Below are 144,179 nucleotides of genomic sequence, written 5' to 3'. Positions count from 1 at the left end.
AAACTTCATGGCTTTTTAGATCCAGAAATGTTGAACAAGACTATCGCCAGAACACAGGTGGGAGATGTGTCTTCTTTTAAATGTTTTCAATTATGAATAAGTAAACTAGTCATCTAAATGAGTGAACTACTTAGATATATAAATAAAATGTCATTAAAATACTAGTATTAACACTTAATCGTTTTTTCTTCACCTTACAATATATTTATAGCCAAAAATTCATATGGTTTTTGACTTAAAAAACAGGATAGTTTCGCCGTTTTTTTTAGGATGTGGCGTATAATCCATAGCATGAGGGATAGACACCACAGTGTTATGATATTCTGATGGTCAAACATTACATTTAAAATATCAATAAAAGTTTCTATGTCATAGACAACTGGTATGTTTTGTTGCACACAAAAGTATTTTTACTAAAAGTGCTCCATAGGACTTCACATATGCGATTTTGAGAATGTGCATCATCCCTTCGAGATTTACCCTGCAAGATTTACCCTTACAAGCTTCTTAGACTGTTTCTGACAACCCTGTATGTGACTTTTAATTACACATGATGAGTGAAAAAACAAGAAATCCTCAAAAATAAATGGAAAAGAGAAAAGTTCTTACCATTTAATTATCATAATTAAATGTTGTACTTAAAGTAAAAGCAAAAGCTTTGTATCACCTGCTGCTGAAAAATTTTTATTTACAACAAAAAAAAAGTAAAAAGAAAACTGTACAATGCTGCAGAATAGTGATGGAGTGGATCAGTGGAGTACTAGTTCAAATATCCCTATGTTCTTTCATCCAGTTCAAGTATTTACATCATTTAAAAAAAATGCATGAAATATACGCTAATTAACATATTTCTAATCATCTTCTCCATGAAAAATGCACAGCTTCTTACCTATAATCACATATCACACTCACTGTACATAGAAATTCTTAATTATAGATATTTAATACAATGTTTTAAAAATGAACTGTTTAAACTAAACGAAATTTCAAATTTATAAACAATCTTTTACAAAGTAGTGACAATTCAGAATTTATATTTGCAATGAAATCTGGAATTTTGTGTGTAACATATAATTATAAACAAGATAAGCATTTTAATAAGAATTATGATTATATATGTGTTAATTATCATATATTTCATGAATTTTATTGTTAATGATGTAGGAATTTGAGCACAATTAAATAAATAAAACGAAAAAATAAGACCACAGTGAAATATGAACAAGCAGTCAATTGATTACTCAACTACCATTCTCCAACCCAGCTGAGTGAGCCACACAATCCATCCTGAAATTCGCTTTGATTTTAGTGAATTAAAGTTCCTCTGAGAACTTAAAACTATTTTCTCAAGAACTTTTGAGTGTTGCATCTCACAATTTTTGATGATTGATATTTGAGTTCTGAATGTCATGTAACATAAATATAAAAAATTACAAAAATCTGATTGCCTGGTGGATTCCTTGTCTGATAGCAACCCAGTATTAAGCAAATAAGTGAAAACTGAAATTTGGAAGGAATAAATTGAAGGGTTATATAAGGAAAATGATTATGAAGACAATGTTATTGAAAGGCTACAGGAAATGAATTAAGTTGAGATGGAATATGTAATACTTTGGGAAGAATTAGACAGACTACTCGAAGATATAAGTTGAAATACAGTACCTAGAGTAATTACTGAAAACCTAGGAAGAGACAACTATGACAAAATTATTCAACTAGCTTGCAAGATATATGAGACAGGCAAAGTACATTCAGACTTCAAGCAGTCTGTAATAATTCTAATTTAAGATGAATTATTATCAGTTAAGTAAGTTGTGATTGAAAAATTATTTGAATTATTGAATTATTCAAATAAGAAAGGAAAAAACTGATAGAATCTATGCTCAGGGAAGATCAGTTTCAGTAGCATAACAGTATAGGAATATACAAGTGAATACTGACCCTATAATTTATCTTAGGAGTTAGGTTGAAGAAATGCAAATCTAGGATTAAGACAGTTGTAAATTTAGCAAAAGCTTTTCACAATGCTCACTAGACTGCACTGTTTGAAATTCGAAAGAAAGGAAGTTTCCACAATATTGAGTGAATGGTTATCTATGAATTGTACAGAAACCTGACTGCTGTTACGAGAGTCAAAAGACGTGGAAAGGAAGTTGTAGTTGAGATGGATGTGAGAAAGGATTGTAGCTTATCCCAAATATTACACAGTCAATTAATTGAGTAAGTTGTAAAAGAAATCAGGGAGACATTTGGAAAAAAAATTAAATTTCAAAGAAAAAAAAAAGAACTTTGGAGCTCGCTGATGCGATTGTATCAGAGACAGCAAAGCTCTTGGAAGAGCACCTGAATAGAATGGGTAGTGTCTTGAGAAAAGTTTGTAAGAAGTATATCAACAAAAGTAAAGCAAGTGTAATAGAACATAGTCGAATTAAATCACACAAAACGTGGGCTATTTATTTAGGAAATAAGCCACTGAAAGCAGAACATGAGTTTTGCTGTTTGTGCAACATATCGTTATGTTTGTGCAACATAGCGCCGCACCAGCTGGAGGTGTGGATCAGCGGTCATTGCTGCGGCCACCCTCTCAGTTGTGACTGGGAATGCAGCCAAAGCATCCTGTATGTAGTCATCGACATGAAAAATTAGGAGGTCCAACGAATCGAATGACGAATCCTTGCCAGAGAGCAGCCGCGACAAGGCATCGGAGTTGGCATGCTGGTAGGTGGGCCGGAAATGGATCGTGTACCTAAAACGTGAAAGGACTAGTGCCCATCGATGCAGGTGATGAGAAGTCTTCGTGGGTAACTGGACTGACGGAGAAAATAAGGTCACGAGGGGCTTATGGTCAGTGATTAAGCGAAAAGACCTACCGTAAAGGTATGGGAGGAATTTGGTACAGGCAAATACGATGGCTAGTGCCTCCTTCTCAGTTTGAGAATATTTGCATTGGGCCTCGGTAAGGGATTTAGGTATGTACACCACCGGGCGTTCCAAACCATCGGGTAGACGATGCGAAAGGTCAGCTCCAACACCATAGTCTGTGACATCCATAGCCAAGAGGAGAGGAAGAGAGAGGTTATACGGCATGGGACACTATGCAGGATGCAACGTCCACTTTAAGTTTTGGAAAGCGGACTCACAAGCCGGGGACCAATGAAAAAGCACGTTCTTTCGGCATAGGTGATGGGGGGAGGGGGGCAATGTGGGCGGTGGAGGGAATGAACTTTCGATATAAGCAATTTTATCCAGGAAAGACCGCAACTGGTGGACATCACGCGGACGAGAAAGTGCCGTTATAGCGGCGATGTGGGAGGAGGTAGGCGATATGCCATCACAGATAACGATGTGACCCAGGTAGGAAACAGCAGGTTGAGAAAACGAGCATTTAGCAAAGTTACATTTTAAGCCCACAGTCCGTAGCCACAAGAACAATTGTCGCAGATGATTGAGATGTTCATCTGCTGTACGGCCAGTGACGACGATGTCATCGAGTTAGTTTACACAACCCGGCACATCCAGCAAGAGCTGTTCTAAGTAATGTTGGAAGATGGCTGGTCCACTGGTCCACTAGCGATGCCATACATAAGATGGTTCAACCGGAACAGGCCAAATGGGGTGTTGACGACGGCCAAGTGAGTAGAAGGCTCATCTAAAGGTATTTGGACGTAGGCCTCGGCAAGATCGATCTTTGAAAAAAAATTGTCCCCCTGCGAGCTTGGAGAACAGGTCCTCATGACGCAGGAGGGGATAGTCTTCAACCTGTAGCTGAGGGTTTAGCATAGCCTTGAAGTCACCACAAACTCGAAGACGCCTATCTGGTCTCTTGAGGACGACAAACGGTGTTGCCCACGGACTGTAACGGACCGGAGTGAAGACTCCCTCCACGGTGAGACAGTCTATTTCTTGTTGAAGAGGCTGATGAAGGGCCTGGAAGTACTTCAAGCAGGCAGACTGTTTCAGCTGGAGCGATGCATTAAAACTTGAGCACAGCCGATGCCTGGCGAGAAGAGGTCCTGGAATTCTGAGCACAAGGTATCGACGGCTGGAAACGGAACCTGGGAAGACACCAGATGAACATAGTCGTCGATGGCGAAGCCAAAAGCCCAGAAGGCATCCAACCCGAACAGATCTGCCATGGCCGCATTGTTGACCACAAGGAAGGTAACTTCCCGGCTAACCGATTTATGTAAGACAGAAGCCGTGAATCGACTCAAGAGGGCGATCGCTTGCTTATTATAAGTAAGGTGGCGCCGAGGGGTGTGAGCGCCAGGGGGGTGCTCCACTCTTCGCATAAGAGGAATAGTTGATTAGTGAGACCGCTACTCCAGTATCCACCTGCATCTGCAGCGGCCGACCGTTGACCTGAAAGTCGATCATCAGCTTGGAAGATTCCGAAGACTGCACCTGGTTGACACCCATGGGTATAGGCCCCCGACGGTCATCGGCCTTAAGAGGAGGGGGCTGCCGAGATCAGCAGACCGAGCTGACATGTCCGTTACGGGTACACACTGCACAATATGCCCGCTTGCCAGGGTAGTCTTCCCGTGCATGGTTCTTAAAGCATCCCGGGCAGGACGGCAGCCAGAGAGGCTGGCGGCGCTGGTGAGGGCGCGGGGCCTCCTTGCACCGACTGTCTGCGCCGGACCCGCAGAGTAGTCCGAGGACGCAAATTCCTGGACAGGGCGGCTGCGCTGTCGAATCTGTGCAGAACAGGATGGCCAGCGCCGGTCATCGGAACGGACGGCGGCAACGTCTTCGACCTCCGCCAGTGACGTGACGGGCTCCGAGACGTCGTGGTCGCGGAGGGCCGACACTTCTGCCCAGGTTTCCAAACGAATGTCGGCCGCCGTAGAGACTTCTTACTTGAATGCTAGATCAATGATCTGGTCCACAGTAGGATCGTCGAGTCTGAGGGCGTCGCGCCGGAAAGCCGTGTCAGGGGTGTCCTGGATGAGGTGGTCGCGGACCATCTCGTCCGCGTAGGATTCTTTGGAGACTCGTGTGTCGAAGTGACATTTGCGGCTGAGACCTTGCAGTTACGCTGCCCACTGGTGATAGGATTGGCCAGCCTTCTTGCGACACTGGTAAAATTCGAAGCGGGCAGCCAACACGTGGAACCGTGGTCCATAGTAAGCTGCGAGAACCTCACAAATCTGGGAGAAAGTCAAAGAATCCGGAGGTCGAGGTTGGAGTTGCGTCAAGAGAACATACACTTTGGACTGTTCCAAGGACAAAAAGTAGGAACGACGAGCAGCCTCGTGGACAACCTGGTGGAGCCACTTCTCGTACGTTTCCCAGTCTTCAGCATCCTCGTTGAAAGCGGGAAACGGCGGGGGCGGCGGAACCGGACGTTTTTGCAAGACTTCCGCAAATAAACGTTCCTGCGTATCCTGAGAGTTCTTGCAAAACTGTTGATGACCTTGTAGTAAGTCATGCACACTTTGGACCAGCTCCTAAAGAACAACTTCCACCATGAGGAAGACACACGAAGGCACCAACTCGTCACCATTTGTGTTTTCACTGACAGTTCGCAATTTTTTACAACACAACTTTTATTGATGTAAGTTCATAAGGTTGATAACTGAACATACAAACGAAACGTAACAATAACGAAAAAATAGTCTCCTAATTGAGGCAAACAAAAGTTCGCTTCTTTTTTTCCACAAAGGTTCGTGGTAACACACTCATACACTAGTAACAGTCCAGTTCCGAGATGAAGACGTAATCTTCGACGGGTGCAGTAGAGAGGTCGGCATCTGGCGTGAACTGAACTTCGGGCGTCGTTCTAGCCTCTAAATAGCTGTCTCCAGCCAATCAGATTTCGGCGTAGCGATACTTCCTGTAGGCCGTGGCTCGAGCTCCCCCTGCAGAAAGTAGTGCTCGGAATGTCTGTCTCCATTATCTTGTGTGTAAATAGCCGGTGTTTACCATGGTGCATTTGGGTATGCCTTTGGGCATAGACAACCTCGTCCTCTGTGGTGTTATATGGGTTGCCGGCCCCCAGGGGCTACCTTGGCTCCGATATAACAGACACAGGTTGCAATAGTTATGCAGGAATGAAGAGACTTGTAAAGGATAGACTAGTGCAGACAGCTGCATCAAACCGGTGCCTGGACAGAAGACCACAGCAGCAGCAATAACAAAAACAACAATAACCACAAAAACAACGAATTACAGAACATATACATTGTAACGGCGCAAACCTAACGAATAGGAGCTCATTGCTGCCAGGCAGCCACTTGCTATAATATTCTGGCACGGCATTGTCCCACGGTTTCCGTTACACATCGCAGTCTACCTGTCTACCTGTCGCTTGGAGACCAGCAGGTTACCGAAACCAGGGACACTTCGTTATGACACGTATGTGACGTTTTCAGCAGCCATGCCACAACAAAATATGTTTCCGCTCGCATAAATACTGGCCAAGCAGACAGGACAGTGATCGAATCGGTCAGGCATCGAGTCAGCGTCTGCTGCTGTTCTGACTTCGACCGTAATGCTCCTACCGCTCCTGTGTCATCCTGAGAGGATCGCCTGCCACGGAGTCCAGTCACAGCATTGATAGACCGAGGGGCGAAGCGAGGCTCTCCTAGTCATTTTGCCAGATGCCACCAGCCAGACGTAGGTCCACGGTTTGCACCCGGGCGTCCCTGTCGCCTCACGCTCAGCTCTCAGCCGGTCAGCCAGCCAGCCTCACCTATGACCGGGCTGGTCGTGCCTAACTGTTTTCGAGTTCCACGATTCGGGTTTCACTAGAAACGATGATGTCAATATCCTTAAAGCTACCCACACCTGCAACATCCTAGTCAGTGTGGAACTGTGTTCAGTGGTAAGTTTACAGGCCAGTCATCGGATTTTGGAAAAGTTATTGACTGTGCCGAGGACTTCTGAGGAGTTTCGATATGGAGTTACGTGTACGCTGTTTTGCCCAATTTTTGGTATTTTGTATTATTTAAGACTGTTATATTACACTGGGGCCTTTGTGAGGCTGATTTCCATTGTGGATATGCTGTTAGATTACTGTAGCCTACGTTGCCACATATCCCCTAGTAGCGTGACCTAATTTTGAGAAAAATTGCCAGGGGCAGTCGTTTCTGGGTAGAATCCTACACTACGTAGCTGGAACTTACTGTCATACGTGGTTTTAGAATATTTCAGATCGATGGTGCGGTTACTTAGGGTTTGATTTGAATTTATTGTTGTCTTTGCTGTGTTCCTCAACTCATGTACATATCTTTATGCAACACGTTGTTTCACGATTCTGAGGCCCACGTAGAACCTGCTTAACCCGTAGATAATGTGTCCGTACAAATCACAGAAAATAAGAAATAAAATACACGCGTTTCTGCCAAACTTACGACTGTTTTTACTCCTTGCTCATCAAAACTTTCCGTTTTTGTCTATTTATTCTTGATCCGGTAACTGTACTGCGTAAGTGAAAACTCCATTCTACTTAACACCTTACTTAACTCCAGAGATAATTTTGGGCACAGCAAAAGTTGGATTTTGGAAAAGTTGGATTTTGGAAAAGTTGGATTTTGGAAAAGTTGGATTTGTGTTCGAATATTATGAATTACATGGGGAAAATGACCCGTTGACTCACAGTCATCACAGATTCTGAAAATGTCTTTCTTGTGAAACACAACTAGGTCTTTACTCTCGCGAAGTAAAGAATACTATCGACAGGGAATCTCAAATTGAATTCATATTTTTTGATCTCCAAAATCGTTTTCGTGCCGCTGCTCAAAAGCTGCTTCTAATCGAATTGCACGTCTATGGAGTATCGTGTCAGTTGTGTGACTGAATTCATGATTTCCTATCAGAAAGGTCACAGCTTGTAGTGCTCTAGTAGCCCTTATACTAACAGACGGAAAGTCATCGAATAAAACAGAAGTGATATCTGACATTGGCCAAGGACGTGTTACAGGTCCTCTACTGTTTCTAACTTTTATAAATGATTTAGGAGACAATATTAGCAGCCATCTTAGATTGTTTGGAAGTGAAGCTTTCTTTTACCATCTAGCAAAGTCATCAGCAGATCAAAACCAATTGCAAAACGATTTAGATATCCATATAGAGTAAAAGTGACAGTTGACCTTAAATAATGAAAAATTTAATGTCATCCACATGAGTACGAAAATGAATGTACTAAATTTCAGTTTCATAATAAATCACAGAAAACTAAATGCTGTCAATTCAACTAAATACCTAGGAATAACAGTTACGAGCTACTTAAACTGAAACAGTCACATAGGTAATGTTGCAGGGGAGGCAAATTAAAGACAGCATTCTATTGTCCAAACACTGAAAAGATGTAACAGCTCTACTTAAAGTCTCTGGCTACATTGCGCTTGTCCACACTCTGCTAGGGTGGTTCCATGCAGTATGCGGTCTTTACCAGATATGACTGGCGGAGTTCAAAGAAGGCCAACTGGTTTTTTTATGGTGAAATAGGAGAGGAAGTGTCAGGACACGATACGCGAGACAGGGCGGCAATCATTAAAACAAAATTGTATTTCGTAGCGAAGAGATCTTGTCACGAAACTTCAGTCTCCAACGCACTCCTCCGAATGAGAAAATTTTGTTGAGACCAGTCTACATAGAGAGAAATGATCATTCTAATAAAATCAGAGTGATCATGGCTGGCACGGAAAAATTTAAGTGTTCGTTTTTCGTGCGTGCTGCTGGAAACCGGTACGGCAGAAAAATAATGTGAACGATTTGGGTGAACTGTCTACAGGCACTTAAGTGTGAATTGCTGAGAAATCATGTAGATGAAGGGTTTTGTGAAATTTAGTTGGTCAGCACCAAATAAATATTACCGTTAGTGAACACTGTCGTAATACATACTTTGGGAAGGGGACATCCACATATTATTCCCTTTGTAGACTATGTAGACACCGATATCTGTGACGATATCTTTGACATCGGCTCTAATGAAGTCCATATCACTATATATCTTTCGTTCTCCATTTTATTCTGAATATATAACTGAGAAATGGCCCGTGGCCAATCAGGACAAGTGCCAAACCTTATGGCGCCTGTATGTGGTCCATTTTACGTCGCTTAGTAAGACACACAAAGAGCTCCGTAAGCCATTTTACCTATGGTACCATTGTTCCATTCAAACTAGCACGCTTTCACGCCACTAAGAGGCAGATGCCCAAACAGAGCTGCTCCGTATTCGGATAACGCGACGCGGCCGTGTGGCGACAGTGGTGCGTTTGGTGGCGCGCCGGCACGCAGAGGCGTGAGCTGGCCTGCGACCTCGCGGCTGCCGTTCCCACGCACTTCCGCCGCAGCGGCGGGGCTCCGTGAGGGATGATCCAGCGCAGCGGCAGCAGCAGCAGCAGCAGTCTGTGTCCTTCAGCTTTAACCTCTCTCCCAGGGTCTGTGTGCATCATCGTCGAGAAAACTGTTTCTGCAAAAACAAAGTTTTAGTCCTGATGGAGAAATGAAGTCTAACCCTTTTAGAAAAAAAGAGGAAGATTAGGACTAAACACCCCGTCGACACGAGTTCATTAGAGGTGACTCACAAGCTCAGAATGGGGTACGAGGAAAGAGAAAATCAGTCGTCCCCTTTTCAGACTTACAATACTGGCGTTTAATGTGAGTGGTTGAGAGAAACTGCGGTAAATCTGTAAATATATGGCTAGATAGGGAGCTTAACCTACTCCTCCCACTTGCGACTGCAGTGTCATGATAATCCAGGAATAAAACTCACAAATTTAATCATTTACTACACACAAAGACGAAAAAAGGCACAACACGAAGGAATTACCCTAATAGGTTGGAAATCGGCAGATGTGATGTTCTTGTAAGGACAAACAGATGATTACAGTTTTAAAAAGTTGGATGATTATTTCAAGTGAAAGACCGTCACAAATTGAGCAAGTCTTCAACGAGTTGATACACGTCTGGCCCTCATCAAAGATGTTACGCAGCTTGACACTGATTGACAGAGTTGTTGGATGTTCTCATGAGGAATATCTTTCCATATTCTGTCTAACTGACGCGTTAGATCGTCAAAATCCCGAGTTGGTTGGAAGGCCTTGTCCATAATGTTCCAAACGGTCACAACTGGGGAGAGATCCGGTGACCTTGCTCACAACAGTAGCGCCTGGCAATCACGAACACAAGCAGTAGAAACTCTCGCGGTGTATGGAAGTTCATCATCTAGATGAAATGCAAGCGTTGGATGACTTTCCATGGAGTGAAACAAAATGGAGCATAGCGTATCGTCTACGTACGGCTTTACTGTAAGAGTGCCGTGGATGGCAACCAAATGGGTCCTATAGTGAAATGAAATGGCACCCCAGAACATGACATGTGGTGGTCGTTTGTATGACGGGTGACAGTCGGGATGGTAATCCACCGTTGTTCTGGGTGTCTCCAGACACTGCTTCGCTGGTCATGGGGCACATTTCGAAGCTAGACTCATTTAATATATTCTGCCTCAGTCAATGAACCGACAACCAGATGTGATAATCTGAGGTACCATTTCTTTTCACAGCAGAACCCCTGTGGTTGTCATCCGTGGCACCGTAACACCACAACGGAACGTCAACGATATTCTATGCCCCATTCTGTTGGAATTCATGGCAAACCATCCTGGGCTTACACTTCAGCCAGATGATTCCATTGTGCTGGCCAAACCCTACCTTGGCCAACAACGTTGTCGGATCTCTCACCAAATTGGAACTTTTGGGTCATTGTGGGCAAGGCCCTTGAACCAGCTCGGGATTCTGACCATCTAAAGCGCCAATTGGACAGAATTTGGCACGATATCCCTCAGGAGGATATCCAAGAACTCTATCACTTAATGGCAAGTCGAATAACTGCTCGCATTAGCGTCAGAGGTGAATCAACACCTTTCTCAATATGTAAAGTTCTTTCACTCGAAAAATCGTCTATTTTTTATTTTTTATTTTTTGTCAGTATATGTACATCACGTCTAGCGATGTCTGTCCCATTTAGAAGATTACTTCGTGGTGAGTCTTTTTTGTATAAGAATGTATTTTGGCAGGAATGTAACTGGTCTTATTTGGCAACTTCAATAGATATTAATCTATTAAAAACGCCCCATATTCAATATATAAATGAACTGTCACCGCTTTTCGGTACAGATAGGCCCAACAACGTGCCGAATGGACCGCTCAGGATTAGCATCACGTTCCCTTCACCGATGAGTGTCGCATATGCCTTCAACCAGACAATAGTCGAAGACGTGTTTGGAGGCAACCCGGTCAGACCGAACACCTTAGACACGCAGTCCAGCGTGTGCAGCAAGGTAGAGGTTCCCCACTGTTTTGAGGTGGCATTATGTGGGGCGGACGTACGCCGCTGGTGGTCGTGGAAGGCGCCGTAATTTCTGTACGTTACGTGAATGTTATATGCAACCATATCGGCAGCATATTGGAGAGGCATTCGTCTTCATGGACGACAATTCGTGCCCCCACTGTGCACATCTTGTGAATGACTTCCTTCAGGATAACGACATCGCTCGACTAGAGTGGCCAGCATGTTCTCCAGACATGAACCTTATCGAACATGTCTGGGATAGATTGGAAAGGGCTGTCTTTGGACGACATGACCCACCAACCACTCTGAGGTATCTACACCGAATTGCTGTTGAGGAGTGGGACAATATGGACCAACAGTGCCTTGATGAACTTGTGGATAGTATACCACGACGAATACAGGCATGCATCAATGCAAGAGGACGTGCTACTGTGTATTAGAGGTACCGGTGTGTACAGCAATCTGGCCCGGAAGAAGGCCGCTGCAATCGTGGCCGAAACGTTGGTTTTTCTGTAGCAGCAGTAGTTTTTACGTTATGACGCGGTACCAAACCCAGAAAACTTTTATGTCGACTGACTCTGGTCGCGGAAGCCTACGCAATTATATGCCATGTGTGGTTTTCATGAGCAATAAAAAGGGTGGAAATGATGTTTATGTTGATCTCTATTCCAATTTTCTGCATAGGTTCTGGAACTCTCGGAACCGAGGTGATGCGAAACTTTCTTTTGTGTGTGTATGATCATTTCATTCTTTCTTAAAATTCGGTGTGTCTTGTTTGTTTTCTTTCTTTTAATCCCATTTAGTAGTTGTCTCCGCTCTCCCATTCTTCTCAGTAACATCTTATTCTTCAACCTAACCACCCAACTTATTCCTTCCATCCTCCACCACGTTCATACGTCAAAAGCCTGTACCCTCTCTCTATCTTTCTCCTCATTATCTAGTTTTCAGCACCATACGGGAGGAGACGCCATAGAAAATACTTCATAAGTCTTTTCTTCAATTCTTTGTCCACATTTATGAAAAGAACGAAGCTTTTCTTATAAAATGCGTCTGTCTTCATCGCAATTCGTCATGCAGTTCCAGTGGCTCTTTATTATGCTTCCGAGATAAAGATTTGTGCATGCTCTAGTTTTTCTAGAGTCTTTACCCTTTCATTTTTCTCTTCTTCGACCCATTTCTCCTTTGTTCAAAATGGTTCAAATGGCTCTGAGCACTATGGGACTCAACTGCTGAGGTCATTAGTCCCCTAGAACTTAGAACTAGTTAAACCTAACTAACCTAAGGACATCACAAACATCCATGCCCGAGGCAGGATTCGAACCTGCGCCGTAGCGTTCTTGCAGTTCCAGACTGCAGCGCCTTTAACCGCACGGCCACTTCGCCCGGCCTTTCTCCTTTGTATTCGTGTTCATTCCATAGCTGTTCCCTTTAGCTTCAATAACATCCGCTATTTTCTGGAACGTTTTCTCATTCCTTGCTAGATGGACCAAGTTGCCAACAACCCTTAGTCCATATTTTTTTTCCTCCAGTTTGTACACCCACGTATTCGTTTTGCACAGGATGCAGCTAACATCGAAACGAAGTCGCCCTGGAGTACAATGTGAACAGAATACTGCAAGTGGTCTGCCAATTGGCAAAAGTTTCAGTTTCTGACGCAGAAGTAGAAGGAGTCACACAAACCGTCCGTGTGTTTGAGAGTGCATTTCCACCTACGTAGTGGTTATACACCTGGCAAGATGGTTTGGGACGTCACAGGGAACCCTGTATGATACCGACAACTGCGAAATCCTGATCTTTCTAACAGCGTCTGCAGTATCAAGGATGAAGTGGACCTTCAGCACATTCTCTGACGTTGTATTGGAAGAGTGCAGTTCAACATGTTGCGAGTTATGGCCTTTTTTCTTTGTCTGGGACACACTGCTTCTTCCCTGCCCTAAGCACTTTCTTAAAATGCTTATTGTATAGAATTGAGCAGACTGATGGAACTGATCTGTAAATGGTCCCAGACTGGGCGCCAAAACCTAGTGAATGAGTCCGGATTGATTCAGGGATGTGAAAATAAGGTCATCTCACAATGGACGCCAAAATATAACAAAATGAAATAGGTTCTGGGATTCTAAATTATAGACACATAGGAACATTTTTATGTTTATTGTTATCAGCAATGCAAATGTAGTCTCAGGTTCAGTTTGACATGATTGGCCATAGACATAACTCAATAACTAAGTAGAAATGGGTGGGGGGATGGAGGGGGTGGGAGAGTAAACCACTTCATCTCACCACCCGACAGCATTATTTGCTAGCGTATGCTGCTGATTCCATGTAAGCGTGTCGAGTTGCTCTTCTCCAGCAACCGGTCGTCTTCATCTTCCTTGGTCCCCAGGATTGAGGCGACGTCCTGGGCAGCCTAACTCTTGCGTTTTCTCCCTAATATGCCTTTAGGTGGAGCACCGGCCTTCGCAGTATTACTGTCCTCCCACACAGCGGCTATATTCTGCAGTGGTTATCCTGCAGAGGCCGTGCCACTTTTGTAATTGGATTCTGAGGTGCTTAAAAAGTGATTTATTGAATCATCAAAACGTCCAGCCAACAACGAATGAAAATAAATATGTCACAAAACAACGATAGAGATCAGAATTAATGCAGATCGGAAACATTTGGCAGCAGGCTGAAATGCCTCCTGATGGCAACGTTAGAATACTTTGTGTGAAGCAGAGTACTGATTAGGAAGCTTTTTATCAAGAGGCTCTGGGTAATCCCATATTATAAGACTAGGAATGAACAAACGTACGGTAAACATGTTACTTATGTTACAAAATGCCCTGATATGCATCTATGAGAAATGTTTGTCTTCCTTGGCTAAAGAACGTGGTGCTACCGGAATGAAAACTACAATTTAACAATGTACAACTACAGAATGAGTCATGTGCTTGACCCTGTGCAATTCTAAGCCAACAGATAGTATTTGATACATGGTCCACTACACTGCGTGCTAATTTATTCTGTGTGGTATAATCTGTTGCATAGCTTACAGAAAAGTTGCTGTGTTGTATTTAACAGTGTTTTATAGTTTGTGTACTGTGACTGGTGTACAAGTAAACATTCTGAACAAACAAGATTAAGAAAAAATTGTAAACTACATTTTGCCTGCTTATACTTTTAATTATTTACCTGTAAACTATGTGGAAATTCTTAACACATGTTCCAACAAAAACAATACAAATATTGTATATACGTTTTTTGTTGAAGGTGATGTCCAGATCAAAGATTTCTCCACAATACAGTCTAATATAGATATTGCCAAATTAGGATTTGTTGCAATGAATTGTATTATTTCACAGATATTAAGAAAAAGAGCCAGTGTATCAAACATACTTAAACTGTTCCCTATTACAGAAATTATTCCTTTAAGTGCAGTTAATGTGTTACATGTATGCAAAAGAAAATTGGAAATGGAACAAGTTGAAGTCAAAAAACACAAACTGAGGTATAACAGTTTATAAAATAGTTGCTATGATCTAAGAGTACAGCCTGCTTGAATATAATCTGCTGTTGCAAATGAACTAGCAAGTATTACAAATTACTCTAAATACAGTACATGGAAAAATCTAGACATATCAGGGAATCAGTATTTATTGTAAATACCAATGCAAAATGGCCGTAATTTGGATTACTATCAGAAAATGATGAATCTGAGGACAGCTACTACATTGGAAGATATACAACAAATCTATTTATAAAACTCGATTCCTACTTGTATTTGCTTAGAATTCGATTCTCATTTTTATATGCTTAGAAAGGATGATTACATGTATTAAAATGTGGTCGACTGCACGTTGTGCATCTAACACAAAAACCGTTTTGTAGAGTTTAAAGTCGATGTAATAATTACATTTTACGTCCATTAGGTGGATAAAGTGGTAACCATAAGGCTCTATACGAAACTTTCGCTAGAATATGGGGAAGAGTTGGCTACGTATACCTAAGAAGACACGCAATGCCTTAACAGTTGTTAACTACAGGAAATGAAAGCCAAAATTAAAATTCTCCTATCGTCTCCACTAGAAGAATTGCAAGAAGGAACAGAGATAATGGTTAAATGAGTACAACAGATATTTTGCAAGGAAGAGAAGATATATGTGTCGTAACTGGAGAACATACCTTCTTTCAGCCTTTTCAGTAATAACAGTGGCAACAATCTGGACGACTGACTGATCTGGCCTTGTAACATCAACCAAAACGTCGGAGGGCATGTGTGTTTAAATAATGATGGCATCCTCTCAGGTAAAATATTCCGGAGGTAAAACAGTTCGCCATTCGGAATTCCATGTGGGGACTTCTCAGGATGATGTCATCACCAGGAGAAACAAAACTGGCGTTCCGCGGATCGGAGCGTGGAAAGCCAGATCTTGTAACTAGGTAGCAGGTTAGAAAATTTAAAATGAGAAATGGACTGTTTAAAGCTAGATATAATGGGTACTGGCAGGCGAAGACTTCCGGCATAAGAAATAACTCTCATTCTGCCAACGCCCTTGTCAAAGAGGGCGGGGAAGAAGACAGATATTCAGGGCACTCTCTTGTCTTTGGGGCGGGAAACAGAACCTAAAGGCGAAAGAACCAGCAATGATCAACGGCATGAGGATGCAGAAGGCAATGGAAACCACTGCATTAAAGAAACATTACCTGTATCCACAGCACATGTGGCCTGTAATTAAAAAAGTCTCTTGATGATCTCTCCTTTGGTAAAAAATTCCGGAATAGTCCCCTATTCAGATCTCCAGAAAGGGACAGCAAAGGGGGAGGGGACAATGACAAAAGGTTGAATAATGAACGAAAGCAACACGTTCTACGACGGAATGTCAGAAGCTTGAATGAGGTACGGAAGCTAGAAAATCTGAAAAGGGAAATGCAAACACTCAGTCTAGATATACTAGGGATCAGTGAAGTGAAACGGAAAGAAGACAAGAAATTCTGGTCAAATTGGTATAGGGTCATGTCAACAGTAGCAGAAAATGATATAACGGAAGTAGCATTCGTTACGAGTAGAAAGGGAGAGCAAAGAGCATGTTACAGTGAACAGTTAGTATAGAGTTCTTGTCAGAATCTATAGGAAACCAACACCGTCAACGACAGCTCAGTTATACATGACAACATCGCTCACTGAAGACGAAGAGATAGAGAAAGTATGTGAGGATACTGACAGTGTAGTACAGTACATAATGGGAGATGAAAATCTAATAGTCAAGGGGGACTGGAATGCAGTTGTGAGGGAAGGAGTAGAAGAAAAGATTACAGGAGATTATGGGCTTAGGACAAGGAATTAGAGGGTAGAAAGACTAATTGAGTTCTGTAATAAATTTCAGCTTCTTATGGCGAATACTCTGTTCAAGAATCACATGAGGAGGAGGTACACTTGGTAAAGACCCGATGATACGGGAAGATTTCAGTTATAGTAGATTAGATCATAATCAGACAGAGATTCAGAAATCAGATACTGGATTGTAAGGCGTACGCAGGAGCAGATACAAACTCAGATCACAATGTAGTAGTGATGAAGGGTTGGCAGAAGTTCAAAAGAATAGTCAGGAAGAATCACTATGCAAGGAAGTGGGCCATAGAAGTACTAAGGGATGACGAGACGTGCTTGAAGTTTTCCAAAGCTACAATAAAGCAATAAGGAATAGCCCAGTAGACAGTACAGTTGAAGAGGAATGCACATTTCTAAAAAGGACACTCATAGAAGCTGTAAAGAAAAACACAGGTACAAAGAAGGTAACTGTGAAGAAACCACCATGGGTGACAGAAGAAATACTTCAGATGATCGATGAAAGAAGAAAGTACAAAATGTTCTGGGAAATTCAGTAATACAGAAATACAATTTACTTATGAATGAAATAAATAAAAAGTGCAGGGTAGGCAAGGAGAAAACGCTCATGAAAAATGTGAAGAAATAGAAAAAGAAATGACTGTCGAAGGACTGACTCAGCGCACTGAAAATTCAAAATAACCTTCGGCGAAATTAAAAGCAAAAGTGGTAAAGTTAAGAGTACAAACGGAATTCCACTGTTAAATGCAGCGGAAAGAGCGAATGGGGGGAAGGAGTACACTGAAGGCCTGTATGATGGGCAAGATATGTCTGATGTTATATACGAAGAAACAGGAGTCGATTTAGAAGGAATAGAGGATCCAGTATTAGAATCAGAATTTAAGAGAACTTTGGAGGACTTATGATCAGCCGGCCGTTGTGGCCGTGCGGTTCTAGGCGCTTCAGTCTGGAACCGCGTGACCGCTACGGTCGCAGGTTCGAATCCTGCCTCGGGCATGGATGTGTGTGATGTCCTTAGGTTAGTTAGGTTTAAGTAGTTCTAACATTCTAGGAGACTGATGACCACAGATGTTAAGTCCCATAGTGCTCAGAGCCATTTGAACCATTTTGAACTTATGATCAAATAAGACAGAAGGGAGTGATAAAATTCCACCAGAATTTCTAATATCATTGGGAGAATTTGCAACAAAACGACCGTTCAAATTGGTGTGTAGAATGCATGAGTCTGACGAAATACCATCCAACTTTCGAAAAAATATCATTCACACAATTCCGAAGACTGCAAGAACCGACAAGTGCGGGAATTATCGCCTAATCAGGTTAACAGCTCATGAATCCAAGTTGCTTACAAGAGTAACATAAAGAAGAATGGAAAAAATTGAGGATATGTTAGATGATGATCAGTTTGGCTTTAGGAAAGGTAAAGGCATCAGAGAGGTAATTCTGACGTTGCTGTTTATAATGGAGACAAGACTGAAGAAAAATCAAGACGTTTTCATAGCCCCACCTGTAAAAGCCTTCGACAATGTTATATGGTGCATGATAGTGGAAATTGTGAGAAAAATAGGGGTAAGTTATAGGGAAAGGCGGGTAATGTGCAATACGTACAGGAACCAAGAGCGAACAATAAGATGGGAAGACGAAGAACGAAATGCCCAGATTCAAATAAGGGTAAGACAAGGATGTAGCATTTCGCCCCTACTGTTCAATCTGTACATCGAAGAAACAATGACAGAAATAAAAGAAAGTTTCAGAAGTGGAATTAAAACTCAAGGTGAGAGGGTATCAATGAACGATTCGCTGATGACATTGGTATCCTGAGTGAAAGTGAAGAAGAACTGCCTGATCTGCTGAATGGAATGGAGAGTCTAATGGGTATAGAATATGGACTGAGAGTAAATCGAAGAAAGATTAAAGTAATGAAAAGTAGCAGAAATGAGAATTTCGAGAAATACCATCAGGATTGATGGTCACGAAGCAGATGAAGTTAAGGAATTCTGCCACCTAGGCAACAAAATAACCAGTGACGGACACAGTAAGGAGGTCATTAATTGCAGACTAGTACTAGCGAAAAGGGCGTTCCTGGCCAGGAGAAGTCTACTAGTATCAAACATAAGTCTTAATTTGAGGAAGGGATTTCTGAAAATGTACGCCTGGAGCACAGAATTGTATGGTAGTGAAGATGGACTATGGGAAAACCGGAACAGAAGAGAATCGAATCATCTGAGATGTGATGCTACCTTTATGTCGACAAATAGATGGACTGATAAGGGAATGTGGAGGTTCTGCACAGAATCCAAGAGGAAAGGAGTATATGGAAAACAGTGACAAGGATAAGGGACAGGATGATAAGATATATGTTAAGACATCAAGGATTGACTTATTTGGTAATAGTGGGAGCTGTAAAGTGCGATAACTGTATAGGAAGACAGAAATTGGAATACATCCAGCAAATAATTACGGACGTAGGTTGCGTGCTACTTTGAGATGAAGAGCCTGGAACAGGAGACGACTTAATGGTGGGCCGCGTCAAACCAGTCAGAAGGCTGATGACGCAAAATAAAAAGAATGAGAATTAGTGAAATTCGAAGTAAGGGGGAACAGGAGTACAGGTACCTCTGGTCAGAGGAATACAGATTTCTAATTACAAAATCAAATAGGGTAGTCTAGAGTAGGTTTAATGATGACTAAGGAAATAGGAATGCAAGTAAGCTACTATGAACAACATAGTGAATGCATTATCGGAGCCAAGATAGACACAAAGTCCATACTTACCACAGTAGTACAATTTTTATGCTAACTAGCTCTGCAGATGATAGAGAGATTCAGGGTATATATGATGAAATAAAGGAAATTATTCAGATAATGAAGGGAGACGAAAATTTGATAGTGAGGGGGGACTGGAAGTCGATAGTTTCAAAAGGAAGAGAACGATAAATAGTGGGTGTACTTCAACTGGTGGAAAGGAATGAAAGAGGAAGCCGCCCGCTAGAATTTTTCGCAGAGCATGATTAAATTATGGCTAACACTTGGTTTAAGAATCATGAAAGAAGGCTGGATACATGAAAGAGACTTGGACACACCAGAAGGTTTCAGATTGACTATATAACCGAGATTTCGGAACCAGATTTTAAATTATAAGACATTTTCAGGGTCAGATGTGGACTGTGGGCAAAATTTATTGTTTATTGACTGTAGATTAAAACTGAAGAAACTGCAAAAAAGTTGGAAATTAAGAAGATGGTACGTGGATTAACTGAAAGAACCGGAGGTTGTTGAGAGATTCAAAGGGAGCATCATTCAAAGATTGACAAGAAAAGGGGAAAAGAATACGGTAGAAGACACTGGGTAGCTCAGAGAGATGGAATAGTGTAGGCAGCAGAGGATGAAACAGGTAAAAAGACAAGGCCGAGTAGAAATCCTTGGATAACAAAGGAGATATTGAATTTAATTGATGAAAGAACAAAATATAAAAATGCTGTAAATGAAGCAGGCCAAAGGGAATACAAATGTTTAAAAAATGAGATTGATGGAAAGTGCAAAATGGCTAAGCAGAAGTGGATGGAGCACAAATGTACAGCTTTAGAAGCATACTTCGCTGTAGGAAAGATAGATACCACCTACAGAAAAATTAAAGATGCGTTTGCAGAAAAGAGAAACAGCTTTGTGGATATCAAAAGGTCACATGGAAAACCAGTCCTGAGCAAAGAAGGGAAAGCTGAAAGGTGTAGGAGTATACAGAAGTAGTGATTTGAGCCGGGGTAACACCCCACACTGCGTGTTACATGCATGCAGGGGAAGATATATATCAGGGACAAACTTCCTTATTTTATGATCACCTCCTACACCCCTTAAGCTAATTGATTTATAACCCCCTGTGGATAATCCATTCTTCTGAGAAATGCCCCCACCCCTTCCTCCTTGCCCCTCTGTGATATCCCCAACCCTCCCGCCTCCCCCTTGCTGATACAAGCACACTTTTCATACCAAAATAATTGACTAGTTGATTAAACTGATTAATTAACTATCCCATCCCCATCCTGGGAAATCACCCATCCCTCCCCTTTCCACCCCCACTTCCCCTCTCCTGCCCCACCTGGAAATTGACGAGAGAAAGACTTGATGCTTGCTGGACCAGAAGGATCCCACGACAGGAAATTCAGTTACATTGCAGAAGTTACTATAACATATTGTTTATTTATAATCTTCAATTTTCAGGGTCTGTATCTCTCTTTTATTTGGTGGGCAAAACTTACATCTAGCAACTACACGTCCTAATTATGTAATTACGCCATTACAGATTGGAGGTGTTGTCTCATCGGTATATTTCCGTGTGTGTGCTCACCTTGACATACAGGAATCAACTGAGCTAGTGCAAAATGCCACCACCAGAGGATGTTACATCCCTCACCCCTCGACATCTCTGTTCCCACCCCTTCTAGAAAAAACTGGCTGGGAAAAGACTCAGTCTCTGCTGGAGAGTGAGACTGTAACGACACTAAGTTCAAATCAAAGTCAATAATAGTTTTATGCATATTCTTTAGAGGTTGAAAAATCAGCCAACCAGATGCAAAACAAAGGCTCTTCTTCAGGAGTGGGTCTTGTTACGTCACATTGTGCTGTATTACATTAGGTGACAAAACAAGAATTATCCCAAGACAAGCCTTTAGATAGCAGCCAGATTACATATATCGCGCTTCAGAATGAATGCTCACTATTAAATGCCTACAGGTAGAGACTCTCGTGACCATAAAATTGTGGCAGGAGTCACAGGATAAAATATTTGCATGTGTTACGTGTACATCATGCCAGAGACTAAGGCCAACTGTTTATGTTGACGTGGGGCATTTACTAGTGAGCATTCATTATGAAGTACAATATATGTAATCTGGCTGTTATCTAAAGCCATGACTTGGTATAATTCTTCTTTCGTACGTTTTAAATATGATAAGAGCTGCTCGGCTTCATCTAATCTAATGTACCATCATGTGATGTAACAAGGCTCATTCCTTCTGAAGAAGATACTTTTAAAAATATTGAAACCTAGGAAAGGGCTAGTAAAACTTTGTTTTCAAACTGGTTGGCTGATATTTCAACCTCTTCAAATTTACACAGTTGCTGTTTCGCAGCAGTATTTAAGATTTTAGCATATTCTTTATTTAATGCAGCGCGGACCCAGCAATGTGCCGAATGGACCGCTCAGGATTGGCATTACGTTCTCTTCACCGATGAGTGTCGCATATGCCTTCAACCAGACAATCGTCGGAGACGTGTTTAGAGGTAACCGGGTCAGACTGAATACCTTAGACACACTGTCCAGCGAGTGCATCAAGGTGGAGGTTCCCTGTTGTTTTGGGGTGGCATTATGTGGGGCAGACGTTCGCCACTAGTGGTCATGGAAGGGGCCGTAACGGCTGTAAGACACGTGAATGCCATCCTCCGACTGATAGTGCAACTATATCAGCAGCATACAGGCGAGGCATTCGTCTTCATGGATGCCAATTCGTGCTCCCATCGTGGACATCTTGTGAATGACTTCTTTCAGAATGCATTGCTCGACTAGGGTGACCAGCATGTTCTCCAGACATGAACCCTATCGATTATGCCTGGGATAGATTGAAAAGGGCTGCTTTTGGACGACATGACCCACCATCCACTCTGAGAGATCTACGCCGAATCGCCGTTGAAGAGTGGGACAATCTGGACCAACAGTGCCTTGATAAACTTGTAGATAGTATGTCACGACGAATACAGGCATGCATCAGTGCAAAAGTAAGTGCTACTGAGTATTAGAGGTACCAATGTGTGCAGCAATCTGGATCACCATCTCTGAAGATCTTGCTTTATGATGGTACAACACGGAATGTGTGGTTTCCATAAGCAATAAAAAGGGCGGAAATGATGTTTATGTTGATCTCTATTCCAATTTTCTGTACAGGTTACAGTACTCTCAGAACCGAGATGATGCAAAACTTTTTTTGATGTGTATATTAGGTAGGGTCGAGATCGTATGTAGTCATGCATACAGTCCAGAATTTCTCAAAAATGCCCGCAGGCAAATGTACGTCTTTGTCGACTTACAATGTCGCAATTTGAAACTCTGCGTCATCGGGAAATGCACTTTGGGTGATGTCCACATCCTTCAGTGGTAGAGATTCAACAAGTTTCTGGAGTGGTACCTGCACTAAACGTAAAGAGTCAAGGAAATGGAACATTATTCTTGGCATCATTCGTTTGGTGAATTTAATACGTTTCTCAATACTGTGAGGCAAGGCACTGACCTGATCGCAGGTTCGAATCCTGCCTCGGGCATGGATGTGTGTGATGTCCTTAGGTTAGTTATGTTTAATTAGTTCTGAGTTCTAGGCGACTGATGACCTTAGAAGTTAAGTCGCATAGTGCTCAGAGCCATTTGAACCATTTGAACACTGACCTGATATTTCTCCATACCGGATTTAGCCAAGTGCTCAACAAGAAAGTGAGCATTCAAATTAGGGAAAAAAGAGTATGCGTCATGATAATTAATATTTCAGGTTCTACGTAGTGTGTACTTCACAGCGAAACTTCACTGTAAGATGACAGTGGTCCCTACAAGGAGTTTCCACTTGTCTCTCTAAATGCAGCCCACAGATATGGCAGTCTACCGCATTGTTGTACAGATCTTTATTTTCCTGCAATTCGACCATGAGGACAACGTCGCTCTAAAGCTTATCAACCTCCCACGATAGTTATTCGAACTCACTGAGCAGCCAAACCACAAGATTATCACCAACATGTGATCTGTGTTGATTAAGACAGGAATCAAAGGTTCACACCACCTGGTACAATGCCACATATGGTACGTGTTTTTCAGTTAAGGTTAAATGTGAGGCTGTCATGTCACAGGAGCGAGGAGGCACTCAAAGTCAGATAGATTGCAAAGGGGCATAGCTCCTGGTGGTGGTGGTGGTGGTGGTGGTGGTTCTTAAACCATAAGAATCGCTTTTCCTCCGTCAGCATGGCAATACGTACTGCATCCTTCGAAGAGCAATCAATAATACTTTGCTAATGACTCACTTGAGGAACAGTAGTTGAGACAAAGGTAGCAAATATTCATTTTACTCGTGAGTTTACTCAGTTGGGAGTAAAGGAGTTTAACATATCCTTGACCAACATGTTGTTTCGATTTTCAGTCTCATCTGAGATTAGTTGCTTGTTTACAGGCAGCTTGCACTGACCAAATTCTGCTAAATAGAGGGTCTGACGAAATTTTTGGATAATTTTACCATTGTCATCGTAATCATTATCTGGCTTGGTCTTCTTCTGCAGACTAAAAGTATTAACCAAAATACCCGCGTTCTGCATCCCGAATTTGGGCATGTTCTGAAGTTGGAGGGGAAATCAATACTATCAAAGTTATACACCCACGAATATTATCACTTTCGTATTTGGGGGGGATGCGAGAGTTTGCAGCATAGAATTGCTCCACATTTAACAGAGGATCATTTATACATTTGATGAACTCTCTCTCCACAACAGGGCGGCACGCCAACAAGAAACCCGTAACATCCTTGTACTAGCCTGCTGGATTCTCAAACCTTGTAAACGAGATGTGCTCATCAAACGTGTTGTCGATCACTGTGTAGTCCAGTTATCGATGGCGTTTGTAATCTGATGTCCTGTAATAGAACGGGGAAGCGACTGCTACTAGCCGTATCACTCTCACCATTACTACTAGAAATAACCGAAGGCGATGGTGGCGGTGGCAGCGGTCGATGTTGCGAACCTCTGGACCCCTGGCTTGGAAAAAACGTGAACCCAGTTGAGGAGAAGCTGGCTGCGATGCAACTTGGGGCGCCACTGCTTCTCTGGCCGGTGGCAGGTCAGCTGGTCACCGGTGGGTACAGCGGGCTTTTCCACAGGGAATTCATGTCGCACCCACTTGGGCGTCACGTGGAGGCAGCCCGTCGCCAGATACTGCTGGTTGACTGGCTATAGTAGGAAAAAATGCATTAGTTGCACGTGTAAAACAGATAGACGCATAGGCTGTAGAAGAAGGAAGAGAACTATATTGACTAGAAGTATTGATACCACAAAGAGAGAGAGAAAACGTGTGGATATAATTATTTACCTGAGGCAGAAGCGCAGGTAATGTCATCGTTCTGGTGCCAGGAGGTAATCGTTACCTCCAACTCCTCAGACACTGCATCGGCCCATTAAGGTAGGGACAGCTCAACCCCTGACTCACTTTGGTTCGTAGGTAATGTTGATATCTCAGAACCCGAGCTGCCCTGCAACCGACGGTCTAGTTTGAGGAAATTTAAGGTTGTAATAGTGTACCGATTTGCTAGAGAGAAAAATCTCTTCTCCCCTGCACTGCTACACAAGCACAAACGAAATATATTTTAGCACTACAGAATTATTTTTTTTATTTCTATTTACATGACTGTAGGATGATTAAGTAGGATGGGGAGACTGTTCCAACACCTGTTGCTGCTGGTGAACAGTCTCCAGCTTGTTATCTATTTACTCCAAAACGTCGATGATGTTTGTTGTGGCCGGCCGGAGTGGCAGAGCGGTTCTAGGAGCTACAGTCTGCAACCGCGCGACCGCTACAGTCGCAGGCTCGAATCCTGCCTCGGGCATGGATATGTGTGATGTCCTTAAGTTAGTTAGGTTTAAGTAGTTGTAAGTTCTAGGGGACTGATGACCTCAGAAGTTAAGTCCCATAGTGCTCAGAGCCATTTTTTTGTTTGTTGTAACAAAAATTTGAAACGTAAAATTTCTGAAAAAGAATACATGATAGACATTATAGACTTGTTATTATTATTTACACATACGTGACTAATGCAGTGGAGAATTCACAGATGGAGGCTGTTCCACAACATGTTGCAGCTGTTGTTGTTTTTCAGCCTCCAGCAATGCCTCCGGCTTGGCCAGCATTCCTGGCATGTAACCTGTAACAACAAGTATGAAATAAAATTTTCGGTGTCAGACCATTGGTGCTACTACTACTTCTAGTACAAGAACAAATTACGTAATTTTTTTATACGTAGAAGGTAGTCCTGGATGTGTGTTTCCCATAGGAGGTGGGACCTCAACATAAACGGAATGGAGAGTCAGCCACGCTCTAGCCTCCTGCTATACCCGTCTCTCCTAACTCTCAACAATGATATCCTGGAGCTGTGGTGTAACAAAGCAAATAAACGGAGTTAATGACGATAAACTTGCAATAGAACTTAAAACGTGAAATTTTCTTTCAGCAACAGATCCACGAAAGATATATTTACTTACATTGTAGTTAGTCTTCTGCAAATCTATGACGCTTGGCGTTGATGTTAAAGTTGTTGCTGCTACGTTTCAACTTAATACAGACACAGACAAAACAGTCAGACAGCTACAGTTACAGGAGCAGAATGAGGATGAGAAAGGTAGGTGGGGACTGTTATAGACGCAGCGGCCAACCAGAGTGCTTCATTTTTAAGTCGTAACCATTCACGAAGCACGGCTGATGGAAAGTTCCATGACGTCGCAATTGGGTTTGTTCGAGACAGATGTAATCTGTAAGCGATCAGTAGCATACTGCTGTGTGGCTGACATCGAGAACAGTAGCGTACAATGGTTTGATACTCCAGCAAATCATGTGAAAATACGTGAAATCCTGCAAATTTTCATACGCCACTCAATGATTTCAGCATAAAAGTGTTATAGTCATCTTTTGTGTGTAAAAGCCGGCCGTTGTGGCCGAGCGGTTCTAGGCGCTTCAGTCAGTAACCGCGCTGCTGCTACGGTCGCAGGTTCGAATCCCGCCTCGGGCATGTGTGTGTGATGTCCTTAGGTTAGTTCGGTTTAAGTAGTTCTACGTCTAGGGGACTGATGATCTCAGATGTTAAGTCCCATAGTGCTCAGAGCCACTTGAACCATTTTCGTGAGTAAAAACGGAAATTTCAGCGGAATTGGTTTCGAGATCGATATATTAAATCGCGATTGACGAAGCATTTGTCATTGATAGAGCTCAAAAAGTAAATACTCTTACAATCTCAGAGTCTAGAGATGGTCGCAACTTGTTGCAGAAAACACGGTAGCGAGTAGTCTGAGCCGGAAACTACCACTGGCGGATGACTTTGTGCTGGAAGAATCAGCTCAGCCTTTTCAGGCCAGTTCGAAGAGTGGCTACTGTCCGCAGAGGGCACACAACAGGTGAGCGCTTGCAGGGACAGTTGCCTCGTGCCCGTTACATGCGGTGGATGACCGACCTCACGGAGGATATCTAGCACTCCCACTATATAAGGTGCATTGCTTCTGTTTTTGTGATGTGTGTGTCTTTGCAGTATATGTAGGACTGTCTTGCAGTCACTGTGTCAGACGTAGATATCACAACGCCGCACTGTCATCATGGCGGAAAATTCACATCTTTTGTCGGGAAACAGGTCAGTAGGTCTACATCCTCTAACCTAACCTCCTCGACCCTACTACTCCTACGACGTCATCCACCCCACTACCCCGCGCTCATAAAAATTGCCAGAAATTCTAATTTTTAGTGAGAAATAAGTCAGTTGGTCTACCACCACTAATCTAACTCAGCCCAGTCCTCCCCCCCCCCACCCTTACTCCTATGGCGTCACCGCCCCCTCCCCTCCTACACCACCACTGCCACCCCTGGATATGGCGGAAAATGGTCAGTCTGTGCTCAACTGCCAAAGAGAAAGGTTAAGTAAGTATATTTACTTTCTTTGTACTCCACTACCCTCACCCCCATTGAGTTTCAGTTGCTTGTTCGGAGGCACTGTCAGAGTAAAAAAAAAAAATTGAGAGTCATACAGCAACTGTGTTATTCATTACTCTTCTGAAATGCTGAGGGGACTTAGTTTATTATCGCTGCTGGACACAGCGATGTTAATGTATTTATGTTATATTTTCCATACTTTTAGAATCGCCGCTGTACAATACGAAACCCACACTCGAGTCTAAGCACAGATGGGAAAATCGGAACAATTACATATCTAAAATTTCATGACATATTTAGAAACTCCACAACAGATCGCGAAAAAAACACATACACAGCAGATTGGATGTCTAAGAGATTCTACTATAATTCGAAGCACTGCCCTACAGACGAAAAATGGCTAGAATTTTCCGTGAATTTTCGATATCCTAGAACTGCTGGTCTGGAGATGATATTACGCAACAATGGTGGGCGGTGACAGCATCTCATTGTCCGAACCACAGGAGGCTGGCCTGCCCGGACTTGTCTCTAATAACTCGAACAAACAAAATATCACGTGACTCTCTGACGGTATAGAACTTTCTCCCCATAAAAAATGTCTTGTGACTCTGACATGGAACTTCCTGTGAATGGACCATTGGTTCTTACTGAATTTTCGCGCCAAAATACTGCTGCTGGTGTAGGAGCTATGTCCGCCACTTTCGGCAGACGGATAAAGTATGAGAATTTCAGCGGAAAACTATATTTTGCAGATCGCAAAGATACAACAGTGTTATTGCACTGACGGTTAAACCAGGCGGGAGGGCTCTATGGATCATGAAATACAGAAGCTGTTGCCAAAGACATCTATTCAGTTACACTGCTCTGCTACTGTAGAGGAAAGCTTGAACTTCTCGGCGTTCAAGCCAACTCCAGCCAAGCTATATGAACACAAACGACTGTACCACCTCACCATATCGCTACATCATTGTAGTAAACACAGCTCGTATCCTGTATCATACAAAATCATCACTTCCACATCCTGCATATTGCCATCGACCGCCAGACACTCCTACATATACCGCAAAGACACACACATCCCAAAAGTACATGGACCGTGCAAGATCACAGTGCTAACGTTCCCCACATTTTCGGTAATCCATGCCCCACGCAGGAAAGGGTCTCAACGTAACTGCCCCCCCCCCCCCCCCCTCACACACTGGCCTGATCTGTAATCGGTGCCCCTCTGTGGACAGCGGCCACTCTCTGAACTCGTGTACAGCGGCAGGGCTGGTTCCTCCAGTACTCCGCTAACAGTAGTTTACGGCCCGGCCTCCTTGCTTGTGTATTTTTTGCAACGCGTTGCGACCATCTCCAGATTCTGAGATTGCAAGAATATTTACTTTCTGAGCTCTGTCGATGAATTAATTTACCGGTCTCGAAACCAGTTCAGCTGTAATAGCCGATTGTAATAGCCGATTTTACACGCAAAAATAAAATAAAATAAAATAAAATATTTGCGACACCACATGCTGAAAAATTTCATGTATTTTCACGTGGTTTTCCGGAGTATCATAGCATTTACGCAACTTTTATCGATATCAATCGCATGCCAGTATTCTACCGATCGCTTACAGAGTACACCTGTCTCAAACAAAGCCAACTTTGAAGTTACGGAACTTTCCATCAACCGTGCTTCGTGACTGGATGCCCCTTCAAAACGAAGCCCTCTGATTGACAGGGAAGTGAGTCCATTTAAGCCCCCACTCACCCTTCGCATCCTCATTCTGCTCCTGTCCGGTGTGGTTGCTATAATGCTCTGTCTGTTTTGTCCGTGTCTGTGTAAGATGAAATGTAGCACAATAACTTCAACATCAGCGGCAAGTGCCGTAGATTTGCGGAAGACGACCTTCGATGAAAGTAAAAAATTTTTTTCGTGGATTTGTGGATAAACGAAAATTTCGGGTGTTAAGTTCTATAGTGAATTTCTCGTCATTAATTTCGTTTCTTTTCCGTTGTTACAGTATAGCTCCAGAATTTCATGTGGAGTGTGACGAGAGATGAGTATAGGACAAGGCTGAACCGTGGAAGACTCTCCCGTCTGTTTACATTGAGGTCGAGCCTCCTGTGGAGAACCCACAGCCAGGACTGCCTCCTAAGTATAAAAAATATCTGTAATTGGTTCCTGTGGTAGTAATAGTAGCAGCAGTAGCAGTAATAGTAGTAGTAGTGGCAGCAGTTGTTTGACGTTCAAAATTTCGTTTCGTGCTTGTTTTTGATACAGTTTACATGCCAGGAATGCTGGCCGAGTTGGACTAAATGCTGGAGGCTGAGAAAACAGTAGCAGAAACATGGCGTGGTACAGCCTCCAGCTGTGAACCCTCCACCACATGAGTCACGTATGTAATCATTTCTTTTTCAAATATCTTACGTTTCTTCTTTTTTTTTATAGAAAACATCATCTATGTTTGTGAGGCAATAGAGCACAACCTGGACACTATTTTCAGCAGCAACAGGTGCTGGAACAGTCTCCAGTTCTTACCGCTCATGTAAGTGGAAATAATAAAAAAAAAGCTCTGTACTGCTAAAGTATATTTCGTTTGTGCTTGTGTAGCAGCGTAGGAGAGAGAAGGTTTTCCTCCCTAACAAATCGGTATAAATACAGCCCAAGATTTCTCCAAATTGGACCGACGATTGAAGGGCTAGCCAAGGTGAATCAGGATTGGAGCTGTCCCTACCCTAATATTTCGACGCAACGCCTGAGGATTTGGAGGAAATGATTGCCTCCCGGCGCCAGAACTATGACATCAGCTCGCTGCCGACTCAGGTAAACTATTATATTCCTACGTTTTCTCTCTTTCTTTGCGGCATCAGTGTTTTTAATCAATGTATTAATCTGTCTCGCTGTATAGCCGTCTCTGCGTTTTAAATGTTTAATTATTGTATTTTTTCCTACTATAGCCAGTCAGCCGGTAGTACCTGGCAGCGGACTACCACCACAATGTGGGTGTCGCATGTGCGGCCTGTGCAAAAGTCTGCTGTACCCGTTAGGGACCAGCTCGCCCACCAACAGTCAGAGAAACAGCGTCGCCACAACCCGCCTCACAGCTGGCTTCTCCTCAACCTGGCTGCATGTTCTGACCAAGCTAGGTGGCCGGCGTTCCGCAACAGCATCCGTGTCCACCGCCGCCATCGCCTTCAGTTAGTTCTAGTAGTAGTAGTGACAGTGATATTGCTAGTAGTTGTCCCCTCCCCCGTCCTACCGGATATCAGATTACAAACGTCGTGGCAGAACTGGATTACATAGTGATTGACAATGAGTTTCATGAGCGCATCTCGTTTACAAGGACCGATACTCCAGCAGGGTTGTGCAAGGTTGTTACACGTGTCCTGTTGGCGTGCAGCCCTGTCATAGAAAGAGAGCTTATCGAACTCATAAATGATCCGCAATATCTCTCTGTGAAATGCAGCTCACTTCTATGCTGCAAACTGTCACATATCCCCAAAGACGAAGGTGCTCTCGAAGAGAAGAGTATTTCCTATCTTTGGGAAAACAATGGAGTGATACTGCGGAGCACCGATCACTGAGTGGTTCATTGAGCCCACCCGGTTAGCCGTGCCGTCTAACACACTGCTTTCCGTCAGATTAGTGTCGAGGTTCGGCGTGCCGGCCAGTCTGTGGCTGGTTTGCCGTGCGGGTAGTCACGCGGTCTTAGACACCTTTTCATCGTCCGTGCGGCTACCCCCGTCGGAAGTTCCTCCCTCGGGCATGGGTATGTATGTTGTCCATAGCGTAAGTTAGTTAGATTAAGTAGTGTGTAGACTTAGGGACCGATGACCTCAGCAGTTTGGTCCCATAAGACCTTACTACAAATTTCCAAAATTTCCACATTTCCGGTTCATTGACCTCACCTTGAGCGCTATTCAGACCAAGCTTTCAGAGATGGCCCGTAGAGGATCTGGGAACGCATCAGCCATGTGTCAACATCCACTCACTTCTCCATGACATACTAAATACAGGGTCCAACTATATGAAGGTACCAAAAGATACTGATTTGTGAAAGAAATTATAAGAAAAATCCGCAGCGTCCTAAGCAATACAACGTAGGTGACAATATTCTTGGGTGTCATAACTTTGATGTTACGTGTTGAAATGCCAATAGATGAAAACAAATTCTTAAAGTTTAAGAACCACCAACCAGCAGGAGCGATGTCTCTTGGTAGTGTATGCTGACTTTGAGTACTTTCTCACTCCTGTGACACCATGTGAAGAGGATCCCACAGACGCACATTCAGCCTTCACTGAAAAACACATACCGTATGTATCACCACACCCACTGATACATATGTCTTTGATTGCAGTCTTAACCATCATGGTTCATATGTCGGGGATAATCCTGTGGTTTGGCTGCTCGAAAAACTTCCATGAGCAGTTGATGATCTTTACAGTGTCATCGTCCTCATGATCAAATTGCAAGAGAATAAAGATTTATACAACAGTGCAGTAGACTATCGTATCTGCGGGCGGCCTTTAGATAGACAAGTGGTAACTCCTTATGGAGCCATTGTCATCTTATGCTCCTTGGTGCAGCAGACAATGCATGTAACTTGAAGTATCAATTACCATGACACATATCCATTTTCTTCCATAATTTGAGCCAGTATGATGCTTATTTTCTTATTGAGCACTTGGCTAAATTCGGTATGGAAAAAGATCAGGCCAGTGTCCTGCCTCGGAGTAATGAGAAACATATTTGACTCTCCAAACGAATGACGCTGAGAACAATGCTCCATTTACTTGACTATCTATATTTTATGCAGGCACCATTCCAGAAACTTGCCGAAACTCTACCCCTGAAGGATACGTACATCTCCCAAGGCGCATTTCCCGATAGTGCAAAGTTTCAGCTTACGACTAGGATGGGGGGGGGGGGGGGGGGGATTTTCCTGTATGAATGTCTGGATAGTATGGCAAAACTTCACAAAACAAGGCTACTCCACATAACTGCATTCCCAGTAATCTCTTGGGCAACCCCATAATGGATACAAATTATGACCACGCTATAAATGTATGGCGGAAATTTAATATCGCAACTTCGGGCGATTATGCAAAACTGTACACGGACATGGGCGTATATTTGCTTGTGGACGTTTTCGAGAAATACAAGACTGTATGCACATACAAACTGGACCGCGCCTAATATTATACAGCGCCAGGGTTGTCTTGGGGTGTATTGCTCAAGAAAACTAAGAAAACCCTCTTGACCAAAATGAACATGCTTCTTGAGTGGGGGATCTGGAGGGAACGTTAGGCAATGTGTCCATAGGCACACCTAGACAAATAACTCACACACGGGTGAGGCGTTCAGTGCATCCGATGAGTCTAGTTGTATTATGCATTTATATATGAACAACTTACATGGGCATGCCGTGGGACAATTGCTAACGATTGGTGGGTGTCAATGGGTGCTCGAAGAAGATCTCAATGGATTAGGAGAGATATTCAAAAAAGATGGCACGGTGGCTGATTCTGATGTGAGATGTGTTGTGGAGACAGACTTACATACCAAATTACTTTGCATGATGCGCTTGCTGATTTGCCATTATGTCCAAAACTACTAGTTCCCTGTGGCGCAGATTCCACTAGCCAACCCAGTCTCCTTAGTTCTTAGTACTCTTTTTCCAGTAGAATGCAACTTTTAGATACCCTCCTACACACATCCAGCGCTACTACTGTAATATCGTCTGTGGATACATAGTTCATTCAAAACAAAAAAAAATGTCATGTTCCTTAAAACTGCTTGGACTGTAGTCGATGGTTATTATTAGTAATAGTACTAGTGTAACGAAAAAATACCTCTGTTTTAACTGTTCAGTCTCGTACCAGTCTATTGTGATCCACTAAACTGATTATACTGTTGGTTATAATTGTAAGACAGTACCTCTGCTTGAATGTTCTATCTCACTGTGAAATATGGAAGTATCTGTATGCAGCAGAATCACAAGGAATAAAATTGTAACTGTTTCAAAAAGAATTAAAATATATTTCTTTTTCTAAAAGAACCAAGTTTTATTCAGAACCAAGTTGTATCACAGAACTTTTATGTACATCTATATCACAACGTACCAAATCCTGTCTTTGAATTGTAACTCAGGAACTGATGTGTATCATTAAACTTTGACATGTCAGTGTGGTTAAAATAACCAAATTGTATCTGTGATAATTGAATAAACTAAAAAATTCGTTGCCATACATATTTATAGTTGTTTTTATTTACAGAAAACCTACTCCATTGCATTGCGTATATAAAGGGTGTGTAAGACACACAACGACATTAGTTTTTCTCAAAATGAGTTCTGTTGTCAGGTTTAATATCGAGAATAACAATTCACACGTAATGGCGGCGTGAAAACATGCTTATCATGCAACATGCATTTCATTATGGGAGCAGGTGGCATACGAACATGTCTGCTTCCAAAGACATGTAGAAAACATGTCTAAAATTATATCAGCTGTGCTTGAGAAAAACCAAAGACGAGGTATCTGTACAAAATTACATACTGAAAAGAAAGTACACAGAATGTGAGGAAAGAGTTCATTTATTCAGCATTCAACTCGTAAGTAATTTTACATCTTCATAACCAAACACAACACTATTTTTCTCACACGTCTTCTAGAGTTGTTGGAGAGCAGGACCCCGTAACATTCCAGGTCTTGAATAGCTGAAAACTTGAAGATTTGACACATTTATGTGGTTTCACCCCGGTAGATAATGGTATCTGTGAGGTCAAATAATTAAGGCGATGTCACCAGCACTGTCCCACCCTTGCGAGGTCTTGGTGATGCAATGTTTGCTGAGAATGTCTCTATTATAACAGCATCCTCTGTGTATACTACAAAAGCAATACCTTTAAATATGAACTGTCTATGCTCATTCTTATTGAAACCTTGAGAGTTTGCAGCGATGCTCACACCTTGAGATGCCACTGTGAAATGCTCTTGGTATGACATAATACTTCTTCATTTATACTGCTCACCGCCCAACAACAGGGAGCAGACAATAATTAATCATATTGTCATGTAGAACTAGGGTGTATGCTACTGTGGGAGCTGCGAATTTGATGTAGCTTCAAATTCAATTTGTGCATCTATAGATCCAGACTTAATTATCTCGCTCTGTTCTGAGCAGTCTGTTATGATGACCGATGCCAGCTATTTGAGTTCCTATGATCAGAGTAGACATCCGTCCTCTTCATAGTAAGAAGCACGGAACCTTGTGTGCATGTCAAATGTTGGACTGCACACAATTTCATCCCACTGTAGGTGTAAATTATCATCTGCGTAGAATTCTGAGTTAAGGTAGACTCTGGCATTTGTTAACCCACAGTTCTAAAGTATGGTGGAATCATTTGTAAATTCCCTCTCCTGTTTGTCTACACTTGAACAGCTGTTTTAGTATCCCACGTATCTCTGCCTGCAGTCAGAAACAGAGGGTATTCGAAAAAACACTCATGAGCCGAAAGGTCATGGTAGAAATACACCTGCATTCAGAATTTTAAATGCTTCAAACGCTGCTCATCAGATACAGTGATGTGTGGCATTTCCCATGTTATTTTACTGATAATGACCTCGCTCTCTTCATCAGCTCCTCACGCAGGAGGATTGTACAAACATACCACCGTTTGAGTCTCGTACAGATTCCCGGAGAACATAGTGATAGACATCCCTGAGGATGTGAAGCAGCTGAATGGGTTGAAAATAAATAAATCGCCGGGTCCTGATGGGATTCCAATTCGGTTTTACAGAGAGTACTCTACTGCATTGGCTCCTTACTTAGCTCAAATTTATAGCGAATCCCTTGCCCAACGTAAAGTCCCGAGCGACGGGAAAAAAGCGCAGGTGACGCCTGTATGTAAGAGGGGTAGAAGGACGGATCCTCAAAATTACAGACCAATATCCTTAACATCGGTTTGTTGCAGGATTCTCGAACATATTCTCAGTTCGAATATAATGAATTTCCTTGAAACAGAGAAGTTGCTGTCCATGCATCAGCACGGCTTTAGAAAGCATCGCTCCTGCGAAACGCAACTCGCCCATTTTTCACACGATATCTTGCGAGCCATGGATGAAAGGTATCAGATGGATGCCATATTCCTTGACTTCCGGAAAGCGTTTGACTCGGTGCCCCACTGCAGACTCCTAACTAAGGTATGAGCATATGGGATTGGTTCCCAAATATGTGAGTGGCTCGAAGACTTCTTAAGCAATAGAGCCCACTACGTTGTCCTCGATGGTGAGTGTTCATCGGAGGTGAGGGTATCATCTGGAGTGCCCCAGGGAAGTGTGGTAGGTCCGCTGTTATTTTCTATCTACATAAATGATCTTTCGGATAGGGTGGATAGCAATGATGCTGTGGTGTACCGGAAGGTGTCGTCGTTGAGTGACTGTAGGAGGATACAAGATGACTTGGACAGGATTTGTGATTGGTGTAAAGAATGGCAGCTAACTCTAAATATAGATTAATGTAAATTAATGCAGATGAATAGGAAAAAGAATCCCGTAATGTTTGAATACTCCATTAGTAGTGTAGCGCTGGAAACAATCACTTCGATTAAATATTTGGGCGTAACATTGCAGAGCGATATGAAGTGGGACAAACATGTAATGGAAGTTGTGGGGAAGGCGGATAGTCGTCTTCGGTTCAATGGTAGAATTTTGGGAAGATGTGGTTCATCTGTAAAACACTAATACGACCTATTCTTGAGCACTGCTCGAGCGTTTGGGATCCCTATCAGGTCGGATTGAGGGAGGACATAGAAGCAATTCAGAGGCGGTCTGCTAGACTCGTTACTGGTAGGTTTGATCATCACGCGAGTGTTACGGAAATGCTTCAGGAACTCGGGTGGGAGTCTATAGAGGAAAGGAGGCGTTCTTTTCGTGAATCGCTACTGAGGAAATTTAGAGAACCAGCATTTGAGGCTGACTACAGTACAATTTGACTGCCGCCAACTTACATTTCGCGGAAAGACCACAAAGATAAGATAAGAGAGATTAGGGCTCGTACAGAGGCATATAGGCAGTCATTTTTCCCTCGTTCTGTTTGGTAGTGGAACAGGGAGAGAAGATGCTAGTTGTGGTACGAGGTACCCTCCACCACTCACCGTATGGTGGATTGCGGAGTATGTACGTAGATTTAGAATGTATGAGTTGTTATCCATTGCAGTCTGCACCAGGATAAGTTCCTGTTTTGCGTTCATAATAACTCGTCGCATATCTTAAAAGTAGTCCATAAGCGTTTTTAGAGGTGCACATGCAGTAATGCTCCTGAACTCTTCTACAATTCTACCTTCTGCTTCGTGTATGAACCATGTGCATTTTCTAAATTATTCACATCTAAGGGGGATGCAGAGACAGTTTCCAGAGTTGATGTTATACCTGCATTACGTGTGGTGATCAATTTCAGCCGCATTAAGTTCATACCGAATGTTTCGTGAAACAAGTAAGCTAAAGCATTACATGTAAACTTCAATACCAGTATAGCCGTGCCATCTCTTTTCGTAAATGATTCTTCCACCAATATAAAACTCTTTCATGGGAGAGTTAAAACATCTTGACGCCGAACGACAATCATAATTTCGTCATTCGTCTTGCATAAGGCTTATGCAAGCAGTATTCTTGGGATATAATATGCTCGTCATAGTCTGCAGGGATAGTTAAATGGGATGATGTCACTCTAAGGCTGAAGACCGACTAATTTTAGAGACTCATAGTTCACACATGTTATCAGCTTTCTGTTGTCTAGTGAACTGTTGCATTGTGTGTTATGCATGTCGTTTTTATATCTAATTTCCATCGTTGATTTATCTTAATTCATGACTGTTGGCACAGTGAATGCTGCTGCTGCTAAAGCTGCTGGCTGCCGAGTTCAAGGCCACTGCCATTCCAGTGTTCCTTGTTCTCATTCAAAGGGCTGGTCTTACCAACCCTCCAGGTCTGGGCCTGTTGAAGTTGGCCGCCCTCGCTTCAAGCCTGGACAGGTTCGAGGTCACTGCAGCTGCTGATTTAGAATTAGTCTTGCAATGATTTCCTCATTACCTAAGTCGACGAGTTGGTTATCCTGGTCCACACTGCACAGCTCCAAATAGTCCAATGTCTGAACTGTGAGTGGGAGATAAATATCACTGGTAGGGGTTTCTATGACTTTACTACCATTCTGACAGTTATTAAGAATCCATAAATTGCATGAAGCAAAGTAATGTTGCGGTATGATTTTGTTGCAATGTTATATTCGACACTGATTGTGCTGACAATAAGTATATCCACTGACTGCTCGGATCCTAGGATTTGTTAGGACCTTTCTTCAAACTCTGTCCTGTGCTAAAACCCAGTAGTGACCCTAGTGAACCTTTCCGTTTAAGTCAATTGCTGCAATCGTTGATTTCACTTCAAATTTAAAGGTATCGATGTTTGCACGTAGCACAATCCCCTTACCGCTCCATTTTAAAACTTCATACAAACCATCAATATCGTATGCACTAGGTTCAATTTGTAAAATTTCATTTCCTGCCTTTAATTTCGAGATCAGGTTTATTGTTAGCCTCTGTGATATTTAGAATGCTGCTGTATGTCTTCTCTCCAGTCAGCGCAATATTCCAGTCCCCGTTGCTTAAATCAATAGGAGGGAAATAATTTGCTCATAACACAGACAATCGTTCCTTTAAAGTCTAAGTATATGGCATTATATCTGCAGTTCAACTGATGGGCAGATGCTTAATGAACATTCTTAAATATTCCTATAAGCGTCAGAAGGAGCACGATGCACAGATGTCTGCACAAGTAGGTATTAAAGTTTTGGTAGCGATGAAAGTTAAAGAACACACGTTGAAATTCTTCTGGTGGTTGCAGGTCTCCAAATGAATCGAAACAGTAGACATTATTTGTACTTCTTTCTTGACGTGAGGTACGTAGTGTGTTCCAGGTCATCCAGCAGTATCTACATTCTTGATACCACATTCTTCCGGTTTCATCATAGTCATTTATAATGTGTCCCGCATTAACATTCCAAGAAATCAACTAAAGCGGAATTTTTTATTCCTAACAAACTGAAACAGATCTATATTTGTAAGAGGTCTGTCTGGTAAGATGGCTAACGAGCTTTTATTTTTATTTATGAAGAAACCTAGTCCTTCATTATAAGTTTCAGGTACGATCCTTTCCCAATGGCTGTTGCTTCTACCATGCCGTTGTGGCTTCATGCATCCTCTAGGTTCTTCTGAGAGATCTGTGCATTCTTGACAGTTCAGGCAATTGCTGCAGCACAGCCAGCCAATGACCCATCATCGAGAGACCTGCAAGGGCTGGAATGAGGGAGATATAGATTCCACCCGATGTCTTGGGTATCCGTAGAACCTGGTGTGCTTTAACTGGTCCTTCATGCTTCACAGCGCTTTTAGTTGGGTACATTGCTGTTAGGATACAGTTTTTGAGACATCCCTTCTTCTTCATTGCCTTTTCTTCTTCATCTTCTTCTTATTCAGCGGAAGGTGAGCAGCGTTCATAACTCGACTGAAACCGATAACCAAATTAATTCTGCTACACATGGTTTTACCAACTACAAACGCTGTAGTGCACTGTCCAATACCTATATCCTTTCTCGCACCTATTGCCTATGCTTTGTCAGCTGAAATTCGATTTGAAATGTGATGGCTGGGGAGTTCTTTATGTTTTGTGTGTGAGATGTCTTTAACACAACGAGCCAACCGTTTTTGGAGTTTTGTACCAGTTCCTCAGTAATTTTGCCGACAATACCACAACTTCCCATAATGTGTCTCCTACGGTGCATGTTATGCAATTGTGTCAGTTGCGCTCTGGCATCTTACTATGTAGCAAATCGTCAGTGTCGATCTAATTGTTTTATATTGCAGGAAAACCAAGCCATTTAACCAGTGCTCTATCCGCTTGACGCCTTATGACCACCTCTATGAGAAACACATGTGATTCTGAGCTCTTCTGCAGTTCCTCTACGTAAAAACATTTCAGAACCAGTGCTGTTCTTTAATATATAAGTTCTGGGATTTGTTCTCTGCGCTTTGGAAACTGGAAATATATAACTTGACCAGTTAGATAGGTACGACTGCGCACATGGTGTCTTGTGTTTTGAAACACGTATCGAACCACCTACATTAAAGTTCTATTTACATCGATGTAGGACTCTAATACGGTGGTATACTGTGTTCATGAGGCCATTATCACTAACATTGATTGGTTTTAGTTTTACCGTACGATGTTTGTTTCACTTATATTGGACGATTATCTGTGGGAGGATACCTGTCCGTTCGTATGAACCACAGAGATTAAACTGCATCCACACTTTGCCTTTCACTGTTCTGTTCAGACGTTCTATGATGCTCGCCTCAAAGTGGGTAAATGTCGAGTAGTGGTGTATCCCATAGCAAATTCATGGTATGTATCAGTGACCATTATAATACACTTTAAACCATTATTCTCATGTGAATATTCCCTCATATCTACATAATCAACCTGCCGTAAGTCATCCAAATGTTTAATCATAACATGCCTATGAGGCAATTTTTGTGTGCTGGTTTGTGAAGCTCTCGAACCACTCTATCCATACTTATTCAACTACGCCTCTCTCTCTAATCATTCAGATAATCTCAGCCGAATAAACGGTATTGCCCGCAGCAGCTGATGCTATGAGCAGTCGCAGTCGATGTGTTAGGCCCATGGGATCATCGTAGCATATATATATATATATATATATATATATATATATATATATATATATATATATATATATATATATATATAGGAGATAGGAGGCTGATTGCTGACTCTTTTATGCTGAATATCAGTACCTTCACCACTGCTGTATCGACCATCTAATAAGAATGGTTTCACAATGTCTCTGTATTTCTCACTCTGTTGGTTTCCTGCATTTCTAAGTACACTGCTTAATTGTAGTATCTCACCGTACATCTTTGGGCGAAAATTTTACCGTTCTTTTGGATTTTAGAAAAATGAGGTTCAGTGGATCTTGTGTTCTTTGACATTGCCTATCACATATCCGTAATTTCTTCTTCCTTTAAGCTCATAGGCTGTGCGCCCAGTATCCATGGGTTTATACCACTGGCACTGAACATTTTGTCTATTGGGGTATCTCTGTGATGGTTAATGAAACCAGCAACAGCATCATAGTTGTCACTGTGTGGCTTCACCAAGAGTTCTTTGAGAGATTCAGTAACTGGTTTAAATGCTTCTCTTGGTGTCTGCCCCTTGCACTGAAAGTTCTCAGAGAGATTCTGTAACTGGTTTAAATGTTGCAGTGCCTGCTCCCAACCCAAATGTTCTAACCCTAGTAACCATAATTTCTCTCCAATAGCCTTCTGTGCCTCTATGATTTTATGCTTAGTCAACATCTTGTTATACACAAAGCGGACTCCTTCACAGGCTGCATCTTATAAACGAATACACTCTGTGTAGCTATGTCGTCTACTTTTTCTCTCATAATGATCCATGCACATGTCTTTAGTTTCTTAACCCTAGCATTTAAGTCACTGACCATCCTCAAATCAGCGCAACAGAATGTCAGACCTAATGGCCCGGGTTCGATTCCCGGCTGGGTCTGAGATTTTCTCCGCTCGGGTACTGGGAGTTGTGTTGTCCTTGCAATCAGCCTTTCATCCTCATCGACACGCAAGTTGCCGAAGTGGCGTCAACTCGAAAGACTTGCACCAGGCGAACAGTCTACCCGACGGGAGGCCCTAGCCACACGGCATTTCCATTTACAATCCTCAAAAGGGTCTGCGTGTACATCTCGAGGTCCTTAACATTACGTTCGAGAAGCTGAAATTTTCCGTCTACGTATAGACGGATTGTCTATGTATATGTGCTCTCTCAGGCTGAGTACTCGACATACATGCAAATTTGTCCATTGTGTGATGTATACTAATGTACCCACCACTTTTTCATGTTTATTTATTAAGAAGCTCCTGGACGTTTCGTCTATACCTACTGTCATTTAGTTTTCTTGTATTATCAATAACGAGAAACCCATGCTATGAGTGATTCTAGCAATCTGCACATCTCTTTACAAATTTATTGACTGATATGTCTGTTCCTCAATGCATCCGAAAAATATGCTTTAAATTGAAATTGTCTTGTTTGGAAGCTATAATGAGATTTACATTATCCTGCACCAACTGTTTTGGGATTCTGGAAAATGTCTGACTTAGACACAATACGTCAACACCAATAAGACGAACGAAACAGAAATATCGTAGAATTTTATCCTTGTTTTCAACAGCAGCATTGTCAAATATGAACACTATGTTTGGCTTTAGTTTATTAGGTGGAAGAATTTGACTCTTTTGACTGAATGTTGTGTATGTTACACCATTTACTCCCTGGAGTATCTCCTGCAGGAGCTGATACTTAGGTTGAAACAGCGTTTTCTAAATAATGCAGACATGCTCAAAGCAAACTCAATCTGGGTGTGACAGCAGTGTCATGAGTATACTTGTCTTGCTACAGCTGGGTGGACCTACAGTTATACCTTGTGTATTATCAGGAAGGAATATCCCACTCTTCTTCTTCTTCAGATCTTGTTCCACATCATCGCATGACCAGTTATTTACAACAAAGTCTTTGTCTAGAGCATTCTTCACTCACTCAGGCATTAGCATACAATAGGCTTTTATAGATAATATATGTAGCCACTATGGTGCAGTCACTTTACTAACTGAGCTACAACGGCTACATTCTAATCAAAAGGAATTTACCCACTCAGCTCTTTGTTTAGAAACACCTGAAAGTTTCCACTATCATGATGAAGATGATGTTGGCTGTAATGGCAAAAAAGAAACTCCATCAAACATTCAGTATACTTATCTTATTTTCTTTCATAAGGCACCTTGCTACTGTACATTGTCAGTCAATAATTCCCATTATAAAGAGAAGTACAAAAAAGTAAAAATAAAAACACAATCTACATCTATGTATGTATGTATGTGTGTGTGTGTGTGTGTGTGTGTGTGTACATCAGTAACATACATTGGATGCAATACTTCAGAAAAATCCACTGGTTCATTCATTGTCTTCATACCTGTACAGTGTTTAGCAAATAACAGTTTTTTGTATAACAGAATTCAGCACTTATTTCCCTCACACTCATGGGCACATCATAAAACTCAAGTATTCTGCCTGTAGATTTAGTATTTATGGCCTCTATGTCTAATGGGGTCGACTTTGGCACTGCTTTGATTCACGAACTAAAGCATTGTTCTAAATCATCTACATGTGCACTATGCACAAAAACGTAGTTCACAATGTCCTGTACACAGCTTGAACGTATGGCAGCCAGCAGTTCAGTCTCTCCAACACAAGAGATGACACCATACCAAGTCCGTGTAAGTTCATTACGGAGGTGTGCGTAGATAAATGGACAGGTCTCCTGATTTCACCTGGTGCACAGTGTCATCATACATGTTGTACTTGATAACTTCAGGACGGTATAGTGGATGACTGGAGGAGAACAAGATGAGTAATATTCAGTAGTCATCTGCACATTGCTTCATAGTAGGAATACTATGTAGTTTCTGGCCCACTCTGGGGGCATATATACTTGGGTAGACGTTTTAGCACCGCAGCGAAGCGATTTGGAAAATACATATACATTTTTATATTTGAGACCATTTTCGTGAATTCGTGAATTAGAAGATTAACAATAACATTTGTTTTTCCACAGTTGGAAGGACCAGCTATTATACATCTACTTGCTTCAGGAAATAGATCACCATGTCGACGCTTTTGTTTTTGTGGATCATCTGTGTGTTGAGTGACAGGAATTATAGGTAGTTGAAGAGCATGTTTTCTGAATTGCATCTTCAAGCACACTAAGAAGTTTCCTATCTTACAATTACTAATATAATAGTGCAATCCAGAGTTCTATGACCAGTCGTTAGTTAGCATTCGAGCAATGAAGAAGTGTAACAACAACAACAACAACAACGACAAGAGGACGAAGAAGAAGAAGAAGAAGAAGCAAGATGGTTCTATTCTTAATCGCATCATTAATAAACTGGCTGTTGAACTTCATTTGCCTGGCTACTCATACTGCGGTCCAGGCACAAAGCTGGAGAAACGACTGAATAGAGGTGACATTGGAATCAATCCGTTAGATGAAGCTTGTAAATAACATGACATAGCTTATGTAGCCAACCCAGACAATTTGCCCGACAGACATCCAGCAGACCAAATTCTGGCTAAAAAGGCGTGGGACAGAGTAAAAGCCAAAGACACTAATCTGAAGGAAAAGTTAGCTGTTTTGGCTGTGACTGGTATAATGAAAGCTAAGGCTAAAACAGGCATTGGTATGAAAAACAAAAAAGATCAAAAAAGCAGCTGGTAGAGTGCTGAATAACACAATTAAAAAAGATCACAATGGTATCAAGTTCATGAGGTCAGATGGTAATCTGATGACTGTTGTGAAAGTGGCTCGTAAAATTGCTTCACAGGTTGTTCCTCCCCGAAAAGCCATAGGTAAATTGTTCGACAGGAAGCGCATGATACCCGACCACAAAATAGGTGAAATAATGCCTCTAATTCCGGTATTTGCCGCTTTATCGGCACTCGGAGGACTAGCCGGTGGAGCAGCTGGAATTGCTAAAGCCGTTAATGATGCAAAAAGTGCTCGAAAACAGTTAGATGAAATGCAAAGACATAATCGTATACTCGAGGCAATTGTCCTGCGGGAGTGGGAGGGTCTGTATTTATGACCGTACAGGAAAAATGGTCTGTATCTAACAAATATAAGCGGAACGAAAAAAAAGTCTCGCTAAATAGTCTTCCCACAAGCCCACTTACCAACATTGACTTATATCACTATGCCAAAAAGCTGCAGATCGCTCACTTTCGAGGGGTCTTTATGAGAGATTCATTACCCTTAACGTCTAATAGATATGAGAGTGCTATCTTTAATCTTCAGACTGAAGATGAACCAGGTTCACACTGGGTAGCTTACAAAAAGAAAGGTAATATTGTCTTCTATATCGACAGCTTTGACAATTTACCACCTCCTCCAGAAATAATAAGGTAAATGAAAAATTGTACAATAAAACATAACTATAACACTCTTCAATCACTTAAGCAGCCATAGATGTGGTCACTTATGTTTGAAGTTTCTTTAATTAAAAACAAAATACTCAGTCATGAGACGCATAATTGTAGTCTGACAATGGACGGCGTAACGTTAAGCCTAACAGGAAAAGACTCACTTCTAACCACAGTCTTCAATCCAGTGTTAAATTTATCCCATTACGCATACGAAGTTTCTCGCTAAATCTTTTTACATATAATTCCATCCCAAACATTACATCGACAAATAATAAATTCTAATCTTACAACTATATAGATGATCTGGAAATTTTGGTTAATGTTAGTTTGAAACATGGAACATATGAACTCGGCGATATTTTCTCGAAATTGCTAAGAGAAATTGAGACTTGCAACCTCAGCAATGACAACAACAACAACTCGAGAGACATGAAAAAAAAAGATTCGAGTACAGATACAAATTAGCTACAATAAAACACTGGGCCGATGTCAGATTAGGAGTAATGTGGCCATAGACTTTAAACTCGACAGTAACATAGGCTCAGTTTTAGTTTTTCGAAAAATGTAATTGATAAAAATACCTTGAAGACAGCAGAACATGTGGTTAACATTCAGAGCGTTAACGTCTTATGTGTTGAGCGTAACATCTCCTGTGGATCATTTCACAACGGTAAACCTTCGCACGCTTTGCTTCAGTTCTGGCCTGCAGTTGCGCCAGGATGTACGATTGTGGAAACACCGATTGCACCCATTTACATGCTCGTAGCTCCAAGGCACGTTTCAGAATTAAGTATAGCAATCAGAGATCAAGATGGAAATATTGTGGATTTTGATGGTGAAGAAATAACTGATCGACTGCATTTAACAACTACTGGCATGTAAATGGGGCCGGCCGAAGTGGCCGAGCGGTTCTAGGCGCTACAGTCTGGAACCGCGCGACCGCTGCGGTCGCAGGTTCGTATCCTGCCTCGGGCATGGATGTGTGTGATGTCATTAGGTTAGTTAGGTTTAAGTAGTTCTAAGTTGTAGGGGACTGATGACCTCAGATGTTAAGTCCCATAGTGCTCAGAGCCATGTAAATGGGCGCATTCGCAACGTGCCATTACAAACTGGAAGAGCTACTTAAAGAAATCACAAGTTGACTGCATTTACTGAAATAGCCCAAATGAACTTGTTGAACGCCTAGTTTTTCTTGTTGGTTGAAAAGCAGCAGGCAACAACTCGCATGACAATGAAATTATTTCAACAGAGGAAGAACAGCGAGAAGTTGCTATACTTGCTTAATATAAAACAAAATTAATCGTCCAGTGCTTAACTTTGTGCATGTTTGCTTTTAAACTGTTTTCCATTTATTATTTCTCTACCCATTTAAACGGACGAAATCAAATATCTGCCTTCATAAAAAACTACAACGCTTAAGCCTTGTGTGTGTGAGTGTGTGTGTGTGTGTGTGTGTGTGTGTGTGTGTGCCTAAACAGATGTTCTGGACGGATAGCTGCCAAGCTTTGCCATCTGTTAGAGTAAGGCGAGTTAAAAATATCAAGAGTCGTGACGTCCCTTGGGTACGGTGCGGTGCGATGCGCTGCGGTGTGGTGCTAAAACGTCTACCTACGTATATACGTCCCCAAAGTGGGCCAGAAGCTACGTGGTATTCCTACTCTTTATGGTGTAGCATGACATTCTTCTCGTCACTGTATCTCGTTAAACTGCACTTTAATGCTCTTTGTAACATTTTCGATCGCCATCACCACACACCAATCATTGTCTGTTGCTGCTTCTGTACCAGTATTTGAGCGCTTTGAGCCACCAGTTAAATTATATGTTGAAGAGAAAAGTAGTTGCGAACTGGGAGGAATCTTAACCTTCTCATTCACAAAATCTACACCACATTCTTGCAGTATCATTGGACTCTTCTCGGATGTCGCTGCTGCCACTTGTGCTGTAGCGCAGTGTTTCGAATCCTATGAGAAGCTTATAGGCATCCGATGTGCTGTGTCTGTTTTTTCATGATGTGTTGTGATGTTAGCAATATGTCTTGAATATTTAAATATTTAATTATTCCGGTTTTCCCTCTGTGTTTAGACACCAGTGTGGGTTTTCTGTTGTGTAACTGTGCTACGAAGAGTGAGGAAAATAAAATATACGTGCCTTAACATCCCTGACTCCTGCAGCGAAAATAAACTAAGCCCACTCAGCGTTTCAGAAAGGTGATGAACACCATAGTAGCTCTATGACTCTTGAACTTTTTTCTCTCTAAAAAGGACTGCAAATAAATAGGTGAAACTCGAAAAGTGAGCTTGGGGACAGCGGAAAGAGGAGGAGGGTGCAATGGAGTGCACAGAAAATAAAGTACACTACCCTATCTTTCTCAATGCTACTTGAGAACAGATTGATCGTTTCCGCAATTTGCAGCGGTGGGGGCGATAGTGGTGGGGGTAGGTGATGTCACAGAAGTGAATAAGGGTGGGAAACACTAGGAGGGGTACCCCACTTGACCTATTTCACACCAAAAAATTCGACGCTCCTGGCATTTTTAGGGGGCCAGGGTGGCAGAAGGCGTGGGGAGGGGTGGACTGAGTTAGGCTAGTGGAGGTAGCCCAATTGACTATTTCCTGCCAAAAAATTTGAATTCCTGCCTTGACATCAGTGCAGTTTTTCCACATCTATGTCTGTGTGGTGAGGAGGAGGAGGAGGAAATTTGGCAATAGTGCAAACTGTGCTGTGCCATACTTTGCACCTCTAGTGTCATGATCATTTTGTGCACTGCAACTTCCTATATGCCAACCTGAAAAACTACATTCCTTTATTATATAATAAGTGAGTTGCTGAGCTCAGAAAGAGTGTAGGGTGTTAGTACCGGGTGATCAAAAAGTCAGTATAAATTGGGAAACTGAATAAATCACGGAATAATGTAGTAGAGAGGTACAAATTGACACACATACTTGGAATGACATGGGGTTTTATTAGAACCAAGAAAATACAAAAGTTCAAAAAATGTCCGACAGATGGCGCTTCATCTGATCAGAATAGCAATAAGTAGCATAACAAAGGAAGACAAAGCAAAGATGATGTTCTTTGCAGGAAATGCTCAATACATCCACCATCATTCCTCAACAATAGCTGTAGTCGAGGAATAATGTTGTGAACAGCACCGTAAATCATGTCCGGAGTTATGGTGAGGCATTGACGTCGGATGTTGTCTTTCAGCATCCCTATAGATGTCGGTCGATCACGATACACTTGCGACTTCAGGTAACCCCAAAGCCATTAATCACACGGACTGAGGTCTGGGGACCTGGGAGGCCAAGCATGGCGAAAGTGGCGGCTGAGCACACGATCATCACCAAACGACGCGCGCAAGAGATCTTTCACGCGTCTAGCAATATGGGGTGGTTCTAATAAAATCCCATGTCATTCCAAGCATGTGTGTCGATTTTTACCTCTCTATCTACAATATTCCGTGGTTTATTAAGTTTTCAAATTTATACTGACTTTTTGATCACCTCTGGGAGTAAGTTTTTCTGGAAATGAAAAATAGAAGCATAAATACAGTAATAAAGTGTTATGTGGAACGATAGATGTTTTATTATCGCTATTACTATTTATTTGTGTGACATTTTCTACCAAACCCCTGCTCTGTGTTATCCTCCAACATGTAGAATGTATTGCTTAACAGGTACTTTCTAAATAGCTTTTTAAATAACTTTTTTCATTAATTTCTTTAATCGTCTTTGGCCATTTATTGTACGGTTTTTTCCTTGATAGAAAATGTTGTTTTGAGTTTTATGTTTATTCTTTCTTTGTAAATGCAAATTAGCCTACATTTTCTCCATTGTCATGGGCAGAGCTGATTGTGCAGTAGTTATCAATGCCATTCTTTATGTGTACAGCTGGTTTGTAAATGCACTCACACAGAGCATTTAAAATTTCCAGTGTTCTGAATTGATTTTTCAATGAGTGTGTTATATTTGATTGTTATTCTTACGGGCTTTCTCTGCAGTTTGGAAAATATATTGCGGCAAATCATGAGGCTGGAACAGCTCGACTAAGTGCACATTGCTACCATGAGTCAGGGAAGCTATCTTATCCATGTTTCCATCTACACTCCTGGAAATTGAAATAAGAACACCGTGAATTCATTGTCCCAGGAAGGGGAAATTTTATTGACACATTCCTGGGGTCAGATACATCACATGATCACACTAACAGAACCACAGGCACATAGACACAGGCAACAGAGCATGCACAATGTCGGCACTAGTACAGTGTATATCCACCTTTCGCAGCAATGCAGGCTGCTATTCTCCCATGGAGACGATCGTAGAGATGCTGGATGTAGTCCTGTGGAACGGCTTGCCATGCCATTTCCACCTGGCGCCTCAGTTGGACCAGCGTTCGTGCTGGACGTGCAGACCGCGTGAGACGACGCTTCATCCAGTCCCAAACATGCTCAATGGGGGACAGATCCGGAGATCTTGCTGGTCAGGGTAGTTGACTTACACCTTCTAGAGCACGTTGGGTGGCACGGGATACATGCAGACGTGCATTGTCCTGTTGGAACAGCAAGTTCCCTTGCCGGTCTAGGAATGGTAGAACGATGGGTTCGATGACGGTTTGGATGTACCGTGCACTATTCAGTGTCCCCTCGAAGATCACCAGTGGTGTACGGCCAGTGTAGGAGATCGCTCCCCACGCCATGATGCCGGGTGTTGGCCCTGTGTGCCTCGGTCGTATGCAGTCCTGATTGTGGCGCTCACCTGCACGGCGCCAAACACGCATACGACCATCATTGGCACCAAGGCAGAAGCGACTCTCATCGCTGAAGACGACACGTCTCCATTCGTCCCTCCATTCACGCCTGTCGCGACACCACTGGAGGCGGGCTGCACGATGTTGGGGCGTGAGCGGAAGACGGCCTAACGGTGTGCGGGACTGTAGCCCAGCTTCATGGAGACGGTTGCGAATGGCCCTCGCCGAGACCCCAGGAGCAACAGTGTCCCTAATTTGCTGGGAAGTGGCGGTGCGGTCCCCTACGGCACTGCGTAGGATCCTACGGTCTTGGCGTGCATCCGTGCGTCGCTGCGGTCCGGTCCCGGGTCGACGGGCACGTGCACCTTCCACCGACCACTGGCGACAACATCGATGTACTGTGGAGACCTCACGCCCCACGTGTTGAGCAATTCGGCGGTACGTCCACCCGGCCTCCCGCATGCCCACTATACGCCCTCGCTCAAAGTCCGTCAACTGCACATACGGTTCACGTCCACACTGTCGCGGCATGCTACCGGTGTTAAAGACTGCGATGGAGCTCCGTATGCCACGGCAAACTGGCTGACACTGACGGCGGCGGTGCACAAATGCTGCGCAGCTAGCGCCATTCGACGGCCAACACTGCGGTTCCTGGTGTGTCCGCTTTGCCGTGCGTGTGATCATTGCTTATACAGCCCTCTCGCAGTGTCCGGAGCAAGTATGGTGGGTCTGACACACCGGTGTCAATGTGTTCTTTTTTCCATTTCCAGGAGTGTATTTCGTATGCCCCATCCAATTACAAACTGTTTCTTGCTCCACTTACTATCAGAACATGGACCTCTATTGAAAAAAATATTACATAAAGAACATAAGTCCTCTGTCTCTTTATTATTTACTTTAATATTGTTAAATTGTAAGTAGGCTGTTTATGTTTTCTCTATGTAAGTAGGCTGTTTACGTTTTCTTATTGGCAACGTTACGTAGCGCTCAATATGAAAATCACTGGCTGTGCTGTATGCAGTCTGTGGCTAGTTTGCATTGTTGTCTGCCATTGTAGTGTTGGGCAGCGGCAGCTGGCTGTGAACAGCGCGTAGCGTTGCGCAGTTGGAGGTGAGCCGCCAGCAGTGGTGGATGTGGGGAGAGAGATGGCGGAGATTTGTAATTTGTCATGAACTGATATATATATTATGACTTGTGATGATATTAAGGTAAATACATTGTTTGTTCTCTATTAATATCTTTCACTTGCTAACTATCCCTATCAGTAGTTAGTGCCTTTAGTAGTTTGAATCTTTTATTTAGCTGGCAGTAGTGGCGCTCGCTGTATTGCAGTAGCTTGAGCAGCGAAGATTTTTGTGAGGTAAGTGATTTGTGAAAGGTATAGGTTAATGTTAGTCAGGGCCATTCTTTTGTAGAGATTTTTGAAAGTCAGATTGCGTTGCGCTAACAAAATATTGTGTGTCAGGTTAAGGACAGTCATGCATAAATAGTACAAAAGGGGACGTTTCAAAATATCTGACAATTTCCACTTGTATTTGTAAGGGGTCCATAGGCCCTTACTATGACTTTGCACTTGGCACAGGTCGATAGGACGAACAATCGATTGTGACGTGCTGCGAGAGCAAGTGTCGAGATACGCCAGTGTGGTTGGCGGGTATATGTGTGTGAAGGCCATTGTTGAAATACAGGTCTTTAATGGAGAAGGGCGTCGCCATCTCCGTGGTTAGACCCCTATGTAATAGATTAATACCGGGAAAGTGAAGAAGTATCATGGCGAAAGTGATGACGTTACTAGTGCCAATATTTGGTTTCGCGTCTACCGCGCCGGCCTAACCTTGGATTGTAGTGTTGCATGCAGTGATGGATTAGCGTGAGACGATAATGGAAAATGAAGAAAGCCTGTGCTGAGATTAGCCGTAATTAGATATGTATGACGAATGCAGTGGCTATCTCCTTTTTTGTGTTTTGAGAAGAATATAAGTTCGTAACTAGTAAAACTGTGTTGGTGTTCCTCATTACCAGACATTCAGTATTATAGTATTGATCAGGACGAACTGGAAAGTAACAACTTCCGTAGCAGTCAGTTCCGATTACCAGCCCCATTAGGTTCACGGTCATGTTAATAATAAATATTGGGCTGCTATTCGATCAGATTAGGTCGGGATAAAAAACGGAGGTGTTACATATTCAACACATTTATTATAGTTCATTTGTTACAATCTTGTATAATAGAATGTTGCCCTCATAGCTGTCAAAAACTAAATAGCGTGCTGTTTGCTCTGCTGAGCTCTTCCCACACCTACTACAGGATCTCAGTTCAAGGGTCAGAATGTGTTTACACCAACAAACTGCAACTCATATATCACCATACATTCAGCCACTGAAGTAGGAATGCTATACCGACTCTGGATCTGGTTCTCACACTTCAATGGCTAAAATACTACACTGAGACTGTGTGGAGAAGGGCGCTGGAGGGCGTGGCTTGTCATGTGAATATGATAATGATGATGAAGTCACTGATAAGGAGGATGTGGCTTGTGTCATCATAAAGTTGTCCTTGATATGTTGACAACCAGCGCTAGCACTTGCACTTGACAGCAGTGGTACCACAAGGTTCAGTGCCACAAATTTGGTCCATAGCCGGCATAGCATTCTTATTTTACTGATTACAAAACTCAGTCTGTGATTCTTATTGCCAGAAGGGGCTAGCAACGTTCTTTATCAGCAGAGTGGAAGCATTCCTAAAGCGCTATAGAAAACAGAATTAATCACAATTTCTGAACCAGAAAAAGCAGAAAACTGTCGCCCTACCTCTACTTACTCCTTGTTATAATGTGCTAGACACAATGATACTAATTTCAGTGGGTAACAAAATTAGGGAACACGTCGTAGTTGAACAAACTGATTTTGGAAGAGGTCAAAGCTCTGCAGGTCAAGTCCCCTGTCTCACAGATTTCGCTGAAATGGGCATTCAAGAAGGCTTGACCAAATGAAGGGATCGATTGACAGGACACATTCTGAGACATGAAGGGATCACCAATTTAGTACTGTAGTGAAGAGTGGGTGGTAAAAATCGTAGAGAGATACCAGGAGAAGAATACAGTAAGCAAATTCAGAAAGATGTAGGTTGCAGTAGTTATTCAGAGATGAAGGGGCTCACACAGGATAGAGTAGCATGAAGAGCTCCATCAAGCGAGTCTTCAGACTGAAAACCACAGCAACAACAACGTTAGTTATTTTGCTGGCCAAATAATATAATTCAATTACTACTTTAACTGTCTCATTTCCTGTTCAGATTCCTTCAGCATCGCCTGATTTAATTCAGTTAGATTAAATTACACTTGTTTTAGTTTTGTTTGTGTTCATGTCGAAATATCTGTTCAAGCTACATTTTATTTAGTCCTCTGATGTCTCTGCCAGAATTACAATGTCATTATAAACCTAATTTATTTCTTATCTCTGAACTTTCATCTCCTTTCAAAATTTGTCTTTGGCATTCTTTACTGCTTGTTCAATGTGCAGACTGAATAGCTTGAGGATAGCTAGGAATCCTGATCCACTCCCTTCTCAGCCACTGCTTTCGTTTCATGCCCTTTGATTCTCATAGCTACAGTCTAATTTCTGAACAAGTTGTAAATAGCATTTCGCTCCCTGATTCATCTTTGTAACCTTCGTAATTTCAAAGAGTGCATTTCAGTCAGTAGTGTGAATAACTTTCACTAAAAATGTGGATTTGCCTATAATTATCTTCTGAGATAAGTCATAGGGTCAGTATTGCATCGCGAGTTTCTACATTTCTCTGGAACCTAAAGTGATCTTCCCTGAAGTTGGCCTCTGTCAGTTTTTCCATTCCTTTGCAAATAGTTTGTTCCAGTAGTTTGCAAAAATTGAAGATGAGATAAATAAAGAAGTATGGCACGGCCAGAGAGCCATAGGACAACGGAACTCAGTCATTTGGAATAAGAAAATAACAGAAAGGACCAGAAAGGTTCAGGCGTTAAAAATCGGTACGTGTAGCGTAGAAACATAGGTAATAAACGAGCCTCAAAGAAATTAGATGACTGCACTGGAGACAGACTCTTTGGAAGGGTAGTTGGGACATCTCCACAGTGAATCGTGTACCAAAAACATGCATAAGAGACGCTACAGGTATTAATAAATCGATAAAAGGCACCATGGACATAAAGTGTCTAAAATGGTATGGTCATCTAGAAAGAACGGATGATAGTCGATGGCAAAAGACAGTGAGGCAACGGACCTCACCAGAAAGATGAAAGCTTGGGCGACTTAGGAAGAGCTGCGATCGAGATGTCTGGAACGCGATGGATGCAAGAGGACTGCAAGATGGATACTGGCATGGTCTGGAGAAGTGGAATACCGGAAGCAAGCGTGGCATCAACTGTAGAATACTAGCAATATGAGGATTTTTCAACCATGACTTATTAAACTCCTGCCAGCCGGTGTGGCCGAGCGGCTCTAGGCGCTTCAGTCTGGAACCGCGCGACCGCTACGGTCGCAGGTTCGAATCCTGCCTCGGGCATGGATGTGTGTGATGTCCTTAGGTTAGTTAGGTTTAAGTAGTTCTAAGTTCCAGGGGACTGATGACCACAGATGTTGTCCCATAGTACTCAGAGTCATTTGAACCATTTATTAAACTCCTGACAAAACCTGCCCTGCCTTCTTAGAAAGTCTAATTATTGCATTCTTCTTGAAGTCTGAAAGTTTTTTGCCTATCCCATATATCTTGCACAACAGATGGAACAGTTTTGTCATGGCTGGCTCTCCTAAGTATCTCAATATGATTGAGGAAATATCGCCTCCCTTGCTTCGACTTCGGTCATTCAGTGCTCTTTTCAGTTCTTCTCACAGTATCATATTTCTCATGTGATCTTCATCTATTTCCCTCCCCATAATATTGCCGCTTATGTGTAACCGTAGTGAAAATGAGATCGTGGAAGAGATGGGAGGGGCCCGTGTAGTCAGTCTGGTCGAACAGCCGAACTGATCGTAGATAGGCCAAGTTCTTTGTGGATTACAAAAAACCAAGATGACGATCTAATAAATCACTGCTGGATGAATTTGAATATGTGCACGATTGGCTGCAACAGACGTAAAGGTCTAGAGGCGGCCTTTGCTGGCAGTGGATGTCGAATGTTTGATGATGAACCAACATTTCAATGAATATTGTGCACACTGAGTGGAAAGTTTTCAAAAAATATTATGTCTACTTAAAGACACGCAGAATAAGTAGTTTTATAAGCGACAAAAGGGTCTGTATATTCTGCTGAAACAACCAGTAACATCCTCTATTTCAAAGAATATGTAGGTAAAAATTCGTTTAACAAGTAATTGTATTGTATTGAATGTACGTTATTTATTATTTTGCACTACTGCAATATCCATGCTACTTTTGATGTACTTAATACTGTATTTGAAAACTTTTCGAGAGTTTAAACAGCATTTGAAATCATATAAAACATTGTAAGGTGTATGCTTCGCCAGCGATGGGCGAGGCATGACAGATTCTCTGACCAGAGAGTAGTTTATTGTTAGTTGTTGCTTGTCGCGAGTCTGCGCTTGTCTGCGCGAGTCTTCAGTCGGAGTCTGTCTGCAGTAGTAGTCAGTCGGATACGGTAGTAGGGAGTCGGCATGCGTCGGCTGTGTGCTCTGGTCACGACTCTGGTCAGGACTCTGGAGGATGAGTATTGTTGTAGAAGGTAAAGAAGCAGCCTTGCGCATGTTTAATAATGTATGTTAATTGTAATTTAATTTGTTCAGAAAAAAATGCCCCAATAATAATTTTTTTATAAAGTAACTTTTTAAAGAAAAGTATTCATTTCAATTATAGAATTTTTCCACTCTTTTGAAGAAAAAGCATTCATTTCAATTTAAAGAATTTTTCCTATGCATTCCTTCCAAGAATCGAAAAAAAATATATACGCCAGCATTGCACGAAGCTGTGTCGATAAATAAGAGCAGATATAGTTGCAGTTTATTGAGGTAAGAATTTTGCTTTTGTTATTCAGAATACAGGGCCGAAGGTCAGCGCTGCTGTCCTTATAAAATTTACCAGATATTATTATTTCTGTTAGGAGGTTACATTTCGTTCATGGTTCATTATTTAATTAATATTATTGTGTGGGTTTATGGTCAATTATCATTCCTTAATTTTTGTGGGGAGGTTACACTTGGCTCTATTTCCATTTAACATTTTTGCGGGGAGGTTACAACATAAATCAATACAATTCGTAAGTTCATTGCAAATACGATAAAATCTGCGTATATTCTTCTGTCATTCTGAATATCTTCCACCTTAACTTCTCAAACTGTGTGAAACGTTTTTTAAAGTGGTTGCCTTTTTTAAACAATTAGCAATTTCGTTTTTACATGAAAGTCTGCACTTTAATTTACTTTTCTATGTAATTTCCAATAATATTAAGGCACTTATCGCATCGGACATCCAGCTTTTGAATATCATCCTCGCAGAAATCTGCCACCTGTTTAGACAACCATTACAGCACGGTCGTTTTGACATCTTCATCGTCGTCATGGCGCTGACCAGCAATGCCTCCTCCAAGTTGCTTCCAGCCAGATTCGACCAGCACTTGAGTTCGATTGGCCGCATGTGGACGGCATTGTCATGAAGCAAAACGATCCCCTTTGTCAGCATGCCACGCCTTTACTTTTGGATTGGACGTCGCAGTTTTTTTAAGACATCACACTAAGGCAAAACATCTGCTAGCATCACCCCCTTCCTGTTCCAAAAAAATAGGACGAGTGCTCCTCCGTGCTGATTTTTTATTTTTCTTTATTTATTCTTTAAGAGATTCACTTTCTTGGGTTATGTTGAATGCCACCAATCTATGGATTGCTGCTAAAGACTGAGGTGTAATGTATGCCTCCCGTATTCCGTCGTCTGTGATAATTTGGTTTAAAAACTCGGCACTTTCCTCACTGTACCGCTCTAGGAAAGTCAAAGAATTTGCTAAACGTTTTCTTTTGTGCACCTGAGTCAGCATTTTCGGTACCCAATGTTCTCTCTCACTTTTTCGTCTAGTTTTCCACTAAATCGTCAGAAATGACTGAAGGTCACACGCTTCTCTCCTCATCATGCGCATTCGTAAGGCAGTCTCTAAAAACTTTCACCCATTTCGGTACCATCTCGTAATGTTTTCTCCACACACTTCACTGATCTGACAATGAATTTCAGCCGCTTTCATTCCTTTAGCACTAAGTAAAGCAATCACAGTGCGGAATTCTCAATCGAAGGAGGCATTTCAAATACTCCCAAACGAACGTAAACACGCCGAATGACTCTGTAATGGCCTCCGTGGCTTGCCAACAGCGTACGGTACGCAGCGCACATGCGCCATGTCCCGCTATCGGTGCTGCAGCGTCGGAATTTCAAAATTATACTTAACACGCCTCATAATTCTGAATGCACTATATTTCCCCACAGACACATATTTCTGGTGTGTGAACATCCTTACGAGACAACTGAAACACTGATTCTGAAGCTGTGCTTTGAAATGTACGTTTGTGAAGTATGAACGCTGTTGAGGAGACAGCACATTTTTTTACACAGTTTTCCACACAGTTTCGAGAGTAAATGTTGCGTTGTCCTGGTAGTACTACACACACTGAGGAAGGCCGTCTATACTTACATAAATGATCTGCCACCGTGAAGTGCATGGCCGAGGGCACTCTCGCTATATCATTTATTAGGGCTTCTTTCCGTTCTAGTCACATATATAGCACGGGATGAATGACTGTTTAAATGCCTACGTGCGCGATGAAATCAATCTAAACTTCTCCTTGTCCTTGTCATTGTCCATGCGGAAGCAGTACGCAGGGAGTTGTAGTACACTCCTTGATTCATCATTTAAAGCTGGTTAATGAACTTATGTAGGCTTTCTCGATCTACTTTCAAATTTCTACTAATTCAACATTCTCAGTTTCTCTGCGACACACGCCTTCGGTTCAAAAGAACTTGTGACCACTCGTGTTGCCCTCTTCTGTATATATTCAGTATCAACCGTTAGTGCTATCTGGTGTGGATTCCATAAACTTGACCAGTTGAAGTGCCCGAGCGGTTCTAGGCGCTACAGTCTGGAATCGCGTGAATGATACGGTCGCAGGTTCGAATCCTGCCTCGGGCACGGATGTGTGTGAGGTCCTTAGGTTAGTTAGGTTTAAGTAGTTCTAAGTTCTAAGGGACTGATGACCTCAGAAGTTAAGTCCCATAGTGCTCAGAGCCATTTGAACCATTTTTGAACCATAAACTTGAGCAGTATTCTGGAATGCGTCTAACAGGGTTTTTGTAAGCAATTTCCGTTATCTGATTGTATTTCCCCATTATTCTACCAGTAAGCCGAAGTCTTCGGCCTGTTTTACCTACGACTGTTCGCTTTCACATTCAAATAAAATGTTACATCTAGTTATGGATATGAGGTGACCGATTCTGTTGTGACTTGTTGACATCGTACTCATAGGACATTATTCCTTTTGTGAAGTGCATGTTTTGACATTTCTGAACATTTAAAGCAAGTTGCCAATATTTGTACCACTTCCCGATCTTATCAAGATCCCAGTGAAAAGTAATGCATCTTTTTCCAGGCAGTAATTCATTATAGGTAACTGCACCGTCTGTGAAAGTTATTACGTTATTATTAATATTGACCTCAAGATCCTTAAAGTACAGTATGAACAGCAAGGGTCCCAGCACACTTCGCTGGGCCACACGTGAAGTTTCTTCAACATCTGCGGATAACACCCCCTACCAAAAAATCCTCAATCCACTGACAAATTTCTCTTCATAGGCTATATGATGGTGCTTTCGGTAATACGCGATGACGTGCATTTGAGTCAAATGCTTTTCGGAAATCAAGAAATAATGCGCCTACCTGATTGTCTTGATCCATGGCATTCAGGATGCTATGTGAAAAAGTGCGATTTGGGTTTCACATGATAGAAGTTTTTGGAGATAATTCCGTTTGAGATACCTCATTACATTTTAGCTCGTAACGTTTCACTTCCGGAACGCGACGGTCGGCGATTGCCAGTCACTGTTGTAAGTGCCAGTGCCAGTTTGCTAGAGTCAGTGGGACTGCGGCTATTCTCCAGGTAACTGGCTAGGTACCTCTAATCTGGCTCAAGAGTGGATCCTGGACCACAGAGTGATCTTCATCTGTGCCGGGGCCCATATGGTCGTCTTTAAAGAGAGTGCTTTCCCACAGAGTGGCTGAAGTCCCTAGATCGGAACTTCTGAAAGTGTCAGCAGGCAGTGGTACTTTACAAGTGTACTCTGAGCGCTAGAACGAAATGGCCAATTGCAGTGACTCCTTTGTGCTCTGGAGGCTGATTGACCGAAAGGTCGGCGTATGGAAATTTTCACGCAGCTGTGGGCAGCTCGCAAAATCGGTCAGTCGGTCGGTGGCTCTGGTAGGTGGCAGAAGGCGAGTTGAGTCCTCTGAGGCGGAGGTGACGTGGAGGCACATTTTGGAAGTTCATAATCAGGGGTCAGTAATATTATTTTAGTTTATAGAAGGTTCAGATATTGTTCGGAAGTGCTTTCGCTTTCGTGCGTGAGAGAAACCTCTTTCTCTATTGCCTGTTTTCTGGGTGGGTGTTGCTGTGTAACATACGGGCTAGCTGGAGGTATTGTGTAACGAAGAAAGCGGAATAACTGAGAGATATTAGAAGAAGAATAAACTGAGTTTTGCTCCAATAGAAATTTGAAATGTGGAGTTCTCGTGTATGTACTTACTTTCTTTGACTTTAGACTATGTTCCTGTGTTGTTTACAGAGGAGATGGGAGAAACCGGTTGGTGACGGTGCAGAGACTGACGGCGGAGTTGGTTGTACAGTCCAGTAATCGGACTTGGAAGCTTTTAAGGTAGTCAGATGGCTTCAGGGCACTAAGTAGTCGTACATAGCAAGTGACTGTTTTAAATATGTCTCGTGGGTTTAAAGGAAGCTGGTGACCTTTGTTGGCTTTATAGCGTAGGTGTAGCGAGGCGTAGAAATTATCCAGGTCCACCAACAAACGTTTGGGAGGAAGTCTGCGGAGCAGTACGTGGCGTGATTTGTCTCGCGCACCGCACGGCCCTGAGAGTACGTGGAGTTTGGCCGCAGCCGCGACAAGACTTCAGCGGACGCTGCAGCAGCTCCGAGATGACGGGCGAGGAGGAACGTTGCAAGCTCAGGAAATGTTGTAAAATTCTACAACAAATGCATGTCAAGGACACTGGACAGTAGTTTTGTGGATCACTTGTGCTACTCTTCTTGTGGAAGGGTGTGGCCTTTGCATACTGCCAGCTACTGGGCATGGTATTTCGTATTCGAGCGAACTACGAAAGCTATGGTTAAGACAGCAGCTAACTCAGCTACAAATTGGGTATAGCATCTGACAAAGATTCGACAGAGCCCTGGAGCTTTGTTTGATTTTAGCAATTTTAGTTTCTGCTCAACATCACTGATACTAATATCTATATCACTTCCACTAGTGGCTCAAACGTTCTGGAATATCATTTTACAACATGAGGCAGTATACAGCCCAGACGTATCTAACGGAAACTGACAAGAAATTACATTTTGCTGACTATGCATTCCCGACATTGTTTTCCGGCATCACTGCGGCCACACGAGGAGCAGCCTCATTTACAACATTGCCGGCCCCTGTTGCTGGGCAACGTTTGCGGAAATGCATTCCCGGATCAGGAATGTTTACATTGGGCCACATTTTTGACATAGAATGGACGACCGCGAACAAATGGAAGTCAGTGCGGATATCCTGCTTTTACATCACACAAGGTGTAAAGTTAGAAAGAACAGGATAAATCGGCCTTTGTAAATGTGTTCTTTCTTATGTAAGAGGAATGCTTCAGCAAGTTTTATTGGTGAACTTATGCTGGCTACATGCCTTTTCCAGTGTGTCGAGTCTGACACTTGGTCCGAGAGTTGGTAAAACCGATACAAATTTGAGAGAGTGTATATCAGCTATAACCTGACCGGCGATGGCCCTTCATTTTTTAGCTTCTGGTGATTCGTACAGAAGTTTAAAGCGCATGTTTAAAGCGCAGTATTCCTCAATAAGCTTGTTAACTTATGGGTGAGACTTCAATAAGCCTTTTGGTACCAGAAGTGAGCAGTGCCTCAATTGAAGGAATCAAGAATTTCATTAAAGTAAGTTAAGAATAAAATTTTCATTTTTATTCCGTTTTTGTTCACCAGCAGGTTCCACTGTTTATGCTAACAGTTCCTGCTTCGTGCACGTCTAGAGACTGTATGAAACTCATGGGATCAGATGCTAACCATGTAGATGAAGAGCCACAGGCTCTTCCACTCTCCCTATGCAAATTGTTTGCCTCACATTTGGCATGGGTTCGGAACCTGAAATTTTTTGAGAGCATCATCATGATTCCGAGTTTATCGACAACAGCTTCACAACAGTCCTTTTTCTCTCGAATGAAAAACAGCCCACAGTTGCACGAAATTATGTTTATATTAAACCTTGACCATGGTTTGTGCTATAATAATATAGCCTTTTTCAGAAGTCCTAAAAATGATTTTCATAATTTTTAAAGACGTGTCCATATACCTATACCTTTTTCTGTCTGTCATCTTTTTATACATTACTTTCAGGTCGCATAGGCCTGGTCGTAGATCAAACGACTCTATAAAGTTCACAACAAACTCCTATAATAAACAGCTACAAAATATGTGACTATCTGAATGCGTGCAGACTTTCGAACAAGAACGAAACGATATTGTTTTCACTCAGACACGTGACTCCAGCGCTGTCGGTGAGAGAAGTAGGAAAGAAAAGGGAGAGCTAGGACAGATATAGATATTCCCCTGCAGTACGAAATATTCACCGCCCTTGGTGTACAAACCAGCAGCTCCTCGAAAATACGTCGGCAACAACGTGCGACAGCCGGCAGCATCAGCAATAGTGCCCAGCCATACCTCGAAATTACTGTCTATTGCAGTCACATTGCAGTAACGATGAGGGCAATGCTATTGTTGCCAAATATTGCGGTAAAATATGATCCGTGTAGAGACACCTCTAGGCTCGCCCTGCAGGTGAATTACTACGGAAACTGTGGGCAGCGGTAGGTGGTCGGCAGTAGCAGTAGGAGCACTGGCCACCCAGGGGTGGCCCCTCAGTGCGCAGGGCAGGGCAGCCGCTGCCGCGGCTGTGGCATCTCCTCCGCCTCCTCACTCCCTCCCTGCCCCTCCCTCCCTCTCGCTCTCTTTCCTCTCACTCTCTCTATCGCCTTCGTTCTCTCTCTCTCTCTCTCTCTCTCTCTCTCTCTCTCTCTCTCCCGCTCTTCTACCGCCCAGGCTAGGACCACCTTCGTTCCTGCTGCCCGCCGCACAATTTCGGATGGGGCAAAATCTCTTCACAGACGAATTAGTACGGCACGGGGACAAAGCAGGTGGAATGCAGGGCGGCTCGTGGGAAGGCGGCAGTGGGAGCGGCCGGGGAGGCACTTGTACTTCCTCTGGCAGCCAAGGTCGCGCCCCGCTCTCAGCTGACCGCGCGGCGGCTGCCCACCTGCTCTGCTCGCATTCCTCACCTCCGTTATCCTTTGATGGCCGCCCGTACCTCTGCACTCATACCCACCTCTCTCAGCCGAACTCTACAAAAGCAATGTCTGCAGAGGCTGTACAAATAACAGTGGTGAAAATATATGTTGCATACTGTCAAAACTTTGATACTGAACGTTGTGATAGGAAATACGTTATGATATCATTATATTGATTTCTCTGTAGTGTTATTCTAGGCCTACCGCGATGGCCAAGCGGTTCTAGGCGCTTCAGTGCGGAACCGCGCGACTCCTACGGCCGCAGGTTCGAATCCTGCCTCGGGCATGGATGTGTGTGATGTCCTTAGGTTAGTTAGGTTTAGGTAGTTCTAAGATCTAGGGGACTGATGAGCTCAGATGCTAAGTCCCATAGTGCTCAGAGCCATTTGAACCATTTGTTATTCTAGCTGAAACAGCCCATGTCTCTACCGTGACTGGGCAGTATGTGCAGTGTACAGGTGTAAGGCGCTGCAGTCATGGGCTGTGCGGCCGGTCCCGGCGGAGGTTCGGGTCCTCCCTCGGGCATGGGTGTGTGTATTTGTCCCTAGGATAATTTAGGTTAAGTAGTCTGTAAGCTTAGGGACTGATGACCTTAGCAGTTAAGCCCCATAAGATTTCACACACATTTCAACATTGTTGCAAGGTACATCGAGATGACAAAAGTCATGGATAGCGATGTGGCCGGCCGCTGTGGCCGAGCGGTTCTAGGCGCTTAAGTCCGGAACCGCGTTGCTGCTACGGTCGCAGGCTGAAATCCTGTCTCGGGCATGGATGTGTGTCATGTCCTTAGGTTAGTTAACTTTAAGTAGTTCTAAGTCTAGAGGACTGATGACCTCAAATATTAAGTCTCATAGCGCTCAGAGCCATTTCAACCATTTGATAGCGATATTCACATAATACACAGATGGCGGTAGTATCGCGTCACAAGGTATAAAAGGGCAGTGGATTGGCGGAAGTGTCTTAGTTACTCAGCTGATTCATGTGAAAAGTTGTCCGACGTTATCATGGCCGCACGATGGGAACTAAAAGACTTTGAATGCAGAATGGTAGTTGGGGCTACAGGACATTTCGTTTTGGAAATCATTAGGGAATTCAGTACTCCGAGATTCTTTGTGTCAGGGGTGTGCCGATAATACCAAATTTTAGGCATTATCTCTCACTACGGACAACGCAATGGCTGACGGCCTTCATTTAACGGCCGAGAGAAGTGGCATTTGCGTAGAGTTATCATTGTTGACAGACAAGCAACACTACGTGAAATAACAGCAGAAATCAGTGTGGGACGTATGAAGAACTCAGGCGTCAGAACAGTGAGGTGAAATTTGGCGTTAACGGTCGATGGCAGCAGATGACCGTCGTGAGTGCGTTTGCTAACAGCACATCGCCTGCAGCGCCTCTCCTAGGCTCGTGACCATATCTGTTGGGCCCTAGATGACTGGGAAACTGAGGCCTGGAAGTAAATTGGGTTGGGTTGGGTTGTTTTGGGTAAGGAGACCAGACAGCGAGGTCATCGGTCTCATCGGATTAGGGAAGGACGGGGAAGGAAGTCGGCCGTGCCCTTTGAAAGGAACCATCCCGGCATTTGCCTGGAGCGATCTAGGGAAATCACGGAAAACCTAAATCAGGATGGCCGGACGCGGGATTGAACCGCCGTCCTCCCGAATGCGAGTCCAGTGTCTAACCACTGCGCCACCTCGCTCGGTACCTGGTCGTAAGTACCGATTTCAGTTGGTAAAGGCTGGTTGTAGGTTTCCAGTGTGACGCGGAGCCAACGAAGCCATGGACCCAAGTTGTCAACAAAGTACTGTGCAAGTTAGTGGTGGCTCCATAAATGTGTAGGCTGTGTTCACATGGAATGAATTGGGCCTTTCAACTGAACCGATCATTTACTGGAAGTAGTGATGGTCGGCTACTTGGAAACCATTTGCAGCAAACAACGATGAAATTGTTCGATGACTGTACACCATATCGCTGGGCCCAATTTTTGCGATTGGCTTAAAGAACATTATGGACAATTCGAGCGAATTATCTCAACACCCAGATCGCACAACATGAATCCCATCGAACATTTATGTGACGTAATCGAGAGGCCAGTTCGTGTGCAAATCCTGTATAGGAAACACTTTCGCAGTTATGGACAGTTATAGAGGCATCATGGTTGAACATTTCTGCACGGTTCTTCCAACGACTTGTTGAGTCCATGTCGCGTCGTTCTGCTGCACTGCGCCAGACAAAAGGAGGTCCGGCGCGATATTGGGAAGCAACCCATGACATTTGTTACCTCAGCGTATGTCAACCGTGTCACCTGCAAACACTGCAGTTCTTGTTCTGTCTGTCATTACGAGAGTTGCGTTCGTCCTGGATGGTTCGGACAGCAATAACGTACGATCAGATGCTTCGTGTAGTCACTCTAATGGAGCAGGGCCTGAGGCAGGTGGACGTCGCAGCGGATGTCTCTGTGTATCAGAATGGCGTCTTTGGATTCTGCAGCAAGTTTTTAGTGACAGGATCAGTTAAGGATCGACACAGAAGCGTCCCCATAAGAATACCAATTGATGTACAGCACCGATATCTGCGTATAACAGGAAGCAAAAACAATCTACGTAATGGTACATGTGTACAGTGGCAGTTCCAAACAGCTAAAGGAGTGTAAGTGTCAACACAAAAGATACGAAATAAGTTCAATGGGCAGAGATTACATGCCAGAAGACCTCTCGAGGCTCCTGCTCTAAATTGGTTTCGGAGAGGAGTTCGCGCGTGTCGCATGGGCACGAAACCACTCTTTGTGGCCTAGGCAGCAATAGGACACAACGCTCTTTTCTGATGAAATCCTTACCAGTTTCCACCTTGACAATACTGACATTCGTGTATGGAGGCAACGAGGACAACGTCTACACCCGGACTGTACCAGAGGCCACCAACCTTAGGAGGGCAGTTCAGTCATATTTAAGGGTGGAATCATGTATGGCCGCAGGAAATCCCTTGTGCCAATACATGGGAGAACGACTGGTGTGATGTATCGGGACGACATATCTGCACGCATTTTGACTCCATTTGGTGAACATATCGGAGCAGGATTCACGTCGATGGACAATAATAAACACCCCATTCATCTCAATATTGTGAACAACTTTCTAGTGGAGCATAGTATCAGATGGACGGAATGGTCTCCATATTTTTCAGATTTCAACTGCCTTAAGAATGGGTGAACTATGCTAAAACGAGCGGTTAGCAATCTTTTTTCCCAGCAAAGAACTTACAGGGCCTCACAGACGCCACAGCGGAGGAATGGTCCAATATCGCACAGGCTTATTTGGACAATATGGCAAGGAGTATGCCTAAACCACACAAAATGATCTCTGATTACGAGGAGGGCCAATTGGTTCATAAATAATAAGATTAATTGAGTTCCGTAACAAGTTTCAGCTAGTAATAGCGAATACCCTGTTCAAGAATCACAAGAGGAGGAGGTATACTTGGAAAAGGCCGGGAGATACGGGGAGATTTCAATTAGATTACATCATGGTCAGACAGAGATTCCGAAATCAGATACTGGATTGTAAGGCGTACCCAGGAGCAGATATAGACTCAGATCACAATATAGTAGTGATGAAGAGTAGGCTGAGGTTCAAGACATTAGTCAGGAAGAATCAATACGCAAAGAAGTGGGATACGGAAGTACTAAGGAATGACGAGATACGTTTGAAGTTCTCTAACGCTATAGATATAGCAATAAGGAATAGCGCAGTAGGCAGTACAGTTGAAGAGGAATGGACATCTCTAAAAAGGGCCATCACAGAAGTTGGGAAGGAAAACATGGGTACAAAGAAGGTAGCTGCGAAGAAACCATGGGTAACAGAAGAAATACTTCAGTTGACTGATGACAGGAGGAAGTACAAACATGTTCCGGGAAAATCAGGAATACAGAAATACAAGTCGTTGAGGAATGAAAGAAATAGGAAGTGCCGGGAAGCTAAGACAAAATGACTGCAGGAAAAATGTGAAGACATCGAAAAAGATATGATTGTCGGAAGGACAGACTCAGCACACAGGAAAGTCAAAACCTTTGGTGACATTAAAAGCAAGGGTGGTAACATTAAGAGTGCAACGGGAATTCCACTGTTAAATGCAGAGGAGAGAGCAGATAGGTGAAAAGAATACATTGAAAGCCTCTATGAGGGTGAAGATTTGTCTGATGTGATAGAAGAAGAAACAGGAGTCGATTTAGAAGGGATAGGGGATCCAGTATTAGAATCGGAATTTAAAAGAGCTTTGAAGAACTTACCGTCAAATAAGGCAGAACGGATAGATAACATTCCATCAGAATTTCTAAAATCATTGGGGGAAGTGGCAACAAAACGACTATTCACGTTGGTGTGTAGAATATAAGAGTCTGGCGATATACCATCTGACTTTCGGAAAAGCATCATCCACACAATTCCGAAGACGGCAAGAGCTGACAAGTGCGAGAATTATCGCACAATCAGCTTAACAGCTCATGTATCGAAGCTACTTACAAGAATAATATACAGAAGAATGGAAAAGAAAATTGAGAATGCGCTAGGTGACGATCAGTTTGGCTTTAGGAAAAGTAAAGGGACGAGAGAGGCAATTCTGTCGTTACGGCTAATAATGCAAGCAAGGATAAAGAAAAATCAAGACACTTTCACAGGATTTGTCGACCTGGAAAAAGCGTTCGACAATATAAAATGGTGCAAGCTGTTCGAGATTCTGAAAAAATTAGGGGTAAGCTATAGGGAGAGATGGGTCATATACAATATGTACAACAACCAAGAGGGAATAATAAGAGTGGACGATCAAGAACGAAGTGCTCGTATTAAGAAGGGTGTAAGACAAGGCTGTAGCCTTTCGCCCCTACTCTTTAATCTGTACATCGCGGAAGCAATGATGGAAATAAAAGAAAGGTTCAGGAATGGAATTAAAATACAAGGTGAAAGGATATCAATGATACGATTCGCTGATGACATTGCTATCCTGAGTGAAAGTGAAGAAGAATGAAATGATCTGCTGATCGGAATGAACAGTCTAATGAGTACACAGTATGGTTTGAGAGTAAATCGGAGAAAGACGAAGGTAATGAGAAGTAGTAGAAATGAGAACAGCGAGAAACTTAACACGAAGAAAATGAAGTTAAGGAATTCTGCTACCTAGGCAGTAAAATAACCAATGACGGACGGAGCAAGGAGGACATCAAAAGCAGACTCGCTATGGCAAAAAAGGCATTTCTGGCCAAGAGAAGTCTACTAATATCAAATACCGGCCTTAATTTGGGGAAGACATTTCTGAGGATGTACGTCTGGAGTACAGCATTGTATGGTAGTGAAACATGGACTGTGGGAAAACCGGAACAGAAGAGAATCGAAGCATTTGAGATGTGGTGCTATAGACGAATGTTGAAAATTAGGTGGACTGATAAGGTAAGGAATGAGGAGGTTCTACGCAGAATCGGAGAGGAAAGGAATACGTGGAAAACACTGATAAGGAGAAGGGACAGGATGATAGGACATCCGCTAAGACATGAGGGAATGACTTCCATGGTACTAGAGGGAGCTGTAGAGGGCAAAAACTGTAGTGGAAGAAGGAGATTGGAATACGTCAAGCAAATAATTGAGGACGTAGGTTGCAAGTGCTACTCTGAGATGAAGAGGTTAGCACAGGAAAGGAATTCGTGGCGGGCCGCATCAAACCAGTCAGTAGACTGATGACGAAAAAAACAAAAAAAAAACTGCGACTGACAACCTTTCAGCCATCAAAAACAGTGCCGGACGCTCACCTGAAGATGGCTAACAGTTATTGCCAGCCGTAATATTGTGGCAAGAATTTGTGAGTAGACTGTTTAAGTTTTTATGTTGGTAACGCCACGTAGCGCTGTGTGTGCTGTGTGCAGTCTGTGGCTGGTTTGCATTGTTGTTGGAATATCTGCCATTGTAGTGTTGGGCAGCTGGATGTTAACAGAGCGTAGCGTTGCGCAGTTGGAGGTGAGCCGCCAGCAGTGGTGTATGTGGGGAGAGAAATGGCGTAGTTTTTAATTTTGTAAGACTGGATTTCATGAACTGCTATATATATTATGACTTCTGATGACTATTAAGGTAAATACATTGTTTGTTCTCTATTAAAATCTTTCATTTGCTAACTATGCCTATCAGTAGTTAGTGCCTTCCGTAGTTTGAATCTTTTATTTAGCTGGCAGTAGTGGCGCTCGCTGTATTGCAGTAGTTCGAGTAACGAAGATTTTTGTGATCGCTAGTTCCTTAAACAGGCCTCCACAAGATGTTCTTGAGTTCACTACACAAACAGTTCTTACTACCCGTTTCTGAACCTTGAAACTGATGAAATATTTAAATATTAATTTACACGTTATGATGGAGTGGATCTCAGTGTCTGTGGATTAAATTACTTGAAGAAATACAGGGGCCAGACACTTTTTACCTAGCTAAATTTATACCAAGACACAATTCGAACTGTCATTCATCTTCAGTGGGTGTAGTACATTTATATCTTCAAAGTACTACATTTATGTCGACTGCACTTTGAAAGCTGCGGACGCCCTGTGCAAATTAACAATTAACTTAACTACCATGTTTTCATATCTGCTACAAATTATGTCTACAGCGTCACACAGAAGTAAATGTCAACGTGTCTATGCATTTCTTCCTACACGATCAAGAGAGTAGAACACTTCTAATTGGAACAAAGAGGTGATGATTGGGTTTTGGAACACTGGAAGCAGCGTTTCTGAAATGTTGAAGCATGTGAATTCTTTAAGTGCATCTGTGGTTCAACTGAATCTCACAAGCTAATTTCACCACTATGAATAAACATGGTGGAAACAACAACCAGCTGTCATTGATGTCAGAGGCGAACGTCGACTGGGACGGCCGATGACGATCGACGGAAATGCAAGAGTTGGATAGATATCAGTCCAAATAAACCAGGAGACAAACAACAAAAGCTGAGAGAATCTCAGGACATGGGGAGCGCCCGTACAAAGGAATGGTGTCTGTAACAGTGCTGCCGACAGACAGCTACGTGAAACTCTGGAGTACAGTTCATTGTATATACGCGAAAGTGCTGGATTGTCGACGAATGCCATCTAGCGTTTAATCACGTTTCTGCTGCATAGAACCGTCGAATGCTGAGGTGTTCACCGAGAAGTGTCGGAGAATAATGCCGTGCGAACATACTGAAAGGTCGTGAGGTAGTGTAGATAACCTCGTGGCACTGTGGTATGTTTTTATCGCCACGTCTAGGCTCTATGACCAAGGCTGTCCTGGCAGATTTAGGTACGAATTCATCCTCAGAGGGCTTACTCGCTCTCTCTCTCTCTCTCTCTCTCTCTCTCTCTCTCTCTCTCTCTTTCTCCGTGGCTTTTTTTTAATTTTTACTTTTTTTTCACCATGCATCCTGCAACAGCTAAGCGAAGGAAGACAGAAACTCATGAAGCACGTACACTATAAGATCAAAGTATCTGAATACCTGGCTGAAAATGACTTGCAAGTTCGTGGTGCCCCCCATCGGTAATGCTGGAATTCAATATTGCGTTGGCCCTCCCTTAGCCTTGATGACAGCTTCCACTCTCGCAGTCATATGTTTAATTATGTACTGGAAGGTTTCTTGGGGAATGGTAGCCCATTCTTCACAGAGCGCTGCACTGAGGAGAGGCATCGATGTCGGCCGGTGAAGCCTGGCATTCCAAAACATCCCAAAGGTGTTCTATAGGTTTCAGATCAGGACTCAGTGCAGGCCAGTCCATTACAGGAGTGTTATTGTCGTGAACCACTCCACCACAGGCCGTGCATTGTGAACAGGTGCTCGATCGTGTTGAAAGATGCAATCACCATCCCTGAATTGCTCTTCACCGGTGGGAAGCAAGAAGGTGCTTAAAACATCAGTGTAGGCCTGTGCTGTGATAGTGCCACGCAAAACAACAATGGGTGCAAGCCCCCTAGATGAAAAACAAGACCACACCATAACACCGCCGCCTCCAAATTTTACTGTTGGCGCGACACGCTGTGGCAGATGACGTTCACCGGGCATTCGCCATTCCTACATCCTGCCATCGGATCGCCACATTGTGTACCTGATTCGTCACTCCACACAACGTTTTTTCACAGTCCAGTCGTCCAATGCTCCTTACACCAATCGAGGCGTCGTTTGGCATTTACCGGCGTGACGTGTGGCTTATGAGCAACCGCTCGACCATGAAATCCAAGTTTTCTAACCTTCCGTCTAACTGTCATAGTACCCGCAGTGGATTCTGATGCAGTTTAGAATTCCTGTATGATTGTCTGGATAGATGTCTGCCTATTACATATTACAACCCTCTTCAACTGTCGGCGGTCCCTGTCAGTCAACAGACGAGGTCGGCCAGTACGCTTTTGTGCTCTACGTGTCCCTTCACGTTTCCTCTTCACTACCACATCGGAAACATTGGACCTAGGGACGTTTAGGAGTGTGGTAATCTCGCGTACAGACGTATGACGCAAGTGACACTCAGATCACCTGACCACGTTCCAAGTCCGTGAGCTCCGCGGAGTGCCCCATTCTGTTCTCTCACGATATCTAATGACTGCTGAGGTCGTTGATATGGAGTACCTGGCAGTAGGTCACAGCACAGTGCACTTAATATGAAAAACGTATGTTTTTGGGGGTCTCCGGATACTTTTGATCACTTAGTGTATCAGCACCTATACCAATTCCGAATTCTGCAAACGGTGATGATTCTAGGAAATAGCTTTGGAGCATTACGAGCAATCTCAGTAGTACGTATGGAAGGATGCAATAATCTCTCTTCTCGCCTCTAAATTAAAAGAGAAACGCCGTCGTGCGTGCGGTCCAGGAATTATTTGCAGAACGCGTGTTTGTGCTACCTGTGCGACGTGACTATGCCACCGATGAAAGAAATATTTCAGTGGCGAATCCACATTAAGACCTTACAGTGTTACTGTAATAACATAGTTTCAAAACAGGTCGACGAAGTTACTTTTTCCCATGTGGAAAGAGCAAACAAACGCAGCTGCAGTTCCAGAGGACAGAGCCCTCTAGCAGTGTGAGTGGTTCCAGATAGACCTGACTACTGAGCCAGAAACAATGCACTGAACAGCGACTCCAGTTTATGTCAAATCTGGTTGCGTGCTACGTCCTCGAAATTTCCAAAACAAAACAAAAATCTTAAGTCAATGTTTCAAAACAGTACGGGTCAAATCAGTCTCACTAAATCACAAATTGTACTTTCTACAGAAAGAGTGAAGTTTATTTCGACCAAGCCAGGCCTCGTTTCTCTCCCTTTTTCTCTTTTTTCTTCAGAAGAGAACTTGCTCCAGTTACCTGTCGCCATTACCGTGTAAACACAAAGCTGCCGCCTCCTAAATGTCACGCGCGCTACTGTAAATCGGTTTGGAGAATCAGAACTTGGTTCAAATGGCTCTGAGCACTATGGGACTTAACTTCTGAGGTCATCAGTCCCCTAGAACGTAGAACTACTTAAACCTAACTAACCTAAGGACATCATACACATCCATGCCCGAGGCAGGATTCGAACCTGCGACCGTAGCGGTCTCACGGCTCCCGACTGTAGCGCCTAAAAGCGCTCGGCCACTGCGGCTGGCAAAATAAGAACTGCTGGTACAGGTTCACATCCACAAAAGAAGAAATATCTGCAACATCAGCATGAAACCTGGATCTGTCAATCCTGCTTATCACCACCCCTGACTCAATAAAATACAAAAGTCCTGAAAATGGTCACCTCCCTCCCAGAATCCTACAGGATGTCAACCTACGAGGTCTAAACCCCCCGCGACAGCAGCGACTCTACGAAAGTTTAGATTCAAAGCGACTCCCAGAAACTGTTTTTAACATTGCGCCTTTTTGCCCATATCGAGCTATGTGAACAGGGCTCCTCTCGTCTTGAAATGCAGCGTAACTATCAGGGGACAAGCATTGTACCAAAGAGACCGACCAAATAGCCATATGACGCTTGGACGGGATAACGAACTTGCAGAATAACCATAGCACCAATGGAATAATGTTATATGGCTACGCACGTCATCACTGAATCCCCTCCATGTTCCCATCTAGGGATATAAGGTAGACCAGAAGTCAGTATTGTAATGTAGATTGTACCAGAAATATATTCACAGCTGGGAATATGAAACCACCCAGTTGTATACTGGAATGGTGACAATGAAAACTTGTGCTGGACCAAGATTCGGACCCCGATGTCCCGCGTTAGACGAGCGGGCGCCTTAACCGCTCCGGCTATCCGTATACGAACCACGACCAGACCTAAAATTCCACATGTCGTCCTCTATGTATCACAACCCGCTCTCTTACGTTACGCATATTCCCGTCAGGGAAGGATATATTTATTATCTAAGAGTCGAGGTCGTGGTATTGACGAATAAATGAGGAATAGCAGTGCCCGTGTTATCAAGAAAAACGATTCAGTGTTCCTCCGGACATGAATGTCTAGTTAAAATTATTTCCTCTCGACCTAATGGACGATAGGAATTCGCCCAAATTGTATGGTCTGGTCTCATCTCCCCGTTCTCGTTCCACAGAGGCGACGACATTTGTTGCTGCGAGAGTATAGTAACACTCAGATCGTCCCCAAGGGACAGAAGTGTTGAAAAACGGAGATAGTAGAGTTGCAGTCTTGTCAGAAGCATCAGCAGCTTCATTACCCGACAAGACAAGGAACACAAACGAACTACAAATAAGTGCCAGCAACAGTGAACACCCGAACTACTCCCACGCCCGGGTTCCCGGGTTCGATTCCCGGCGGGATCAGGGATTTTCTCTGCCTCGTGATGGCTGGGTGTTGTGTGATGTCCTTAGGTTAGTTAGGTTTAAGTAGTTCTAAGTTCTAGGGGACTGATGACCTAAGATGTTAAGTCCCATAGTGCTCAGAGCCACCCGAACTACAACTGGAACATCTCTGTAACCTCAAGGCAGAATTCAAGTATATTTTCGCATTGCATTTTGGTGATTAAGGCGTTTTGCAAACGATGAGGGTGACATGGACTACTTGGTTAGAAAGTTGCACAAATGATATCAGAAGTTGTGTTTAACCATTGATTTAGAGAAAACGGTTTATTTGGTTACTGGATCAAAATCTGACGTTAGATTTTTTGGTAGTTATGTCTGTGGATTCTTAAAAATATTTCGGAGTCGTTATTAACAAAAATGTATCCATTAAAAGCGAAATTAAGAACCGCATTGGCCAAGGTAGACAAGTAATCAAACAGACAAATGTGATTTTATAGAACACACAGATTAGAAACTGAGATCCGTATATTTAAAAGAAAGTGTAGCAACGCATATAATAGAAATATTTCATCCTCATACTCACGGAATAAGTGTTGGGTGATGCGAGCTATGTGAACAGGCGCCCCCAGAGTAGCCATGGACCCCATGAAATACCACCATACAGCTGCTCAAATCATCACCGATCCCCACCGCGTTTAACTTTCTTTCTTTCTGGCGGCCTTTGTCCCGCTGCAAAGCGAGGTCGGCCGTGTTACTATTAATTTGGCAGTGTAAGTTGCAGAGGGTGGCCAGATGCCCTTTCTGTCGCCACCCTGAACCCCCTGGGACGTCCGCAGCTCGTGGTCGTGCGGTAGCGTTCTCGCTTCCCACTCCCGGGTTCCCGGGTTCGATTCCCAGCGGGGTCAGGGATTTTCTCTGCCTCGTGGTGACTGGGTGTTGTGTGATGTCCTTAGGTTAGTTAGATTTAAGTAGTTCTAAGTTCTAGGGGACTGATGACCATAGATGTTAAGTCCCACAGTGCTCAGAGCCATTTGAACCATTTGAACCCCCTGGGATGGAATTAGTGTATCTCAGCTGTCTGCATCTAGTATAAGCCATGGAAGAGTGCGAACGGTTTCAAATGTCTGCGAGTCGTGTAACTGAGGCATAACATGGGGACCAACCCGGTATTCACCTAGTGGGATGTGGAAACCGCCTAAAAACCACATCCAGGCTAGCTGGCATACCAGCCCTCGTCGTTAAACTGCCGGGCGGAGTCAATCCGGGGCCGGCGCGCCTACTGAAGTCAGGGAAGCAGCGCATTTACGTTCTCGGCTACCCTGGCGGGTCGCCGTGTTTTAACTCTTAGGACGCAAACTTGGCCAGAAGTTAGAAACAATTAAACAGGACTCATCTGCAGAAATGACATTCTTCCACCACTCCACAGTCCAGGTTTTGCGTCTTCGGCACCACGTTTTCGACTTACGGGCATTTTCATCTCTGATGAGTGGTTTTGAGATTCCAGCTCGTTCCTCAGTTCCCTGCTCATCGGGCAGAGAGGGTTCGCGAGTGCCACTTAATTCTGCAGTGGCTTTTGTACCTGTTGTCCTTTAATTTTGCGTCACAATTCTCTTCAACTACCGTCCTTCACGCTTTTGTGCGCGTTGTGACTTAGCGGATGACGCTTTTCCGCTTTCGTTGTACGCGGTATAAATCTACGTTACTGCGTCTCTTGAAACTCCAAAGACTTCGGCTGTCTTCGTTACAGAAGCACCCACCATAGAACACCAGTAGTATAGCACCCACGTTCAAATGCACTTAGCTCCAAAATATGCACTCAGAACTGCACAGGGCACTTTAAGGACCACGAGTGACACTCGCAAGTTATTGAGGTAACAGAGCAGGAGGCGTTGGTAGTCAGATTCCGGAGCACAAGCCGCAAGCTTAGCTAGCATCTAAATGTATGTTCAAGCAAGCATTTCTTGCGATGTTTCCATGTTTATGTCCACCACTTGAATGCTGTTTGGGTGACGACAGATGGCCTAAGAAGATGATGGAATGGATTCCAGCGGATGGCAGGCGGAGAGGATGTCAGAAAGCAAAGTGCAAACATGGTGTCAGAGAAGCTATGTCAGACAGGAATTTGCAGCTGGAAGGATAGAGGAAAAGGCGCAGATCATTCCTGTTTTAAAGAAGGGTCGTAGGACAGACAGGAATTTTCAGCTGGAAGGATAGAGGAAAAGGCGCAGGTTATTCGTGTTTTAAAGAAGGGTCGTACGACAGGTGCACATAATTATAGGCCTATATCGTTGTCAGTCTGTTGTAGAATTGTGGAACATGTTTTATCCTCACTAATTACGATATTTTAGGAGAACGAAAAACTCCCCTTTAAAAGTCAACATGGATTTCGCAAAGAGAGATTTTGTGAAACTCAGTACGCTCTGTTCCTCCATGAGATGCATGGTGCTGAAGACAGCTGCGCTCTGATTCAGACCGTTTTGCTTGACTTCGGGAAAGCATTCGACACTGTCCCGCACTGCCCTCTAAAAAACTAATAATAAATAAAAAACAAGCTTATCAAGTATTGGGCCAAATTTTCGATTGTATTCAGGGACTCCTGTCGGACAGAATTCAACAAAATCTACGTACAGATATAAATGTAATTTCCGGAGCATCCGAACGAATTGTGAAAGAAGTGTCATTGTTTGCAATGTATATAACTGATCTTGTAGAAAGCGTCGGAAGCTCTTTTAGATTGTTCGCTGAGGGTGCGGACGTCTATGAGAAAGTAGCAACGACAGAAAAGTCTCCATTTCCAAAATGGCCGTCATGGTCATGAATGACCAGTCTCTAGCAGCTGACCCTGAACAGAAATAAATGTCACATACTGCGCATAGATGTGAAAAGAAGTCCACTACTGTACATCTACATTCTTGATGAAAAATTGCTGGAAACAGTATACACCGTAAAACATTTTCGAGTAGCTATTGAGAGCGACCTTAAGTGGAATGACCAGATAAAACAAACAGTAGGAAAAGCCGACGCCAGACAGAGATTCATAGACCAAGCGAGGTGGTGCAGTAGTTAGCACTCTGGACTTGCCTTCAGGACGACGGATCAAGCCGTAGTCCGGCCATCCACATTTAGATTTTCCGTCATTTCCCTAAACCGCGCCAGGCAAATGCAGGGATGGTTCCTTTGAAAGGGCACGGCATATATCCTTCCCCATTCTTGACACAATCCGAGCTTGTGCTCCGTCTCTAATGACCTTGATGTCTATGGGACGTTAAGCCCTAATCTTTCTTTTTCCTTCTTGAGATTCATAGGAAGAATTTGAAGAAATAATCCTCAAAATAAGTGGCTTACAAGGCACTTGTTATAGCGATTCTTGAGAATTTATCTTCAATTTGGGATGGTTACCAGGTAGGATTGATAGGATTGATAGAAGAGATAGAGAAGATGCAACGAACAGCGGCGCGTTTCGTCACGGGATCGTTTGGTCGGAGCCAGGTGCTAAACAAACTGCAGTGGCAGACGCTGCGAGAGAAGCGTTGTGCATCACAGAGATATTAACTGTTGCAATTTCGCGAGAGTACTCTCTGGGAAGAGTCGAACAAAATATTGCTTCCTCCCACATATTTCTCGCGAGATGACCACTTTGAAAAAATTAGAGAAATCAGAGCTGATACAGAGGCTTACCGACAGTCATTCTTCCCAGGAGGCATTCACGAGTGGAACGTGGAAGGGGGGATCAGTTAATGATACCAGAAATACCCTCCGCTACACACAATTAGGTGGCTTGCGGAGTACTGATGTAGATGTAGATGTTGTTACGGTGCTCGCTTATTTCCAAGTCCGTATCGATCCTAGTGCTGAGTTTTCACTAAAATGCCCTTTGGTGTTAGGCGGTTGTTTACGTGTGTGATCGCTGGCCGGAGCTTAGCTGGAGGCGTGTGAGTAAGGAAGAGGTGGCTGCCTTGGCGTGAAAACAGTTCGGCTCGGCTGGGGTTGTTTGCGTCTGGAAGCCGAGTGGGGCCCGATGGGAAGACCGGACCGTGATTTTACGGTTAATAGTGTGGACAGCGGCGTGGTGGGCCGTTTAACTTGTTTCGCAAGGGGAGCAAAATCTCGCTTGTTGTAGTTTGTCGAGCCTGAGTTTGAAATACCTTCTATGTGCGGCGGGATGTCATTTCGTCCTCCTGTCTCTCCGTCGATGGGATTGCTATCCTCGTTTACCGTCCGATGGATGTATATCGATGCGCTACGCTGCTCTCCGTACTCTACTAGACCCTGGTGATGGAAGTGCGTCGTTCAGCGGCACGTTAGTCTGGGTGCTTTATTTTTGATCTTCAAGTGTATAGTCTGCGAGTGGCACTCCTTAGATTTTGCCTTGCGCAGTTAGGTTGGAGTTTATTTTGTCTTGTGGTGCTTGCGCTTTCCGTCAACGAAGGTTAAGCTTGATTCGGCACTCCGTACGACGCTTGGCACCACAGCAGGCGGGTCGGAGCCACCTTCGCGTCTAAACGGAAGCCTTTGGACTGAGAGGTCTTGTGTTTTGCACATTGTTCATAAATTGTTGTTTTGGTATTAAGTTGGCTAAGGTTTCTTATGGATTTCCCGGGATTTGGTCTGTTGTCCGGCCCGGGCTAGGTCTCGTTATTTTAAAGGTCGGTCCTCGTTTTGGCTAAGTACGATTTTGGTTTACTGCCTGGTGGTTCTGGTAGTACGCCGGGTCGCTGTGGTTGTGTTGCATTTTGTATGGGGCTGTGTGCTCGGAGCCGTGAAGTACCATTTGTGTGAATTGCTTCACTGGGGAGTACTGATCGGGCCATTCTTGGTCCTCTTCTGTATGAAATAATTTTATCATTATTTTAAAGTAATATTATCACTTAAATGATTTAATTCTTGTTGCGTTAATTGCAACTTGGGTATTGAGAAATTTAATAGTGTAATTACGCAAGATTTAATAGTGGCACATGCCCCTTTACCTGTTTCGTAATCTGTTAATTACCGAAAGACCTTATGCTCTCACTCATATGATGTGATTTTCTTGTATTATTGTATTTTTATGTCATGTTATTGTTTTTTAATTTGCTGATCACTGGTGTACTGTTCCAAGTATTAAAATGTTTCAGGTAGCTATTACTTGGGTGGGACGCGCGGAACCGCAACGGAGAGAGTAGTTGCGCGCTTTACGTGTCCGTTGTTGACGCGGCCTGGTGTTCGTTGTTTGTTTTGGTGCACCTGAGTTAAGTATTGTGGTGCCGCCTCTCTTGCGGCCCCGTCGTGTTCTTATAAACATTTTCTTCAAGGCATTTTAGTTAATTTTATGCTAGTATTATTTTAATTTCTTACATTGGTAAAATTGTGCGGCCTTCATTATGCACACTGTTTGTCATAGCGGAGTTTATGTGCCATTGTAATTTCTTAAACACCATTGTGTTTGCCCTTCCTGATACATTTTGTGTGTCATAGATTTGAGTATGACAATTACATTGTCTCATATATCATGATGTGCGTTTGTAATGGTGCAATAAATGGATGATTGTTATTTCTGTTTTGGCGCCCTTCATGCCTGCTTTCTTATCCCTATTGGTACGCTATCCTTGTACTTGTGTTGGTAACCCACACCAGTGGTAGCAGAGCGTGGTTACGATCCACGGACCTCTGGGTTATGGGCCCAGCACGCTTCCACGTTCACGCCAAGGCAGCCACCTCTTCCTTCCTCACACGCCTCCAGCTAAGCTCCGGCCAGCGATCACACTCGGAAACAACCGCCTAACGCCAAAGCGCCATCTGAATGAAAACTCAGCACAAGGGTTATAGACTTACTAAATAAAAACTAGACCGCGCATTAGCGCTAGTGTCGCGTTCCCACATTCAACGTGATAGAATTCGCCATTTTCAGGGAAACAGTGCGTAATCAGGGTTCGTTCGTGTGCTGCTTTTAATTGTAACAGTATAATGGAAGCAAAGACGAAGACGGAAACAATGTTACGTTTCACAGGTCAGTCATTTCTGGTTGTTTGTTACTTTCTATTACTTGTATATAGTATTTTCATGGAGAAATAATACATCATGAGCGTTTGTTTTTGTTTAGGTTTCCCCTTACAAGCGATTTTCTAAATCGGAAATGGCTCTGAGCACTATGGGACTTAACATCTGAGGTCATCAGTCCTCTAGAACTTAGAACTACTTAAACCTAACTAACCTAAGGACATCACACACATCCATGCCCTAGGCAGGATTCGAACCTGCGACCGTAGCGGTCGCGCGGTTCCAGACTGTAGCGCCTAGAACCGCTCGGCCACTACGGCCGGCTAAATCGGAAATGGATAATTGCTACTCGGAGAGAGAACTTCCAACCTACAGCAAATCATTTGCTGTGCTCTCTTCATTTTGAAGAGAATTGTTACATGAAAAATTATGTAAATAGACGTCTACTGATGGACGATGCTATACCGACAATATTTGGATTTCCAACTCATTTGAAAAAGGTAGAGTGTTCTGGAAATCGTGCAATATAGGCCTAGGTTAAATAGTGTGGAAATACTGTCAGTGTGTATAATTTTGAACGTTCCTTTTCCAGGTTACCAAGGCAATCAAATACATATTAAGTATGAATCAGAGATAGGTCGAATAATATTTGATCAAATGTTGCAAACTCAACCACTTTTAGAGGTGCTATCAGTGTTAAAAACTGATGTGCGAATGAAATTCCTACCGTATTTAAAGTGATATGGGTTATTACAATTAATCATACCAAAATTCGAGTGTAGACAATACTGTGCTAAACAAAAGTAAGCGTGCAAAATGTACACAGTAGTCGGCAAAAAGCAAACAGGACCTGACAGGAAAATTACGTGAATTAAATAATAATCGTACTGTCTGCTACTTTAAAAGTTTCATGTAATTATCTAATGCAAATAACTCTATGCAAACTCGCTCCACCTTGTCAGAAATGAGCCTTACATTCTTAAATTTCGCATCTCTATGCAGACGTATTTCAGAAATTAGGAAACTTCATTCATTTAGGTATACTTTTAAAATAGACTAGAATACTCAGTACTTTTTTAAACAAACATGCGTTTAATTTGTGCTTCAATTTGCTCTTGTTGCGTCTCATATATGTCAAATCACAACCCTAGTACTAGCATTCATCCCTGCAAATGGCGGCGATCAGCTGCTTCAATTGGGGGACAGTTGCCTCGCTTCTCCGCTACGGCGTGGTAGGGGCTTGACTAGGATCGATACGGACTTGGAAATAAGCGAGCACCGTAACAGATGTAGACTTTGGAAACTATGGGGCGAGAAATAACGCAGTAAATCGCAACAAAGAATGAGCCAGCAAGTGAAGGCATTTCTTGATCCGTTGAACGAAAGGGCGGTACGTGTACATCGGACTGGGCTTCCTGTTAGGACAAAACTCTCATTGTTCATACGAAGAAAGTGGTTAATAGAACTACCACGACAGTGGTTCATTAAGTATCTTTTTTTTCCGTCCAGCGACAATTATAAGCGCCAGCCGCCGAGGAGCGGTGCAGTAGACGCTGTCGCGACCGGAATTACACCTGTGCGGACGTCGAGTCCCACGAGATGGTCCCCGGCGCCGCGCCGCAGAGGGGTCACGGGACCGCGGCGCGCCCGGCGGTCCCAGGCCGGCCTTTGTCCGGCGGCGGCGGCGGCGGCGAGGTGTCGCTCACGCAAATCCGCGGTCTGCCCGGCACATGTGTGGTACGGCGCAGCGCGGCGCCGTCCTGCGCAGACAAAGCGGGCGCCCGCCGCGGCCCCGGGCCATTCATTGAGCGGCGCCCAGCGGGGCCCGGCCTGGGAACCGAGGCCGCCGCCTCTGCCGCTGCGGGGGCGGGAGCGGGGGAGAGGGGCGCGCGGGGACGGCCGCTTTGAGGCCCACCGACAAAGTCCAACCTGCCGCGGGTGGCGGGGCGCTGGAATGCGCCACCCCACAACAGACCTGGCCTACCCCACAGCCACACACACACACGCGCGCACACGGCGCGCGGCTCACAGCGCCCGCCCGCCCGAGTTGGCACCTCGCTCGTTACTGCTGGCTCGGCTCGCTCGCCCCCTCCCATCTCGCGCCTTAAATCGCCTCCGGCACTTACCTGTCACTTTTCGCCTCGTTAGGTGCCGGGAGTTGCGAGTGCCCACAGCAAAAAAAAAACTCTCGACATGCTTCCTCGCGGTCATTCATTCAGGTCTCGTCTGTTCAGCTACCAACTTTCACCAGCAACTACTTTATTTCACATCGTGCACAGAGACACTGCACGTGCATGTGCACTGAACGTGTGCATCTATCTCCGAATGTTCCTGTTTCTAAAGCAGCTCATCATTAGCCAGTTGACAGATTCATTTTACTCGTTCGTGTCTTCTAACTTCACCTACCCGTCCTCTCTAACACCTTCGTCTCCGTCTTTCCTTGTCCGTTAGAATCACACAGAGAAATCCACTAGCCCATTAACAGATCAAATGAACGGTGTATAAATCATTTTTTTTAAATATGTCTCAACGACCTTGTTCCACATATGTTGACACATAAGAGACAGCCGGCCGGGGTGGCTGAGCGGTTCTAGGCGCTACAGTCTGGAACCGCGCGACCGCTATGGTCGCAGGTTCGAATCCTGCCTCGGGCATGGATGTCTGTGATGTCCTTAGGTTAGTTAGGTTTAAGTAGTTCTAAGTTCTAGGGGACTCATGATATCAGATGTTAAGTCCCATAGTGCTCAGAGCCAAACCCATAAGAGACTCGTTTCAGATACGGGAACATAGGAATGTTTGTCGTACGGTGAGCTGCTCGACCGTTTAACCCCACCCTTTTCAACTCCCTACGCACGATCACTGTTTTAACTGGAGTGCTGGTAGCACTCTGTAACTCACGGGTAATTCCTTCCGCTGATTTCATGCGAGTTTTTTACGACCATTCCCCACAATTTTTGACGCTCCATGTTCATTAGTACAATGACATCTTCCCGGTTTTGATTTAACTGTGGTTGCTCATTAACGCTTTCACTTTACAATAGCATCACCAAAAATTGGCTTGGGCAGCTCAAGAAAGGTTGAAATGTCTCTGATGTATTCGTTACTCAGGCGACATCCAGTGCCTACTCCACGTTTGAAATCACAGAGCTCTCCTGACCCACCTATTCTACGGTTTCTGCTTCTCTTCTGTCAACACTATACTCTCTGCCACCTTTTGTTCCAGAAGGTCCGCCTCTCTTGACATCTAGTGGATAATTCCGCTTTGTATACGAGTGTCCGGATGCTTTTGATCAGATAGTGTACAAAAACTCATCAACTGGTTGTAAGACTTTCAAACTTTATTTAGTTCTGTCATTTGTTGTTACGATCATCTGCACTAGACGAAAATGGTACAACGGCATTACTATTTCCAATTCCGCTATTCTCAAAAAAAAATGGTTCAAGTGGCTCTAACCACTATGGGACTTAACATCTGAGGTCATCAGTCCCCTAGACTTAGAACTACATAAACCTAACTCACGAACATTACATTAGTTCTAAAACATTCCTTCAGTTTCTGCATCATAAGTTGCAAATCTGCTTTGCACCTATCCCGACAAATTGGGAACAATAGACAGGAATGGGGGAAAGAAATACAGTAGAAGAAGAATGGGTAGCTTTGAGGAATGAAATAGAGAAGGCAGCAGAGGATAAAGTAGGTAAAAAGACGAGAGCTACTAGAAATCCTTGGGTAACAGAAGAAATACTGAACTTATTTGATGAAAGGAGAAAATACAAAAATGCATTAAATGAAGCAGGCAAAAAGGAATACAAACGTCTCAAAAATGAGATAGACAGGAAGTGCAAAATGGCTAAGCAGGGATGGCTAGAGGACAAAAGTAAGGATGTAGAGACTTATCTCACCAGGGGTAAGATAGATACTGCCTACAGGAAAATTAAAGAGACCTTTGCAGAAAAGAGAACCACTTGAACGAATACCTAGAGCTCAGATGGAAACCCAGTTCTAAGCAAAGAAGGGAAAACACAAAGGTGGAAGGAGTATATAGAGGGTCTATACAAGGGTGATGTACTTGATGACAATATTATGGAAATGGAAGAGGATGTAGATGAATATGAAATGGGAGATATGATACTGCGTGAAGAGTTTGACAGAGCACTGAAAGACCTGAGCCGAAACAAGGCCCCTGGAGTAGACAACATTCCATTAGAACTACTGACAGCCTTGGGAGAGCCAGTCCTGACAAAACTCTACCATCTGGTGAGCAAGATGTATGAGACAGGCGAAATACCCTCAGACTTCAAAAAGAATATAATAATTCCAATCCCAAAGAAAGCAGGTGTTGACAGATGTGAAAGTTACCGAATTATCAGTTTAATAAGTCACGGCTGCAAAATACTAACGCGAATTCTTTTCAGACGAATGGAAAAACTAGTAGAAACCGACCTCGGGGAAGATCAGTTTGGATTTCGTAGAAATATTGGAACACGTGAGGCAATACTGATTCTACGACTTATCTTAGAAGCTAGATTAAGGAAAGGCAAACCTACGTTTCTAGCATTTGTAGACTTAGAGAAAGCTTTTGACAGTGTTGACTGGAATACTCTCTTTCAAATTCTGAAGGTGGCAGGGGTAAAATACAGGGAGCGAAAGGCTATTTACAATTTGCACAGAAACCAGATGGCAGTTATAAGAGTCGAGGGACACGAAAGGGAAGCAGTGGTTGGGAAAGGAGTGAGACAGGGTTGTAGTCTCTCCCCGATGTTATTCAATCTGTATATTGAGCAAGTAGTGAAGGAATCAAAAGAAAATTTTGGAGTAGGTATTAAAATCCATAGAGAAGAAATAAAAACTTTGAGGTTCGCCGATGACATTGTAATTCTCTTAGAGACAGCGAAAGACTTGGAAGAGCAGGTGAACGGAATGGACAGTGTCTTGAAAGGAGGATATAAGATGAACATCAACAAAAGTAAAACGAGGATAATGGAATGTAGTCGAATTAAATCGAGTGATGCTGAGGGAATTAGGTTAGGAAATGAGACACTTAAGGTAGTAAAGGAGTTTTGCTATTTGGGGAGCTTAATAACCGATGATGGTCGAAGTAGAGAGGATATAAAATGTAGACTGGCAATGGCAAGGAAAGAGTTTCTGAAGGAGAGAAATTTGTTAACATCGAGTGTAGATTTAAGTGTCAGGAAGTCGTTTCTGAAAGTATTTGTATGGAGTGTGGCCATGTATGGAAGTGAAACATGGACGATAAATGGTTTGGACAAGAAGAGAATAGAAGCTTTTGAAATGTGGTGCTACAGATGGATGCTGAGGATTAGATGGGTAGATCACATAACTAATGAGGAGGTATTGAATATGATTGGGGAGAAGAGAAGTTTGTGGCACAACTTGACTAGAAGAAGGGATCGATTGGTAGGACATGTTCTGAGGCATCAAGGGATCACCAATTTAGTATTGGAGGGAAGCGTGAAGGGTAAAAATCGTAGAGGGAGACCAAGAGACGAATACACTAAGCAGATTCAGAAGGATGTAGGTTGCAGTAGTTACTGGGAGATGAAGAAGCTTTCACAGGATAGAGTAGCGTGGAGAGCCGCATCAAACCAGTCTCAGGACTGAAGACCACAACAACATCAACCCTCTTTTTAACAGTGAAAAAGTCAATTGTATTGAAAGAGAAAAATAGTTTTTTTGTGTTATTTGGGAAAACACAATGAAAGAAGAAACAAAATGGATAAGCCAAAAAAGGCTGTATGTATTGTATTCTAAATGTTTGATGAGTTACTGTATATACAGGTTCCCCAAGGAGGAATGGTCAATATTCAGGGCTATATCAGGAGCGATCATTTGAAGCAAAGAATTCTAGTAAACATGGGCTCCAAAACGCATATATTAGGAGCTGTGAACATTTCTTCATCTTCGATACTGTGAAACAAATCTCTTCTACTGCAAGCTCTTTGCTTCACTTATTTCGAGAGGAAACAGTATAGCGCAAAACAGGGAAAGGTCCAGTAAACATGGAATCTAAAGGACATTCGTTAAGGACTATGAGCACTTATTTATCTTCACTACTCGAAACACACCTCTTTTACTGAACAGGAGTTCACATCTCTTAAGCTACTAGCTGACCCTAATATTATTGCACTTGGCCTCCCATTGCCGCTATCAGAAACACGCGGTGACGTTGCAGCAAATAATTACAGTGGTGACTAAGGAAAGCGCATCGAACTGTGGATGATTTCATGAAAGTTGTGCATATACCATCAAGTGTTTCAGGGTTTCCTCGTGAAACATCACGATAGATACTGAGGATAAGCCGACTAAAGCGCCCTCAGTCCCAGATGCAGTAATACTATGGTTCACTAATACGCATTTTAGAGCCCATGTTTACTGAAATTTCTTTCGTTTTTTGGTCCGAACAACCTCCTCTCAAAATATGATAAGCAAAGAGATTACATTAGAAGAGATTTTCTTTTATGTCGAAGATGAGGTAGTACTCATTGCTCTTAAAGTATTATGGAGATCAAGTTTATTGTACAGTTTTCATTCGAGAAGTGGCACTTGCCATGTACGTGAATACTGACCGTTCCTCCTAGGACACCCAGTATATTTTCTCTAACAAGCTAGAGGAAGCCCTCAGAACAATGGAAAAAATTCTATGCAATCAGTATGGAATGGGAATAAACAAGAAAATGACTTAAATGATTGTATGCAATACAGGAGCAGAATATGAACGAGAATGTGGACTGGAAGAGAGGAGCTAGAAGTGATAGAGGAATTTACTTACCTGGGAAGCAAAATCACAAGGGATGGTAGAAGCCAGAAAGAAATTGCCAGCAGAATACAAAAGGCCAAAATTGCATGTAATCGGAGAAGGAACTTACTCACCAGCAACAACATCAATCTCAAAATAAGGAAACGTATAATGAAAGGTTTCGTTTGGAGTGAGGCCTTATACAGATGTCAAACTTGGACAATTGGAAGAGAAGAGAGAAGACGGCTATAGGCCCTGGAGATGTGGTGCTATAGAAGGATGATGAAGATCAGCTGGAGAGACAAAGTAACAAATGAAGAGGTGCTTAGAAGAGTACAGGAAACCAAATCTCTGTGGAGGCACATCCAAACAAGAAGAGAAATCTGGAGGGCACATCCTACGACACAACAACATCATTGGAACAACAGCAGGAGGAGCTATTGAGGGAAGGAATCGGCGGGGGCGACGAAGGATATCATACATGCAACAGATCATGAGTGACGTTGGATGTAACACATACGTGGAAATGAAGAGGAAAGCAGACAGAAGAGAGGAATGGCGCTCTGCTGCAAACCAACCTCAGGGTTGAACACTAAAAGAACAAGAACAAGCTAATGTCGATGTTATCAAATGTTTGGACGATACTTTTCCTACTGTTCCGCTTCTCAGCAGTTTACCGTACAAACTTTGTCTACAATATCCGTTCTGAATTTGACCTTGACCATTAACAAACTCCTTAATCCCATTACTACATTCCGACTTCTACTACCACTGATGACGTCTCATAGCCTCCCTTTCATCTTTGCGCACTGGGCTAAGTGAAGTGACGATGCGCTGAAGTTCCCCCTAGTGTGGATACGCCACCATTTCACAATGACGTCACCATCAGTTCGGTTCGGTTCTGTTGACGTCCACGGTGAATAGACCTTAATCCAACCGACAAACTAGGTCACAGGCAACTACGTCAACTGTGAAATGTGTGCACCTTCGTGTCAAACAATAGGAAATTAAGCTGTTCCCAATGTTACCGTTTCCTTGGCGCCCTGAAAGTCACCTCTTTGTCTCATGACGACTCTCGCTCTGGGGTGGATTTGTCTTTCGTGTGGCAACCTGTCATTCCGAACACGGTTTGTGAAACGTTAACGCAGCCGCAAAAAGAGGAACAAGAATTTGGCCATTCCGACAGAAAGCCTAGCGCCGGTGTAGTCGGGAAGGAAACAAAACGGTTCACCCCCTCTAATGGCTTCGTGGAATAGCGGTCGGTGGGGTGGTTGTAGGGGCCCCCGAGGGGTGGGCAGGCCGCGCCCCGCATGGGGCCCGAAGAATGTGGGTCGTAATTGGCAGCAGGGGCGGCGCGGCGGCAGCGCGGCTATCGGGTGTCGCGCTACAGCCTCTGCCTGTCCCTGTCCCTGTGCCTGCCTTCCGAGAAGACGGCCAGCCGCAGCCAGGACGTCCGGACACTGCGGGCCGCACCCTGCACCCTCGGCTGCGCCTGCGCACTGCCGACCCGTGGGAACCTCGCGCCGCAAATGGAGCGGAAACCTAATTAATGGCGCCGCGCTGTTACATTGTCCACCGGGCTGCCGCCTCCACCCACGCCTCCTGTCCTTAGGACGCAGCAGAGTAAGACCTAGTGGATGAGGCCGTATTTCCACCGGAAACGAAAACTTCAGTGTGGATTATAAAGCCAAATTGTCTGTTAATCGACCGCGACTGTTTCAAAAATATGAAAGGTTTTTCAGAGGCTGATACGAGTCACAAAATTAAATCATTTGATGATCCAATACATTTTGAGGTACGAACCACATCTTTGGTCTAAAAGGCAACACAAAAAGATTAAACAAAAGTACAGACAGATATTAAAGTTATTACATTAAACAACTTCTTCTCTGATAGACCCAGAGCTGGGTATGAATTTATTCCAATCCTCTACTAGCCCATCTCTTGCATCCCCTGTCTCTGTCCACCACCTCTAATCCCCACTGCCTGTCAATCGTGTCCTGCCGCACTCTCTGTCCATCTCCTCCCCCCCCCCCCCCCCCGCCCCCATCAATGTGCTACCCTTCTGTCTATCTTCTCCTCCACCTTGTCCATCTCCACCTTCCCCTCTAATTCCACCTCCTCCTCCTCCCGCTCTCATTGTCCATCTTATTCTCCCCCATCTCTTTGTCGATTTCGTCCTTCCTCTCTCCCTGTTCATCTCCTCCACTTTCGTTTTTCTGTCGAGCTCCTCCTTTTCCCTTTCCCTGTCCATTTTCGTGTGCCCCTCTGTCTGTTTGTCTCCTCTTCCAACTCTCTCTGCCACTCTCTCTCCCTCCACTTTATCTCTCCATCTGCTCCTCTTTCCTTTCCCTGTTCACCTGCTTACCTTCCCTCTATCTTTTCCCCTCCCACTCTCTCCAGCCATCTCTCCCTTCTCCCTATTTGTACCTATCTCCTACTGCCCCCTCGCTGTCTGTCAGTTTTAATCTGCCAGGAAGTTTCATATCAGCGCACACTCTGCTGCAGCGTGAAAATCTCATTCTGGATGTTAAACTTGATTCATAACTAAACTGGAGCCTTGTTTAGGATTGTGAAAATGTGAGTTTGTAATCTTACAGAACACATCAAATATGGAGCCAAGATTGTGAGACTACATACAACACTGCATTCATAAAACAACACACAAAGGACGTTGAATCATATGCAAGAGGAAATTAACCACAACCAACCGATTCAATTTTCACCCAAAGAAGTTACGTTCGTAGCACAATCCTGTCCATCATGTAATTACCACACACTGGTATACTAAATTCATATTAACTCTTTGTGAAACCTTCCCGAAAAGAATAGCTGAGGGCTACTTTGATGATTACACCACATGCTTCACGTGGTCAACTTGGTTTACACGAAGAACGTAACTCCACAATAATTTTGATAATTAAAATAAATTAAATCGAAAAGCAATTTACAAAAGAAAAACCTCGAACTGGGTACTATCGTCTTACTATTAACCTGATGGGTCAAACAATTGTATAAGCACGTGGTACTGATTTCACAAAGTACACCCCACGTGGGTTGAACATAAAGAAAAGTTGCTATATTGAAAAATATTGTCAAGACGCACATTCGCATTTAAGATTGATGATCTTAGTTAGAGTTACTTATCAACACGTGGTTCCACTTTACTCACAAAGTAGTGACAAAGCAACTACCGGAAGATATTTTGAACTTCACACTCGAATTACACTGCGTTGCAATTTAAGATAACATTGGATATTTTAGAGCTAAACCTGAAATGAAGGTGATTAAATTTTCAGTTAGGCTGAAGTTAAGAAATCCATTGTCCTTAGCCGGAGATCTTACCACTTCAGACGCTCGCCGCGGACCGACTGCCGTGGTCCCTTCGCGAGGGTGCCTCACCGATACAAACGGAAGTGACCAGAGAGGCAGCTTCCTATACCAACATGACAAGGGACGGACAGAACCATACTAAGAATATAAACCTCTCTGCTTTTAGAAAGCGTAGCTACCTGTTCTAACGTTGGTCCTACTGTTCTCTAGCAGACAGGCTTGTCTGCTACCCTCAAGCATGCAACTAGAAATACATTTGCTCATTAATCCCCTCACACAGAAGGGAAGGGGGATGACAGTATCTTATCATATACAGTATACAAAAGAAAGCGGATGTAGGTTCCATATGAGACTGTGTGACATGAATTACATATAAACTGTGTTTTAAAGTGTAGTAATGTGACAGATCGTTCTTGTTTATGTGTAAAAGTAACACGTTTCACTGCTCAGTCTCCTCCCAGATAGTCAGAAACACCAGAGTAAATTTAGAAGAGGAATTTATCCCGTAAATGACAACAGATTTAAGAAATTAACATGGAAGGAATCCAACAGAGACCTTTCAACGGGTAGTGGGAACTGCTAGTTGTATTTTCGTAATTTGTGTGATATGTTGTCTATATAAAATAATGTTCCTGGTACATATGTCAGTTTGGCTTTAGGTTTTCGTCTCTTTTAAATTTTATGTTTTTATGTTGTTATCTGCTTTAGGTTTTTGCATGGTCTCTGTAGATTTTGAGTAACACATTTGGGTCATTTTTTTGTTCTATGTATTGTAGTGTTGTACTTTAATTTTTATTGCTTATTTGATGATCAATAGAGTCATAATTTACCATTGGAAGACAAGTCGATAAGAGCAGTAATAGATTATTGTGGCCACTCCTGTATTATTCCATAGTCTCGCATAGCAGTCACGACACACCGTCTTGTATTTGCTACCCCCCCCCCCCCTCCCCCCAGCGAAAGCAGTGTCCCAAGCGTCCAGCAAGCGAAACTAATGAATACGATAACGGATGAGTGCGAATACTAACGTTATTTTGATTTGTAACATAATTCTTGCAATAAGGAGTAAGTATAGTCCCATAAAAATCGACAATAACTAAAATATTACACCACGTTTGTTATTGTTTAGTTTCCTAAGGACATTGGAAGGTACGGAACAGTGCAATAAAGGACAGTTTATCTAAGATTCTCTTGTAGCATACAGATATTTGCTGATTAATGTCATTTAACTTCAATAACAAAAAAATGCTAATAAACACCTGAAGACCTGACCTATTACAGAAAGACGTCGCATGTCTATCCGAAAAGCAGAGTTTTCAACGCTACACTTTCAGACAAGTCAGTGAATGTGGAAAGAAGGGTACCCATATGGAGTGTAAAACCTAAATTATTATTTAACGTATGAAATAAGCCACCACGACTGTAGCTTAAGGTAGCTTAAGCGGAAACCACACAGACGTGATAATAAATAGTCAAAAGCAATAAAACTATTTACAAACGCAGGACCGAGCGAGGTGGCGCGGTGACTAGCACACTGGACTCGCATTCGGGAGGACGACGGTTCAATCCCGCGTCCGACCATCCTGATTTAGGTTTCCTTGATTTCCCTAAATCGCTCCAGGCAAATGCTGGAATGGTTCCTTTGAAAGGGCACTGCCGATTCCCTTCCCTAATCCTATGAGACCGATGACCTCGCTGTTTGGTCTCTTCCCCCAAACACCCAACCCAACAAACGCAGGAAAACCAATTCCACAATTGTTGCTAAACCTGAGCCACAAACAGCAAGTATCTTAAAGACATTCGCTTTTGAAGCAGAAGTAATTCCACTTACAAAAATATTCGCCTACTAGAAAGTCGAGTGAACTGTAAGAAAGGGTGAATCGTGGGACCCCATAAAAAAATTTAAGTGTATACGAAAGTGCCTATGATAATGACAATAGATGACAACAAAAATATATGTTTCTTAGCATGAAATGTGTTTATATTCCCTCACTGTCAGCGGAATAAGCTGCAAATAAAGACATATTCGAAAGTCGTCCTTCATGAATGAGCTGTAACTTATGTCACTATATCAGTGCCATTCTTCTGTTTTTACATGTATTTCACAATAATTCATGTCTCTTGGTTGCTTACTAACGCACGGAATGCAAGAACAGAACAACTCTTCCGTTAATTAGGTAGAAAATAATTAAAACCAAACATAACACTTACGACGCACGTGACTGTCTACTTTCTCACCGCTTGCAGCGCTAGTGTCGCTACAGCTATCAAACGGTAACAATTTTCGCACCAGAGTGTGTCGTGACTTTATTTATGAGACTGTGATTATACCGAGAGTAACTTATTGCTTAACATATGTAGCGTACCAAATTTATAGTGCTTTTGCTATTTCCGTTTCCTTAGGGGGACTGTGCCGTACACACATGAATGTCAGACCCTGCGCTAACGATCTGTGTGAATAAAAGTTTAAGTAACATAGTTATTACCACCACGTAGTGATGGGGCCGAACATCATGCGGGTTCGCAGGGCTGCAGTTAACGCGATGACGCACCCAGTTGATGGGCGTCTGCGGTTGCAGATGCTATCAGCACGAAAGTTCCCGCCGCACCCTTTTGACAATTACATATCGGCCCGCATTGAAGCAAATAGATACTATGCGCATTCAGAGATTCGTGGCTACTGATGTAGATATTTTACACGATACCAAGCTGGGCACATGACTGTCGGTGCTGACACCGGACATAAAAGTGCCTAGTAATCACACATGATAGTTTTTCACACAATCAAATTTGTGAGATCTGTGTCCATGAGTGTGTGTTATGCTATTTAGGTAACATACTTTACTAAGATCAAAGTTTTTCACCCTAAAATTAGGCCACGTCCAATGCTTCCTTCCTTCCTTCCTTTCCCTGCCATAAAACATTGACAATGTGTCTACTAGGATAACTAGGACAGATCAGGAGATGGTCCACATCCTGATAGTCTCTATAATCACATCTGCCTTTATGTTCATCAACAAAACCCCAATGGACCGGGTTTATCTTCAGTGGTGCTATGAACCTTCTGATGCTTCTAAGGGTCCTCCAAATCTGCCCTCTAGGTCCTCGACTTGGCTTACTCTTGTGGCTGCGGGAAGTCGTTTGGAGGATCGGTGAATTCTCTTTTTATGAAACTCTTACAAGACTTAGGTATTCCAGGTCCACAGGGAGCCCCAAATAAGGTATGTCATTCATCGAAGGTATACTTACGCTTCCCAGTGTCTTCGTGGCCGGCTCTTCAGGAGCTGAAATCTGTAAGTCCAGCTGCTCTTTATGGTTTAACAAGCGGCATCAGTTTCGTGCAATTAGTTATTAGTCAGCATGTTTCATTTAAGCTCACGCTGACCTTTTTGCATGTACAAATCTAGACCACATGGCGCAAGCATTTTCTGCAGTGAGGAAGCGCGGTACCTGGGCTGTGGTTCTCAGCATCTTTGGTCCAGCTCCCCATTTGCTTTTCGGCAACATTTTTAGTAAGTTATTTCTTTATCACAGGTCTTCTAACAGTGATGTTTGTACGTCAATGATCCGTCCACAACGACACCCAGGTATGTCGATTTACCTGTGCGTTCCAGGATGATGGAACTGCAGGTTGCATTCAGCTTTTGATTTCTTTGTTTCGAGCTAAGACGGGATACGGTGTCTTGCGTCCTTGAGAAGTTTGTTATTTGGGACTTTTCCTGGTAGAATACTGACATATACATAGTTCACGTCCCAGATTTTGTTCTACCTCTTCAAAACACTTTCCTTGAGCTGTGATGGCCAAATGGTCGGTATGCAGGAAGTGGAACGTATAATTTGGTGAGGGCTAGTCTTGGGTATACAGGCTGAATAGGAGAAGTCCCAGGACACAGCTTTGGGTAACACAGAATATTCTGTTTGAAGCAGTAATTCAGTGACTTTTACACGCTAGCAATCTGAAAGTGTGTCCTACGGTTTTGCGACATATGCTCCACTGTGCCACTTCATATGCATAGCTTAGGCCAACCAAGCCCAGTTCTGTTTTTTTATTTATTTTCCTTTATATGTTCAATAAGGGACAATTTTTGATTGGTGAAAGGTGACATAAGAGCGATATCAGCCCACAGTTTTTCAGGGAGTCTGGGTCTTTTCCTAGCTTTAACAGTGGAGGGGATCAAGAGCCAAAGTATTCTATTTGTTCCTCACTACTGTCGTCAACTCCGGTTGCTTTTACATTTTTCATTGAGTCTAGTTTTAGCTGAAGATCTTGTAAAGGAAATGGCACAACGAAGTCATTTGATTCTTGCTGTGGCATCAACAGGGTTTAGTCTTGCTGTGTTAATTACCAAAACAGTCTTTTAATAAAAAAAAAGTCGTGTAGTCGTTTCTATATTCAAAATTAATTATTTATAGCGACTGCTGGTTTTGCGCATTTTTTTCAATTCTGTCGCTGTTTTCTTAATTTCTTACGTGTTCAGTAAACCACTGTAGCGCTGTGGTCTTCCAGGTTTCGGGCAGATTTCCATGCTATAGGTATTATTCTACAACTATTTTTATGAAGTTCGACTGCTGTGAGAGATTCAATAAGGCAAATGTTTTTAAATCAATCTATATTTTTGTGGATTGAATTATCTAATTACATGTTACTTGGTGCTACAGACCGTGACATCGAGCTTTCTATAGACTGTGCTTGTGTGGTTTTCTGGTTAACATCGCTTGAGTAATTGACAAACAAGTCTTTAGTGGGGCTCCAATTCAGAGGAAGTGCAAAAACTGTTTCATATGGCTTTTTATATTTGAACACTAACTACCTGTTTCATATAGCTTTGTATATTTGAACACTAACTACCTCTTGATCTATACTATATCATTCACCATCCTACTACTGCCTTTCTACATTCTCCACTCCACTCCACCGCACCAAAAGTGGCATTTTATCTCATAAATTACACTACTGGCCATTAAAATTGCTACACCACGAAGATGACGTGCTACAGACGCGAAATTTAACCGACGGGAAGAAGATGCTGTGATATGCAAATGATTAGCTTTTCAGAGCATTCACACAAGGTTGGCGCCGTTGGCGACACCTACAACGTGCTGACATGAGGAAAGTTTCCAACCGATTTCTCATACACAAACAGCAGTTGACCAGCGTTGCCTGGTGAAACGTTGTTGTGATGCCTCGTGTAAGGAGAAGAAATGTGTACCATCATGTTTCCGACTTTGATAAAGGTTGGATTGTAGCCTATCGCGATTGCGGTTTGTCGTATCGCGACATTGCTGCTCGCGTTGGTCGAGATCCAATGACTGTTAGCAGAACATCGAATCGGTGGGTTCAGGAGGGTAATACGGTACGCCGTGCTGGATCCCAACGGCCTCGTATCACTAGCAGTCGAAATGACATGCATCTTATCCGCATGGCTGTAACGGATCATGCAGCCACGTCTCGATTCCTGAGTCAACAGATGGGGACGTTTGCAAGACAACAACCATCTGCACGAACAGTTCGACGATGTTTGCAGTAGCATGGACTGTCAGCTCGGAGACCATGGCTGCGGTTACCCTTGACGCTGCATCACAGACAGGAGCGCCTGCGATGGTGTACTCAACGACGAACCTGGGTGCACGAATGGCAAAACGCCATTTTTTCGGATGAATCCAGGTTCTGTTTACATCATCATGATACCCGCATCCGTGTTTGCCGTCATCGCGGTGAACGCACATTGGAAGAGTGTATTCGTCATCGCCATACTGGCGTATCACCCGGCGTCATGGTATGGGGTGCCATTGGTTACACGTCTCGGTCATCTCTTGTTCGCATTGACGGGACTTTGAACAGTGGACGTTACATTTCAGATGTGTTACGACCCGTGGCTCTACCCTTAATTCGATCCCTGCGAAACCCTACATTTCAGCAGGATAATGCATGACCGCATGTTGCAGGTCCTGTACGGGCCTTTCTGGATACAGAAAATGTTCGACTGCTGCCCTGGCCAGCACATTCTCCAGATCTCTCACCAACTGAAAACGTCTGATCAATAGTGGCCGAGCAACTGGCTCGTCACAATACGCCAGTCACTACTCTTGATGAACTGTGGTATCATATTGAAGCTGCATGGGCAGCTGTACCTGTACACGCCATCCAAGTTCTCTCTGACGCAATGCCTACGCGTATCAAGGCCGTTATTACGGCCAGAGGTGGTTGTTCTGGGTACTGATTTCTCAGGATTTATGCACCAAATTGTGTGAAAATGTAATCACATGTCAGTTCTAGTATAATATATTTGTCCAATGAATACCCGTTTATCGTCTGCATTTCTTCTTGGTGTAGCAATTTTAATGGCCAGTAATGTAGATTAATGGAAGCCATGACAATTCCAAAGGCTGAGTCAGATATCAGTTGAGTGCACATGAAGATGTAATAACAGTAGTGCCAAAGAGGCTATCCCGTTTTCTGTATTTCTGAATATGACCAAGTATCTTGGATATTAATAACAGCCACATGGTTAGTACTTGGAAACGAAAAACAAAGTTTTATAATTTTACTTGTATCTACTGTATTCCACTTATTTTAGGTACTCGTAGTGCGCCAAGTGAGGTATTTCTTCCTGTTCTCATGCTGGTAGCATTTCCAGGAACTGTGTACATTTGTTTCTGATTGGCTTTCGTGAAGAAACAGAAGTTCAATTTCTTGCAATCTGTAGCTTCGCCTAGCATAGCAGAAAAATAATATACACTGTAATGAAATACTTTGCTGAAAAAGCGGATGTTCGTTCTTTTGCACCCGTAGTCTAGGTGTAGCGTGTTTTGATTGCTAATAAGCGTGCCCTCGATCCCAGCTTCGAACTCCGTCACAGCTTAAGTTTTGAAGATTTCCGGGATAAGAAGTCACCCTCACTCTGTCAACGGTCTTGTCAAAGAGGGCGGAGGAGCGGACAGAGGTTCAGGGCACTCTCTTGCCCTTGGGGTGGGAAACTGCCCCCAAAGGTGGAAGAATCAACAACAATCAACGGCGTGAGGATCCAGAAGGCAATGGAAATCACTGTGTTAAAGACACACAATGTGCATCCACAGGATATGTGGCCTGTAGCTGAAAAATTGTCATGATGACCTCTCCATCGGCAAAAGATTCCAGACTCGTCCCCTATTCGGATATCTGGGAGGGGACTGCCCAGGAGGACCCGACCATTAGAAAAAGATTGAAAAACCAACGAAAGGCTAACGTTCTACGTGTCGAGGCATGGAATGTCAGAAGTTTGAACGTGATAGGGAAGCTGTAAAACATGAAAAGGAAAATGGTGATGCTCAATCTTGATATTGTGGCTGTCAGTTAAGTAAAATGGGAAGAAAACAGGGATTTCTGGTCGGGTGAGCATAGGAAGGTAGGACAGAGAGTGAGTTACTGTGAACAGTTCAATGATTGGCTTGTTCTCATCAAAATCGACGGCAAACCAACACCGACAAGATAGTTCGGGTGTAAATGCCGACGTCGCAAGCCAAACATGTAGGGACACGAAAGAATATGAAGATACTGAACAGGTAATTCAGTTCATAAAGAGAGATGAAAATCTAATGTTCATAGTGGATTAGAACACGGTTGTAGGGGAAAGAGTACAAGAAAGGGCTACGCGAGGATATGAGCCTGGTACTAGGAATGAGAGAGGAGAAAGACTAATTGAGTTCTGCAATAAATTTGAGCTAGTAAGAGCTAATACCTTGTTCAAGAATCACAAGAGGAAGCGCCGGGTGATCAAAAAGTCAGTATAAATTTGAAAACTTAATAAAACGCGAAATAATGTAGATAGAGAGGTAAAAATTGACACACATGCTTGGAATGACATGGGGTTTTATTAGAACAAAAAAACACCCCATATTGCTAGATACGTGAAATATCCCTTGCGTGCGTCGTTTGGTGATGATCGTGTTCTCAGCCGCCACTTTCGTCATTCTTGGCCTCTCAGGTCTCCGCACCTCAGTACGTGCGATTATTGGCTTTGGGGTTACCTGAAGTCGCAAGAGTATCGTGATCGACCGACATCTCTACGGATACTGAAAGACAACATCCGACGCCAATGCCTCACCATAACTCTGGAGATGCTTTACAGTGCTGTTCACAACATTATTCCTCGACTACAGCTGTTGTTGAGGAATGATGGTGGACATATTGAGCATTTCCTGCAAAGAACATCATCTTTGCTTTGTCTTACTTTGTTATGCTAATTGTTGCTATTCTGATCAGATGAAGCGCCATATGTCGGACATTTTTTGAATGTTTGTATTTATTGGTTCTAATAAAACCCCATGTCATTCCGAACATGTGTGTCAATTTGCACCCCTCTATCCGTGATTTATTCAGTTTTCAAATTTATACTGACTTTTTCATCACCCGGTATACTTGTAAAGGGCAGGAATATAAGGGAATATTTCAATTAGATTACATCGCGGTCAGACAGAGAGTCTGAAGTCACATGCTAGACTGTAAGGCGTAACCAGGGGCAATAGACTCAGACTGTTGTGATGAAGAGTAGGTTGAAGTTTAAGAGACTGGTCAGGAAAACTCAGTGCCCAAAGAGGTGGGATACAGAGTTGATAAGGAGTGAGGAAATACGCTTGAAGTTCTCTGAGGCTATAGATACTAGGCATCTCAGTTGAGGAGGAATGGACGTCTCTAAAAAGGGCAATCAAAGAAGTCAGAAAAAAACAGGGATACAAAGAGGGTAACCGCAGCGAAACCATGGGTAACAGAGAAAATACTCCAGCTGATCGATGAGAGAAGAAAGTACAAAAATGTTCAGCGAAATTTAAAATACAGAAGTACGAGTTACTTAGGAATGGAATATATAGGAAGTGTGGGGAAGATAAGACCAAAGAAGCAGTGTCTCACCATACAGAAAAATCAAAACAATCTTCGGTGAATGCAACAGCAAGAGCGGAAACATGAAAATCGCAATGGGAATTCTACTGTTAAATGCAGAGCAGATTCAAAGTGGTTCAAATGACTCTGAGTACTATGGGACTTAACTTCTGAGGTCATCAGTCCCCTAGAACTTAGAACTACTTAAACCGAACTAACCTAAGGACATCACACACATCCATGCCCGAGGCAGGATTCGAACCTGCGACCGTAGCGGTCACGTGGTTCCAAACTGAAGCGCTTAGAACCGCACGGCCACACCGGCCGGCTAAATAGAGATGAGGCCCCTCCACGCCCGCACCAACGTGGTGACCAAACCAAAAGTTCTACTGTCACCTCCGTAAACCTGTTAGTTGTCTAGTAAGTGGATCACAGGATGCTGGGCTGTGATGTTGTCCGTGCGTCTGGGTAAGGCTACGCATTAACACAGTCCATCAGGTGATAGACAGTCGACGAAACGCGAATGAGGGTAGCGATTTGAAGAGCAGAGGGAAAAAAGTGCCATGGCTCATGCCGTGGGAAAAAAACCTCTGCGACAGTGGGATGGGTAGTAAGAGCAGTAGTGGCTTACTAGCTGCGATAGCTCACGCAAGGTTGGATTTGTTAGTATAGGTATCATGCATCATTACCATGACAAGCGATGGCGATGTGTCCCAGTTGCTGCTGCTGCTACATTCCTGGAACAATCAAGATCGTTATACAGTAGTGGGAGATCGGCCATAGATCATCTCACTGTGTGGGGGATGTGTGGAGCTTGTTTGCATGCAGTGTACGGTACGGCTTCCCTGTGTGGTGCCAGTTATTCGACAGTGTATTCCAGCTGGATATCCAGTAATGGCGTCTGATTAACAGGGGCTCGCCTGTGCCGTTATGTTTGCGTATGCTTGGCCATAGATGTTAAGTCCTTACAAATATGTCTTTTGGTCTTTTATGTTTCCATCTATGGTTGTGGTCGTAGTTCCCCAGATTCAGAATAAACGGGTTCTGCGAATGACTGGAGTTTCTGTATAGTCTTGTGGTGAGTTTGTGGATTACCTCCGTGAGAGTCTCAAGTCGGTATTCCCGGTGAAGGTCCCGGTGCAGAGGAGAGAACGGATAGGTGTAAAGAGTACATTTGAGACTTCTATGAAGAGGAAGACTCGTCTGACGACGTGATAGGAGAAGCAATAGGAGTCGATATAGAAGAGATAGGATCCAGTGTTAGAACCAGAATTTAAAAGAATTTTGTTAGACTTACGATAGAACAAGGCAGAAGGGGTATTCACGCTGGTGTGTTAGTTTACATGAGTCTGGGGATACACGACCTGAAAGGAAAGTCGAAGTAAAACCTTCATAGGATTTGTCGACCTGGAAAAGCGTTCGACAACGTAAAATCGTGCAGGTTTTTAAATTTTTGTGAACAATAGGGGTAAGCTACAGGGAAAGGCGGATAATGTACAATATGTACAAAAACCAAGAGGGATCAATGTGAGTCGTAGACGAAGAATGAAGTGCACGGATTAAAAGGGTGTAAGACAGGGATGTAGTCTTTCATCCCTACTGTTCAATCTACGCGTCGAAGAAGCAATTACGGAAATAAAAGAAAGGTTCAAGAGTGAAATTAAAATTCAAGGTGAAAGAATTTCAGTGATAAGATTCGCTGATGACATTCCTATTCTCAACGAAAGTGAAGAAGAATTGCAGGATCTGCTGAATGGAATGAACAGTGCAATGAGTATAGAATATGGACTGAGAGTAAATCGAAGAAAGGCGAAAGTAATGATAAGTAGCAGAAAGGAGAACAGCAAGAAACTTAACATCATAATTCGTGATCACGAAGCAGATGAACTCAAAGAATTCTGCTGCCTATACACCAAAAGAACCCACGACTGTCAGAGCAAGAAGGACATAAGAAACACAGTAACGCTGGCGAAAAGGCTGTCCGTGGCCAAGACAGGTCTACTTGTATCAAACATAGGTCTTAATTTGAGGAAGAAATTTCTGAGGATGTACGTTCAGAGCACAGCAGTGGATGGTAGTGAAATATTGACTGTGAGGAAACCAGAAAAGAAGAGAATCGAAGCTAAGGAATGAAGAGGTTCTCTAGAGACTCGGCAAAGAAAGGAATATAAGAAAAATACTGACAAGATGAAGGGACAAGATGGTAAGACATCATGGAATAACTTCCATGGCACTAGAGGGAGACCTGTAGGGTAAGATCTGTAGAGAAGAAAGGGACTGGAATACATCCAGCAAAGAACTGAGGACGTAGGTTGTAAATGATACAATGAGACGAAGAGGGCACAAGAGACCAATACGTGGCTGGCCGTATTAAAGCAGTAAGAAGACCGATGACTCAAAAAAATTTAAAAAATATCTTCAATGTGCTTCGTTGCAATCTCCTGACATTCCAGGAATTCTTCATTTTTTTTCGAAGAGCATTTTATAGTTCAACAGATGAATCAGAAACAGAGATAGTTAATAGTGGAAATAGCGACATTCCAGAAATAACGCCACATGATTTGTATAGTCATTCAAGGTATTTTCGAGTGCAGACTCCAGCTGATAAAGTGAGTGGTGGTGGTGGTGGAAATCCACAGGTCATACCCAGTGACGCACTGATGACCAAGAGAAATATTTTATTAACCTCAGATACAAATCATATCGTTAGCGATGGGAGGAAGACACGTCCCACTTCGGCGACAGTTCACTGGCGGCTGCTTCCATCCTGGCACAGAGCTCCTCGCATGGGCTACCTGAGATTCTGACATCAGGCAGAATGACAGCCGGTCTGACACTGGGTCCACGGTCTGCTACGGCTGTTACCACTGCGTTGTGTGGTTTTCTACCATGTGTGGCTAGCCTGTCTTGCAATCCTTTTGGGTATATGTTATTCTGACCCACATGCCGCTACACTGCACTTACCGACCAGCGGTTGCTACTGCAATACTTCACAGCAGCTTCTTCTAAGGTACTCCAAGTTCTACTAGAACTAGGTAGTAACACTATATTACCACCTCCTTGGGTCTTACCTGGGACTGGTTGTCCACAAGGACCACTTCCATTTTATACTAAGTTGTCAGCTTCAGATATTATACACTTACTACATTAGGCTTCAGTCTTACAAACTCTCTTTCAGTTTCTTGCTCGGGGGATTCAGTCCACTGGAACTTGGATTATCCGTGGAACAGGTTTGGGAATAACTCGCCGTCTCAGATAAATAAAAACTGAACAGTGCAAAATCAGAGTCACTATGATGCTAGGAATAGCGACACTCATGACCACAGTTACCTGTCGCCTACCACCTGAGACTGTTCAACCTACGGCATTAATTGCTACGCAGTTATCTGCCCCATCAGAGTGTCTATCATCCAACTTAGTGAATGGCCAACTCTAGGTTCCCAAGTATCATTCAAGAAGGTAAGGTTTTGCTTAGGCATCATCTCCAAGTGCTTGTCTGACCAATACGACTGTGGCTGTGTCACATTTATCAGAGTTACTTACGTCATTGTAACGCGTAAATGAAATGTTGGTCTCGTAATATCACGTATGGTTTCATTAACTAACGACCCTCAGTTTCTTAACTTCAAGAGTCTTGCTCCTATGAGTGTTACTTCTTCATAGCAACTTGTATCACTATTACAACATTGTCCACCGAGTACCCCAACATAATCCCCCTTTCTGGACGTACAACTTTGTTTCCGTCACCTCCTTTCTACACAGTCGACTTTCTGCCTTGGGCATATATAGTAACCATCGCTCTCAGGCACTGTTGCAACTCTCCCTCAGTCATTGCCACATGCTGATGCCCGTTTTTCGCTGTCAACAACAGCCCATGCTCTTTAATATGCATAAACGTCCCTATTGCTTCCAACCTCACCAGATAAGTGAGCACCATATAAAACTTAAACAACGTGTTCTAGTCTGCCACTGGTACCTTCAATGATACTGTGTTCCATCTGTTTTTACCTCTACCATTGCCCCAAGGGAGTCCAAAGGCAGATTCTGGCTGTTAGCCTCTACTACCAACTGTAGTTCTGGCTATAATTCTTTCTGCAGCTTTCTCAACCGCTCCAGTGACAATAGGACCACACTCAATTGCTCATATAAGTTGTGGGGCAAAGAGATTTCTGACGCATTTTATTTGTGTGAATTGCGTACATTCAGGGCCAACCATACACGTTTGTTGTTGCTGCTGCTGTGGTATTCAGTCCAAAGACTGGTTTTATGCAGCTCTCCATGCTACTCTGTCCTCTACAAGCCTCTTCATCTCTGAGTATCTACTGCAACCTACATCCCTCAGAATCTGGTTACTGTATTCATCTCTTGATTTCCCTCTGCGATTTCTACACCACACACTTCCCTCCAGTACTCAATTGGTGTTCCCTTGATGTCTCAGAATGTGTCCTACCAACTGATCCCTTCTGTAGGTCAGGTTGTACCACAAATTTCTCTTCTCCCCAATTCTATTCAGCACCTTCTCATGTAATCTACCCCAGTATTCTTCTGTAGCATCACATTTCAAAAGCTTCTATTTTCCTGTCTAAACTGTTTATCGTCCATGTTTCACTTCAATATATGGCTACACTCCATACAAATACTTTCAGAAAGGACTTCCTGTCAGCTAAATCTATATTCGCTGTTAACAAATTTCTCTTCTTCAGAAATGCTTTTCTTGCCATTGCCAGTCTATATTTTACATCCTCCCTACTTCAACCATCATCAGCTATCTTGCTTCCCAAATAGCAAAACTCATTTGTTACTTTAAGTGTCTCATTTCCTAATCTAATTCCCTCAGCATCACCTGATTTAATTCGACTACATTCTATTGACCTCGTTTTGCAGTTGTTGATGTTCATTTTACATCTGCCTTTCATGATACTGTCCTTTCTGTTTAACTGCTCAGCGAGGCATCATCCCCATGGAATTAAGGAAGAAAGGGAGAGGAAGTCGGCCATGTCCTTTCAAAGGAACCATCCTGGCATTTGCATGAAGCAATTTAGGGAAATCGCAGAAAACCTAAATCAGGATGGCCAGGTGTGGGTTTGAACCACCGTCCTCCCCTCCAGAACGCAAGTCCAGAGTGCTAACCTCTGCACCACCTCGCTCGGTACTGGGCTGTTGTTGTCACTTGTGTAGCCAGGTGCAGAGGTACCATTTCGGCCATAGTCGAGGCCTGTCGCTGGACATTGTCATGTTGCTCGTCCTGCCTGGTATTTTTAGTGACATGGTCTTCTGTCATGGTGGCTGATGGGTGTGCTGCACTTCATACTTCTTCAGAAGTGATTGGTATGTTTCGCACCCTTGGTAGGTCGTGGGATGGTCCTTTCTGCAATTGGTCCATGTAGGTTTCTCTGCTTTTGGTAGTTGGCAGCCCGCTGATTTATGATGGCCGCCACACCGCACACTTCTCATGGGAGGTAGCATTAATTAGCTGTGTGTTCCCACCGTTATCATAGTTTGCACTGGACTGGGCCATTCTCTGAGCTGTAGGTTTCTACACGCACTGTCATGTAGAGGAGATACTTCAGAATCGTAAATCTTGACATTGATGAGGTTGTAGGAATCTCTACACTGATGAGGTTGTAGGAATCTGTTCTGGTAGACATTTAATGTCAACTTAGAGCTCCTTATCATCTGGAGACTGGTAACTAAAAACAATTGGATGTTGTAGTTGGCGAAAAAGGACGTGGCTTCCAGCTGCTCTGCAAACGGTTCGCCGGCCGCGGTGGTCTAGCGGTTCTAGGCGCTCAGTCAGGAACCGCTCGACTGCTACGGTCGCAGGTTCGAATCCTGCCTCGGGCATGGATGTGTGTGATGTCCTTAGGTTAGTTAGGTTTAATTGGTTCTAAGTTCTAGGGGACTTATGACCACAGATGTTGAGTCCCATAGTGCTCAGAGCCATTTTTTTGCAAACGGTTCGAAGCGGTATTTTATTCTGTCCAGTTGATAGACGGCCGTCACACAGCCGTCGAGAAGCAAGATAAGCGCCTTGTTGAGTTCAAGGTAATCCTGTGTATGGTAAATGGTCGGCGTTGGTATCACGTGTGGTTTGAGATGGTTAGTTTCTTCTCTTTCAGTCGCTGCTGCTCCTTCTGGTTCTTGAGTCTCTCTTGACGGTGCCTCTGGTGGCACAATCGCTTGGCATTTGTTCATCATCGCTGTTTCGTCAATGTGTCGTTTGTGTGGGTTGTGTAGTTCTTCTGCACTTTCCCTGTGGTGCCTCTTATACTGGACAGTAGTAAAGTCGTCCTCTTCTTCCCAGAAGCGCGTAACGTCGTCTTCAGAGAAATGTTTGTACATATTTACTTTTTCTGTCATGAGTGATTGGCCATTGTCATCAGGAACGATTCCTTCTGCAGCTGCTCATGTAAGGAGCTAGCGGGTGCCCGAATAAAGTTTCGAGGTAGAGCTGTGCAGTTTCCTTCTGCTGCTGCTCCTTTCCTCCATAGTGAAGTCCATTTTGTAGTCGTTTTTGGTTGGAGTCATGGTGTCCTCCACCACGGGGAGGCTTAGATCGACGAAACCGCTGCTAGCGGCTGAGCTGTCCACGTCGGTCTCAGTTGCCTCTCTGGGGTTTTGATTATGTTGTTGACGCGAAGAATCGTTACGGGTCATGGGCAGGTGCGTCGTGGGCCTCTCAAAGACCGTAGACGTTGCCGGCGTTGTCGTACTCGAGAGTACTTCCACCTTTGCCCTCGTCGACGTAAGTGGAGCGGAAGATGGGGCAAACGGTGGCGCATGCACCGCCGATCGGCGATAGACCGACTCCTGCATGACTGAAGCAGCTGCCTCGGCACCCACACTCTTCTGTCCTTCCTCTACAGCACTGCAAACTCGACTGTCCCCAGTGCTACTATAAATCCCTGCTACTTGAGTCCTGTTACAACAGCACTGGGGAATGAAACACACTTATACCTATTTACAAGTCACAAGTCGCATCCTAGCCAACAGAAATAGGGAAAATACATTGTACGGTATTTTTTTATAAATGCAGTGCTCATTGTCTTACTTTCAAACAGCATCTCAAGATGAAAAAATGGCTAGTCACCTCCAGTCTAACCCAGCGCCACCTATTGAGTGCTGGGAGGGTTGAATGGGGGAGGAGACCAGACAGCGAGGTCATCGGTCTCATCGGATGAGGGTAGGACGGGAAGGAAGTCGGTCGTGCCCTTTTAAAGGAACCCTCCCGGCATTTGCCTGGGGCGATTTAGGGAAATCACGGAAAACCTAAATCAGGATGGCCGGACGCGGGATTGAAGCATCGTCCTCCTATTGAGTGTATTATGAACCTAAAGAGACTACCATCTGGAAACATTCATTGTACCTGATCGGTCAGAGGAGCCTACGGCGAGGCTTCCAGTCGACCACTGACCACAGACCGTCCTCACTAACCCCTGGCACACTGCAAGACAACCAGGCGTGGCTTTGGCGCGGAGCTATAACTGCAGTTCCATCACAGACATAGCCTCTCCCTGGTTTAAAAAATCCACTTCATCCAACCTCAGATGGCATGTTGTCGTCCATACACTTCGAATTTATCACGCGAAATACAGATTCGTCGCATTTATGCATGTTATTTTCGAAGACAGAAGACTTCGGAACATATGAGCGTTTTCACATCGGTAAAAAATCGTTCTTAATGTGAAAATCATGTACAAGAGTACGGCATAGGCTATATTTCCTCTAAGTATTCTCTCATCCGGTAAAAAAACTCTATTCGTACCAACTTAATATATGATACATTTTGCATCACAGGACTACAATATGAAACTCATTTTTATCTTATACAGGTGTGCAAAGTGCATTCTCTACCTTTGTCACAGGATTCACTCTCTTAAGGTAGTCAAATGGTAGCAAAGAAGAGTTTCATATATCACTCTATAAATTCGGTAATATATCTGATTTAATTACAATGGACATCTCTAAATATCAGGTTAATACTATGTATCACTTTATAAATTCGCTAATATAGCTGATTCTATTAAGATGGCTATCTGTCTCTGTGTCGGTAGGGGATTGAAATTTCGTTGAATGATCTCGCACAACGGAAAAACGCTTGATTACCGCTCCAACTCATGAATCATATCAGTGGCTCTTTCGCCCTGCTTCCACCTGCTCAGCAGCATGTGATTGCTATCAAACTGATTAACTAATTATTTAAGTTGACCACGAGAATCCCTTTCCATGGTTTTTTTTCTTTTTGTTTCTTTTTTTTTTTTACTGCAGTCGGATTACACTCACCAGGTAGCTCCAATGTGAATCCCTGGAGTGAAGACGATGTTCTTCAATAACAGACATTTGAAGCTGACTGCAGAAGGATTCTACTGCCACCAACACGCATTTCGTGTAAGAACCACGAAGATAAGATACGAGAAATTAGCACTCGTATGGAGGCATATAGATAGTCTTTTTTTCCCTCGCTCTGTTTGCAGCTGGAATAGGAAAGGAAATGACTAGTTGTGATACAGGGTATACTCTCCACCACGCACTGTACAAGGGCTTGCAAAGTATGCATATAGATGTAGATATAAATTTAGTCTAGCTATAACGATATCAGTCCGTTTATTTATAGGCACACAAAACTCACGGGAGAATGTTGTCTCTTATTCACCGAGAAAATGAAAAACTGAACTTCTACTGCTGATTGTCTATCAGTAAAAACCTTCGTTTTAGTCTCTGTCACTTCGTGAGATGTATGTGAGAATTCAGAATTCACAAATTCACTATTCCCTTTCCTCATGTGCGGTGTTTCAGAGACCTGTTTTAGCTACAGTAAGAGTATTTTTCATGAAGGCAGTGATTTTATAAGAGCTTCTGTTATTTTGTGGCGTATTTTTTTATACTTGGTTAATACACATTCAGATGAAAAAGCATTATCTTTAAAATGCGCTCTTTTTCTGTTTTTTCCTATATCAGTCACACTTAGCCCTGCTCTTAATATGATAGCTATGATCACACAGTTATATTAACACTTTCTGACCTGTGTGCTTTGGATTTCTTTAATATAAGCACTATATGCTGGATGGAAGAATGATGTCATGCATCAGTACTTTAATGGGGGGAAGTCTATGCACTCTAGAGGCAAAGCATACAAAAAACAGTTATTTGCAAAATATTGTCACATTGTTTCAGACATCAGTCAGTGCTATTTAAGTACAGTGATTCTGTGTGTGGTACTCCCTCACACCATTAACAGAAGTTCCATTAAAACTAAAGTCTTCCATGTCATGTACTTATATGTAGAATCCATTCCGATTTCAAAATGTAATCTGCTTATGATGAAAATCATGAAATGGAATCAGATGTCTGTAACATAGTTAGTAAGCGCCTGTCAGGAATATTTAAATACAGTGATGCTGTGTAGCGTACAACCTTTCACAATTAACAAATGTTCCGTTAAAACTACAGTCTTCTGCGCCATATATATTCCATACTGATTTTTGAAACATATTTCCGTATCACTAGCATTTAAACAGGATCTAACTCGAACAGTCCTTTTCCATATTTATAAATCAGAGCTTAAAAATGAGGTTCTTTTTTGGCGGAGGAAGATGTGAACATTTCTCCCAAACCTTACGCAGTTGCACATATCCATTCTGACTATCCGAATCCATAAGCTAGTAGTCTTCTATAGATGGCCATTGAAATAGTGACAGCTGATGGTCCACTTCAACATCAACCATTTACGCTTTAGATGGATTTTTTTATATTCCTGCAGCATCCATACCAATATCTCCTAATGTACACCATACTCTTGACTATGGAATATGGTACAATGCCTTTAGAGTGCATAGACTTGTCCCTATAAAAGTACTGCTGTATGACGTCATCCTTCCATCCATCATATAGTGCATACATTAAAAAAACCAAGCATCTTCAACTGCAACTACGATTACATCTGCTGTGTGATGCTTTATACTAAAGTAATATGATGCATAGCCATAGGCAGCACTCAGATTTTCTCTTTCACCTTGTAATACAATCCAATACAGAATATATTCGCTACTAGCTTAGTGGGTTGCATATGTTGCAAAGCATTTGATACCGGATTATATGGAGCTCTGTAGCACAAATCTTAACAATAGTACTCTGTTGGAGGGCGAAATAATGGTTTTTATACCCATGGAAGACTGCATACATTGACAGAATGATGGCGTTGTATGTCAAATCGGTGCTTCGAGACTGAAAACTCATGACTCTACAACACAGGTCAAAAAGTGCTAAGATCACTGTGTAATCATAGCTATCATATTAAGAGCATGCTTTGGCGCCAAAAACTCATGGTCCTACGATGTACATCAGAAAGTGTTAAGACCATTGTGTGATCATACCTGTTGTTTCAAGAATAGGTCCAAGTGGTATTGATCTAGCAAAAACCATGTAAAGAACGCATTCTAACGGTAATACATCTTTCATCACTATGTGTATTAAGAAAGTATAAAAAATAAGTCACAAAATAACAAAGTGCCTTCATCACAAATGTTCTTACCATAGCTAAAACAGGTCTATGAAACACAGTGCATGAGGAAAGGGCAGGTCTGCATTTAAAGCAGGCGGCATTATGTCTCCAGAACATTGAGTTCTGTTGCTGCTTTCACAAGATTTGAAGGAGTTTTAATATTAACTGCAACTTTTGCAGTAATTTTTGCATCTTTCTTCTGACAAATATTATCCACAAAATCCTTACTACTCGCAAGAAACACGAACAGGTACTTGGAAAACAACACAGCATGTACAACCCATGGGTTTCATCCCAATAGTTCAACCCACTACCACAGTGAAAACACATGGTTTCATCACCATCACCAGTATAAAAGGATCTAACTTCACGTAGTTTGTGAGAACGTTGCTTAATAGCTAAAGATCACCCTCGTATCCTATATTTTGTATTTTGAGTGAGCAAAACTGATCTCCTGTACACCACACCTTGAACTACACATGTGTGTGTATCTCCATTCTGCACAGGTTACAAGTATCCAAGTACCGTATAAAACAAACTGTTCAACCCACTGATATACCTCTCCAAACATCCCCAGACACCAACTACGTTACAGAGCAACACCCCGTTATATACAGGGTGTTACAAAAAGGTACGGCCAAACTTTCAGGAAACATTCCTCACACACAAAGAAAGAAAATATGTTATGTGGACATGTGTCTGAAAACGCATACTTTCCATGTTAGAGCTCATTTTATTACTTCTCTTCGAATCACGTTAATCATGGAATGGAAACACGCAGCAACAGAACGTACCAGCGTGACTTCAAACACTTTGTTACAGGAAATGTTCAAAATGTCCTCCGTTAGCGAGGATACATGCATCCACCCTCCGTCGCATGGAATCCCTGATGCGCTTATGCAGCCCTGGAGAATGGCGTATTGTATCACAGCCGTCCACAATACGAGCACGAAGAGTCTCTATATTTGGTACCGGGGTTGCGTAGACAAGAGCTTTCAAATGCCCCCATAAATGAAAGTCAAGAGGGTTGAGGTCAGGAGAGCGTGGAGGCCATGGAATTGGTCCGCCTCTACCAATCCATCGGTCACCGAATCTGTTGTTGAGAAGTGTATGAACACTTCGACTGAAATGTGCAGGAGCTCCATCGTGCATGAACCACATGTTGTGTCGTACTTGTAAAGGCACATGTTCTAGCAGCACAGGTAGAGTATCCCGTATGAAATCATGATAACGTGCTCCATTGAGCGTAGGTGGAAGAACATTGGGCCCAATCAAGACATCACCAACAATGCCTGCCCAAACGTTCACAGAAAATCTGTGTTGATGACGTGATTGCACAACTGCGTACGGATTCCCGTCAGCCCACACATGTGACGGTGAATCGAGGAAGTACAGTACATACAGACGAAACTAAAATGAGCTCTAACATGGAAATTAAGCGTTTCCGGACAGTAGAAAGAAAGTTTTTGGACATTCGGTTCTTCAGGTACACAATGTACTTGGTAGATAGTGCTGTAATAGACTGGAGGTGACTGGCCAGATTTTTCGTCATGAGATGTCGCATTCGAGATAATGAGCACTACACTCATAAAAAATATTGTATTATGCAAATCCCCATTTCTGTTGACTGGGATATGACTTAAAATTTGTAAATAGGCATAATCATGTTTCATTCAACAATGTTGTTGTTACAGGTCTCAAGTACATAGAGGCAGGGATCTGTTGTAGCACTGGAACAGTGGATTACTGTCCTAATATTATTACCCATCATACTCTCTCTCCCAACAGCTGTTCACTTGTAGATCAGCAGGAGGCTACTTCCCGCACTTCAGTAATACTGTAGTTTGCTGTCCTACCATTGTTATCCATCTTTCCCACATAGTACTATTGTCCAGACTGGCTGGAGCAACTCTCTAATACTATAATAATAACGAAAATATATTCTCTACATCCAGCAGTTAGAAACAATACTGACTAGAGCTGCTCTGTAGAGCTTCATCAATCGCAACTACCCCTCTCCAACACCCATGCTTCATAGCCAGAGGAAAAAAAATGAATTTTCTTGCTAATTTTTAAATTTCTCAGCAAAAGGAGGATGGGAAGCTGGACTGAGCCAATATTCTGGGTTAGTGATGTTGGATAGTGACATCATTATTACACTGCACCAGTATTTCAAAGATGATCCTTCCACATGAGTGATATGTACACAGAATTTTTATAACTAAAGAATATATTATTATTACTATTATCATTCTTTTATTGTTATTAAATCCTCTATAATGCAGTTAGCATTTTAATTTAACACCAGAATTCGAATTTACTACAACACTTAGAATTACCCTCCAGTTTTTGATTTCCCACCATTTTTCCTGGTGGCAGATGGAAGGGGAGGGGAAGGGGTGGGGAAGGCTGGGGATTTCCCAGATGAGGAAAAGTGGCTCAGAACTTATCTGAGGAGGTGTGTTAAAAAAGGGCGTCCCAGATAATTATCCATTTTCCCAGAAGTGTGGTGGAGGAGAAGGGGTTTCTCAGGACAGATTTTCCCCAGGGGTCATAAAGCACTTCCCAGAAGCTTATAAATCAACCCCAGCATGTCATAAATCACTTAGCAGAACAATAGGTTAAGGGGAGGGGGAGGTGGATAATTTGTGGATAAATGTATACTTGTCCTGGAATGTGTATAACCTGCAGAAGCAAAATGTGCCAGAACACTCTTTGTCCCACTATTCATGTAACACCTGATTAAAGACTTCATGCAAGCTCCCCAACTCCACTCTTGCATAGCAGATACTACATTATAGTGGCTGCAGTAATGTTGTTAATGTTATTCTTGCATCTAATATTTGAACCTGTCTTGAACTGCCTCGAGATCCTGGTTTGAAGTTCTGACTGATACTCTGGCATACTCCATTATGTCAGTAGTTAGATGCTGCTGACGATGATTGTGGCTAATGGCAAGATTTAACTGTTAGAAACAGATAGACCACCCCAGGAGACCACATGGACTTTCTGCAAATGTTTGCTGCCAAAAATTCGTCAACATGATGCTCTCTAAATTTATGATCCCCATAGAATGCTACTCCACAATTGCCCTGTTCCCTTCCGCCAATTTTCTTGAAGTTTCTGCTGCCATATTTAGCCCATTTACATTGCTTGTATCCACTGTCCCAAATATTGTATTCGGTATCCTGCATCCACCATTTATCGATCCCATTTCTTACGCTACATTATCAGTATGGTACTATTCTTTTCCACCTCCTGCCTCTGCTCCTTCAATCACACATATGCACACTGCAAAACACTGTGATGTACACTTTCCATTAACCCGCCATTGTGTGAAAAACATCTCTAGAAGATCTAAGGTTGGTAGGTTGATTTGGGGGAGGGGAACAAACAGCGAGGTCATCGGTCCCACTGGATTAGGAAAGGATGGAAAAGGATGTCGGCCGTGCCCTTTAAAAGGAACTGTCCCAGTATTTGCCTAAAACGATTTAGGGAAGTCAAGGAAATCAAAAATCAGGGTGGCTGGACGCGAACAAGAAATAACCTCTAAATTTTTGTGTGCAAAGTTAAATTGATAGCGCGAAAATTATGGCCCTAAGCATTAAAGGGGAAAATTTGCGCAAAATTTCACTCTGACTAATTCTATCTGACGGATATGATTTTGACCTGACTGATAAAGTCAGCCTGGCTATAGATTAAGAGCCTACAGCTTGGTGTAAGTGAAGAGGTCGTCCACAAACAATGATTAAATTCAATACTCACATTCATTCATAAACTCATTTACGGAATCAGTCAACATATAGTGAATAAGAAGAAATGTGTGACAATTATATCTTCCAAATTTGTACGAATATTAAATAGAATAGAGTGCCACTTTTCTATCAGTAAAATTTCGTTCCCCAACGCTTCTTCCCTGGTCATCGGAGCTCATTTCGAAGCGTGACTTATCACTGAAGCCATTTCTACTCTAGTCAATGAGGTTTAAGGCCGAAGACATGTCTGGAGACGGCCTGGACAATGGTTCGATACCAATCTAACTATTGCCCGTCATATGGCCCAACAACCAGGAGTGATGTTCTGCGGAGCCATTTAGATTCATAGCAAGAACTCTACAGCTGTCATCTGCGGCATCCTTATAGCACAGCGTTACGTCGACGACATTGTACAGTCTGTTCTGTAGCCCTTCATGGCAAGCCACCTGAGCTTACTTTTCAGCAAGAAAATGCCGAGCAACACATGGCGAGAATTTCTATTGCTTGTCGTTGTGTTTGCCAAACCCTACCTTGGCTAGCAAGGTCGCCGGATTTCTCATCAATCGAGCACGTTTGGAGCACTATGGGCAGTGCCCCCGACCAGTTCGGGATTACTGGTATGACGATCTGATGCGCCAATTAAACATAAATTGGCACGATACCCGTCTCACCTACCAATTTTCGTCCTATTCGGATAATTCCTTTGTGGGAGACTTTTTTTTATTTTTTATTTTTTTCTTAGAGTGTATTTACCCTCATCTCCACTCTTTTTATTTCAGGGAATTTATCGCATTTCTGAAATATGACACTTTGGAAGAAACGCTGTTGTATAAACTTAGAGAACTGGTAGTCGATGCAAACTGTGCAACAAAGTTCATATATGTGTTCATACACTACTGTCCATTAAAATTGCTACATCAAGAAGAAATGCACATGATAAACGGGTATTCATTGGACAAATATATTATACTAGAACTGACATATGATTACATTTTCAAGCAGTTTGGGTGCATAGATCCTGAGAAATGAGTACCCAGAACAATCAACTCTGGCAGTAATAACGGCCTTGATACGCCTGGGCATTAAGTCAAACAGAGCTTGGATGGCGTGTACAGGTACAGCTGCCCATGCAGCTTCAACACGATACCACAGTTCATCAATAGTAGTGACTGGCGTATTGTGACGAGCCAGTTGCTCGGCCACCATTGACCAGACATTTTCAGTTGGTGAGAGGTCTGGAGAATGTGCTGGCCAGGGCAGCAGTCGAACATTTTCTGTATCCAGAAAGGCCAGTACAGGACTTACTTGCAGATAAACAAGGGGCATTAGACAGCGTGGAAGCTCAAGTCACCCGGCAGGAAGTGGCGCTAAATAAATACAGGGATGAAGTTGCGGAGGTAGTGGTCAGAATCAATACAATTAGTGCAGATGTAGAAAAGGTCGGTGTAAGAGGCGAGACAGGCTCTGACAGTACGCAGCGAGAGGTTTATGCCGAGCTGGAAGAGATGCAATCACTATTACAGTTTAAAGAGGCGCAATTAGAAATAAATAGGAAACATAGGGAAGAACTAGCACAGTTGCAATTAGCATGTAGTAGCGGAGGTGACACACCACCAGGTAGATTGCAGAGGGAGAGTGAGATAAATTCAAAAAAAGAAAATAGGCAGAAAGTGGAAGACGAAGTCAGAGAGTTAGAAGAACGGTTGTGTCGGATAAAACAGGTGGCAAACCCAACTGGGTATAGCCCAAGGTCGGAAAACATAAATGCGGAAGAAGAATGTAGGAGGCACTTCGTGTCGGTACAAAAGTTCACTTGTTTTCTGGATCCTGATAACTACCAACATCCATGTCTGTGGCTGTCTCAGTTTCAAGATTCATTACCTGCATCGTGGGGACCGCTCCTCAAAATGAAGTTTGTGTGTAACCATTTGAGGGACGAGGCTAGAGCAAAAATGCAGAAAGTTATTAAAGACTGTAGTAGCTACAAGATATTTTGTGACAAGTTTTTAAATGACTTCTGGCCGAAAAGTAAGCAGGACCAGGTTAAGCAAAGCATATTGATGATGCCAAATTGTAACGAAGGTAGTATAAGAGATCCAGTGGCGTGCTATCAGGAAATGCTGAGACGAAATAGGTATTTGGATGTGCCATACCAACCTGGGGAGCTCATTAGGGTCTGTATAACGAAGTTGCCAGTGAGATTGCGCAGAGATATAGCGATAGCAGGCAGAGGCTTAGACGATTCTGCGTCATTTCAGCACTTGTTACAGGAACTGGGTAATGAGAGGAACATCGCGAACGGAGACACGACTCATAGGTCAGACAGAGTCGAGGATAGGAACGGCAGAAACTATCAGAATGTCAGGAGAGCATGGAATCAGAGGAATGACGGGAATGGAAGATGGCGAGGAAGTAGGTGGCAGAATTCATGGGAATATCGACCGTCAAACCGGGAAAATAGAAGATGGGACAGAGATGGAAGAAGAAGGGAAAATCAAAATGATGGGCGAAGAGAGGATAGGCAGTCATTGCGTTCACGACAGGACAATCATTGTCACAATTGAGACGATCAAGGGAAAACAATCTCGTGGGCTTCATCACATTTCTAACATCAAATTATGGAAAAGTTAAGGATAGATCGAAAGTAGGCAAGTTATGGTAGATAGTCACTGTATTTATTTGCGGTGTGTAACGTTGTGCAGGGTCAAATCGAACATAAGAATTTTCAGGCGGGATGTCAGGAAGTATGACGGAATAGACTGGTCGAATGAGTCATGAACAAGAGTCGACAGAGTGGTGTATGTACGTATTTTTTTGTCATATGAATAAGGATCAAGCAGAAACGACGTGATGATTAATGAGTGGATAAAGATGGTAGATAGAGAAGCGACGTGATAAATAGTAGTGGATAAAGGTGATATATATAAGGAGAGAAGCGACGTGGAGCAGTGTGATTAATAAATAGAAATTCGACGTGATGAAACAGTGGTAAATAAAGGTGAGTAGAATTAATAATGTGGAGATGTCTTAGATGTATGTTACAGAGAGGCCTGTGTATGCTGCAATCGAGATAGATGCGAATGGCGAAGGAAGACCAGGAAATGGAGTAATGGACGGACGGAGAGCCGAAATACGAATGAAGAGATGAGGACAACTGCACAACGTGAAAGGACATAAAGGGAGTATGAGATCCAGATGGTGAACGTTGTGGAATACTGACGTAAGATGTAATATAAGTGTAAATCTAATTCTTACCATAACAGTTGCTATGTAAAAAAAATAATTTTTGTTGTTGTTGAAGCCTGGTACCAGTATAACTAATCAAAACGGTACCAAGAATGTGTACAGTTATTTTGCAGGATGAATAATTTGTTTATTTTTTGTTCTTAGATGAAATGTCGCAATTCTAAGTGATATTTAGCAGGATGAATAATCGGTGAAGTGATTGCAGAGGTAAGCCGATGGAGAGAGGTGCCAGAGTGAAAGGACGAATTTGGAGACTGGGAAGCTATCTCCGAAACAGCTTCATGTGTTATGTGGTTGAGTATAAGGGAGCGAAGGTATGGTATGGTGTCGTGAGAGTGGTGGTGTTATGAGTATAAGGGAACAAAGGTATGGTATGTTGTCGTGCGTGTGGTGGTGTTAAGGTTAGCTGACTTCTAGGCCTATTCTGTTAGTGTATTAATGGATTGAATGAGAAGGAAAATGTAATGTCTGGTGACTGGGAGTCGTAGAGTAGTGTGATCAATGCGCACACTCCTGTAAAGGGGACGCTACCGATCCATAACTAAAACACTATTGTGTATTGTTTGATTTGGATGAACCTCGATGTCAGGTCAGGATCTGACATGTGGATAGTACATACGTGTCCTAGAAATGTTGTTATATATAATAAAATGTAAAATGTATAAAGAGATACTAATTTCAGTCTGTCACAAGCACAAAGGTGCATTGTATTTTGTAGATTTAGAGTCACCAGTTTCTAAAATGTTTATTGTGTTAGGATGTTACAGTAGTTTACTATTTAACAACATGTGGTAGGTAATTGTGAACTGTGTAGATTATTTCTTATTTTTTTGTTAGAACACTTTCAAGGGGTATTAATTTCAGTCTGTCACAAGCACAAAGGTTCACTGTATATTGTAGTTTTAGAATAAGCAGTTTCTAATATTTTCACTGTGATAGGATGTTAGAGTAGCCTACTATTTGATATTGTAATTATGGGCTGTATAGATTGCTTATTATTCCTTTTGTTTTTGTTTTTTTCTCCACTTTCATGTTTTTTATGAGGGACGACAGGTACAATCAATAGTACAAGTGTGGGCTGTATATAGAAAAGGGATAAATGTTGATGTGGTATGTGTAGAAAACCAGGGTGTATGATTTTATGTTTTTTTTAGAACAAAGATTCTTTTATTACCAATGTATCTAATACATCGTACATGTAATCAATGAGTATTTAAATACTGTAAGAATATCCTTTTGTCTGTAATGTTGCGAGATGCACGGAAGGGTCTGACTGATTGGGTGTCGTAACGCCCATACCGCTAGCGGGCCGAGCTGACGTCGCCATGGCGACGGGCGACAGAGCCGCGGCACTCCCCACTCCACTGCCTGTCGGGGTACACTCCACGCGCCCGCTACAGCAGGTCAACGGCCAGGGGCGACACGCACGTACCACTGGCCATTCATAAGCTCCGCCAACCTTACGACAGGGGAAAGTATCCCGCGGAGGCAACAGCGGGTGGTTTCTGCGGCCCAAAGGGTCGCGCGGCGGCGCCACGGCAGAATGAACAACGTGACGCAGAGTCCGGTGGGCATTTGTTACCAGCAACTATTAACTAGTACTGGACTGTGGAGCTGTGAAACAAGATGACTGCTCGTATGTCTCCATAAGGTGGAAAGTGAAGGACTGGTGTTTCCACGTTGTGAATGGTGGAAAAGATTTTGTCTTCAGCAGACAGGACGATTGTTTTGTTTTGTCTTGACCACTGGACGGTGGGATCCATAAACTTTTGGCAGTGATTTGTTAAGTGTGCTTTGTGAATTGCATGTGGGACGCTTGGTATTCTTGAAGAGGACAGTTGTCGTTTGGTGACTAATTATTGTATGAACGCAAGAAACTAGAGTGGGACATTGACATTTGCAATTGTAGTAGGAGACATTTAATTGGTGTGGGAATAAGTGCTGTTTGTTGGAACTTATGACTTTTAATTACACCATGAACTGAAAGGACAGAACCGTGGGTAATAGCAGTTGTAGGGCTATTTCTGGACGACCAGATTCGTGTGGATGGTGCGCTGAGAGTGACTATGACATTTGTGTTTAATGTGAGATACAGTTTACTGTTCAGTGCGTGTTCAAAATGCCGATTTGAGTTACTTAAAGACTCTCGTCCGGGTAACCATGGGAGAGCTTTGACACCGAGACAGTGTTTCTAGGGAACCTGTCAGCAACTTTTTTGACCCCAAGAAAATCACAGAATGAAATGATTCCATGTGACTCGCAAGATAGGGAATAATGTATTTGTACTTGTAATTGTGTAAATTTTTTTAATATGTTTCATTCCTGAAGGGACAGCAAGTGTAATTGTATTTCATCAAAATTTGTGTTTAGAATAGTTAGTGTTTTTTTTTTTTTGTTTGCGCTGGGTTATCAAGTTCACGTAGCATGTTTATTAGAATATTTGGTACACTGATGCTTTAATTATTAGCCAGTGGCGTAATACTAACGTAGCGGCTCTTGCTGCATTGGTCAGTAAAGTTGTCACAGGGGACAAGAGTTTGCATTGCACAACAAATATCGGAATTAATTGATGCATTTTGATGTCGTGGACAGTAATAACCTTGTTGGTGTGTTGACTGAAGCCACTTATTTGCATTATCACAATGGTGATATTTCACATTAAAGTGTAACGAAGGCTAGTCGAAATGCAAGTTCTTGTCGTCTAAATGTGTGACAACAGAGAAATGAGCAGTAGAGTAAGATACGAGAGCTACTGGTGGATTCAAGTACTTATTGCTAACTATTTATTGCGTGTATTGATCAAAGTTGATGGACTGACTAGCTCAGCAGCAGGTATTTGTACTGGTGGAGAAGGATAAGGTTAAACTCACAGTCGAGCAGTGGTGGCAATTGCTTAGGTGATGATAGTTAATGAGGTGTGACATGATGTCTTAGATTGACTATATTACGTAACCAGTATGTAACTTGTGGTATATTTCATTGTTTTTTTTTCTTCTCAGTTTTATTTCTCTGTAGGTTTGATGTATATTTTAGAGTAATAGTATGGAGCCTGACATTCTACATGTAACTAGTGTACGCAATGTTTTCCTTTTGTTGATTTTGTTTTGTATTTAGACTTTGCTGTGTAAAGGTTTTTACCCCGCAATTTATGAATGTCAGATTACTTGCTCTGTGTTTGGACGGTGAGCTATTTAAAATTTCATGAGTACAATTAGTATTTTTTTTTATTTGTCATAGAATTAGTGAAGTTTGGATTACTCATAAAAATAACGAAGATCCCAGTAACTAAGCAAATTTTTATCTCAACATTATTTTTTATTTGTGTGATGTAATGTTTTATTTGTCATGTGGATTGTCGTAAACTTGTATGTGTACGTTACTGCGGATTGTGGAGAGTACAATAATGGAACAACTGTGTCAATAATTTGGTAAAGTAACAGCATTTGGTCGTCTATTTGAGGTCACCAGGGGCTAAGGTATCCTCCTGGTTATTTTGATGACTTGCTATGTTTGTTCTAATACAGTTTTCTTAAAAAAATGTTCGGAACTACCCTTGCATTGCAAGGATAGTACCGTGCCATTTTTTTCTGCATGGGTAGCCGGTGGTGAAGGGGTACAGTACCGCCCAGCATTGAAAATAGGTACAACATACTTCATTATTTTTGTCAGAACAACACATTTTTTTGTAAAATAACTCAATTTCAATTAATACAGTGAAGCCGGATACCAGTGTGGGAAAGAATGACAATTTATTTATTTAATTGATCACATGTGCACTCCCACAAAGTAAATCCCTACATCCAGTTTGGTGAGATCTGTGAAATGAATGAATGTATGGTCGTCTGCTAACCGCAGATAGTGAGTGTGAATATACGATCATCTTTGAGACGATCCTTTGGCCACCTTTGGTGGGACCAAAGAGATGAAATTTACCTGAGCTTTGAGCGCCTGAAATGTGGCTGACCAATACGGTAGCAAGGTGCTCCCCCCACTTCAGCAGAGGTGGAGAGGACCTCGAGAACGGCCATGTTCCGCCACTCTGCCGCTGGATCTTGTGCTGTTAAGACCTGTTTTAGTTGTGCTCCGTAATGACGAAAGAGTGGAGACATGGTATGCATGTGGAATATTTAAGAGTAGTTTGAAATAATAATTTCTCTATTTCAGGAACTTTTGTGGGGAAATTAAATGTCAGGCAGGTAATATTAATGGGAGTGTAGTAATCTTCGGAAGTGACCGACGGTCACAATGAAACCACGTGTTGCAATAAGTTGAAATACTTCTGTGTGCTTAAGTTAAGCTGAATTACTAGCGTGTGTACAATAAGTTGAAATATTTAAGAAATAGCGTGTGTACCATAAGTTGAAATATTTAAGAAATGGCGTGTGCAGGACTTGAAATTAGAGACGAGTACTTCCACGTGGTGAGTACTGTGTGAGTCTCAATCTGTGTATGAGACAAAGGATAAAGAGAAGTACTCGTCCATGGTATCAGTTGAGGACTCGCGTGTGTGATGAATATGTTCTTAATGTTACTTTGCGTGATATGATTCCGTGTGACGCTAGATTTAAACTCTGAGAGAGAATCAAGGTGACTCGGCCGTCTATCCAGCAACGCCACTTGGCTTGCATTGCACAGGAAGACGTGCATATATCTCCAGAGTTCATAGTAGGAAAGTAGAATTACGAAGTGGGGCAGTGTCGTGTGAAACTGGGATAAATATTAATTGAAGTGGGAAAGCTGAAAGTGATAATGTTGTGACCATTCTCTGTGTGGTATTTCCTATTGTAGTGTGGTGTATGTCATGTAATTTGGGTATGTGTGGTTCGCATGGAAGAGTAGCGAGATAGTTTCAAAAGATTATTGGGTTATGCTTGTTCCTTCGGTACCGCTCGGTCTGGAGGAAAGTTTAGTGATGATGATTGTGAGAGTCGAAGTGTGAGGTATAATAAAAGATCCACCATCCTATCCAGAAAGTGCACTGTAGCGTAAAATAATTACGAGACAATAATATAGAGATTCACCATTGTAAAGCCATGCCCACTGGGCGGAATTTCTCATGTGTTATTGTTGTGGGTTATAGAATTTGTGTGTTTAGGTTAGAGAATTTATCGGAATAAATAAGATAGTGAAAAGAAAAAGTTTGGTGGACTTTTCCTTCGAATTGTATGTTGTCATAATGTCCCGAATTTATAATGTGTGCGCCATTCATATTCAGTGCGGTGGCCACGTGTTAACAAAAGCTGTCAAATGAAAGACAAAAAGAAAATGTGGTATTGCCAGTGCGTAGTGTACAGTCAGAGTTCTGTAAATTACTGATAGTCAGATGCGTTTTTCCGTTGTGTATTAATCATATAGGAGGATAACTTGTAACTTAAGTGTGAGTACTAGAATTCTTGTTACTCGATAAATAAGAATGAATCCACTCGCTTGACAGACCACCCATCTTGCAGGCCTGACTGCTTGATGCCACATTATGAGCAAGGCATGTGGGTGCCTCTCAATTATCCTGCTGAAATGTAGGGCTTCGCAGGGATCGAATTAAGGGTAGAGCCACGGGTCGTAACACATCTGAAATGTAACGACCTCTGTTCAAAGTTCCGTCAATGTGAACAAGAGGTGACCGAGACGTGTAACCAATGGCACCCCATACCATCACGCCAGGTGATACGCCAGTATGGCGATGACGAATACATGCTTCCAATGTGCGTTCACCGCGATGTCGCCAAACACGGATGCGACCATCATGATGTTGTAAACAGAACCTGGATTCTTCCGAAAAAATGTCGTTTTGGCATTCGTGCACCCAGGTTCGTCGTTGAGTACACCATCGCAGGCGCTCCTGTCTGTGATGCAGCGTCAAGGGTAACCGCAGCCATGGTCTCCGAGCTGATAGTCCATGCTGCTGCAAACGTCGTCGAACTGTTCGTGCAGATGGTGTTTGTCTTGCAAACGTCCCCATCTGTTGACTCAGGGATCGAGACGTGGCTGCACGATCCGTTACAGCCATGCGGATAAGATGCATGTCATTTCGACTGCTAGTGATACGAGGCCGTTGGGATCCAGCACGGCGTACCGTATTACCCTCCTGAACCCACCGATTCGATGTTCTGCTAACAGTCATTGGATCTCGACCAACGCGAGCAGCAATGTCGCGATACGATAAACCGCAATCGCGATAGGCTACAATCCGACCTTTATCAAAGTTGGAAACGTGATGGTACGCATTTCTCCTCTTTACACGATGCATCACAACAACGTTTCACCAGGCAACGCCGGTCAACTGCTTTTTGTGTATGAGAAATCGGTTGGAAACTTTCGTCATGTCAGCACTTGCCGGCCGAAGTGGCCGTGCGGTTAAAGGCGCTGCAGTCTGGAACCGCAGGACCGCCTGTCGGGCATGGATGTTTGTGATGTCCTTAGGTTAGTTAGGTTTAACTAGTTCTAAGTTCTAGGGGACTAATGACCTCAGCAGTTGAGTCCCATAGTGCTCAGAGCCATTTGAACCATTTTGTCAGCACTTTGTTGGTGTCGCCACCGGCGCCAACCTTGTGTGAATGCTCTGGAAAGCTAATCATTTGCATACCACCGCATCTTCTTCCTGTCGGTTAAATTTCGCGTCTGTAGCACGTCATCTTCGTGGTGTAGCAATTTTAATGCCCAGTAGTGTATTTCAGTGTGTTTTGGTGTTTATATCATCCATATAACGTAAAAAATTAAATAAAATTTCACTTTCAGGTACTGGGTCTTCCTTGAGAACAATTACACAACATCCCCCTGTGCCACGAAAACAGAGCAAGAAATAAAACCGAGATCAAGAAATCACAAGAGCTTAAAAACCTTACACAATAAGAATAAGTTAACGTCAGATATCAGACGACAGAAGTATGCACGATCAGTGTGTCACGTGGCGCCGCTGACCTGTCAACGATTCTTCAAGAGAATAAAGCGTAAAGTAGCGTGACATTCCGGTCCGCCGACGGCTGGTGTGAATGCTCCCGTTTGAATGGCATTGTGGGACGTTTTGACGTTGCGTTCCGTGACCTGACGGGGTGCCCAGCGTGAATCGCCCTTTCTGCTACCGACAACGGATGGTGTATACTGTTTATATCACGGAGGACGCCCTGTCGCCTACGACACTGCCGTGCTCGGACGTCAAGTGGTGAGTTTGTGAAACGTTTACTCAGAGTAGCTGCTACTGAATGTGGGAATCAAGGATATTGGCATAATTTAATAACTCAGTACCATACACATGCAGATCAAGTCAAAGGAGGGAGAAATTCAGTGTCAATACATTTTACAATGGAGAAATTTCAAAAAGTGAAATATGTCTGTGAGAGTATTTGCCCACCTTTTCCCTTTTATACGAATACTTCTATAATAAGTATAAACTACAATGTAAACTAGTGTAACATGAATTACTGGAAGAAACAAAACAGCCAGGCGCCTTTTTGTATATCCATATATGCGAGAACTTGTTTCGGTCCTTCTTTTATCTTCAACTTGCGTAATAAATATTTATCATCGTCAACAGAATAAAGTTTTTATCAACTGCATTTTGAATGCTGCAGCTGCCTTTTGTTCCGTAATTTGTGGCCCCTTTCTCGTCTGCGTGCTACCAAACACTTTTAGGTTCGCTGATGTAGTGATGCATGGCAAAAGAATGGCTGCTAGCTGTATTTTCTCAGGTAAATCTTTCCACAGCCATGGAGGCCAGACACCAATAATATTGATAAATTGATAGTGTGACATGATCCTGCTCGGAGGTAGAAGGGTGATACCAAATTATATGTGCAAAAACATATTGTCCTGTTTCTAGGGTTTTAAATATTTACAACAACATGAAACGAATACATTCCTTCGCTTATCGTAAACTTTGAGTGTAACAACACATCACCATCACCGATACGGCAATGACGAGTAGTAGTATTCGGCGTCGTGGGCGAGAAATTTCGAAAAAAGAAGCACTCTCTGTAGCGCCTAATAAAATTCTAGTGGCAGTTGTACAACTCTGATGGCGCACCTTTTTCTATACATTCATCTTAGTTTAGTATGCATTTTCTTGCAGTATGTTATTCACTTCTTCCCGAGACTTTCTTAACAGTTTTGTAGTCTTAGGGAAATTATCCAAGGTCCAATGAATCAGGCACGATGAGTAGCAAAATAAAATAACTTACACATTTAAATTAAGCGCATGGTTTAAAGTTAGGACAAAAATGTAGAATGAAACAGTTGTCTGTTCCACTAAGTACAGGTTCTAAGCTCGAAATTCATAAAAGAAGCAACTGTTAGTATGACACAGTCTCTCATAAACAGACAGGTCTCTTTTTGTTCACCAGTATGTGCTACAATTACATCTTTCTTCTTCCGTACAACTATATTGAAACAGTCACTATTTCTTTGACTACCTTCTTTCATCCCAAAATCATTTGTGCACTGTAATATGCAACGCTTAAGCCACAAGAACGGGGGATAAAATGAGTTTGCAAAAAAGTGGACCTAGCTCCTTTTTCCCTTATGTTCTTCGTATGTCAACATGACGGATATGGGCAATTATATTGTCTTTCATGGCCACGGCGAATATGCACCTTCTTACCGGAAACGACCGCAAGATTTGTCTCTGTAACAGTTAATGGTAGCGGTATTGTCCAAAGATCCGCTTGGATATGTGTTCTCTATCTCTGTAACTAGTTCCTAGAATTGCAATTAACCCAGCGTCCCTCATACATCGGTCTGCTGGCTCAAGAGAAATAATGTTGTTGTTCATGTGGTCTTCAGACCAAAGACTGGTTTGATGATAGACTGGTTTGATAATAATGTGTGACGTCACCAATAATTTTAATTTTTGCTGCAATTCATGGAACCTTGGACCCATATTGAAGCAGATTCAGATTCATTTATTTTACTATGATTCCTGGGCTTGATAACCAAGGGCATGGTGGACATGTAATACGATCTGCCCATGACTCTGTTGTAGACCACACAAATCTGAAATGTGCGATAGGCAATAATATCGCGACTGTTAAACGACTTGACCCCCGGTATTTTTTCAACTTGAGGACCACGTACTACAAAGACGGTCACCCACCCATGCTGTGCGGCATCATTATTCGAAAGCGTAAAATTAAGAACATAACCACGCAACGCTGACGGACCATGCAAAATCACTTGTGCGCCTACGTAGTTCTCGGTATTAATAGTAATATTATAGAAGGCTTCATACAATGTCAGGCGGGAACGCCTTCTCCTCCTATATTACCGTGGCATCTTCCGTGTGAGTGGTCCAATGCTGTTGCTCGAGCGACTGCACGAAGACTGACGCCATCTTACCAAAATCATTACTTATATAGGCAAGACTGTTACGTCCTTAAGCCCCTGGTGATCTAATTTCGAGTTTCTGGTACATCGGTCTGCTGGCTCAAGACAAATAATGTTGTTGCTCAGACCAAGGACTGGTTTGATGCAGCTTTCCACCGCCACTCTATCCTGTACAAGCCTCTTCATCTCTGAATAACTACTGCAACTTACACCCTTCTGAATATGCTTACTGTATTCATCTCCTGGTCTCCATCTACTAATTTTATTCCCGGCCCCCCACAACTGCACACACTTTCCTCCAATACAAAATTGGTGATCCCTTGATGTCTCAGAATCCCTTCTTCTAGCCAGGATGTGCCTCAAATTTCTTTTCCCCTCAGTTCTATTCAGGCCCTCTTCATTAGTTAGATAATCTACACAACTGATCTTTAGCCTTCTTCTGTAGCACCCCATTTCGAAAGCTTCTATTCTCTCCTTATCCGAGCTGTTTATAGTACATGTTTCACATCCATACAACGCTAAACTCGATACAAAGGCTTGCATACATTCAGGGGGGTACCTAATTGATTTATAAACCCTCAAATGTGTGTGAAATTCTAAGGGACCGAACTGCTGACGTCATCTGTCCCTAGACTTACACACTACTTTAAACTAATTTAAACTAACTGATGCTAAGAACAACACACACACACACTCATCCCCGAGGGAGGACTCGAACCTCCAGTGGGAGGGGCCGCGTAATCCGTGACAGGGCGCCTCAAACTGCGTGGTCACTCCTCACAGCTATAAAGGGTGGTCCATTGATCATGGCCAGGCAAAATATCTCACGAAATAAGCGTCAAACGAAAAAATTACAAAGACGAAACTTGTCTAGCTTGAAGGGGGAAACTAGATGGCACTATGGTTGGCCCCTCTAGATGTCGCTGCCACAGGTCAAACGGATATAAACTGCATTTTTTTAAAATAGGAACTCCCATTTTTCATTACATTCAGTGCAGATACTGAAGAGAGCTAGTTCACAATGTCACCACCAGAGGAAGTTCCACCCTATACCCTTGCGCCCTCAATCCCCACCTCCAGCAAAAAACAGTTGGTGGGAAAAAGACTCACTCTGTGCTGAAGAGGAAGAATCCCATGACATGAAATTCAACTCAATGTCAGTAATATATTGATGCATATTCTTAATTTACTCATTTGGCGGAAGATGGGCCTTCCCCACTTGGATAGAGCTTACACCTGCAATCTCAGCCCCCCTCCCATGATGTAATTACTGTAAGCACCGAGGAATGGAAAGAAGTGTGGTATGGTAGCCATTTGGGGTCTTCCACACCTATGTCTGTCGTCCCGGCGCCACCATGGGGTTCAAAAACCAACCACTGATCATGGACCAGAATTTGGCATCCTTTGCCGGCCGAAGTGGCCGTGCGGTTCTAGGCGCTGCAGTCTGGAACCGTGAGACCGCTATGGTCGCAGGTTCGAATCCTGCCTCGGGCATGGATGTTTGTGATGTCCTTAGGTTAGTTAGGTTTAACTAGTTCTAAGTTCTAGGGGACTAATGACCTCAGAAGTTGAGTCCCATAGTGCTCAGAGCCATTTGAACCATTTGGCATCCTTTAACATAACAACACTGAAGAAAACATCAGATGGCGGCACCTCTTTGATATTGATGCCTGAAAAATCCCTGTTGCAAAACATTCTCTCTCTCTCTCTCTTCTCACTCTGTCAGATTGATTGACTAATTAATTAAATCGATACCCTCTGTGTGGGACAATTTTTCCTTGCATCCTACTGGGGGATACTGGGATTGGTATATTGGGTGGGATTTGATCCCACAACAACCTGTTTTCCAAATCCATCTGGATTTTCCCCCCTTACCCCCTCTTTGTGGATACTGGCACAGTTAGATCATTTGGAAGAAAGTCCATTACATTGGAGGTAGCATTACATTCGAGGTAGCTAAAAATTTCATATTTCAGCACAGTTTCATGGTATGTCCTTAAGCAATTTTTGGAGGGGTTGGACTGGTGTGTGTGCTTGTAGCACCACAGTCGGAAACAATAAATTGATAATCAGGAATCTGACGTTCCTATTGGGTTTTTAAAATATTATATAATCCCTAAGTTATTTCTCTCAGCAACACCAGGACAAAGAATAAGGAAAGGAGGAGGAGGCCGATAAAAGATCTATCACGTGATATAATAGCAACAACAATGAATACCACTCCTACGTTTACACTGCAAAACAGAGTCCAATGGGCTGTAATGAGAAGCAGTGAACACCGCTCACTTAAACCTCATTCCATTCCATAGTAGTAGTTGTCATGGTTAGATGTTGGAGATCACTGAAACACTCACACATCCTGCATGCTCATATCCCAATGTCCACATGCTGTGCCCCAGGCCAGAGATCGTGTATCACTAGTTGATTCCTTCCGATCACACACAAACTCGCAGCCGTGAGCAGCGCCCTGTCTGCCATCCACCGTTCACCACAGCACACCATGGAGAAACAGCAGTGCCACGTGTGTCGACCGTATCGGCAGTTAAGCACCAGTCTCCCAGTATTCGCATGATTGCCATAACAGTTGGTCAGGGACCAGAGAGTACATCACTAAACAGTCAGCCAATCAGTTTAAATGGGGGGAGGGGCAATAGTCGTCCAGCATCAACACCCATCATATTGAGATGGCTCACCCTGCACACTAATCACTTTGCTAGCCTCTGCTGCCACGAGCAAGAGAAGAAAGGTCACAAAATTATATGTGTATAACCACCATCATACACTAAGCTAATCCACAACATACAGTCGCTCACTTCTCCTCACCACTGCTACCACTGGCCGCAGGACATTGTAAAACAAGCAGGAGCGGCTCGGATGTATACGGCAGTTCTAATCAATTCCACCCCAACATGGGACATAGACCCCCCAGTTTACAAAACCCACTTTACTCAATCAGAGACAGCAATTTGTTGACCATACACCTCTAATTTCTCATTAAAATGTAGATTTCTTAATTTTAAACGAGTTATTTTCGACGGCAGAGGAAATCAAGGGTTATACACGTGTCCATATTGTTAAAGTGTCACCAGTGAACATCCTGTAACCGTATGGCATTAGCTATACTTCCTCTAATAATTCTCTCATCAGCATCTTGCATCACAGGACTGATATATTAAAATCATTTTTGGCTGTAACAGGCTTCCTCTTCACTGATGTACTCCCTTAAAGTAACCAAATGCTTCGCCATATACGAGGTATCTTAAGGTGACAGCACTGAGAAGTTGTAATATCAGGTTTATACTATTTATCACTTTATAAATGCGATGATATGATACTGCATGAAGAGTTTGACACAGCACTGAAAGACCTGAGTCGAAACAAGGCCCCGGGAGTAGACTACACTCCATTAGAACTACTGATAGCCTTGGGAGAGCCAACCCTGGCAAAACTCTTACATCTGGTGAGCAAGATGTATGAGACAGGAGAAATACCCTCAGACTTCAAGAAGAATATAATATAATAATATTAGTTTAATAAATCACAGCTGCAAAATACTAACACGAATTCTTTACAGACGAATGGAAAAACAGGTAGAAGCCGACCTCGGGGAAGATCAGTTTGTTTTCAGTAGAAATATTGGAACACGTGAGGCAATACTGACCCTACGACTTATCTTAGATGCTAGATTAAGGAAAGACAAACCTACGTTTCTAGCATTTGTAGACTTAGAGAAAGCTTTTGACAATGTTGACTGGAATACTCTCTTCCAAATTCTAAAGGTGGCTGGGGTAAAATACAGGGAGCAAAAGGCTATTTACAATTTGTACAGAAACCAGATGGCAGTTATAAGAGTCGAGGGGCATGAAAGGGAAGCAGCGGTTGGGAAGGGAGTGAGACAGGCTTGTAGCCTCTCCCCAATGTTATTAAATCTGTATATTGAGCAAGCAGTAAAGGAAACAAAAGAAAAATTCGGAGTAGGTATTAAAATCCATGGAGAAAAAATAAAAACGTTGAGGTTCGCCGATGACATCGTAATTCTCTCAGAGACAGCAATGGACTTGGAAGAGCAGTTGAACGGAATGAACAGTGTCTTGAAGGAGGATATAAGATGAACATCAACAAAAGCAAAACGAGGATAATGGAATGTAATCGAATTAAGTCGGGTGATGCTGAGGGAATTAGATTAGGAAATGAGACACTTAAAGTAGTAAAGGAGTTTTGCTATTTGGCGAGCAAAATAACTGATAATGGTCGAAGTAAAGATATAAAATGTAGACTGGCAATGGCAAGGAAAGCGTTTCTGAAGAAGAGAAATTTGTTAACATCGAGTATAGATTTAAGTGTCAGGAAGTCGTTTTTGAAAGTATTTGTATGGAGTGTAGCCATGTATGGAAGTGAAATATGAACGATAAACAGTTTAGACCAGAAGAGAATAGAAACATTTGAAATGCGCTTCTACAGAAGAATGCAGATGGGTAGGTCACATAACTAATAAGGGGTTACTGAATAGAATTGGGGAGAAGGGAAATTTGTGGCACAACTTGACTAGAAGATGGGATCGGTTGGTAGGACACGTTCTGAGGCATCAAGGGATCACCAGTTTAGTATTGGGAAGCAGCGTGGAGGGTAAAAATCGTAGAGGGAGACCAAGAGATAAATACACTAAGCAGATTCAGAAGGACGTAGGTTGCAGTAGGTACTGTGAGATGAAGAAGCTTCCACAGGATAGAGTAGCATGGAGAGCTGCATCCAACCAGTCTTTGGACTGAAGACCACAACAATAACAAATGTGGTAATACAGATGATCATTTTTACGATGGCCATCTTTTCCTGTGTAAGTGGGCGTTTGAAATTTCGTTAAAAGGTATCGCCGCAACGAAAAAACACCTGATCAGCGCTCCAACTCCCGAATCATATCCGTGGTGCACTAGCCTTCACTTCCACCTGCCCTGCGCCACGTCATTGATATCAAATTGATTTACTAGTTATTTAAATTGTTCATGAGAAACACTTTGTATGTCGAATAACTTTTTTCAGGAGTAGAACTACATTCGCCAGGTAGCTCAAATAGGAATCCCTGGAGGAAGACAATGTTATTTTTGAGGATCACTATTGAGAACCGATTTTTGAAGCTGACCACATAAGGAATTTGTCGCCGCCAATGTATATTTCGGATAAGGACCACGAAGATAAGATACTAGAAATCAGCGTTTATAAGACAGCATATAAGCAGCTTTTTCCCTTCGCTCTACTCGTATTTAAGAATGGAACTGGAAAGGGAATGACTAATAGTGGTAGTCGTTACCCTGCACCACATACCGTGCGATGACTTGCGAAGCAAGTTAATAGAAGTAAATGTAAATTTATTCTATCTATGAAGATGTCACTCCATCCATTTATAGGCACACAAACCTCACTGAGGAATAATGTCTCTTATTGATCGGAAAAACAAAAGATGTAACTTCTGCTGCTGATTGTCTCTCGGTAAAAATCTTCGTATTAGCTCCTAACTTTCTCATTGTAGTCACTTCACGAGACGAATGTGAGAGGTTGTCACGTGTTTGAACACAACACTTAGAAAAAGCGGTATAGAGCTCACTTTTCGTCAGAGTATTGCTTACCTGCCGTATTTTCATGAATCTCCCAGTCAGCCATATACTGCATTTGAATCCACACGATTTCCATGAGTAAGAGTGTCACCCACCAGGTCGCAGACCACTGCTAATTCTCCTGAAACCTCGTCATATTCCGACAGAACTGTTCCATTAGTTAGAAGGCTTTCTAGGTAGACAGTTATCACAATGAGGAAAATAGCATGCTAACATACAGAAGGGAATTCCCAGCGGAAGAACAAAGCTGGTACGAGTGCATGTTGGTACTGTGGGTTGCATACATTCAGAGACAGAGCATATATTCAGGGGCAAACTTGATTGATTTATTATCTTAATCTTTTGTTCAGCTAGGTGGTTTATGACCCCCTGAGGATTGATTTACGATCCCCTGGGGATAATCCATCCTTCTGAGAAACCTTCCACTTCTCCCCCTCTCCCTCCCCCTCCCACGCCCCTCAGAAAATCTCCAACCATCCCCTACTCCCCTCGTCGATCCAAGCACGCTTTTGATATCAAATTAATTGACTAATTAGTTAAATTTTTCAATTAGCTGACCCCTCCCCCTGTGACAAGTCTCCCAGCCCTCCTCTCTGTCTGGAAACTGGTGGGAGATGGACTCAGTCCATGCAGGAGAGGGAGGATCTCATGACAGGAAACTCAATTACTTAGCAGAGTACATATTGCTTAGTATAAAATTCACTTTTCAGTAGTTGAATCTCTTTATTTGGCTGGAAAAGCTTACATCCAGCAACTATGTCCTAATTATGTGATTTATGTGATTTATGTGATTATATTGCTGCAGATTGGAGGTGTGTCCTGTTGGAAAAAATTTTTGGGTGTGTGCTCACCTTGACTTTAGCGATCGACTGAGCTATTACACATTGATATCACCAGAGGATATCCCACCACCACCCCTCCCCCCCTCTCCCTCCCCATCTCTCCTGGAAAAAATTGATGGAAAAAAACTCACTCTGTGTTGAACAGGAAGTATCTCATGTCACGAAATTTAAATGATTGTAACAATATAGTGATGCATATTCTTTATGTAATCAGTTTGCAGGAGCAAGGGCTTCCCCCTTGGATAGAGCTCATGTCTGTACCCCAATCCCCACTTCCCATAATGTAATAACTGTAAGCACCCAGGAATGGGATGAAGTGCAGTATAGTAGCCCCTGTTTGGGGTCTCCCCTGCCTGTATCTTTTTCCGGGCGCTTCCACGGAGCTCAAAAACATCCCACTGTCCTAATTACAGATCATGATACTAAATCCACTGGTCACAGACCAGATGTCAGGCTCCTTTGATCTTGTAGCCCTGAACGAAGGATCAAGTGGCAGGATGCTGTCGATCAGGAGATTCCAGACTCGCTTCCTGTCTCTGTCTCTCTTAAGAGACTGCTTCCTGTTTGTGTATGTGTAAACCAACATCTCCAAACAAGCAGGCAGAAGTTTTTATCTCTCCTCAGAAAACTGTGTTCATATTGGCTGACTCTGGCAACAATGGGAGAGCTGACGTACTTTCAATATCAAAAATAGAGTGAAATAGTTCTTTTCAACTACCCTACAAAATTGATCGTTTAACTTCTCACAGGAGTCAAATACATTACTTAAACACTCAGCCGCGCGGGATTAGCCGAGCGGTCTTGAGGGGTTGCAGTCATGGACTGTGCAGCTGGTCCCGGAGGAGGTTCGAGTCCTCCTTTGGACATGGGTATGTGCGTTTGACCTTAGGATAATTTTGGTAAAGTAGTGTGTAAGCTTAGGGACTGATGACCTTAGCAGTTAAGTCCCATAAGATTTCACACACATTTGAACATAAAACACTCACCTCCATCTTATGATGATCCTTCTTTGTCATAAAACATGTTTTCCACGTTTGAGTACCTTTCACAAACAATATGCAAATCAAGTAATTAAATTTCCACCACAGATAGATCATAGCACTACATATACCCAATGTCTTGTATGCAGCTACATATGGCAACACAGATAGCCTCCTGCGCTGCAATGTTTTCACTTAACATGTCTGGTGAAATAAATCCTACCAATCACACAAACTCTCATTCACGAAGGAAGTGCTGTCCACCAATTGCCGGGTAGCCCCATTTGCCCCACCTGGGAGACACCCAAACCCATGCCATCCATGCCAGCAGCCGCGTGCCCATCCCTGGCATCCACATGCATACTGTACCGAATGTTCAGAGGTTGGAGTGACTGTTACCAAGCAACCAACCGATCAATTTACATGGGGAGTATAATCATCCAGTGTAAACACCTGTCATATTGAATTTCTAACCCAAAACACACAACCGTTTCTGTCGTCATGCACCCAGCACACTGGACACTTAGCCAGCCCCCGCTGTCATAGGCAAGAGCGGACAATTGGCGCATTCTTTGTACATAACTGTACATCATAGGCCAAGCTAATTTGTGACTTCCAGTTGCTGAAGCTTCATGACCACTCCTGCCACCTGCTGCGGCACACTGTGAGACAAACAGCTGTGGCTTTGGTGTATACAGTAATTCTAACCCATGTGTCCTTGGAGTCTTTGGCGATGGCATATATGAATAAAACGTTCTCGGTTTTTAAGCCGCGTCAATTCGAATAAAATCCTCGAGCTTTCGATGACCATCTCCGCCATCGTCGTCAGGAGTTCACTGACTGCTGCGTCTGCTACGGTTTCTCGCTTATATAGGCATGTTTACATCATCAGCAGCCACTCAGATAGACCCACTGTGGCGCGTGAGTGTAAATCGACCCGGGCAGTTAGCAGAGCTATTGCCCGTGGCAGCACCGGTGACGTCAGGTGGCACCAGGCGCAGGCGCCACGTTTGAAACTGCTACTCTCGCGTCGCGCGTCTGTCTTTGCTTTCTTTCGATGTCCAACGCCTGCCCCATGCCCTGCTAAGTGTGTACCCCTCGTCTCTGTTGAAATTGTTGTTGTTTAAACGAAGCTCGGCCGCTTCCTTTATAGTGGAGTCCCAATATGTAGATGCATGAACCAACACTTTCATATTTTCGAACTGTATTTTATGTACGTTTTCTAGGCAATGCTCCACTATGGCCGACTTGTCAAGCTCCCTTTGTTTTATACGGCGCTTGTGCTCAGTACTGTACATTGGCAAACCTGAAGCTTTTTATTTCTCCTCCCTGGAATTTAATTCCTTCTCCAATTTTTTCTTTGATTTTCTTTACTTCTTGCTCAAGGACAGATAGACTAACATTGGGGCTAGGCTGCAACCCTGACTCACTCCCTTCCCAACCAGTGCTCCCTTTAATGCACCTTGTCTCTTATGACTGCGATCTGGTTTCTGTACATGTTGTAAATAGCCTTTCGCTCCATGTATTTCACCCCAGCTACCTTCAGAATTTCAAAGACGTTATTCCAATCAATATTGTCAAAACCTCTCTTTAAGTCTATAAATGCTATAAATGTAGATATGCCACTCCTAATCTGTGTTCTAAAAGAAGTCATAGGGTCAGTATTGCCTCGTGTGTTCCTACAATTCTCCGGAATCCAAAGTGATCTCCTCCAAGGTCTGCTTCTACCAGTTTTCCCATTCGTCTGTAAAGAATTCTTGTTATTATTTTACAACCATGACTTATCAAACTGATAGTTCTGTAATATTCACACCTGTACGGACTTGCTTTCTTTGGAACTAGAATCATTATATTCTTCTTAAAGTCTGCGGGTATTTCGCCTGTCTCATACATCTTGCACGCCACATGGAAGAGTTTCGTTACGGTTGTCTCTCCCAAGGCTATCAGTAGTTCTGACGGAATTTTGTCTACTTCCGGGGTCTTGTTTCGACTTAGATCTTTCAGTGCTGTGTCCGATTCTTCTCGCACTATCGTATCTCCCGTCTCGTCTTCGTCGCATTCTCTTCCATTTCTATAACACTGCGCTCGAGTATATCTCCCTTGGATAGACTGCTTCCACCTTTCATCTTTCCCTTCTTTGCTTAGGACTGGTTTTCCATTTGAGTTCCTGATATTCATAAAAACAGTTCTCTTTTCTCTAAAGATCTCTTTAATTTTCCATGTTGGCGGTATCTATCTTTCCCCTTGGTTTTTCTAAATCTTCACATTTGTAATTCCTGCATAGCCATTTTGCACTTCCTATCATCTCAGTTTTTTAGACGTTTGTGTTCCCTTTCGCCTGCTTCATTTACTGCATTTCTGTATTTTCTTCTTTCAACATTTAAATTCAATATGTCCTGTATGATCCAAGATTTCTATTGGGTCTTGTCTTTTCACCTATTCGTTCATCTACCACCTTCGCTATTTCATTTCTCAAAGCTACCCATTCGTCTTCTACTGTATTCCTTTCCTCTGCTGTTACCAATCGCTGTCTAATGCTTCCTCTGAAAGTCTCAACAACCTCTAGTTCTATCAAATTATCCGTATTCCATCTCCTTAATTTCTTACCTTTTTGCAGTTCCTTCAGTTTTAACCTACAATTCATAGCCAATAAACTATAGTCAGAGTCCACATCTGCCCCTGGAAATACTTTCAATATAAAATCTGGTTCTGAAATCTCTGTTTCACCATTATATAATCAATCTTTAGCCCTATAGTGTCTTTAAATTTCTTTCACGTGTACAACCTTCTGCCATGGTTCCTGAACCAAGTGTTAGTGATACTTAAATTATGCTCCTTGCAAAACTTTAGAAGGCGCCTTCCTCTTTCATTCCATGCATTAGCCCATATTCACTTGTTACTTTTCCTCCTCTTCCCTTCGCTACTATCGAATTCCAGTACCTCGTCACTTCTAAATTTTCGTCTCCCTTAACTATCTGAATAATTTCTTTTATCTCATCATACATTTTTCCAGTCTCTTTATCATCTTTGGAGCTAGTTGGCATATAAACTTGGACTAGTGTACTGTGTTGGTTAGAATAACGCCTTTGCTATGCTGCTCATAGTAGCTTACCTGCATTCGTCTTTTCTTATTCATTATTAAATCTATTCCTGCATTACACTATTTCATTTTGTATTTATAGCCCTGTATTCACCTGATCGGAATTCCTGTTCCTCCTGCAACCGAAATTCACTAACTCTCGCTAAATATAACTTTAACTTTTCCATTTCCCTTTTTAATTTTTCTAACTTATCTATCACATTAAGTGCTTCAAATTCCACGCTCCGATCTGTAGAATGCCAGTTTTTTTTCTCCTGATAACGACATCCTCCTTAGTATCGCCCGCCTGGAGATCCAAATGGGGGACTATTTTACCTCCAGATTATTTTATCCACAAGGGTGCCATCATCATTTAACCTCACAGTAGAGCTGCATGCCCTCGGGAAAAATTACGACTGAAGATTCCCCTTGCTTTTAGTCTTTCGCAGTACCGGCATAGTAAGGCCATTTTGGTGTTACTAGGCTAGATTAGTCAATCTTCCAGACTGTTGCCCCAGTAACTACTGAAAATGCTGCTGCCCCTCTTCGGGAATCACACGTTTGTCTGAACCCTCAACAGATACCCCTACGCTGTGGTTGAAAAGAATGTTCAGAGAAATGAAATATTCTGCGACATTGTTGGTTAAGGGACCCTGAGGCTCATATAGCGTGGTGTCACGCTGGAATTATATGGTGATGGTGGAGGGTGAAACTTGGTGTGGGACGTAGCTTACTCCTCTCAGATAACACCAGGATGGGTTAGGTTGGTTGGGGGAAGAGACCAAACCGCGAGGTCATCGGTCTAACACCAGTATGACTATTGGGCTTAACGTCCCCATTCGATGGTCGGGTCACCTTCAAGAGTGTCACGTGCTCTCACTTCATGAGACACTGCAGATAGATCTGTAATTTAATCCAAAACATCAAAGATCAGAACTTTACATCATCTCCTCTCTGCCCTTCCCTTCCCAATCAAATAATAGAGCTGAGCATTTTTTTCGCAATCATACTTCGAATCGAGCCGAACCCCAGTGTACAGAAGTGGCACAGCAATATCGGCTACAGAGGCCTATTCCTGCGATAATGAATTAAGGCAAGTCAGGCAATAACTTCAAACATCGGCGTATGCCCAGAAGCTTCTGGACCTCCGCCATGAGAAGAGTCAAATACCGTAAATTTGGATGCAGTAGGGTTATCAGAAGTAAGGCGAAAAATCTAAGGGTAAACCGACTTATAATCTTGACTTAAGTTTTACAGTGTCGGCAGGATTTTCGAGTGCACAGTTAACCCAAAACAAAAAAGTTGAAAACAGTGTTAATGATTTTGGATGAAAATCAGATGCAATAGCAAAATTTGTTTTAAAGAGAAACAAAAGATATTTCACGCAAAGCAATTCCTATCTGTTCACCAACGCAACATATTCTACTGCAGATGTAAAAGACAGCTATAGAGATGCAAAAGTTGATCAATTGCGGTAAATACCCGCGCCAGATAACAATGTTGTAATAATGCAAGAATAGGGACAAAAACTGAAGGATGATTCTTCAGTGTAAAAATTTAGACAGAATATAATAAATAACTGATTCATTCGTAATTTGAATTTGACAAGAACAATAATCGTATCCTTAGCAGATTCTTCCAGAAGGAAAAAATAGAAAGCTGACCTGGCAATGATTAAATGGAACTAAAAAAACAAATTCACTATATTTTGTCAAACAATAAAGAAATTGTAACAGCTTTAGAACTTCATGTGGTACAGAGTAAAAGCATACAGAGTAAAAAGTAGACACAAGCAACAAACAAGCATACACATCGGGCAAGAAGTGTCAAATACAGACAATAAATTCTTAGGACTAGGGAGATACAGCGAAATAAATTAAGCAGAAAGAAGAGGAGGATTATATCGACACTGAGGAAAGGCAAATTAATTAGCAAACATAGATATGTAAGCAGCAAAATGTAAAAATATAAAGAAGCAAAAAGAAATAAAATATCAAATTAAACAAAAAGCAACTATTAAAGTCAAGTTGAGACTTTCAGTCAAATGACTATAGGAACATGAATGAATAAAACCATTCAGGAAATGTATTCGAAAGAATGTGACAAGGTAAAATGAAATTTACTTGTGCGAGAAATAACTGAAAACAAGAAGTCTCTCACGAAAACAAAACAGAAACTTACGTAAGGCAGCTACCTCATTTCCTCTATTGACATTACAGATGGAACCTAGCAACAGGGAGAAGATTTTACATGATGAGTGACGAAGGAAGCCACAAGCAGCAATAGTTTTTTCGCAACTATTTTATTTTTCCTGGGCCCATCATCAGACGGCAGAGAGATTTTGCAGTAAAAATTTCACATATTTACATATTTATCTTTACGAAAATTTCCTCTTTATCTTACATTATTACAGAGATGTCTGCTACTGTGCAGTGTGACGTGCTATATTGTCAGTCATCAAGAACTGTTTTGTTTAAATGTTTGCATACTTAAAGAGATTAATCAGATAGTTAATAGTGAGAATAGTTACATTCTGGCAGTACATGAGGTATATGCACCCATTCAAAGTATGAAGCATTGAGGCGTGCTCGAAGCAGCAGTAGAAATTATTAAAGTTGGAGAAAATCTAATTCAAAAATAACTTGCAGTATTAATTACGAAATGTCTAAAAAGAAAGAGAAGCTATCATTGACAAAACTTTAAGACATGATGTAGTGGTCCCAAGACTGTTTTACAATGGCGTGCTGAAAAGTAATACTTTTGAATTTTTATGGGAAAACTCTTACAGCTTCTTAAATAAAACAGTTGTTACTCACGTCGACAGGTTTGCTGCCCTCACCCGCTAGAGGTCTCCGAATTGTAGCGTGTAACATGGATGTGTGTCACGTAACTATTTCGGTGCTGAGTATCGAATTCGAGATTTCGTCCAGACGGAGCACCCTCTCCTTCAGCAAGACAATGCGCTACGTCGTCTGCAGTAATCCGAAGCCTTGGGTTAAAAGTCAACGATCGTCCTCCATACAGTCCTGACTCTTTCCAAAACTTAAAGATCATCTTCGAGGACTACATTTTGATAGTGATGAAACAGTTCTAGCGGAGGTGATATTGTGGCTCTGTCAACCAAGTCAAACTCTATAGTGATGATATCAAGGAACTGGCTTCTCATTAGGAGAAATGTGTTCGTCGTCAGGACAACAATGTTGAGCAATAAATATGTGTAGACATAAAGAACAAAGACGTAGAATATTATTCCGTTTGTTTTATTTCAAAATGGTTTACGAGTTTTCATATAAAAATTAAGGGGCAGTGCTTTTCAGCACGCCCTCGGACTACAGCTTTCCACGCTATTGGAGAGCAGTATTGGGAGAAGGGCGGTACGGCACCAAACTACCGTTATCCAAGATGGCATCGAAGACGTCATCAACTGATGTCAGTTCATGACGTTACCCAAGATGGCGGGAAAGTGCCAAGTCCCCCTGCAACGCTCCCCTGCCACGGGCCCCCTCGTGGAAAGTTCAAATTCCATCAGGGCAAAGCAACCTCTACTAACCTAAGAAAATGGTGGGAAAGAAAGGTCACTTGGGCTACCTCCACTAACCTGAGTCATCCGACCACATCTCGTCCTATGAACTGGCGTCAATTTTGAATTTTGACAGTAAAGAAAGGTCTCTTGGCCTCTCTCTACAACCCAAGAAAATGGCGGGAAAGAAAGGCAGTTCCACTAACCTAAGTCACCCTACCGCCACCTCTTCCTAGTAGGGATTGGTTGGGGAGAGCTTGACCAGTACTGGGCATAAGTCTTTATTTAAGCAATTTAATGCAGTACAGCCATGTGTTGTGTTCACCATGAGGTCTGGACTCCAACTGACTTAGTACACTGTACTGTCACCAGAGGGCGCTGTCGTCCATGTCGTAATCCAAGATGGCAGAATGGGGTGGGGGAAAATGGTGGGAAACGACTCTGCCTGTGCTGGACATAAGTCCTCATTTTGCAGGCAGTGTCTTCACCACAAAATCTAGACTCCAACTGTCCTAGTACACAGTACAGCTACCAGAGGCTGCTGTCATTCCTCCTGTGTTGTAATCCAAGATGGCGGTCTGGAGGGGGAAAATGGGGCGAAAATGGCTCAGCCTGTGCCGAGTTGCTGGAGAGAATAAGGTAGGAGTGTACTTTATTTATTTTGGAACAATTTATTTAGGGATTGGGCATATTTATCACATTGATACAGAACACGCATTGAGACATACTTGGGGTCACACCACACGAAAGAAGTATATTTATCACAATGATACAGAACACACACTCTGACATGCCACACAGCCTACAGACCTGCAAACCACTTGTAAATAATGCAATACATTTGTATCCAGAGAGCCAAACAACTTGAAACCATCAAAATAATAATCCATCTAAAAGACTCTGCAACCATGCTTCTAATCGTCAACTGTCGAAATCATGCACTACTCTTTATACAAACAATTTCAGGCTCTACCACCATCTAGTGTGTTCGCCATGAGGTCCAGAGTTCAACTGACCTAGTACACAGTACCACCACCAGAGGGCACTGTCGTTTATTCTGTGATGTAATCCAAGGTGGCGGCCATGACGTCGGCTGATGATGCAAGTACCGTTATCCAAGGTGGCGAGAAACAGTGTGTCCACCATGAGGTCTGGACCTAGTACACAGTACTGTCACCAGAGGACACTGTCGTCCATTCCATGACATAACCCAAGATGAGTGTCTGGAGGGGGTAATGACACAGCCTGCGCTGGGCTGTTGGAGAGAGGAAGGAGTGTACTTTATTTATTTTGGAAGAATTTATTTAGGGACCGATGTGTGGTAGTATATTTATCACACTGATACAAAATACAACCCACAGACCTGTAAACTACTTCTAAATAATACTCTGCAGACACGCAAATAAGTCCTAAATTACCGAAATAATTTCAGTACAGACATGCAAACGTCTCCTAAATAATACAGTACATGGATGTGCAGTCACGAAATCAACTCTTAAACTGTCCACATAACTAATAGCACAGCCTACACCTGCACACAAAATAATTCAACACACATGCAAACAACGTATGCAGGCATTGCCCACCACCCCCTGTCCACTGGACCACACAGAGGCTAGCAGCAGCCCCCATGAAGTGGCATGGCTGTCAACTGCCAAGCCACACACAGGTGCGCATCTGGGCCCCTCAAGTATGAGATGGCGGAATTCCCTTCATTCTTGACACCTGAGAAATTCCTCTCAAAATACGTGATGTCCTAAGCGCCGTTGATGACGCAACAGGATTACAGAGAAGACCTATTTACAGAGCACAGATGCTCCAAGGTGGGCCGCGCCCACGTGTGTTCACCGCTGCTGGTGTGAACCCTCCCTCTACCTGCGGTCTGGTGAAGAGCGCTTCCGTGGCGAATGCCTATATGCAGACATACAGAAAACAGAGCTAAAACTCTCCAAATGTTTGGATACAATCAAGTACAGTGGTATATTAAGCCTCCTGATCAGTGCATTTTGGCTATGTGTCGGCAGCTGTGCTACATTCACAAGCAGTTTTAGAACACAGAACAAGAGGTTATGTCATGATGGCATGGATAGAACTAACATAAAAAATAGATAGAATTGAGAAAAATGATGGGGAATAGGTATAAATTGAGTGAATGTACACCAAAATGCTGGGAAATTGAGGAAGTACTTGCATATCTTCTGGTTCGCACAGAACAAATTGTACATGGGGACAAGTGTGCAGCAGCATTAGGAATCTGAGAAAACATCGACATGGAAGCAAAGGGAATCAGGGAAGCAGTCAATTTTTTTCTCCATCGAAGTAGCGTTATACTATATATCTATTGAGGTACCAGTGATACAAACGTGTTGACTACTGTTTTTGACGCTTTTGTGGAAGACAGAGAACCATCTGCCTCTAAACTTACTTGCATCTGCATTAAAGGATAACATAGAGTGGACGGGGTGATCGAATGAGATGGAGATGTAACGCGGTACGATTTAATGGTAGACTGGTGGTGCATTCTAGAGAGGGAGAAGTTGCTACAGGTCAGAGCGTCATCTTGTATTACTATACAGGAAGGTTGGCAGCACCCTCTGGTAGCTGTACTGTGTACTAGGACAGTTGGAGTCTAGATTTCATGGTGAAGACACAGCCTGCAAAATAAAGACTTATGTCCAGCAAAGGCAGTCGTTTTCCCGCCATTTTCACCCACCCCATTCCGCCATCTTGGATTACAACATGGACGACAGCGCCCTCTGGTGACAGTTCAGTGTACTAAGTCAGTTGGAGTCTGGACCTCATGGTGAACACAACACATGGCTGTACTGCATTAAATTGCTTAAATAAAGACTTATGTCCAGCACTGCTCACATCCTCTCCCCAGTCAATCCCTACTAGGAGGAGGTGGTGGTAGGGTGACTTAGGTTAGTGGAACTGCCCTTTCTTTCCCGCCATTTTCTTAGGTTAGTAGAGATAGCCCAAGAGATCTTTCTTTGCCATCAAAATTCAAACTTGGCGCCAGTTCATAGGACAAGATGGTGTTGGATAACTAAGGTTAGTGGGGGTAGCCCAAGTGACCTTTCTTTCCCACCATTTTCTTAGGTTAGTAGAGATAGCTTAATTGACCTATCTTCCTGCCAAAATTCAAACTTGGCGCCAGTTCCTAGGATGAGGTGGTGGTCAGATAGGTTAGTGGAAGTAACCCAAGTGACCTTTCTTTCCCGCTATTTTCTTAGGTTAGTAGGGGTTGCATTGGCTCAATGGAATTTGAACTTCCTGCCAGGGGGTGTGTCAGGGGGGCCGTAGCAGGGGGGCGTGGAACTTTCCCGCCATCTTGGATAAAGGTACCTTGGCGTCGTACCACCCTTGTCACAATACTGACAGCATCGAGGATCTTCAAGTAAGGAGGCCTCGCTAAGCTGTATGTCTTGCACTCAATAGTCCAGCTCCTATCTCATGAAAACTTTAAACTGGAGCTGACATGACCTGTCTGCTCCCCAAGACCTGTGGCTAAGGCACTTTAAGATATTTAGTGTTCTTTGAACCACTGGCTTCAGGTCTTTTAGATATAGTAACCACGACGGTTTGGAAACAAAAAGAAGGCCCAGAAACCTCAGAGCGTCTGTAAAAGGTAGAATCCAAGTCAAGTAAAATAAAATGATGACGCGTACGATGAAAATGAACACAAACACGTTTATCCGCGGAAATTTAAATCCATCTTTACAGACCGCTCTTCGAACCTCTTCAGTGTAAGTTCCAACTGGCGAGTCGCTGTAGCAGTACTGGAGGCAGAACAGTAAACTGCAAAATCGTTCACAAATAAGGAGCACTGTACAGGACTCCTTACTTTAGACGTGATACTGTTTATGACGACAGCAAAGAAGGTAACACTTAAAACACTGCACTGATGAACGCCATCCTCCTTCTAAAAACGATCCTACAAGAAGACACCAACTTGGGACCTAAATAGCGCTTAGAGAGGAAGGACCGTATGAAGATGAGGAGGTGGCCACGAAAGTCTCATTGGTAGAGCACTATGTTTCCAGGCAGTATCATACGCCTGAATGCTGTTGAAGAATGTACTGGTACAGTGATGTTTACATAGGAAATACTGCTGGATAGCTGCCTCTGCCATCTATGAATCTATCAACCTCCACTACGTAACGTACGAGGTATTCACTACTACCACTTACGCACAAAAATCATTGGACTGCAATCAGACAAATGAACAAACTGATCCTGGAAATGGATGCACCTCAGTAGTCCATTTGAAAGTCGTCCACAGGTTTAGAGAATGAAGCGATTAGTACGAATTACCATTCCTGAATTTTTATTATTCCCTAGGCAGAGAAGGCTGTTCGAGAAATTGCCCATTGTACGGATAGCGACTTTAGTTGCTGATATAACCTAATGCGCAGACTGCTATCTTGCGAGACAGAGAGGTGAGCCAGAGTCGGATCGAGACAGCACGGCGGATTAATGATCCTGAACGGTAAGCCGGCCAGCGGCAGTGTAGGCGGCTTGCCACGCTCGTTTAGGTCATTGCTGGGCTGGTCCCAAAATTTCACCTCAGAAAAGACTAGATGCGAACAGTTTCATTACGATGACAAACAGAAAACTGTTTACAAGATTCGCAGACAGCTGGTGCACACGACTTCACTCCCTTAGGTTAAGTTGACAACTGTGACGACAGTAAGGTCATCCGGCCACAAACTTAAATAATATTTTTTTAAAAATCGCCCTGTCCTGAAAAAGCAGACCCAATATTAGACGGGATAAATGCTGGCGGAAAGGAAAGGAAAGAGTCGGGACTTCCCTAAAAAATATAAGGCGAGTTGGCAAAGGTGCACAGATACTCCCAAATGAGAATATTTGAGAGGGGATTTCGATTTCTATGCATTCCAATCATCAGAAACCCGCTCCCGCTCCCGCCCCCACATTCAACCGCCCAACAACGTTGGTCAGAAGCGGGGGATGGAAACTACTTCTAATGTAATTCCTGAACAGCAAGTCCCACACAAAAAATATGAAAACCTGTAACAGGGTGGCACAAAGTAGGTGTTAGAAAGTGTCTGTCTACCGTGATTTAATCATATGCCATAAATTATTCCCCTTTGGATATTGTAGTACTGTAGCTCTGAAAATTCTGTAGCTCGCTCGCCGATGTTCCAGTTCACATTTCAGAATGGAAGCACTAACACTGGAACAGAGTTTGTTTATCGTAAAGACATTTTATGCAATTTCTGAACGTATCGTTGTGGTGAGATGTGCATTCAACAGAATATTTATGCAAGAACAGCACTACCCGGAATAACCAATTCTTGGTTACAGCACTGAAGTTCAACTGTAATAACAAAACTGAAGCATCCTCTGATACGGATTTTGTTTGATTTTCCCCCATTTTTTGACAGGTTGGTAAACGATTCCGTAAAACTTGTCCCTACAATATTTCAGCCCTCAGGAAGACCAGTCTCTGCTGTAACCTCGGAGAATGTGCAACGAGTGCGTACCCTGTTCAATGAAAGCCCCCTACATCAACAAGATACGCAGCACATCAGCTTAGGATGTAATGACGGTTCTCTCGAGAAAATAATGATAGAGAAACTTAACATTTTCAACTCTGCCAACCTACACAGGAGAGGGATATGGAGTGGTGGCGATATTCTTTTGCAAATGAGATGATTGATGCCTTTGAAAACAGTGCAGTTGATAAGGATCAGATGTGGTTTAGTGATCAGGCACACTCCAATATCAATGGGTACGTCAACAAACTGGCCTCTCTGGGCTACTGTGAATCCACGCACTCAAGCTGCTGATCGACTGCATCCGCAAAAAGTCA

General features: G+C 42.9%; 1 protein-coding gene across 1 annotated transcript; it reads right to left on the bottom strand.

Moving 5' to 3' along the window:
• Positions 1-80,173: 80,173 nt before the first annotated feature.
• Positions 80,174-80,641, bottom strand: LOC124788791 (translation initiation factor IF-2-like). The gene has a single exon (XM_047256074.1). The coding sequence runs from the start codon at positions 80,639-80,641 to the stop codon at positions 80,174-80,176; it is 468 nt and encodes a 155-aa protein (XP_047112030.1).
• Between the last annotated feature and the right edge of the window lie 63,538 nt (positions 80,642-144,179).

The sequence above is a fragment of the Schistocerca piceifrons genome, chromosome 3, assembly GCF_021461385.2.
Source record: "Schistocerca piceifrons isolate TAMUIC-IGC-003096 chromosome 3, iqSchPice1.1, whole genome shotgun sequence".
NCBI classification, from domain to species: domain Eukaryota; kingdom Metazoa; phylum Arthropoda; class Insecta; order Orthoptera; family Acrididae; genus Schistocerca; species Schistocerca piceifrons.
This window is presented reverse-complemented; position numbering and strand designations above follow the sequence as displayed.

Excerpts from the sequence above, each read along its gene's own strand:
- LOC124788791 (XM_047256074.1), bottom strand. The coding sequence starts at position 80,641 with ATGGGAGGGGGCGAGCGAGCCGAGCCAGCAGTAACGAGCGAGGTGCCA.